General features: G+C 40.5%; 1 protein-coding gene and 1 long non-coding RNA gene across 3 annotated transcripts; both read right to left on the bottom strand.

The window, feature by feature from the left end:
* Window positions 1-15,320: 15,320 nt before the first annotated feature.
* Window positions 15,321-35,979, bottom strand: LOC144270165 (uncharacterized). Its single transcript, XR_013347115.1, has 4 exons — window positions 35,874-35,979; window positions 31,827-31,905; window positions 18,982-19,140; window positions 15,321-16,835 (listed from the first exon to the last, which is right to left on the bottom strand). It is a non-coding gene; the product is annotated as an uncharacterized LOC144270165 (long non-coding RNA).
* Window positions 35,980-37,947: 1,968 nt separating this feature from the next.
* CAB39 (calcium binding protein 39) lies at window positions 37,948-106,384 on the bottom strand. Of its 2 annotated transcripts, XM_077826308.1 has the most exons (10): window positions 106,141-106,384; window positions 104,352-104,498; window positions 73,423-73,580; window positions 55,947-56,111; window positions 51,436-51,554; window positions 47,304-47,472; window positions 46,471-46,530; window positions 45,718-45,783; window positions 42,399-42,542; window positions 37,948-40,526 (listed from the first exon to the last, which is right to left on the bottom strand). In XM_077826308.1, exons 3-10 carry the CDS (start codon window positions 73,534-73,536, stop codon window positions 40,338-40,340), a joined length of 1,026 nt encoding a protein of 341 aa, XP_077682434.1. In that variant the 5' UTR covers window positions 73,537-73,580; window positions 104,352-104,498; window positions 106,141-106,384; the 3' UTR covers window positions 37,948-40,337. The 2 variants fall into 2 exon arrangements, with proteins under 2 accessions (XP_077682434.1, XP_077682433.1); XM_077826307.1 differs by lacking the exon at window positions 104,352-104,498.
* Between the last annotated feature and the right edge of the window lie 4,410 nt (window positions 106,385-110,794).

Genomic DNA, 110,794 nt, shown 5'->3' with positions numbered 1-110,794 from the left:
GAATCGTAACAATCATAATACTTAGCACTTAGCTACCATTTTACAATTCTGAAACATTATACAGACATTAACTAATGAAACCTCACAACACTCCGGGAGGCAGGTAAATGTATCAGGATCCCTGTTTTAATACACAAAAAGTTTAAGGCCACAGTTTTCCAAAGTAGCCTCCCATTTGGGAGCTCAATTTGAGATATCATGGACCTGGATTTTCAGAGATGCTGTGCACTTAAAGGCCCCAGGCATCTCAAGCTGGACACTCAAAAAAAGTCAGCACTTGGGGGGGGGGGCGGGAAAGATGAAAATTTTGCCCTAAGTGACCTTGCTGATTCACCCGGGCTTAGAGTTCAGGAATTCCTCTCCCCAGCCCTATGTTCATTCCATTAGGCTGCGCAGTTTGAATAAAATTTCTGACCTTGCCAATAATTTAGCCTTTTGCAATTATTTTGGCCCTGCTGCCATACTAATAAATGCTCTTGTTGATAAAAGAACCCCCTGTAGTGGTAACAATGCTGCTTTACTTATCCCCACTCAAGTGATAAAGAAACTATCCAACATGTCTCCTTCTGCCACACAAGAAGTCAGAGATCAAACTCAAAACTCAGGGATCAAAACAAGAATAAAGCTAAATCTCACAAGAAATGCTGATAAATAACAGTGATCGTTCACACAATGCCCTCTGATTTATTTAAGGCCAGGCACTAAGAGAACAACCTTCTTATTCATATATTGTTATTAAATATGAATACCACCATTGCACCCAAAGACCCAAATCCAGATCAGGGCTCCACAGCCTAAGGCTCCACACAAACATATATGAAATTATGATTCTTGCCCCATAATACTTACAATCTAAAGCACCAGTCCTCCAATTTTATCCATATGGGGAGAATCTGCCGACATGGATCTGATTGCAGAACTGGGGAGAGAAGTAATGGAGGTTTTATAACATTCACATTTGAGAAGGATGGTGAAAGAATTAAGCATGAGGCTTCTGAAGCTAATTAATGAAGTCCTGATAGCTTTAATTTGTTGATTTGCTAGGGAGAAATGTAATGAAAAGTAGCATAATACAGTGTTTTGTTAGCACAAAAACTCCCTATAGTGATAACGTTTCTTTACTTCTTATGCAACCCAAATGCTATCGATAAAGAACAGAGCTACCCTGGCTGCCTCCTGTGTACAATAGTTCATGCTTTTTTTAAACTGACAGGAATGCTGAGCCAATGCGTCAGATTGACCGCACTGAAGGGTTGAGTCCCCAGTTCACAGAACAGATACTGTGGCTGAAGCCAATGTTCCCAAATAATCTATCCATTCTCCCTTATGAATAGGGCCCTACCAAATGCACGGCCATGAAAAACACGTCACAGACCATGAAATCTGGTCTCCCCCCTTGAAATCTGGTCTTTTGTGTGCTTTTACCCTACACTATACAGATTTCATGGGGGGAGACCATTGTTTCTCAAATTGGGGGTCCTGACCCAAAAGGGAGTTGCAGGGGAGGGTCACAAGGTTATTTTAGGGGAGGGGTCACAGTATTGCCACCTTACTTCTGCGCTGCCTTCAGAGCTGGGCGACTGGAGAGTGGCGGCTGTGGGCCAGGCACCCATCTCTCAAGGCAGTGCCCCCCGCCAGCAGCAGCGCAGAAGTTGGGGTGGCAATACCTTACCATACCATGCCACCCTCACTTCTGCGCTACTGCTGTCAGATCTGGGCGGCTGGAGAGTGGTGGCTGGTGACTGAGGGCCCAGCTCTGAAGGCAGCAGGGCAGAAGTAAGGGTAGCAGTACCACACCAGGCATCCTTACTTCTGCATTGCGGCTGCTGGCAGATCCGGGCTCCTGGCCAGCAGCCACCGCTTTCCAGCTGCCCAGCTCTGAAGACAGCATCGCTGCCAGCAGCAGCGCAGAAGTCAGGGTAGCAGTACTGCAACCCCCCTACAATAACCTTGTGACTCCCCCACCACAACTCCTTTTGGGGTCAGGACCCCTATAATTACAACACCGTGACATTTCAGATTTAAATAGCCAACATCATGAAATTTATTATTTTTAAAATGCTATGACCATGAATTTGGTAGGGCCCTAGTTATGAAGGACTCATGTCTAGGGCTGAGTGGACAGTTCAGGCTCCTTGCCTCCCCTGCTGGCTCTGTGATAATGTCTGCAATTTGGAAAGACTGAAACCAACAAACTGTGTAAAAGTCCCAAGTTTCCAACACGACGTGGGGGGGGGGAGAACCACTATGTTGGAAGTTATGGAGTCTGTATCCAGGGCTTAATTTGAGCCGGGGCTGAGCCCCAGCACCTCTAGGTGTGGCAGTTCATAGCCCTGGGTTTGCTGCATCCGTTATGAATGTAAAAACATTGCTTAAGCCCGGCAGCTAATTGCTTGAGCCCCCACACCTCTTTCATTACACATTATGCACTGTCTGCATTATCAGCCTTCTTTCCCCCTGGTTCCTGAATGGAGCCAAAGTCAGTCAGCACGGCTCCACTAGGTTTATTTCATCATTTGTGCGGGTGAGTCAATGGGAATACGCACAGACCCCAAACCAGTTTGCTAGTCAGAAGCTCTTGTGAAGACAGCAGGAACACATAGATCATTTCCATCCCACACAGAAATGGTGGTCGAGCTGGAGGTGCTTTCTTCTCAGTTACAGTACAGTGAATTAAAAATAAAATAAAAAACAATCTTCATAGGGCACTGGATGTTTCCCTAGAACAGATTAGGTTCTAAAATCCTTAACTGCTTCAGTTATTTTAAATCAAAGCTTTTCCATTCAATACAATTGACACATGTCCTTCTGATAAACCTCCTCTTTTTTTGTTTATATACCTATATACCTAGCCAAGTGATTTATTTTAAATGTGTTAAGAAAAATCACTCTGGCCATCATATGCCAAGTTTCAGGGTACAGCAATTTTTCATTAAGAAACACACTCCAGCTACAAGCCCACTCATCTGAGTTTTTTTAAATATAACTGCTGACACAAACTTAACCTAAAGTTGATCAGTAGCATAGTTTAAAAAAAATGTTCCTTTTCTTGCATGGGAGACCTAGAGGTGTTTCATATAAAAGATCTAACTGAAACCTACCATCATTTCTATTATTCAGTGGCAGGTTTCAGTTTAAAATTGCCACCCCCTTCACTTTATTAAACACCCCCGATACTTTATTAGGCCACAAAACAAAGTTTCTAATCTCCTGTATGCAATTAAGTTGAATCCCAGGAACAATTAACTTGACCGATCTTTCATTAAATACGCCAGCATGCTAGCACTTCTGAAGTAATGGATCAGTGGGGACTTTATAAACTTTTATCGAAGAAGCAACCCATTCTTTGGCACTTTTTTAAAATGCACTACCTAATGGAGAAACCAAGGAATCCATCTAAAGGATTAAAGCAGTACAGACAGCATCGGAAAGCAATCTTTAATATATCTTGAACCAGCTTGGGTTTTTTGTTTGGGTGGTTGGTTTTTATGGCGTTGTTTTCATAGAGCAACCATACGTATCTCAAGGATGGAAGGAAGTGTGAATTTTAGAGCCATTAAATAATTCAGTTTTCCCATTGTATCTCCTACAGTGGCTTCTGCTAAATGCTGCACTGTAAAAATGTGCAGTGCTCAGTAATCAGCTGATTGTATTTATTCATTTTACCTTCCTGTGATATATTGATTACACATTAGCTGGGATAGAAAACCTCTGGGTTCCTGGTAAAGATCCATAATGCACTTTTTAAAGGAGTACACACAGAGATAGAAAGTGCACCCACTTCTTTGCTTTGTTCTTTGCAACATACATACCTGTAATTAACTTGTTTAATTGGAAGAGACAGGGAAATTACCTGTAATTTAAGTATATCATCAAATATAGAATATAATTTCACTCCTAAATCACACCCTATTAGATTTCATAACCAGTGAGCATACTCATAGTTTAATCGCCCTAGATTCATTAATTTGCCTCACCAGTGGGTGGCACAAGCCTGACCGTGCTGAGATAGTACGGTGACCCCAATAGCTCCATTCTTTTGTGCCTCCTACCTTTGGTTCAGAAATGGAACTGATGGTTAGACACAGTAGAAGGCACAGAGTGGGGATCTATTAGCATTACATACTTAGGAGAAAATTACATACCTGTTATTCTTAAAGGGTAAGAATAAATAAAGTCTAACTCAAGGAGACTGAAAAGCTGGAGCCTGGTAGCATTGATCTTCTACACTGCTAGATACTGGTCTCCAAATGAATGTGCCCTTAATCATCATGGACTTTTGAAGGCTAGGAACATCAAGGTTTGGAATATGACCACTTCAGCTGCCCATAAAAAGGGCTGGATAATTTTACGAGAATATGGAAGTTTGTACTTATATTTTATACACAAACATACATGTGCACTTGTAGTTAGTGAAGACAATGGCAATCATATCTCATACTACAGGTCGTAAGATGATCACCTGTATGGGATCAGAAAGAACTTTCTCCACTATGTACAACATTGTAGAGTTGACCAGATGCATTATATTGAGGCCAGGCCGTGAACTCAGTTTTTTTGGAGCAGCATATACAAGACTTGCTACACAATGGTGTGATCCAATATAGCACTTCCTGATTTCCTTTTCTTTTTTGTTGTATTTGTTCTTTTATCAAGCTGGCTCCTGGTGAGGGACAGCAGCATTGCAATTCTGCTTTAGGGCTGCTATGAGTGAAAGTGACTAAGCTCAGCATGGGTAAAATGCTTCCTTACAGAACACCTACCCTGAAGAGAGCAGGTGCACGAAACAGAATATCAACACCAACTCTCCAGCAATTTTTAGTTGGGGAGGAAAGATCAATCCCATCGAGCCTGCAGCAGGTGATGTGCTGATTTCCACAACCCTGGGATAGGTACTGTAGTGTTTTTACAACAGGGGTGAACCCAAAAATGAGTTTGCTCCCCTTCACCGAATGGCAGATCCTGAGGAATGTCTCCAGATTTTGTACTGCACTCAGGAGGGCTCATTCTGACATGGCAGGAAGTGGACATTTAAGTCCTCATTACAGCTGTTAGTGGAAGTGAAGGACTATTACAGGACACCACACCAGTAGTTACTAACATACTGTAAGGGTGGAGCAGGAATCCCTAAAACCCCTCTAGCTACCTACAGCTGTAACTAGTGTCAATTCATTGATCAAACATTTATAGGATTTAGGACTGTTATTTCCCCGCTCACCACAACTGGGGGTTTAAACACACAGGCCTTTTTGCCTTCCTTCAAGTGTTTCCCTATACTGCAACCTAATGCTGAAAACACACCCTACATGCGATTGTGATCATTGACATCCTGGCCAGCCTTTCGGAGATGTGATGTCTGTTTTACCCTACTAACAATAAGAGCTGAACAATCGTCTGAGCATCCTCTCACGCTGTCACCGTCCTGTGGGGGAAATGACTCAGTGAGCAATCTTTTCATTCAGACACTTGGAAAATTGCCTTTATCTTGTTTAAAGTACCGAAAGCTACTGAAAATTGGATCACTCAGGAATAATCATCAGTCCCTAAGTGCATTCTCCTAGCAATGTGCAGCATTCTCTCCATACTCCTCAGGCACCTAATTAATAGTCAATAAGATCTCTGTATTTCATGGTTGACACAAAGCTTCCAGGGCAAAGGAGAGTCACATTTATTTATATTGTGAGCACATACCACAAAAATTCAAAGAAGCTACAACCAGCAGTTAGCAGAAATCAATCTAGCCCCTATCCTTTAAGTGTCTCTTCGCTGGCCGCCCAAATTGAATAAAATCCAGAGCACACAAATTCAACTGCATCCTAAAAATCACCAAATACTCATTTGGGTGGGCCACATGGAATAAATGCCAGAACCAAGGGACCTTCACCAAGAATACCTGTCACTCACCCTCTTAAGTAGTTCACTCCTGAAGACAGCCAGCAAGAGCATTCTCCAGGACGCAACTGCATCTACGAGCTGAAGAGGGAACAAGGGGCTCTGAAATTGTTGGTTCCCAAGTCACAGTAGATTATAACTACTTCCTCCACCAATAATGATGCTGTGCCATCTTCGAATGACCAGACATTCCCTTCGCTCTGCACTCTCTTTCATGCCACCATTAAGCATGGAACAGTCTTCCCCAAACAGGACTGCAAAAATCTCTGTGCTTCCCTCCTTCAAATCCCTTCTAGAGACCCAGTGATCCCCCCATGGGATTCCTATGGGGAACTGGCCAACTGATAGGGTTCATAGGTATAATTGCCAGGGGAGCGGGGGTGGGGGACGTGATAAAATGTATTGTGATAACTCACCATGCAGTTTTCCTATGTAGCTTCTTTCTTCAAAAAAAGGAAACTTCCAAGACATGTACCTATCACAATGCTAACTATTTTTATGTACGTTGTATCGTGATCCTTTTGTTTGTTTTTCTCCTTAGGTCTTTTTAGATTTCAGGCTCTTTGGGGCAGAAGCTGCCCTGTGGCATGTTCATAGAACACCTAATATAATGCATAGCGGGATTTGGGGTGAGGTCTGGAAAGAAACCATGGTTGGAGTGTAGATCACATGTGAAAAAAGCTTGAGAGCCACTGCACTAGAGTATGGTAGCTACAGGGAAAGTAGCTATGGCGGTATCTACTCCCACCAATACCACGTATGCAAGCTAATTGAACTGAATGAAGATTTAGACATTTGAGTCTATTGAAAGTTGTGGCACAGTGCAAGGCACATTAGAGACCTGCCAGCATACATTAATATTCAGATATACAGTGGTGTTTACAAACACTTTCACCTGGCACACCGATTAAAGCCAAATTGTCATCCAAAAACTCAAAGGGGCATTCCTCCCGGAGAGCTTTGTTGGGGGGAAAAAAGGTTTCAAGATTTTTTTTTTTTTGTCTATAATGGTAATTACTTATCACTCTCCTTGTTCTCAAGCAGCTGAACTATTTGTTATGCAAACTTTAAAAAAAAATCCTTGTAGGCAAATGCCAAATCTAGGAAACTTCTCCCTGATAAGTGAACATTTTGGAAAACCGAGAGAAACTCAAAAAGGGATTAAGAATAATGGAAACACTCATGCAACCTTAACTATAAGAGTCATTAACACTCCCCTATTTCTGTTATTTAATATCAAAGATTGTATACAAACGAGAGGAGTGTTCTGAAACTAGGCTCTGTAGTTGCAAGATGGACTTATTTTCCAAAGGGAGAGAGGACAAATCTTGCAGACAGCCTCTTCAGGTCCTGACGCTCTGCAGAATTCAGTCTTCAGGGATAATCTTCTAGGGCTCCATCGGCAGCCAGAAGATCTTGTATACTAATCAGACTCCTTTCAATACAGCAGCAGAGTCTCCATCATAAATAGGCTTGTCAGAATCCAATGTTTATGTTTTTATCATTTTGATGGGTAATATCAATGTTTATTTTTAAGCTATTTTATTTTTATCTATTTAAATGGCCAGTTGTAGAAAATCATGCAAGGGGTCAGACAATAATTATGTAATGACAGTAGCCTTTGAGATTCAAAAAGTTAAAGCTTGATAACCATTAAAATACAAATTGTCAGCATCGCATATCAAAATATACAAAGTAAATATCCTTCAGTGAAACTCTACTAAGTTCTCAAGCAGCATTTTTCTTACTTTGTCTCCCTGAAATTTTTGATTATCATAGATGGAAATATTTTTTTGTTGGGGGTGGTGTGTATTTGGTGAAATTGACATTTACTGACAAAAATCTAATCTTTCCAAGCCTAATCATAAAGACAAGTTGTGGGAGGATGGGAGAGAACACTGGAATCCTTCTCGGCACAATCTGTTGCCAACCAGTGTTTTAAGCTGGCTGGCCCAAGCTCTATGACATATTGGTAATCCCTTATTGAACGGAAGGGATAGTTTCATAGTTAAATCATCAGGTCAAGTGGAATAATGCCACAGTAATTAGTAGCCAGAAGTGCCAATATACAAGCACTGAAAAAGCAATTCAATATGCTCTTTTTCAGCTAATTGCATGAGTTCTAAGTGTCAGTGGATGAAACAAACAGCAATAGGCAGCTGTGTTGCATTTCTGTGCAAAAGGAATGTATTTTACAGTTATTTTATTTAGCGTGTGCATCGTCATCTAGCCAAGCAATGGCATCTTCAGTGGCGTGATGCAGTTCTTCTAGGCCACCGGTGAATGTAGTCAGCAGCTGCACAAAGGGAGGTCACGAAGGCCTCAGAGATACCGGTTGGCTGCACAGAGACCGTATCCAGTCCGGAACCTGTTCAACAGGGACCATTGGCGACGGGGCAGGTCAAAACCAGGCGGGCAGATTGTGGGGTCGGCAACGAGGGACTGGTTGGGGATTATAACGGATTCCATTCCTCTCGCCAGAGGGTTTCCACCGTAACATCCTCGCGTGGTGGATGAGACCATAATGGGTGACAGCAAACGTGCAGCTGGTGGTTTAAAAAGGTCGTTGTGCAGCAGCAGGCTTGAGTTGGCGCGTACTTTCTCCAGTAACTCGCCAGTGGCAACCTCTCATCTGATATGAAGAGGAGCAATATTGGTCAGAACTGGGAGCCATGGGAGTGGAGTCGGATGCAGGATGCCAGAGATGATGTGCATGGCAGCATGTAACTGCATATGCACCAGTTTGCTGTGTGACGATTGGCTCCATGTTTTACAGTGCACAGTTTGAAATCAAATTGTCTGGAATAAAACCTTTCATTATGGGCTTATTTGACCTTTCCTGTAAATATTTTAAAAGTATGGTAGATGGTTTAATTTGATTATACAGAGGAGATTTAAACACCTTTCTTGTAACTTCAATGCTTTCTGTTTCTTAAAATTCATATTTAATGAGTAATGCCATTTTCAGGTTACTATAGCAGCAAGTTCCATCGCCTAGGTGACAGAGTACTTATGATGTCAACTCTATCCCACCCCCGACAGTATGCACATTATTTAATTTAAATTTCATAATTGATTGTCTTCAGAAGCAGATGTGTAGTTACAGATCATGGACAATCTCAATCAAAAGTGAACTTTCCTGATATCACGCTGTTTAATATGTTTAGAAAGGATATTTTTAGTACAGTACCTATTAAAAGTCTGGACATTTTGGATATCTTTAGCCAATTTGGTACTAATCACAGCAGCAATTAGTAGTAAATTCAAATAGCAATGAGGCAAAGATCCCAATGACTAAAGAGAATGCTTTAAAGGGTGGAGATGTGTCTCAAGATATCTTATCTGGTTGTGGTACCTTCGGCTTCTTGTTATGCATCCCAAATCTGTTCCAAACACTGCAGACCTTCCTTTGGGAAAAGGCTTGGTTAGAGACTGAAGTCCCATGATCTCTCTCCAAACGGTACAATTTACAAAAGCTGCAGACTTTTCAGCATGCAGCTCCCACGGTCAACATGATAAACTTTTAAGTTACTATAGTGTGTCTCTGTGATATTGATTGTTGTACGGCGTGAACTAGTCCTAACCAAACCTTTGACTTTTACTAGCAGTATTTTCAGGGTTCTCAGTGACACATACTATGCAGTTTATTATATAAGCTGTACCACTACTTTCACGTTTGTGTATCAGAATAAAGATGCCCATGCTGACCTATAAATCCTTTTACAATCTTGATCCTGGCAGCTCACCCTCTGATTTGGTTGTTTTTAATGCTCACCAGCTCCTACAACAGCCAGTCAAGATCTGGTGCAGCTTGTTTAACATTTGCCAAAGGGAGCATCTTTTTGGTAATCTTCTCCTCCAACAATCTCACAGGAGTTGCCACTTACATGCTTTTAAAGTGCCCTGTAAATTAAAATTTAAAAATGTATTTGTACTCTTTCCTTTATTAAACGTGTTTACGGAAAGTTTTGGTTTACTGAAGTTTTATTAAAATTAGAAATTCAGGCCTATTCTGCTTTCCCTGGAAGATTCTGTGGATGATCAAAGAACCTATAGTCTGATAACTGACAGGCCATCTAAATGAAACCTAAGTGATTTTAATAATGGTTTTAGCCAGACTCAGTATTTTAGTCAGACTAATATTTTTTGGACAGACTGTTTGCAAATGGTTTCTCATTTGTTTTTGCTAATGCCTATATAACTCAAATGTCTGAAAAGCACTTGGGAGAAAAGGTGTCTTTGTAAAAAAATATAACGTCCCACCTCTTAGATTAAAGGCTTATGTCTGAGATTCCCAACGAAGTCCTTCACCAAAAGCAAGGAAAACAGTCATGACTTTCTTGATATTTTCCATTGATTTGGGGTTGGGAGGCTTTTTGTTGTTTTTAAGGGCAGAAAAAAACATTTTGGTTAATGAAAAATATTCCAGCTGCTCTTTTATGCCATAAAGAAGCTAAAAAGAGCACAAATCCATTCCTCCTCATTAAAATAAAAAGCAATGGCTCATTTATTTCCATTTTGCTTTAAACACCTAGCCAGTATTGCAGTTTTCACTCTTATTCTACCTCTTCTGTGCAGCACCTGATGAGGAGACATAGGAGCTGAAATTTCTCTGTTAAATGTTTCCTTTGCCCTTTCAATACAGCCCTCTTATTCAGACTCAGGAGAGCACTCTGATCTTTAAACACCACTTCTTCCTCTTGCCATGCATGCATACTTGAAGTCCTGGTCTCTCCTTGATTATTCTCTTCTAAATGGTAAGGGATTTTTGACTTATATTATCTAGGCAGAAATGCAAAAATGCCTAGGTTCTCTTTGAGCAAATTCTCTACTCTTTGACTGTACACCCAGGTTACAGACTGGTCAAGATCCGGAGCCAGTGTAAATTGTCTTAGCTTCATTGACATCAATGGCTGTCTCTCCCATTTGCAAACGGAAGTGGTGTTTATTGCCAAGTCTTTGTTATGAGATTTCCCACAAAGAGAAATAAATATATATATGACAGGTTTCAGAGTAGCAGCCGTGTTAGTCTGTATCCGTAAAAAGAAAAGGAGTACTTGTGGCACCTTGGAGACTAACAAATATATTAGAGCATAAGCTTTCGTGAGCTACAGCTCACTTCATCGGATGCATACAGTGACTGTATACTGTAGCTCACGAAAGCTTATGCTCTAATAAATTTGTTAGTCTCTAAGATGCCACAAGTCCTCCTTTTCTTTTTACAAATATATATTTCCCTTTGTGGGAAATATACACACACACAGCATAGCTTTGTCTATATATAGATCAATATATGGCAAATGGTCATTTTGAATTTTTCCAGTGGATTGAACCAAAGAGAACAGGATGTGTGTGTCTCTGTAATTAATAGGCCAAGGAACCCTCTGCATTTTGCGTGAAAGAACGTCTGTAATCAGTAACTGTAACATTCCTCTTAAGCCAGAAGATTTCATACCCAAGATCAGCATGTTCTTCTAGGGAACAGACTGACTTTAATTAACTTAACTGAATTTTAAACCACAAGTGTAATTAAAATGTGTAACTTTGTTAGGTGAAACATTCAGAACTTGTGAGGCTAAGCAATGCTGCACTCAGTGCAAAGATAAACAAGATAACACTTTGCACTTGGATCGCCCCCTGGATTAAAATTATTTTAATTCTCTGCTAGTTTTATTAAATATTTAGAAGTCAATCGAAACCTTGATTTACAGTTCATCTTAACCAGAAATTCAAGAACCTGTAAAAGCTGTAGCAATACAAATCTAGACATTTTGTTTTATTGGTATCATGTCTGGGGCCTTAACCCTTAGGTGCTACTGAAATATGATAGGAATATTCAACAGCAACAAAAATACTACCAGCCAAGTTCTCAGCAAGTATTCCCGGAGGAACACTGCTGGACAAAACAGGCTCTCTCTATCCTATATCTAAGCTCTGTGGAAGCTTTAAAATTGAATTTGCAACAGAGGGCAGCATTTCAGAAACAAAATTGCATTAATTCCATTTGGTTTGTCTTCGATATGGCCCCTGCCTAACGACTCAATCTGCAAGGTACTGAGTGCTTTCAACGCCTGAACTATGAGAGTTGAGACTACTCAGCCCTTCACAGGATTGCACCCTAATCAAGTACATGTTGTTTCAACTTTCATTCTTATCATCCTCCACAGTAAGATTGGACAGCAGCTCATCTACTGAAAACTAAATGAATTGGAAGTATACCTTTAAGACAGAGTAAGCCAAGAAGAATCTATTTGTAGTCTGAAAGGTCAAGGTCCAGTCATGATAAAGTCCAATAGACAGGGATAGAACCTTCATATTTCATGGAATGACAAACAAGAGGAGGAATTTTATTCCGCTGCTATTTTGGTGCTGAAGAGTTGTAGCACAAAAAACTCCACAGAACATAACATAATTCCTCAAATACAGCATCAAAGGTGACCCATAAAGGAAGAGAAAGAAAAACTTGGACTTGTGCCATTTTTGCTTCTTTGTGATTTATACAGCGGGCACAAAAGGTTTTTCTTTCCAAAAAGTCTCTTTCCCCCCATCTTCTTGTCTTTCATCTTTGAAATGCAAGCAATGTCTACAACGGAAAACTCTAGCTAAGGCAAGAGTGTCAAACACACAGCAAAAGCTGAGATTGAGAATGTGTGCCACCACTCTGTACAGATCAAGGCTGCTGCGTGTCATTGTAGCAAATTGTATATTGTACTCGCAGGGCTGTCAATTGGGACATTTTAATCCACCAAACACTGGGGAGCGGGTTATTGAAGACAAATGTGGCAAAAATGTAACATCTTTAGAGTAATGTGCTCTAATAAAAGAAATGATGCTCTCCAGAAATTCATATTCATCCTTTGGCAAAGGCTTGCAACCCTCTGGGTTTGGGATAAAGCTACAAATAAATAAAAATCTCCTTTCCATTGCCTCTTACAATGGCATTACACTAATTTACACTGGCTGATAGTCTGATCCATAGTCGGACATTCATTGTGGTCTGGCTTGTGAATAATACTTCCAGGCCTGCCTAGTGGAAATGGTCCGTCTCTCTCTCTCTCAAGGAAATAAAGAATTATTTTCTTATCCATTAGTAGCTCCTAGACTATTGGAGGAAACAAATTGGCCAGAGTGGGAGGACTGTTTACAGACAATCCAAAGTTAACATCATGGAAAAAATATCAAATATGTATGAAGCAAAATAAAGTAGAAGCAGCGATAAGGTTTTCATGTATATATTTATCTGCTGAAAACACTGCACTTGTAAAGTTTCTTTGAATACTAATAGGTATGACAGGTTTTTTAATGCGCTAATGTGGGTTAAGTCAGACTTGTCTGAGTTTTCAGTGGAAGATCTAGAAGCATGGAGCTCTAGGTTGTATAGGGAATTGCATCCTGTAATTATTGTTAGCCTGAAATATACCTGTAACTGGAGACTGTGCACTGAGTTATATGTTTCCCTAAATGAAAATGACAAGTTTATGTTTGTAGGGCCAGATCCTCAGCTGCAAAACTGCTGTAAAAGTCAATGAAACAACACTGATATACCCCATCTTCCACAGCAGCTGAGGGGATTGGGTCACAAGGGCCCAGCACGGGGCCCTGGAAAGAGCATTGTGTTAAAAACAGCTGTTGTACATGAAAGACTGATGTTTACATCATGGGCCTCTCTGCTCTTTCTGCACCTACCTGCACTCTGAAATCGTGTCAGGACTGGCTGGTTCCCATTTGCAGAGAGTGGAGAGGGAAGGAAGAGACAGAAAGGAAACTCCTTGTCCCTGAGAGAGGGCTTGTTTCCTCATTCCAAATGCTGGAGCAGGCCACAGGATAGTCTGGCCTGAGAGGGTATGTCTACACTGCAATTAGACACCCATGACCGGCCTATGCCAGCTGACTCGGGCTCACAGAGTGCAGGCTAAGGGGCTGTTTAATTGCGGCGTAGACAGCTAAATTTCTGAATTGTTTTTACTTTTTCACTGCAAAAAAATAGCTATGTTAAAGGACTGTTAAAGTTGCACAAGTGAAACACTCAAAAGTTAGGAAATGCCAGAATCAAGGTTCCCTGTGCAACTTTACGCACCCACATATCTATGCATGATGATGACAGATTTCACCCAGCATAACATAGGAAGCCTGTGGCAGAGCCAGGAATAGAACTGTGCTTCCCTGGGAGCCCAGGCAGTGCCTTAACATACGAGAACATCCTTTCTCTTCATGTATTGCTCTCCCTCACTGGCTGCCTGCTCTAGCCAGTCTGCGGAATGATGCAATGGAGGAAAAGCTAGGGGGACAGAAGGGAGGAACAGACTAAAAGAATAGTGGCTCAATGGAAGACTAATTGGGATGGGGAAAGAAGGGTGGACACTTATCTGTTGCCTTTTTATCCCCATTCTTTTCCCCCTTGATATCCTTTTCCTCCACGGAGATTGACAGGTCACAGGCCAGTTTCAATTTGATCAGACCGGTGGGAAAACTTAACACAGACTGCACCCCCAAACATACTGCCATGGCTCTTGCCTCCAAGTGTTTTCCTCAGATTGTTAGGTGAGTCTCCCTGAGTAGATTTTTCTTTCTTAGTTTAATGAGATATTCAGTCTCAATTAATAATTACTTTTAGGCACTTTGGGCAAAACTCAGCTAGGAAGATACAAACAAGAAATTCACAGACATAACTGAAGGACATACTTTTTGAGTATTTAAATTAATATAACCTAGTTGTCACTGTGACAGGATGGAAATACATATATAAGAGAGCTCTTGTTACTTTACAATGAAAGCTGATGTCGAGGTGGATGCTTTCAATTCTTTTTAACAATTTGCAATGACTTCCCTACCCTAGTCTAGATAGAAAAAAAAAAGGTGTTTTTTAAAATCAAGTTAATTAGCAGGACATGAAACATTGCTTTGCATCTAATCCATCTTAATACATTTTAAAATGAAATTAAGGAAAATCACAAAACAGATGAGAAGTGGGGCAGTCCTCAGAGCCTCAGTTATTATTCGTGGCTGCTTGTTGGGTCTCCCACCCCACCCCCGACACTGTTGGGTAAAGCCCAATACTTACTCACCCAAGCCACACTCACAAATTGTTTGACCTGGTAGTGGTCAAGTGGGTGCAGATGAGGCCTCTCAGCTCGACTGCTGTTGACAGTTCTGATGTGTTTCTGCCAAATCTGTTCTGGCCTGCCAATTACTGTTGTGGACTGCTCTGTCTGCTGATGTTAGCTGTATCTGATCTGTTACTATCTGACTAGGTCTTCCCTGGCCCACAGCGGAAGCTTATACAGGGTAAACTCAAATTCTTCACCCTCTATAACACTGATAGAGAGATATGCACAGCTGTGTGCCCACCCTGCCCCCCGGTATTAATACATACTCTGGGTTAATTAATAAGTAAAAAGTGATTTTATTAAACACAGAAATTAGGATTTAAGTGGTTCCAAGTAGTAACAGAACAAAGCGAATTACCAAGCAAAATAAAATGAAACACACAAGTTTAAGTCTAGTACAGTAAGAAAACTGAATACAGATAAAATCTCACCCTCAGATGTTTCAATAAGCTTCCTTTTAGAGACTAGTCTCCTTCTCGTCTGGGTCCAGCAATCACTCACACCCCATGTAATTATTGTCCTTTGTTCCAGTTTCTTTCAGGTATACATGGGGGTGAAGAGGCTCTCTCTTGAGCCAGCTGATGACAAAATGGAGGGGTCTCCCAGGGGTTTAAATAGATTTTCTCTTGTGGGTGGAGAACCCCTCCTCTCTCCTATGCAAAGTCCAGCTCCAAGATGGAGTTTTGGAGTCACATGGGCAAGTCACATGTTCATGCATGACTCAGTTTTTATAGGCAGCAGCCATTGTCCACATGCTGCCTTGAATGTCCTCATGTAGACTTCTTATGTGGATTGGAGCTTTCCAATATCCATTGTGCATTAATTGCTTCTTGATTGGGCACTTAACTTGCAAATTCCATTCTAAAGAAGCTGATCAAATGCCTTACTAAGGTTATTTAAAAGCAAGCAACTATACAGCCAATATTCATAACTTTGAATACAACAATGACACATGCATACAAATAGGATGAATATATTCAGTAGATCATAACCTTTACATAGATGTGTTACATGGCATATGTAGCATCAAACATATTCCAGTTATGTCACATATACATTCATAAGCATATTTCCATAAAGCCTTATGGGGTGCACCGTCACAACCCCATTCTCCCCAACCTAAATGTGAGCCCTGTACTCCCCCTGCCTCAACACTTCCCACCTTATTGAGTCATACCCCCCACCTGCAGAAAACACTGAAGTGGAGGCTGTTGGGTTGGCTTCAAGGGGCTCTTGACCCTCTTCTGCTCCTTCCCAGGCACAGGAAGAGTGGAAAGGAGCGAAACTGCTCCCTCTCCACTTATGAGAAGAGCACCCCTGAGCAGCTAGGCTCATTAGCTCCCTCTGAGCCCCACCCTCTAATTGACAGAAGGGGGTCAGAGAGCTGGAGAAGCATGACCTGGGGCAGGGAACTCCATCCATCCCTTCGGGGGATGAGGCAGGGGCTCCATGCCTGGGCCTGGGGCCAGGATAGCCCTGTGCAGAGGTGTGAGGGCGGAGCTGACCCTGGCCACCACATCTCTTCCTGCACGGAACCAGGCCATCCCCTGCTGTCCCAGCATAGCCACCCACCCCACCTCTTCCTTCAGGACTAGGCCATCCCATGCTAGCCCAGCCCGCCTCTACTTTCAAGGGCCGGGCCATCACCCATTGTGCCCCAACACTGAGCCCATCCTGCATCTTCCTTCAGGGCCATGCCATCCCCTGCTGTGCCCCACTGCTTCCTTAATTGCAGTCCTTGATTCGTCTGGACAATGATGATGATGATGGATTCTGGAGATTGTCCTTTGCTGGCTGTCCTTGTGGGTCAAGCGTTACAGCTGTTGTAACTGTGCCCTGAAAAATCAAAAAGCTAAGTGCTGTAGCCAAGGATAAAAGGTATCAAGTGTAGTTAGGGTATAGAGGTAAAATATAAGAATTAATGTTTTAACACAGGGCCTACAGGGCTCAGGCTTGTAAAATATTTACCATAGCCAAATTAGCATTTCGGATAAATCAGGTTTATTGCAAAGATAAATTAACATAAGTAAGTTAATAATTAAACCTGCTGAGCTGGTGTCTATGTCCATGATATGCTGATGTTTTGAAAATATCAGCTAAGTTTGGATAATAATGTCTATGAGAGATCAGTAGACACCACAACATGACTAGCTGGGGTGAACTGTCAGAGACTTCCTTATCTGTTACTGTGGTGATAAGGTGACATAATCGTTAATGAGTAGAAGAGAAATAACAAGTTAGCCTATGAAAAATGGGGCACCCAAAAAGGAGTGAGGTGTGGAGGTTCAAATAAGGAAAAGAAGTTAAAACTTCATAAATATGGATGAGCCCCAGCTAGTGTCAGTGTAACACATTATAAAAGCTGTATCCTGGCCCGCATGCCTTGGTGGGGGAGACACCATGATGATGACCACTGGCGGTGCTGAGCATGGTGAGGATAATGATGAACACATCAGGTTTTTCCATAAGGCATGCAGTAAATAATGCAAGCACAGGGGAACTCGGTTTATCTCATGCAACTGGGACCGGGGCCAGATTGGATAATCAAAAATTCAGATAATCAGCAGAATGGGCAGAGAGGTTATTTTAAGTTGCGGAGTTGCTTTGAAACTAGCTGACCCTCCCAGGCAGCAGGGCTCGGGCTGTAGCTTGTAACTTCGCTTCACGGCTCCCTGTGGCTTGGGGTCCTGGGCAATTGCAACAAAAAGGATGAGAAACACTGTTCCTGTTTGTGCACTGGTGGTTCGGTTACTACAGAGAGCCGAATAACGGAGGCTCGGATAAGCGGGGTTCTACTGTACTAAAATAAAAGGGATAACTGGTGCAAACACACAGGTGGGGCTACAATTACACATCACAGATGAAATCATAATTACACTTTCACCACAAATTTCAAGTAACAGCATGGAAAAGGGGTCTTTTCCCTTCTCCTCTCCAAATATACATTATGGGCTAAATTTTGTCTTGGCTTCCATCAATAAAGAGAAGAAAGTTGCTCCAGAATTAGCACATCTCCAGAAACATGGGCCAGTGGAGACTCGTTTCTATTTACAATAGTATAGCACACAGCTGAAGCCCATCTGCACCTGTTCTTTACCAGTGCTGAGTAGCAGAGAGAGAAAGGGAAAGCCCTGGCAAAAATATATATATTACCCCTACCAGGCTCCTTCAGCACAAACCCTCCACAACTTAATCCACCTAGAAGGTCGAATATGTCAGTCCAGAAAACCAAAGCTGCTTCTTTTCCTCTCCATCCTCCCTGCCAACTTGTAAGATCCTGGCTAATTTGGAGCAGTTTATTGGACTAAGCATCCCATCGTGCCGATAGGGCCTGATCCAGCTCTTCTTGAAGTCAATGGAAAGACCTGGATCTTACCTTCAAATTGTGTTACAAGAATGTGACGCACTTCCAGGAATTAACATTATACCTTAAAACTTAATGGTATTTCTGCTGTATTTGTATGAGAGAGGATTTTCAAATGTTCACTGGTTTGTCACCGCAGTACTATTTTTCTTAAAATGTACCAGAACAGATACTGCACGTTAAGTACTAGTCACATGCCAAATTCCATGTTTCAAGATTCAGTTGTTTTGAGAAAAGGAGGACTTGTGGCACCTTAGAGACTAACCCATTTATCTGAGCATGAGCTTTCGTGAGCTACAGCTCACTTCATCGGGTGCATTCAGTTGTTTGGAGTTATTCCAAACATATACAAGTCACAATAATGAACAGGAAATGTATTTTCTCCTTTTCATAACTAAAAGGTCAAAATGTCTTTTTGCTCAAACTTTCCAAAATATTCACCTCTGTACAAAGATCAAATATCGAAAATGTATGCCCCAAAGGTAAATATTTTAGTAAGTTATGGCCTTTGAAAATGCTGTGTTAGCAAGGAAATGGTTTGCAACCTTAACTATGACATTTACTTGCTTTTGTGTTTTAAAAAGAAATATGCACCCCAGTTCTTAGGAACACTCATACCTGTATCTGTTTAGGGATGGGCCTGGGCCACAAAGTTTAGATCTGGATCTGAACTTGTTTGGGTTGTTCCAATTCAGGATTTTGGGTCAGTATCCATCTCTAATTTCAGTATGTGAATGAGTCTGTTCTCTTTCAGGAAGTGATGCCATTTTGATGATACTGCAAAGAAAGGATTCTATGTAACTGAAGGTAAAGTAGGATTGAGATACCACAGCGCCATTAGAAAGCAATTTAAATCAATTCTAAATCATTTGTTTAAGTTAGCATTTGATTTAATTATTATCAAATCATCCATTTTCCCTTCCATTATAGATCTTCACTTATAACTCTGAAGCTTCCTAATGTCCAGTGTCTTCACAGTTTTCTTTACATTTGTATATTTATACTGTTTGCAAGGTAGCATGACAAGCATCAGACAGGACATAACATTTTCAAAAGTTGAAGCCAATTCTTTCAATTCAACTGTGTAGGAAACAGACACCTTCCAAACTGATTGGTAATGATTCATTTTTATTTTATTTGGACACCTTTAAAAGCATTTTTAATGATTTACTCTTCTCTGTAGTTAGACACAGAAATTAGGAACCTGTTTCTGCTGCTATTGCCTTCAATGGGAGCAGGATGTGGATCCTAGAATATTTTTGATATTACACTAGGGATTTCATTTATTCTGAAATTGTTAGTTATCATGGAGGTAACTTCTTTCTTTCTGCTTTACTATTACTAGTTAGGTATTTTAACATTCTTACAAAAGGACTCATCCCTTGCAAACTGGTGGAAACAGTAACAGACTCGGGTAACCTGAGAAAGCTCTTAATGGGAAATCTGAGAAGGTGCATAGCCACAGTTCATCAGGAAGTAGCCACCACACTGAGTGGTCCATCTCACCTTTATGATCCTAAAAACAAATCAAAGCAACATGCAATTACAAGGAATGCTTACCAAATACCATGCAGTCTCTAGTGGACAGCTAATTCCTGTCCATGCCAAACAGTAAAATAAATAAATCAGATTCAGGTAAGAACATTTTTGTTTGTTTGTTTCACTGGCAGGCAAATTGAGAAGAGACTTTAATGCAAGGGGACAGTCTATTTCTCCTCTTCTATTTCTAATATGAGAAATCAGAACCAGGTATTTCTTAATTTTAACCACCTAGATTTTGGGTTAGTTAGCCACAAGATCTGGGGCTTAGCCTGCTGGTCAGAAGGAATGATGATCTAGCATTCTGATCAGCCACACCCTTACTAGTCGGCCTCACTTTATCCAGTCCAACTCTCAGAACAATAACAATAACAATAATTCCAGATCTGAAATATTTTGATTCTACTGAGCTCTCCAAGATGGAAGCACAGCCCTGAACACACTGAAGCCACTTTTGGGACACATGAAGAAAGTGACCAACTACCCCTAATTTTTTTAAGTGCTTCCTATGGTTTGCAGACATAAGACTAGATTGTCCTCTACACTGGAAAAGTACAGGAGACAGGAAAACTCAGAGAATGAAATCTTATGACATTTGCACAGCTTTGCCCTGTATGGGAAGAAATTTGGCTCCACACACCTACAAATCCCCTGCACAACAATGCTTTCTGGTATCACAGCCTTATGAATGACACAGTGCCCGAAGAACAAGTTTTTCCCTTAGAAATGTGCTAGACTTCACTGTGTTACTTATATTTTATAAAGCTTCCTCAGAGTTGTCATTCAAGATATCCATAGATAGGCCTCATTCCCTGTTTCTTCCACAAATTTCTGTCTAAAGACTAATAAGAATAAGTTATTTTGTGGGCATAATAGAGTGTTTTTTCATTACCTATCAACTTAATTTTTAAAATAATCTCATAAGAGCTGTCTGTGACGTTGCACTTCATATGATTTATGAAAATATGCTAATAAGTGTGAATATAATGTAACTGGAATATGCTTCATGCAAAAGGTCTCTTGTAAGGTATCATTACAAAGCTTATAATCTACTGAGTGTGTTCATCCTATTTGTGTGAATGTATCATTCTTGTATCTGAAACTAGAAATATGAAATATAACTCTGAGATCCTATTGTAATTATGCAAAGTGTGGGCCATTAATGGTGGTTTGGAATCTTGATGGCTCCGATTAACCAGGACAATTAACTGTAGATGGCTCTGTTTACTTGCAAGCCTTCCTGTGCGTCAGGCCAGGAAGAATGGAGGCTTGGGATCTCACAAGACATGTCACCTGGTACTGAAATCCATTTTAAACCTGGTGCTTTTCCATTTAGAAGGAGGGGTGGGGACCCAGAGAGAAAAAAGATTCCTGCCTTGTGCCAAAGCTATAAAAGGGGGTGGAACAGAACAAAGGGGCTGCAGCCATAAGACTATCCTAGTTACCACCTGAGTTGGAACAAGGACTTTAACAGGGGAAAGGACTGAGCCCAGACTAGAAAGGAGTCTAGTCTGTGAAAGAAGCTTAGTGGAACATCTCTGAGGGTGAGATTTTATCTGTATTCGGTTTCTTAATGTATTAGGCTTACACTTATGTGTTTTTGTTTTATTTTGCTTGGTGACTTACTTTGTTCTGTCTGTTATTACTTGGAACCACTTAAATCCTACTTTTTATATTTAATAAAATCTTAATATTAGTGACTAATACCTGGGGGAGCAAACAGCTGTGCATCTCTCTCTACCAGTGTTATAGAGGGCGGACAATTTATGAGTTCGCCCTGTATAAGCTTTATACAGAGTAAAACGGATTTATATGGGGTTTGGATCCCACTGGGAACTGGGTATCTGGGTGCTGGAGACAGGAATACCTGCTAAGTGGTTTTCAGTTAAAGCCTGAAGTTTTTGGGGAAGTGGTTCAGACCTGAATCTGTGTTGGTAGCAGGCTAGCGTGTCTGGCTCAACAAGGCAGGGTTCTGGAGTCCCAAGCTGGCAGGGAAAACAGGCTCAGAGGTAGTCTCAGCATATCAGGTGACAGTCCCAAGGAGGTTTCTGTGACCCAACCCATCACACTCCCCAGGTCTCTCTCTTGATAGAAATTTTTCATAAAAATATAGATATGAAAGTATCGTTTTGCTATTCATATAGCAGATACATCAATAGAAAATGTGTTCAAATTAGAAAATAGAGATTCAAATGACCAGATTGAAGTACTACAAACTTTACTAAAAAAGTAAATAAACACATAGAGCAATTATTGCCTTGATGAATTTGATTAAATATTTTGCGCTGACAAGATCCTTTATTTATAAAGACTGGATCTGTGGTCAGTATAAAAAGAGATTTCAAATTTCTGCAACACCAGCATATTTAATATGCAGCTAAGTAGCTGATGCAGTCACTTACCCAATTTACTGTTTCCTCAAAACCTTGTGTTGTTGGAGTCAAACTCTGAGTGAGAGAGAGATTATTCTGGAATGCCAGAGCTACATAAAAGTCTGTTTGTTTGGTAGTAGAGAGAAATATATGAGGAAAAAATGAAGCAACATTTCCATTTGGCCAAACTATTAATAATCAGAATTACAGAAATTAGAGACGACAAAGAGCTGTTAATGTGTTTAGTTTACCTCTGGCCAGGGCAGGATTCTTCCCAATTGCCTTTAATGTAAAACAAACAAACACAAGCAGCAGTAGCATACAGAAAAATGTATTTGGGGGTTCTAGGTATCAGTATCTTGTGATAGTGCCAGATTTGCAAAAGCTGGTCTCCCTTTTTATGATGGCAAATATGGGGGCACTGGGTTGCAGACCTAATTTGTACCATAATTGTGTGTGTCGTGCGTGTAATTATTTGGGCACAATCATTGTCCCATGGATGCCTGGCTACCTGACCTGCAGGAGCAATTAGATATTTACACCTGCATTTATGTTAGCTGGATGTCTAAATAACTATGCCGACAATTTTACAGGTAAAAAAAAAAAAAAAAGAGAGGCTGGTAAAAGCCAGGAAGAAAATGCTGGTGCTTACTCTTTAAAACTAATTTAAATGCAGCACTAGAAAATAATAGCCCCGTATTAGTAGGAGGATAGATTACATGGCTTTAACAGGTCTTTTCCATCTCTAATATATCAGACACTCCAGCTGAACAGCATCATTGTGGCAAATACTCATTCAAATTGTATTCTGTCTTGGTCAGGGGTGCAATTATTAGTTGAATTATATTCCTTTTTTTCTGTCACTACAGCTGCTAACAGACCAACTGAATTATACTTACTGTACATTTAAAAAAAAAAATAATCAAACATTTGTCAGTCCAAAGGCCACACACGAGAAAGCCTTTAAAACTCTGAAATGTCAGACACCATCCTAAATACATTGTCAGTTCTTTTGGAAAATGAAAAATGCCGACTTTCTAATGCCACTGCTGGAACAGACACACATTTATCTTTGTACATGGAAGACAATATCATCAGATAGAGATTCAGATGGACCATAATTTCAAGTACTCATTACAGGAGAATATTAAGAGTGCAAGTGTCCACTATATTTCCATTATAGACACAAATTATGTAAGCAGTTATGTAATCAACCAACATATAAATAGCAGTGTGTCCTAGCTCCTAGGGAGCACCTTAATTCAAGGCACTGATGCTCAATTGTGAGTTGCAAGACAGAGCTGTATTGATCACATCTACACTAATTGAGCATGCATATGACACTGAATACATTCCCAAACTCTTGTCCCATCATTCACTGGGCTCAATGTAACTCCTGGAATAGATTTTTCTAAGGGCAGACTCTTCTTTGGCTGGTCAGGAACTGGAAGGAGCTACCCCCAAGGCATTATGAGTAGACAAAACAGATTTGATTTATTCAGATGTTCTCATCTGGCTGAAAATCAAACTAAAATACTTCACTAAAACCAGTCCTTATAATCATCTGCACCTATTGCTGTTTGGTAAATAATGCTCATAGCAGAAAGAACAGTCACCAAAACATGCCATTTTCTCTGCTACTTTGGATGAGCACAGGAAACTCTTACTTTCAATTTTTCAATCAGAATCTGTGGAACCAGAAATATCCCCAGCATATTTCTGTTAAGTTTGCATGTAACTTACCCTTGTATAGTTTTATGGATCTCTTGACTGACCTATTTACATTTCACTGGCCTTCAATTGAGGTCCACAGAAAAACATTTTAATATTTATTCTAATGGTTTTTTTAAAAAAACATTTTAAAAGATGTTTATTAAAGCCACTGTCTTGGAATAGGTCTCTGAAGACTGACCACTTATTTTTAAAGAAAGGTGACCTGTTTCTCCACAGCAAGACATTGATTTCTACCTTGAATTTCAAAAATTGTTTTGTTCATTTAGGATTGATCTTGTTAGATTTTACATGGTAGAGTCAGGGCTGTCAATATTTATTGGAGGCCTCCAAGGAAAGCCAAAGTTGTTGCAGGACATGGTAATGGCAATTTAGAAAGTGTCATTCCCCTTCTAAATCAGGACTGTCCCAATGTCCAAGCACACTATAAAGAAGCATTGTGATGCTAGAAGTGATGTCTTGCAGATGAGATGCAAACCCACAGTCCTGACTATTTCTGGTCTTTAAAGAGTTTAGCATTTTCATGAGAGGGCCTACAATGAGAATCAAGGGCTCCCAGCACCTCTCTAAAGTTGTTTGGTACCTTCCAGAATCAGTCCTCACACTAGATTTTATCAGAGAAAATAACCATATTACATAAGACAAACGAAAACTGAGGAAGTAATGGGCTTAGAAATAACATTTGGTTTTATTTTTAAGTTTGTTTTTATCTTTCTGTTCTTCCCTACTGTTGTCTGAATTTATATTATCTTCAGATTCTCTAATCTGTATTGTTATAGTTTATTGATACTTCAGGCTACTGTTTCTTTTTAACTCTCAGGTCAGCATCTGTTGATTATCACTCAATTTTAGTTCCCAGGACAGAGAAAGCACATGGAAAATGCAAAAAAGAAGGTAGGTAAATGGGAAGGAAGCTCAAGTGATTAATAGGAACATACTGAGTAAGTAAAAATAAAAATACACAAAAAACGTGTACATGATTCCTATTGCATATCCTAATAAAAATGCTATGGACTATTAATATGCTTAACACATGTGCGCCCAGATTTTTACATACAAGCATTAGTGGTTTTCACAAAAGCTACTGATGTGACTTGATAATTAGGTGGCTTCTGCTGAGCTTTTGCAGATGTGGTAGGTTTGGGGTGAGGATGTGCTTTCATCTGTCTGGAATTGACGCAGCCAACAGAAAGAAGGAAGTTTTGATAATATTATGGAAGTTAGAGGTATAAATTAACTATTAGATCATCAAATCCACCAATCTTACAGCTGATGCTACAGCTACAGGGCAAAATTCTCTGGTGGAACTCTTTGCGATAGATATGGCAATTTCCTGCAATATTCTTGAAAAACCTTATTGAATTAAGTTTAAGTATCTTTGGAGTCTATTGTATTAAATGTAAAGGTTTTGTGTTAGTGTGGTACTGGATCAAAGGACTATACTGTACAATGTGGTATAAAAGATCTTTTGGGACAATACATGTAAAGTGGATTTCCCGGGAAAAATCTAGGAGGTGGTGAATGCAAATTCTCCACCCCAGGTTATGCAAAAACCCAGCCTTTTAAAGCTATGCTCTGAGGAGTGGGCCTTTGTCTGCTGATGACCTGTCACATGAGGTCAAGATCAAAGGCTCAAACTGCATAAAGAAAAGACTGATCTATTAATGTCTGTGTGTGCTTGTTCTCAGCTAAGACTGTATGAATGGGTAACAACAGAAAAAACCCCTATATGGGGTTTGAAGGACTGACTCCCACCAGAGCCTTTGTGATCTCTGGTAAGTTGTAGGTTCTTTATTGTTTCAACGTTTTTGCTGTAATGCTTTCACCTTAAGAATAAATGTGCTTGCTTTTAACAAGCCGTGTGGTAACTCATAACCATTGGCAACTACATTGTTTGTAGCCTTCTGAAGAGAAAGCAAAGTGAAGACCTGGCCTGTTTAGGCAGTCTGACTTGCTGAGAATATCACAGTACAGGCAGGGATCTGTGCAGAAGGGAAAGAGACATGGGTCTCTGCCCAAGAGAGATGACAGCTGAGGAGCTGGGAACCTTGCGGGGAAAACAGTTGCAGTTGTCCTGAACTGTGACACTCCCTACCACCAGAAATGAGGATGAGCCCATGCCTCGATTCCCTTAGACCAGGGGTTCTGATACTTCATTGCACCGTGATCCCCTTCTGACAAAAATTACTACATAACCCCAGGAGTGAGGACCAAAGCCTGAGTCTGCCCGAGCCCTGCTGCCCTAGGTGGGGGGACCAAAACCCAAGCCGAAGAGCTTCGGCCCCGGGTGGGGGGCCTGTAACCTGAGCCCCATCAGTCACAGCTGAAGCCCTTGGGCTTTGGCCCTGGGTAGTTGGACTTAGGTTCTGGATTTGGCTTCAGCCCCAGGCCTCAGCAAGTCTAATGCCAGCCCTGGCCACCCCATTAAAACAGGGTTGCAACCCACTTTGCGACCCACAGTTTGAGAACCACTATGTTGGACCTTAATTAAGCAAGGTACTTAAACACATGCCTAATTTTAAGGAAACAAGTAGTCCTACTGAATTGAACCACACTGACTAAAGACCTTACATCACAATGCAAAGCGCACCTCTTTACACAGACCATCCCCCATTAAAATAGCCTCAACGTGGCCAGAGAACTTTCTTCACCCAAAGATCCCTTCCCCTAAAGCATTCAAAAAGATGCAAACTAATGGAAGGAGCGGAGACAAATAATCAGCTATGCTTTCTCTCCCAAACTAGGTTCTCAGTTGTACCCATCCTCATAGTGTCTGAGTGCCTGACTAGAGAGTAACTGTCTCTAGTCTTTGCTCACATACTTCAGCAGGTTAAAAATATCTAGGTGATAGGCACAGTAGAAATACATAGCTAGACAGCTACTAAAAATAGGATGTGGGGAAATGGCAAACAAATATGAGACCTTTGGATCCCAAACTTGTCAGCTTACTCGTCTTTCACCTTAACTAAATGAGAGAGTTATTAATACATTGTACATTTTAGGATTAGGATTTGCTAGGAAAGGAAGAAGCCAAATTTAAAGATCAGCCGCAAGAAATATATGTTAAGAATAGCACCACGTGAAACCATATACTACAGCCAAAAACAACATCGAGGAACTAGAAATACAGTGAAATGTTAGGTCTCAGAAAATCTGTAAGTTCCTTACAGAAAGGAACACTGCTGTAGTTCTTTATGAAACTGCTATTACTGAATCACTCTATGATGAACTAAATAAGGCAAGATTGCAACTGATTGCATTTCCTGAGCATTCATCCTGTAATGACCCTGCAACATTTCTACTAGGGACATATTCAGAGTAAACACAGAGGTCTATTGAGAAATGGGCTGGGTGAGCAATTTTAGCATATCGCTAGCATATTTGCATTGTTAATGTGGGATGGATTTCTGGCACCATACCAGGTTATGTACTTATCTAAAGTGAAAGTCTAATTTGTGCACTCATCATTAGGCTATGCACTCTGTGTCCAAAAGCAAACTTTATGCAGGTATCTACTGATAGGAACATGTCTATCATAATCAGCTTTCTTGCAGACCAAAAGCCAAGCAAGCAGAACAACAGGAAAGAAGTTTAACATGTAAATCCAGACATTATTATCTTAGTGAAGTCTTTCACTGAGTTATTGAGAAAACAAGAATTGATAGAAGGCTCGTGACTGGAGGAATGCTAATGTGCCAATATTTAAAAAGGGAAAATGGGCTGACCTGGGTTATAGGCCTGTCATTCTGACATCAATCCGGGCAAGATAATAGAACAGCTGATACAGGACTTGATAATTGATTAATGCCAATCAACATGGGTTGATGGAAACCAGATCCTGTCAAACTAACGATATCTTTTTTTGATGGGAGTACAAGTTTGTGCGATAAAGGGAATTTTGTTGATGTAATATATTTAGACTTCTGTAAAGCATTTGACTTGGTACTGCATTACACTTTGATTAAAAAAAACCTAGAAAGATATAAAATTAACATTGCACATTAACTGGATTAAAAGCTGGCTAACTGATAGGCCACAAACTGTAACTGTAAACAAGGACTCCTCATCGATCAGATTTGTTTCCAGTGGGGTCCTGCAAGGATCAGTTCTTGACCCTAACATTTTTATTAATGATCTGGAAGAAACCATAAAAAAAATTATGGCTAAAGGTTGCAGATGACTCAATAACTGGGGAAGTGATAAATCATGAAAGGGACAGGTCACCTATAAAAGCGATCTGGAACGCTTGGTACGCTGAGTGCAAACAAACAATATGCATTTTAATAGGGCTAAATGTAAACGTATACATCTAGGAAGAAAGAACATAGGCCATACTTACAGGATGGGGGACTCTATTCTGGGAAGCAAGATCTCTGAAAAAGATTTGGAGGTGTGGTAGATAATCAGCTGAGCATGAGCTCCCAGTACGATTCTGTGGCCAAAAGGGCTAATGTGACCTTTGGATGCATTAGCAGGCGAACCTCGAATAGGAGAGAGGTTATTTTACCTCTGTACTTGGCACTGGTGCAACAACCGCTGGAATACTATGTCTAGTTCTGGTGTCCACAATTCAAGAAGGATATTGATAAATTGGAAAGGATTCAGAGAACACCACCACAAAGACTAAATGATTAGAAAACATGCCTTATAGTGACAAACTCAGGGAGCTCAATCTATTTAGCTTAACAAAGAGAAGGTTAGGGAGTTAACTTCATTACAGTTTATAAGTACTTACACGGGGAACAAACGTTTAATAACGGGCTATTCAATCTAGCAGAGAAACATGTAACAGTCAAATGGCTGGCCATTGAAGCTAGACAAATTCAGATTGGAAATAAGGTGTACATTTTTAAGAGAGAGAGTAATTAACTATTAGAACAATTTACCAGGGGTAGTGATGGATTCTCCATCACTGACCATTTTTAGATAAAGATCGGATATTTTTTGAAAAGATCTGCTTTAGGAATTATCGTGGGTAAGTTCTACTGCCTATATTGTACAGGCGGTCGGACTAGATGATCACAATAGTCCCTCTTCTGGCCTTGCGATATATGAACCTAAGAAAGAGCAGGAAGCAGCTGGAAGAAGTTGGGGGAGAGGAGCACTGTCTTGCTGACCAGAAGAGTGGAAGGGGGGGGTATTAATACCCCATCCAGCCCCAAAAAACCCTCTCTTACCTTGACTGGGCTTGCACCTGTCAAATATAAAGGGAAGGGTAACAACCTTCCTGTATACAGTACTATAAAATCCCTCCTGGCCAGAGGCACAATATCCTTTTACCTGTAGAGGGTTAAGAAGCTCAGGTAACCTGGCTGGCACCTGACCAAAAGGACCAATAAGGGGACAAGATACTTTCAAATCTAGTGGGGGGGCGGAGAAAGGGTTTTATCTGTCTGTTCTGTGTTCTTGCCGGAGAGAGATCAAGAAAGCAAGCAATCCAACTCCATTAGAATTATTAAGTACTAGCAAGGAAATGCATTAGTTTACTTTTGTTTCGGCTTGTGATTTTCTCTGTGCTGAGAGGAAGGTGTATTCCAGGTTTTCTTTTTGTAACTTTTAAGTTTTTGCCCAGAGGGAAATCCTCTGTGTTTTAAATCTGATTGCCCTGTGAGATTAGCTTCCCTTTCTTTTACCATTTTTCTTTCTAAAAAAGTTCTGCTTCTTTTAAGAGCCTGACTGATTTCTCTATTGTCCTAAGACCCAGGGGTTTGGGACTGTGATTGCTTTGTAACCAATTGGTTAGGATATTATTCTGAAGCCTCCCCAGGAAAGGGGGTGTAAGGGCTTGGGGGGATATTTTGGGGGAATAGGAACTCCAAGCAGTCCTTTCCCTGATTCTTTGTTAAATCACTTGGTGATGGCATCGTACCCTCCAAGGGCAAAGAGTTTGTGCCTTGGGGAAGTTTTACCCTATGCTGGCAGAAATAAGCTTAGGGGGTCTTTCATGCAGGTCCCCACATCTGTACCCTAGAGTTCAGAATGGGGAGGGAACTCTGTCAGCACTCATGAAATTTTCAAAAGGACCAGTTTTCCTCATGACCCACTGTGGGCATTACCCTAGTCACCCTTTATTCCTGAGGGTCCAGTAAGGATATTTTCCCCTTACAGTCAGATTGGTGGAGGCCAGTGTGGATAGGAAGGTTCACTTTCCCCACAGAACATCTGGGACTCAGGAGTTAGGTTCTAACATTGTAACTTAGTATTTAAAACCCATGGCAGATGTCCAGTACAGGTACTCCTTACGGAAGGGATACAGTTATCAGAGAAAATGGATCAAAAGAGGATTTGAATGAAAGCATCTTTTATGGGAGCTGAGGGAGGTTGAGGGCCCTACATCTGGTACAGTGGAAAGCTGACTGCCTCCTTTTAGAGCCCCCTTTTAGCTCAGACAAAGGAAGGGCAGCGGAGCACCAGCATTGGGATGGCTGGGACCAGGTTGCAGATTATGTAGAAATGATTAAGGAATTATGATGCCCTGCACTGTTAAATTCATTGCCAGGTTCTTCCAGATATTTTAAGAGAATAAACTTGCAGCCTAATTAAACCACATCCATTGCCTACTCTCTTTCTTCAAGAGTGGTCAGACAAGGCTCTAGTTTTTCTTCTTTGTTCATTTGTGCTCGTCTCAGTGATGCACAGGGATAAAATCCTTGTGCTGAGTGATCTCGCTGAAATAGGGATAAGAATAATATGTTTGTTATGTGAAATCTACAAACCAAAAAGCATAAACAAATCATAGCTCATTCATGATAGGGCCTTCAGCAAGATAATATGGTATATACCAATGCAGGTGTCTCCAAGAAGATGGACGAGGTGCGGAAGGGGGGAGAATGAATGCATAGATGACACATAAGGTAGTAAATAAGTTATCCATATTTTTAATTGCCTCCAAAATTTTCTTCTAAGGTAAAACTCCCCACATCTAGTGTGGGGCCATGGAAAGCCCTGTGTGAGTGATCCCAAAAGAAAAAATAAGCAGTTGGGTTCTACATATGGTCATGGATATATCAAAACTGCTCAAAATATCCAGAATCTGCAAGCCCCCTGCATACCATGGAGCCAAGCTCCGTGGTGGCTCACCCTATAGACATGTAGAGGGTAAATTATTGTAGGGCAATTGGGTAAGTGGTAGGGGTCAGTGGATCCATTAACTCTGCAGACCCACTGACCACAAATCCTGCACAGTGCGTGTGTAGAAAGCTATGTCTGCTACTAGACCACAGGATATAGTAATGGACACAGGCTGGCTAGGCAAGTGCTTCAAGTCCAGCCTCTGGGTGGGAGAAAGGAGGATTCCATCTTTCTCAGTCCCAATATTTGTCCTCCCTGTGCAAAGCCTGTTTACCTGGGCTTTGGGGAGAGTCGTGGTGGGTACCAGAATTTCAGCCCTATTGACTATTATCCATCTAACACATCACTTTTCTCACAAGGAAGAGGAGAAGATGACAAAGAAAAAGGAAATGGCAGGGGAGCTCATTAAATCCCCATAATAGCAGCCCATTTCTCCTTTTATTAAAGTCACACTTTTCATCTCTGTTTTTAATTAAAATATACAAAATTCGAAATAGATTTGATCCCTTAGAATAGTTACATAGGCTATTTCAGAAGAAAGTTCAGATTCTGGAGTCTAGCTAAACTTCACCTCCCATTCCACTATCAAAAGTTACATGCTATACATGCATCAAACTGATAGTACATATTTTCATGATATTTAAAATATTTATTTACTTGGCATATCGTAGATCTATCTTCCCTGTAGAATCTGCAGTACATTTAGTCTGAGAGATACAGTCATTTTCTTTATTGGTTATTGATTCATACCTGAAGCTGAATATTTTGAGATATCTAGACCATCTTCTTGCCCACATCAGCTGAGATTGGTCTTTGTACACAATGTGATCTAGATCAGGCAAACAAAAATTGTTGAAATAGTATATTTCTTTATTTCCACTTACCCATACTCAGAGGCTAATAATATGTGTTTTAATACTATGGACTGACAAATGTAGTGCACAGGTTTGTCGTTACAGCACTCAGTAAATGGAAGACAAACATGTAACCGAAATCATACCAATGATGTCTTATTAAACTTTTTAGACATTTATTTAAATATATAATTTGGAGACAATAGACATTCGATGAGCTGCAGAGCCATATCAAAGAACATTGAACCATGGTGATAGCCCTGTGATAAATGTTATGAACCAATTAAAAAGTTTGCAAAGCCTATTACATATATACAAGGAAGATTCTAAAACATTCTTTCAGTTAGCTTCTCTGGGTTTAGAAATTTTGTAGTGGCTTTTAAAAAGAACTGTACACAGATTCCTCCCACTAAAGTATTATTAGGAGAATATCTGAATTCTGTCATGTGTGGAATCATCCCTTTCATTATCAGACATTTACATTGCAAATTATTAGTCAGATCACTTCCAACAACAACACTTTCCTTTGGGTAATTTGGCAAATGAAGGCAGACAGCTTGATTCCGATGTTCACACCTCCTGTGTGTGCACGTAAACTCAGATAACAGCCTTATTTCAAGAGGAGACTATTATTTCTCATTACGTTGCTGTAGAGCAAATTAACACATATACATGGAATTATACTACAAGTGTTTATTGAATCTTTATTCCTTCAATGTTAGTATAAATTATTACTGCTTGTCCCTGTTAATGAACTGGGGAAAAATACAGAGAGCCACACTATATAAATAGATTTGTTTTAAAGCATCAATATTCATTCAGAAGTCAATTAGGAAATACAAACACACATATTAAAATGCAGATTTTAATAAAGCATTTGATATACTCTCTCATGAGAGGTTATACACAAAGTTCATTCAAATTTGGGATTAGAGAACAGTTACATGGAATGAAAAGAGACTGAAGGAACAAAAACAAAGGGTAAAGATAAACACCAAACTATTGAATGGAGGAATGCATCAAGTGGGATACAGCAAGGATGCAGTACTTTGTCCTGTCATATTTAAAATGTTCTCTAATGATCCAGAAAGGGGAGTAAACTGACATTAGTAAAATTCGTAGGTAAGATTACATTTGGAGACATTGGCAACATCAGTTAGGACAGAGGAATAATACCTAGTTCTCATGAAGGTTTAAAATGTGGCCAAAAAATAATAATAAATAAATACAAAAAGATTCAACTTAGAAGGATTCGTATCATTTTACCCAGTATATTAATTTGTAACATATGTTGAATGGGAGAGAGCAATATCAAAGAAAGTAATGCCCAGTAATATAGGATTTAGAATTTTTTTGTCTTAAGTCTTGTGACAAGATGGCCTATGTACGTATGGTGGGTGCTGAGCTTTTCTTGGCGGGGGGAGAGGGGAGGGGAGAGGGAGGTAAGACATCACCCCTTACCCCTGCTCTTGAGCGCCAAGAGCCCTGCTAGTGGCCTGGGAAGGTGGTGGAGGGAAATGGGGAGGGGTCTAGGTTTGCTCCTTGCTCTGAATCCCAGTCCCTCTCAACCCTTGCGGGTTTCTTACCCTCGGTCCTTAAACGCTGGGGGAGGGAGTCTCCATGCCCTGCCGGGGCAGGATCTCTGTTACTTCGGTTCTCTGGTCTTTCAAATCTCACAACACACCTCCAAGCTCCAGTCCTCTCTCCCTCCTCCTACCCTGACTGCCTGAAGCAGGGGGATTTATTAGGTTCCTGACAGGGCCTTAATTGACTACAGATGCTCCAATTAACCTGTAGCAACCCTCCCTAGTCTACAGGGAACCACGCCTTAATTATGCTAGGGTTTATATATTTCCCCTCTATCGCTGCTCCCTCACCCTCCTGTATCACAGTCTGCAATATGACATGGCAGCACAAAAAGATCAAGGCAATTTTGAGCTGCCTACACAGAGGCAGAGTATGAAAACAGAACCAACTCTCTCTCAGTATTATTCTGGCAAGACCACACCTGGAGCACACACTTGGTCTCACGATACCAGAAAGATATAGAATTCAAAGACTGCATGGTAGGAAATTCAGAAAAGATTAACCAGAATTAATAGGGGCCAGGAGGTGCTGATTTATAAGTAAGGCTGGATTTTAAACATCACTATCAACCAAACAATCCTTTATAAGGTACTAGACATATTTTCATTGCACACTTGAAGAGACAAAGAACTTCTACTCACAATATTAGCTTGTAGGAACTTTACTTTGAACTATTTCAAAAGGCTACGTATAATTTGTGAATAACTGGCTTTTATTAAAATTGGTTGTATTTTGGAACCAGTTAAATGTTCTGGAATGGCTTCTTCAGGGAAGTTTTTGTTCACTTGGAAGTTCATTCAGCTCTAGCAATCTTCATAGACACAAATTGCCTGGTTTTACATTCCTGCAGTTATCATTTAGCAATGCAGAACAACATGAGAAGAATATTCTTGCACTATGGACTACCTATGCATAGACACACTTATATGCAATACATTTCCAATCTGGACAATATTGAGCAAGAACCTGAGAAAATAATGTTTCTCTTTTCACTGAGTCCAGCTGAGCCATTTCTTGAATTTCTTGTATATAGATTCTAAGGAATGCTTTCCACTGGACACTGTCCTGAAAGGTTGACATACTAGAAAAGATCTGATCCTCCAACTCTAAGTATACGCAGCCTGGGCAGGGTTAAAATCTCACTGCTTCAAAGAACTTTGCAGTTGGCAGATAAAAACAACCATTCTGCTCCTGACCAAAGCTTCTGGGCACAAATTACGAGGGTATTTTCTGGCTCTCTACTTAGAAGCCTTCCCTGCGATGGTTAGTAAAGCAGCAAAACTCAGTATCCTGTCATTCACAAGCTGAGCTTTACCTTGGTTTTCCTCATACTTCAGATGTACACTGTGCTAACTTATTAATGATGTTTGATGTTTTATGAAAGGAACAATGTCACGTTGTTAGATGCAGGTCTCTTGGCAAGAGATGTAGTCAACATTGGGGGTACGGAGAAATGTTCGGAGGGGTGCAGTGGGGCCCAAGCCAGCCCCCACTGGGGCAGGAAGCACCGGCCAGCCTGACTCTTCCCCCAGCCACAGTGCCGGCCCCGGATCCCAGCCCCAGCTGTGCTCCCTCTTCCCGCTGCAGCTCTGCTCTCAGCCCAGGCTCCGGCCCCGGCTCCTGACCATGTCTCCGCTCCCAGCTGCCGACCCTGGCTCCTAGGAGGGCATGAACAGATTCCATTAAGGGAAAGAAGAGACCAGACTGCAGCTGGAAGCTGAGCCATGGCTGGGAGCAGAGCCGGGCCCGGAAGCAGAGCCGGGGCAGAGCTGGGAGCATAGCAGGACTGGGTGATGCTCCTTCTCCGCCACCTGTGGGGGCTGCCCTGGGCCCTGTCACGCCCTCCCCCCACCCCTCGGATGTTCCTCTGCACTCCCTGTGGGGGGCGCACCCCCAGTTTGGGTTCCACTCATCTACAATAAAGGACAACCCAGAGAAAACAGAATGTGGCCTTGGCTGCGAGTCAGAATAGCAGCAGGAGAAAGTCCAGATGAATCTCCATGCTGGAGCTCTTTCACAGGCTGCGATTCAGAACAAATGTACATAATGAAAAGGCTTTGGTCACTGAGGCAGTGGGAGTCGGTGGCACATACTGACCACTGAGGGAGAGAAGACTTGCCATTTGGCTACCACTACTACTGCTATAGAACTTTAATAAAAATAATGAACAGCTAAGGACCGGAAAGCAGGAGACTAGAACAAAAATCCTGAGTCTAACTAGGCCTTCGTTGAAAAGGCCTTTGTTCCCCAATGAAGTAGTAAATACTGAAGTTTGGCTGAGGCTATGTATGACAAATGCACAAAACCACAATGTATCCAAAAACTTGGGTGACATCCATAATAGAAAGTTTCTTACCTATGAAAGAATCAGAAACAAGCTTCACATTTGTGATGTGTTCCACGCAACTTTTATTCTGATTCTTAGCAATTCCAATCCATAAGGCAATTCATTCAGTAAAAATCTGTGGAGAACACACATTTTAAAGTTAATACAAAAACCTCAATCTCCCGTCCTCTCCCACCCCCCCTTAGCTATCTCATCCAAATACTTACATGGAAATTTTCATCCAGGCACCTAAGAGGACACCTGTCCACTTTTAAATGTCATTCCTTTAATTTGTGATCTTAGTCTATAAAGTATTATAATATACTGCATTTTAAGGGAAAAGATCTATCCTAAAATTGAACCAATATAACCTAAAAGGATCAAGTGTGTGTAGATTATTGATCGAGAGTTATAACATGTTGAATAATTCTTTTAATGTGACATGAATATGCTGCACATGGAAAAAAACAATGTAAAAATAGATTTTCCAATAATTAAAGAGAATAGCTATATATATCTGCATCAAAAACCCTGCAGTTTTTATTTGTATTGCATTGATTTAGTAGACTGGCAAGTCAGCCTCCTCTAGCTGGTAGTGGTAGGCATGAAAAATGGACATAATCAAAGGCAAAAAATGTTTAAGTATAGAGACTACAAAAACCAAAGAACCAACTAGGAATAAGAAGTGATGAGGTCAGTGGAAATAAACCCTAAATTGTCACAAGGCAATCCCCAAATATGTCGTATAATTGTTAACTCAATGCTGAAAGAAACACTAAAGGCCTGGTTCAAAGCCTGAGACCCCCATTGACTTCAGTGGGCTTTAGATCAGGCCCTAAAATGGAAACAAACAAACAAATAAAGTATCAGAGAAACCAGGCCACCATTTGCTAATGCGAAGCAGTTATTGTGTTTTTTGTGCAGCATTCCTTTGCACCTTTCTCAAGAGTGGCTTTGAAAGTGCCGTTTAAGATCATTCTTTTATAAGAACGGACCATAAAAACGGCCATATTGGGTCAGACCAATGGTCTAACTAGCCCAGTATCTTGTCTTTAGACAGTGCAAACTGCCAGATGCTTCAAAGGGATTGCGCAAAACAGGGCAATTTTCAAGTGATCCATCCTCTCTCTCTCTGTCCAGCCCCAGCATCTGCAATCAGAGGCTCAGGGGCACCCAGATCATGGGGTTACATCCCTGACCATCTTAGGTAACAGCCTTTGATGGACCTATCCTCCATGAACTTAACTTGGATTCAAAAGGATTAGAGACAGTTTTAGCCTTCACAACATCCCCTGGTAACGAGTTCAACTCGTTGTCTGTGCATTTTGTGAAGTATACTTCCTTCTGTTTGTTTTAAGTTTATTAATTTCATTGGGTGATGCCTGGTTCTTGTGCTATGAGAAGGAGTAAATAACACTTCCTTATTCACTTTTTCCACACCAGTCATGATTTTGTAGACCTCTGTCATATCCTCCCTTAGTTGTCTCTTTTCCAAGCTGAATTGTACCAGTCTTTTTAATCTCTCCTCATATGGAAGCTGTTCCATACCCCCTTCTCTGTACCTTTTACATTTCTTTTATATATATATATATTTTGAGATGGGGTAACCAACATGGCAGACAGTAATCAAGGTGTGGGCGTACCATAGCTTTGTATTGTGACATTAGATATCTTCTGTCTTATTATCTCTTTCCTAATGGTTCATAACATTTTGTTAGCTTTTTTGACTGACACTGCACACAGAGAGCACATTTTCAGAGAACTATCCACAATGACTCCAAGATCTTTCTTGAGTGGTAATAGCTAATTTAGACCCCCTCATTTTGTATGTATAGTTGAGAGGATGTTTTTCAATGTGCATTACTTTGCATTTATCAACACTGAATTTCATCTGCCATTTTGTTGCCCAGTCATCTAGTTTTATGAGATCTGTTTGCAACTCTTCACAGTCTGCTTTGGATTTAACTACCTTCAGTAATTCTATTTCATTTGCAAACTTATGATTCAGAAGTGATGCAGCATGTACTCCTTTAAGGCACTACAGAGGTGAGTATTCAGATCCACATGAAACTTGACATTTTCAAACACAATAAAGCACATAATGGATTTTCTTCAAAATTTTATTTCAATTTAAATTATGGGGCCAGCCAGATTTTCTGGTAAGAAATGCATTTTTTCCTCAGGAGAAATGAAATACTTTCATGGAAGTAGAATTACAACTGTATACATCAATATTTAAAAAAAACAACAACCTCACATTAAATAACTTTTAGTAATATCTTTAAGCCTTCACGCAGATGAGAAGAAATTACTTCCAGTACAGTAGAATTTAATATGAATAGCATGTCAAAATGATCTTAAATTTAAATACAACTTTTTCTTGAATGCCAACATTCAAATGCTTTCATATGTTAAAAAACTTATCATATCCACTGTTCCCCAGTCAGAGAGAGAAAAACCAATACCCCAATCCAAATTTCTTCACTTCTTTACATATATAAATTTTAGCATTTCTATATTTTTCTAAAGTGGAAGCCTTGTGTGTTATGGAGAATAATTTGGCAAATAACGTTTTCTTCCACTCAACTATGATAAACCAAAATATAAGACTGTTAGTGCTGAACTATAATACCATCTAATGGCCAATTTTGCCTGCCTACAGAAATGATTTTAAAAATAGAGATCTCTCATTTTCAGTAAGATTAATTTGCTATTTTCCAAGAGACAATATGAATCAGTTTTCTATGGACAGATTAAGAACCTTAAAGAGATCAATGACAATGTTAAGAGCCATTTTATATTACGAGAGTGAAAACACCCAATTTTCTGGAGCTATTATCTGATTTCCCTCACAATGGCTTCAAAATTAGCTAAAATGTCAATCAGGGTTTTCATCTTGCTAATTGAAAATAATTGTAATTAGTAAGAGGAAAGGAAGCAATGAGAAGTTTTATGGCATTCTCAATCAGGTTCAGCCATGCAGAATTTGAACATTCAAACTCCAACTCATACGTTGGTTGTGATTTTAGCATAATTATAAGATGAATAGATATAATTTTAATAACATTGTTTAGATATATTTAGTAGATGTTTTTTGTTATGGTCACAGTAACAAAAGACAACATGGTGCAAAATCAGTTTGTTTGTTTTTTTATAAATACTGACAGTTTGCAGCATTAAAGAACAGGATTTGACAAAATTAAATCATTTTGTTACAAGTAGGCCACCTATGAAATTATTTTTCTTGAAGTCAAGGGGAAATTATTCACTTTCACAACTATTGTACTGAGATATCTACTCCAAGAAAGCAAAGGTGGTCTCTATAGACTCCCCAGAAGAAAAAGGAATCAATATTAGTTTATCATAATCTTGACCATTTGCAGAACACAGCGCTAATTTAAGTGAATAAGGCCAATATTAACCAGTAAGAATACAGATTAAAGGATTCCAGTTCTATATTTTAGCCTAACCTAATTGATGGCACCCCATTAGATAAGTGAATACAAATAAATTGTTTTTTTCCTTTTGATGCTGCAGTATTTAAGAAATGTTAAATCAGCATTCTCAGATGATCTGAAGTATTCAGCTACATATGAGCATTCATTTTGCAGAACTCAATATTAAGTAATAGTTACAGACTAATACAATAACATTCCTCTGCTGTACAAATTAAATCATATTTTTAAAGAAATGAGCAGCCTAGGAGTTATATACAAAAGAAACCAGCAAGCATTGTTGAAATGAAATGCGAAGTGTCACTGCTAGCTCTACTGTTTGAAATATCTTCAAAGTAAAATTAACAAAACCCTTAGAACATATTTCCAAGTTTACAACTCAATTCTCAGAAAATCATGTCAAAAAAAAAATCTATAAAGCAGTGAAAGGCATATTATATACATTTTCCTTATGAACCTTAAGATTTCACTCTTTTAAAAGTTGCTAAGTTGAGTTTATTTGCAAGACAACTGTTTATCCCAATAAGCTCACATCTTAGATACATTTCCCCTTTGATTACAAGTAAAGCACTGCACTTTTTTTTTTTTTAAATCAAGGCATACAATTTTATACTATGGTGCCATGTATGCACAGGTCACATTGTGCTCATATCTCAAACAAGGTAAGTGCAAACATACGATTTAATCAGATTTGCAAGCATGCAACCTGTTGCTTAACTACATTAATACCTTCTTTCCTAAACCAAACTATCATCTATGTTTGCTTTCATGAATCTAGTATCTCTTTTTCCAGGACTCCTAAACCAAGCAGTGTCTTTGAATTCTGAAATGACACAAATATCAAGAAAGTCCACATTGTGCAAGAAAGCAGCAGCTATGTTTTTCAACTTGGACTAAAAAAGGAGAGAAAAAACAAAAACCGTTCACTGAACAGCAGATTAGCAGTAATGTTCCTCATGAATTGATAAGAGTGCCTGATGCTGAATATCTAACCGCAAATGCTGAATTTGGGTTTAATATTTTAGGGGTTTGTTGGAGATTAAGCTTCTTGCTGTGCTGGTCTCTTCAAATCCCTGATCTGTTTAACTAAATAGGTCTTCTCATCATTAAATTGTTCATCCTCGGTCCTGTCATTCTGAAACTTGCTGAGGAACTCAATAAGTTTGGTCTGGTTCTTTAAGAGGATATCTAATATAGGCTGTGTCTTGTTAGGATTGGCTACAAACACCTGCAACAAAAGAAGAGGGATTTTAGCATAGGTACAGGAAACAGAAGGCTCAGTTAAAATTACACTTAGCTAATAAAAAGTGAGATGATAATGGTTTAAAATAGGGCTGTCAAACGACTAAAAAACTAATTGCAATTAGTCACGAGATTAAAAAATAGTCACAATTAATCACAGTTTTAATCTCACTGTTAAACAATAATAGAATACCAATTTAAATTTATTATAAATATTTTTGAATATTTTTCTACATTTTCAAATATATTGATTTCAATTACAACACAGAATACAAAGTGTACAGCACTCACTTTATATTATTTTTATTACAAATATTTGTACTGTAAAAAGATAGTTATTTTTGAATTTACCTCAGACAAGTACTGTAGTGCAATCTTTATTGAGAAGGTGCAACTTACAAATGTAAAATTATTATTGTTTACATAATAATACATAATATAATTATATAATAATTAATATAATAATAATATAATATTATTGTTTACATAACTGCACTCAAAAACAAAACTATGTAAAACTTTAGAGCCTACAAGTCAAAGCATGAAGGAGCGTGTGAATGTTTAGCATATCTGGAACATAAATGCCTTGCAATGCCAGCTACAACAATGCCATGCAAATGGCTGTTTTCACTTTCAGGTGACGTAAATAAGTAGGCAGCAGTATCTCCCGTAAACATAAACAAACTTGTTTGTCTTAGCGATTGGCTGAACAAGAAGTAGGACTGAGTGGACTTGTAGGCTGTAAAGCTTTATATAGTTTTATTTTTTAATGCAATTATGTAAAAAAAAGTCTACATTTTTAAGTTGCACCTTCATGATAAAACGATTGTACTACAGTATTATACGAGTTGAACTGAAAAATACTAGACTTTGTTCACCTTTTTTACAGTGCAAATGTAATAAGAACAAAGGGAGCACAGTTCACTTTGTATTTGTGTTGTAATTGAAATCAATATGTTTAAAATGTAGAACATCCAAAAATATTTATAATAAATTTAAATTGTTATTCTATTATTGTTTAACAGTGCGATTAAAACTGATTGTGACTTTTTAAAATCTAGTTAATTTGTTTTGCACTAATCACTTGAGTTAACTGCGATTAATTGACAGCCCAAGTTTAAAATTATGAATGTTTTCTCTCCTAAATATCTGCACATGAAAAAACAAATGGAATATTTGAGAAGATTAATCTGAAATGAAAACCAGTTTTATATGTTATTGAGGTAGACTCTGAGGGCCCAATTCTGTTGTCAATGGGAGCTGCCGGGACATCCTGCTGCAGGCACTCAGTACCTCATAGGATTGAGTTCTGTAGCAAGTGCATGATTTTATATATCTAGCATCATAGTTAGAGAGACTAGAGATGGTTTAAAACCTTTCTGCAGGGTTACTCCTGAATGGAGCTAACTCCTCAACCCATTACTAATCATTGTTTATGTCTACTATTAATCAAAAAGGCAACTTGTTTTAACAGACAACCGTGATTTAGATTTTTCAAAACTGATTAGTTGATTAGAAATACTACATGTACCCTCCATAGTATCATGTAGCAGGACACAGACCTGTTTAAAATCCTCAGAATGATGCTGAGTTATGCTCACAAATCATAGCATGCATTCATCCCCTTCATCATGCTCAATTCATACAGAATTTAAGAGGAAGGTTATGCTAACAATAACCATACAAAACCATTTAGCATTTCCTGAATGAGTACTTTTCAGCAAAAGAAACAATCAAGTAATTTTTCAGAGCAGACAGATCTGAGGTTTGCCATCATTATTGACTAACCTTACTACCTGTGTAAATGAGGCATACTACAGAAGCTATTCAATGAGTTTTATGATTTTTGATACCATACCTTAAAGACATGAAAGGCCTCAAACTGAATGTTGCGACTCTTGTCTCGTAGAAGATTCATCATTAGTTTCAGATTTTCAGGTTTACTGATGTATTTTGTCATAATTGTAAAGTTGTGTCTGTCCAATAGCAATTCACCAAGCAACTAAAGGTGGAAAAATGTGACAGAACAATGAAGTATTACTGAAATCTTATGAGTTCAAATACAATTTTTTCATAGGGGTTGTGAAGAACATTGAGTAACTGACGTCTGTCAAAAAAAGAGGTGTAACCAACTCTTGGGTCTCCTGATTCCCAGTCCAGGGTATTTTGATGTGGTGTTTTTTCCATTCTCTCTCTCTCAGCATGGCTGAAAAACTGCCTACTTTTCTGTCTCCCCTTAGCCTGTGACTACACTACCACTTTTGTCGGTAAAACCTTTGTAGGTCAGAGGAATGAAAAAACACACCCTCTGGCCGGCATAGATTTCACTGACAATTGCTGATGTGGACAGTGCTATGTCAGCAGAAGGGGCTCTCAGTACCCCCGTAACGAATGTCATTGCTAGGTGATAACTAGCTACTGTACCATATCTATGCTCAGCAGTCTGGTATCTGAAATGGATAATTCGATGTCATAAGTCAGCTATCCACAGTCAAGGTGGCAGCCTTCCTCCCAATTTTATAGATGAGGTAAAAAAGAGGATCTGAGAGGTTGCACAAGACCATTTCTACCAGAGCTAGTAATAAAAGCTCGGTCTCTACTATAACTATAGTTATAGTAACTATCTCTACTATATCAGCTATAAAGAAGAGTCATCCATGTAGCCATGCTGCTTTGCATAAAGATCAGGCCAAATCTGTGTTCCTGACTCTGGCATCTGTAAAACAAGATTATCCTTACATGGCCATCTCTACAAAGCACTGACACAGACAGAACAGTCTTTAATTATAAAATCTGATACAGTACAACACGGTTTTGTGGTTAAGGTACTGAGACTGGTATATAGGAGGAACCAGGCTCTATCCATGGCTCTACCATTCCTGCATGATGTTGGGTAGGTACTTTTCAGGTGGTGGTCACTAATGATTACAGTCTTTGCTTATTTTTGCATCATCTTAATTTAAAAAGTTACATTTTCTTTTTAAAAAAGCAAACTTTAACCTAAAATAAAAAGAAAATTAAACAACATAAACAGTAATTAGCACTATGACAATTATATTAGTTTGTGGTTAAAAGGACCAACTCCGCTTTTTAGTCCTTTGTTGCACTTTTGAGGTTCCCAATGAATACTTAATCTTCAGAAATTGATCTTTTCTACTACATCTGTTTTTTTTACCACTCTGAAAAATGTTAAAAATTGTCTAGTAAATGATTACAAAATGAAAACACTGACTTGACCTTCTACACATGTTCCAAGTCTGAAATTACCACCCAACCATGCAAACATACATAACATTATTGTGGGGGAAAAAGGAACCTGTCTCTTATAATCTACTAACACCATACACAGTTAAAAAATAACAAAAGAAAAGAAAATTCCAAAAGAGAAAAAAAAAACAGTTATGGTTGCTTAACAGGAAACCACCCTAATCACAGTGGTACTGGAACACATAATAGTTGGGGTGCTGAAAGAAGTTTTTACTTTTTACCTCATGCCCCCACTTATCCCTGTCCATGACGCCCCACCCTCCAGAACTGAGGCTGGGAGCAGGGACGTGTCTCCAGGAACGGGGGACCTGGGCAGGACTAAGGGGCCAAGGCTGGGGCCACCAGGGAGCAGCCGGGACCCTGCGTCCGGGACCAGAAGCAGAGCCCTGGGCACGGGCTGGCAGCTGGGGCCCCAAGACCAGAGCCCAAGCCACAGGGCCGGGAGCAGGAGCCTGGGAGTGGAGCCACCAGATGGGGCCCCAGGAACAGAGACAGGGATTCAAACCCCGGGCGCAGGGCCCCAGGAGGGTGGCCAGGGAGTAAAGTCTCGGGTGCAGGGCCAGCAGCTGGGGCCCCACATAAAACTTGCAGCACACCCGGCACTCCTAGTTCCTGCGCCTATGCTGACTCAAACACTTAGAAGCAAGCATGTGTGTCCAGTTAATGTGTCTTTCTTTAACATATCAATGCCCACACACTGCACTCGCCCATCTATAAATAAGTCCCATACACCTCCAACATGCACTGTAACTGATTCCTGACAACTGTGCAATACCTTCACTCCAACCTCATACTTCCCTATGGAAGATTAACATATCACACAGCTGACCAGCACGGATGTTCAATAGATATCTATGCTGATGTTGCTGTGGTTAGTGATTATATCTATTTAAGTGTATTTTTTCAGAAATAAGTCTAAAACTAATCAGTGCTTATGCTGGTAAAGCTATTCTCTCACAGAAAAGGGGATAAACTGTACCAGTATAAGGAACGTTCACATCAGTGTAATGGCATCACATTGCTTTACTTGTACTACTTTATCTATATCTTATAAAATCACATCCCTGATGATATATATTATACCAGTGTAAAAACTGTGTGCAGACCAATCTAAATCATTCCTTGGACAGTTCCACCCAAAAGCCTGACCGTAAGCTCTTTGGTGAATGTGCTGTCTTCATGTGTGTTTGTACAGTGTTTTATCACAATGGGCCCTCATCTCATTTAGGCCTGTGGGAGTTTCTACAATATAAGAAGATTGAATAATAGCCAGGCTTCATAAAAAACAATGAAAGATCTCTCTTGCATCCTCAAACTGGAGAACTGTGGTTGAAGACACCTGGCTGACAGTCAACATCAAGTAGTCTCTAGCTACAAAATTTTCAGTCAAGAAATATCACTCACACAGATACATTCATCCCGATTTGTGGGGTAAGTACTGGGGGAGCCCTGCTGCTATCAAATCTGTGCCTCTGGGATAGGTAAGGGAGCCCCAACTGACACATCTGTGGGGAAATGGGGGCCCCTACCGCTGCTCCAGAGTCTTTGGTTCTGCCTGCTGTCCATGCTTCCCTTGGGCTCCACCCCTGCAGCCCTAACCCTGCCGCCATCACTCCAAGTGGAAGATAGGGCTATGCTGCAAGGGTGTGGCCACAGGGGCCCCTGTGTTGTTGTGCACCTCAGATTGCTTTGATTCAACCATGCTAACAAGTGATGAAAATAAACTCTTTGGCAAGTCCACAAATAAAATCTTATTAAAACATCTATTTAAATCAACTATTTTTACTCTTTTAAATTGGGATTCAAACCAGTTATTTAAGCCATTGTGATTTAAATCGATTCACCATGAAATTGAAGTAATTGTCCTGGGGAAAAAAAAGGGCACTTTTTTTTAAGTAAAACTACCTTACCTTAAGTGACTGCCTTTTTGTCACATAATTTTCTGAATGAAGTAACTTCTCATACTCACTGAAGAACTAAATGGAGAGAAAAATCAGGAACTTTACAAGTGGCACAAGCCCTACGTCTGAATGAATTTATTAAACTGGGGGGATCCCTAATAGGTATGTAAATAAAAACTTAGAATTCTACTGAAACCAGGTTTGCAATACTACATTACAGGTGTTTAAAATTCTAACAAGCTTTTTTGAAGCTTAATTTCTTTGCTATTTTGGGAACTTTAAACATTCGGACTACCATATAATGAAGGTATAATAAATTGCTTCTTTAAGCAATACAATTTTGTAGACTATGAAACGATTTAAGCTTTTATTAATATCAGAATTGGCCAGCAGATGGAGCAAAACTATCACATACCTTTGTGAAAAAAGCTTTCATACAGACAACAGAGAAAATGGGAAAGGGCTCCCTCTAGTGGAAAATACAGTTTCACAAAGTGAGATCTATTCAAAACCTGAGTTTAAGTTTTTGATGTTGAAATGCTGAGAATTTTAAAACAAATTTCTATTTTAAAAACACTATGGCACAAAAAAATGCAAACCGAATTTGATGAATGCAATATGTAAACTGTCACTGGTAATTCTTAACTAAGAACCCAAGCAATACGACACAAAAAATGAAAAAGTATCAACTTTTTCAGTCAAATGAAAATTATTCTGTATCAAACATCAAAAAGTTATGAGGAATTAAATATATGTACTCACCCTATCATAATGCTGTTCCAAAAATTCTGCACTCAGTAACTTGTGTCTCGTAAGTAAATCCTGAAAAAGTATGTTATGTTTAAGCAATATTTTCGGATTTAAAAAAAAATATTTATTCAAATAATAAATATTCATTCTGGATGCCTCTGAAGAGTTTGTCTAATTAATCCAATGAAGGATTTTGACATACTATGGAAATAAAGAAAAAAAGTTGGAATATAGGTGTAGATCCTTGGTTGGGTTGTGAAAACTCATAGCACAACTTAGGAAGGGGTCGGCTATATGCTGTTCTGGTTCTCATAGAGAAATCAGAGCAACTTGAAGGCTCTTAACTTGTGCTGGCTTCCAACAGCTCCAAGGGCTGATACAGCTGCTTGGATCACTGGGGCAGGGAAACCCAGGCCTACTCCTGCAACAGGGATGACACATAAGCCACTATACTACCAGAGGAGCTCTACAACACCAAAGGGTCCACTTATGCTATTCATTATTTGTATAGTGTTAGCACCTAGAGGTCCCAAATCATGCAAGGACCCTATACAATAAGACAGTCCCTCCCCGCCCTGAAGAGTTTACAATCTAAGTAAAATTATTAAATTTTAATTCTGGACTAAATGTTACCCTGAACATTGCACATGTATCTGAAGCAATATCTTATCGCCATGTGCTTAGAAGGAAGAAATGTTCAATTGATCCAGCCCCTTTACAGAGAATGTCACAAACTTTGTTCTCTCTCTCCATATGTGACTTATACCTGACATTTGGGATTATATATTTGAGATGCTGGAGAAATGTATGCTATTGTAACTATTTAGATATGGTATGCAAGTTACCTTGAACGTGGCGAACGCATCTGAAGCAATGTCAAACGTTGACATTTCCACATATCTGAAGAAATCATAGAATTGTTCTGACCACAAGATTATTTTAGCAAGTGGTTCATGTCTAATGCATTCTCTTAACATTATTCCACAATTTAGAGCAATTTCTGGAGATTCGTACCTGCAAAATGAGAAGTCTATATAAATACCTTTAAAATGTGGTACTGTAGTACTGCAACTTTATATATAATTAACAATACGCTATATGATGTTATCAAGTCAACTTAAACATTTCAATATTAAATTCCACTTTCAGATGTTCTACAAAACACTACCAAAAATCAGATGATCAATCCATTGCTCGTACGAACCACTTGTATAACATGGGACAGCATAACAAACATAACTTTATGTTCAGACCCAAAATCAACACCCTCGTCTCATAACTGCAGGTGGAACTTGACTCATAGCAGGCTTTTCTAAATGTGCAGTAGGTGCTCTGCAGGTTGGGACAGCAGAAGTTTGCCCTCTAGTGGTATGGACAATTCACAACTCCCAGTATACTGCCAAACTTCATTTTATATGGAATACCAAGTATGACTTTTTAAGAGGTGAACTTCAGAAGTGAACAAACAGCCCGTTCCACGTGGTCAAAAGAATAAGCATTTGCACTGCAAGTACAATCTGTCAAAATTTGAAAGTAAAGTCACCTGAAATCTATGGGTCTCTTGTACCTCCACATATTTAAATCAACAGGATTCTGGCAGATCATATACCTTTCACACTTTTCAAAGCCTAGTTCCTTCTGCTAATGGTTGGTTCACATTCATCATAATATCTTAAAATTATGTAAATTTGGCTATACCAGATGCATCATATGTAAGACTTACAAGAGATCAGTAAGTACCTCTATAAATCATAAACAAACACCTGTTTCAAACATTTTTACTCATGCACACATAAAAATGTTTCATGGTTGCTGTTCTAGGTTATGCTGTCCTAAAAATCAGCAGCGTGGTCCACTGAACACGATTCTGGACTTGAAGTTAGGAGAAAGAAGATTCTGCAACTGAACAGTCTGACAGTTTGGGCAAGTCATTTCACCTCTCTGTGCCTCAGTTTCTATGCCTTCCTTTGTAAAGCACTTTGAGAAAGCATGTATAAGAATTTAATGTAATTAATTTGTTCTTACTATTATACTACAGTTAATAATACTAATCTTGCCCTTTGATTCTTTAAGATATCTTGGGTTCTGTCAAAAGGAGACTGAAGCATAGGAAAAGTTAAAAGTTCACTGTGGAACACTGGATTTCTTTACAATTGCAAAGATACAAAAGCACACATTTTGTTGCTCCTCTAAACTGTTAGGGGGTTCTTAGTGTTCATAAGGAAGACAGGGATTAAAATGTGCAAAGTTCCTGCTCTCATTGTAAAACAATTATTTTGTACGTATCGATACTCTGCTGGCTCAGACAAGTAGCACAGATAAAGAGAATGAAGAGACAATGTGACATAAACATGACATCACACATTTCGTAGGTTTCAGACTTGGCAGCATCTCTAATTACTATGTAATGCAAAAACTTTAAGGAAAAACTAAAGAGCAGATTTTTTGTTTAAACATCCAGAAAACAAAACCTGTTATTTTAACATCTCATTGCTGTCAACATGATGTGGCAAACTACTATTCCAAGGGATTAACTATTTAATCTAATTCTTTATCTTTTCTATAGATTCTTATACCATGCCAATCACTGTAGTATTTGAGTACAGCTACAGTATACCCCCATTTACCCAAACCTCCATGTTATCCAAATCCCTTTCTTGTCCCCCGAGCATGCTGGGGGACAAGGAAGGGATCCAGATAACGTGGAGGTTTGTAAAATAGAGCAGCACTGTGAAGAGCAAGACAAGCCCCCAGTTGTGGAGGAGCTCCCAGTTGTAGGGGAGGGCACCCCACTGCTCAATGGCTGAATGGGTCCTGCTCTCCTGATTATCCGAACTCCCAATTATCCAAATAAATTCAATGTCCCTCAGTCTATTTGGATAATCAGGAGTATACTGTACATCATGATGTACGAGAGCTTACTTGAACAATATCCATCAGTATACATGCTACAGCTACCAATACAAAATTAGTGTTTGAAATGTTAACATTTTAAAAATGGTTTTATTTAAGTCATTAGTGAACTTTCCTACCCCAAAATGATAAAATGGGATTGCAACCTCTAATATTTTCTGTTATTCATGCCACAGAATAATAGAAATGTAAATAGTCCATTTTGAGGTGGGGGGGATGTTTGTTCCCTAATTTAAGAAACAAGCCTTTTACTTAAATTTCTGTTTTCAAGAGCACCTCTATTTTGGTATGCAGCTGCAGACTTGCTAGAGCATAGCTGATGTGGCACGATTCTATGATGTAACAATGCAGGTAATACAAGAATAGAGGTGGAAACAGCAATCTGGCATATAGTAATCTAGACAAGTTGGAGCTGGTTGATATCTCTGTAGTTGTATTACCCAATAGCTATGAAGCAGGAGCCACACAGTAACTCAGAGGATGGGACAGCAAGTTCATTTAGCCAGAGGATAGAACAATCATTCAAACAATTGGTAAATAACTAAGATCAGGAATAACAGCTTAAACTTTGGACAATGAAGTAATTTCAGTGAAGCAGTGGATGTATTGTTTCTTGACTTTAGCAAAGCTTTTGACACGGTCTCCCACAGTATTCTTGTCAGCAAGTTAAGGAAGTATGGGCTGGATGAATGCACTATAGGGTGGGTAGAAAGCTGGCTAGATTGTCGGGCTCAACGGGTAGTGATCAATGGCTCCATGTCTAGTTGGCAGCCGGTGTCAAGTGGAGTGCCCCAGGGGTCGGTCCTGGGGCCAGTTTTGTTCAATATCTTCATAAATGATCTGGAGGATGGTGTGGATTGCACTCTCAGCAAATTTGCGGACGATACTAAACTGGGAGGAGTGGTAGATACGCTGGAGGGGAGGGATAGGATACAGAAGGACCTAGACAAATTGGAGGATTGGGCCAAAAGAAATCTGATGAGATTCAATAAGGATAAGTGCAGGGTCCTGCACTTAGGACGGAAGAATCCAATGCACCGCTACAGACTAGGGACCGAATGGCTAGGCAGCAGTTCTGCGGAAAAGGACCTAGGGGTGACAGTGGACGAGAAGCTGGATATGAGTCAGCAGTGTGCCCTTGTTGCCAAGAAGGCCAGTGGCATTTTGGGATGTATAAGTAGGGGCATAGCGAGCAGATCGAGGGACGTGATCGTCCCCCTCTATTCGACATTGGTGAGGCCTCATCTGGAGTACTGTGTCCAGTTTTGGGCCCCACACTACAAGAAGGATGTGGATAAATTGGAGAGAGTCCAGCGAAGGGCAACAAAAATGATTAGGGGGTCTAGAACACATGACTTATGAGGAGAGGCTGAGGGAGCTGGGATTGTTTAGCCTGCAGAAGAGAAGAATGAGGGGGGATTTGATAGCTGCTTTCAACTACCTGAAAGGGGGTTCCAAAGAGGATGGCTCTAGACTGTTCTCAATGGTAGCAGATGACAGAACGAGGAGTAATGGCCTCAAGTTGCAGTGGGGGAGGTTTAGATTGGATATTAGGAAAAACTTTTTCACTAAGAGGGTGGTGAAACACTGGAATGCGTTGCCTAGGGAGGTGGTGGAATCTCCTTCCTTGGAAGTTTTTAAGGTCAAGCTTGACAAAGCCCTGGCTGGGATGATTTAACTGGGAATTGATCCTGCTTCGAGCAGGGGGTTGGACTAGATGACCTTCAGGGGTCCCTTCCAACCCTGATATTCTATGATTCTATGATTAAGAGGAACAGATTTTATTGTTACATTACCCCAACAAGAATGTTTTTAGCGCAGTTTTAGTTCTCAATTCTCACCCTGCCACCCTTCACACTAAAGGATTCATATTTTGATATTCTATTGCTTAAATTAGCCATTTAACTTAAGTTACTTCAAGGGAAGTTACAGGCCCTGTGGCAAAATTATTTAAATAAATTGCAAAGGAAGAAGGGACATTTCACCACTCACTATCCTACTTTTACCTGAAAAAAACACTCCAATACTTCGTATAAAACTATTTACACCGAATACTGTACATACCCTTTTAATAACATGAACAATATATTTTGCTGAGTGCAGATGTATTCCACTGTGGGAGTTCTTGTACCAATTTGCCTTCTGAGAATGTTGTTGAAAATTTGAGCAACATCTTTTTTGCCCTGTCAAAAAAGTAACCAATTAAGCATAACATTTAGTACAAGAATGTATTGCAAGAGTTAATACATACATTAATATACATAAACATAAACATGACCATTTAACAAAAAAATTCCCCAAATTCTTCGTTTTTCTACACCTATTTCAAATGTGTCACAGCATTCAATACATCATTGTATCAACTTACATTCGGATAGCTTGAATAACCTACTGATAATATTTAAAACAATAAAAACCTTTTTATATTTCATCTGATATTCCTTGAGTTTTTCTGGATTCATTTTGTACCAAAATTTTGTGAATACTATGGCCATTTTTAACAATGCCATAGCCCTGAGTAAGATGGAATTCTTCCATGTTCCACTCTGTCACCTCTGATTTTCAATGTGCATGTGTGCAGGTCCTTCTCCTAGGGAAGACTGAGACACATCTTGGGCTGCAATACCAACAACATGCAGACTGCACTACAATGTACAATATTTTTATTGTGTGTTTTCACTTTACGATGGAAAACAATAACAATTATAATTAAAAAGTCAAAGGTAAGCATAACATAAAGGCATATTCCTCATATCGTACGATCTAGGATACCACAGGGTTCCCCCCCCCCCACAGTTTTCTCAATACTTGATAAACGTTTGGATATGGGTAAGAGCAAAATGCTCAAATTCAACCTAGATTAGATTAAATGAAGCTGGTTGGTAGCAGCAAGCACTGGAAAGAATGACAGGAGCTCTGCATGCAACCTATATTGGATCCACATATCAACCATTTGCCAGTATTGTTTGTATCTTTGGAATCATATTCAGTTCATCGTTACTTTGGGCCAGTTAGCAGGAGTGCCTAACAGTGTGTGTAAACACTACTTCGAATTACCCTTGAAGAGGACTTGGAGTTATTTGTTTCTACATGCCGCTCAAGGAGCTGGTTACCATCTTGGGCAGAACAGGATCTAGCTACAGGTCCTGACCGGGCAGTAAAGATCTGTTAAGTAACTCTTAATCATGGTTACTTGAATTTTATAATCTGAGACCAGAAGCAAACCATTATTGATGATCTTTGTTTGCAGAATGAACTTATCCTGGCAACATCTGAATCAGTGTGTAGCAAGCTTTAAGCTAAATAAACACACCTTACACTTTATGGAGGCTTCCAACAGATATGACAGAACTATAGCTTATTATTTTAGATTTGTTTTAATTATAGTATTGGACTCCTGATGCTGTGGCCATGGATGCCACATGAGTAGAAAATAAATCCATTTTTTAGAAAAACCCAGGAAGATCACAGTCTTTAAAAAATGACATTTTTGTTTGTTAATTAGCATGGAGAGTTTGCTGCAGTATTGTTGTCAGGATATAAGTGTTAGTTTGTTTTGTAAATGCTTGTTTTCTGATTTATAATTCTATTGAAAGCCTGCCCAAAGCAGCATCAGAACCCTTTGTTCTGGTAATGAGTAGAGCAGTGTTTTGAGAAATATAGCCATCAAGTCTCATCCACTAACACTGACAATTTTGCCCAGAATCTCATTATTCCCCCTATTTACCGCCAGCAACAGCTCCCCCTCTTTATTCATATAATTGAGCTGGTGACGGTACACAGTAAATCCAAATTGAGTTATTGTTAGAAGCATCTATTACGTCCAAGTGATGTAAGGGTCTATTTAACAAGGACACATACGAATTCTCATGCCAACAGTCATGATTCCCAGAGGTGAAGAGTAAAAGTGTGCCAGGACTGTTGGATTCTATCTCCCTGATGCCAAAAGGTTTTGTTTTGTTTTTCTGTCTTTTTAAAAGAACTTTTCAAAAGGATGCAATTACTCCCACCGACAGATACTTTAATACAAGTCAGCAGGAAACTGACTGACATATTATTGCTCTTTGAACAGTTTTGTTGATTGCCTTACGTGAAAAAACATTTCTACATATAGACATAATTCCAAACAAATGTTAATATTAGAATAAGGATTGGATGTTTCAGGGGAATTTCTTAATGAGGACCTAAAATAATTTCATTTACGTTAGGGGTCCCACCACCATGGTATTTAGAGTCAAATACAGTGTAGACAGAGCGCAACAGTCAAAAAAAAAAAATCCCTATCATCCCAATTTATAAAGATAACTCCCCCAGGAACAAGCCACAGTCAAACAAATACTTAGTCAAAAATGTGCACTAATCCATGCACAAACGACTTCAGGTTCTGTCATACCACCAGAAGGAGCAAAGAAACATCAGCAAAAAATTTCTCATCTGTTTTCAGCTCTGGATATAGTTGTCTCAAAAAATAGTAAGGTCCAAGCCGCTCACAGCTTAAGAGACTAAAACCAAGACCTTGAATTGTGCTCAGTAATTGATGGGAAGTTAGTGCAGGTGGTGAAGCACAGGTGTGCTGACATCAACCCACAACGTTAGGTAAGCATATTGCCACATTCTGCATTAAAGAGCATTGCTATAGTCCAGGGATTCTCAAACTGGGGGTCGGGACCTCTCAGGGGGTCGCAAGGTTATTACATGGGGGGTTGTGAGCTGTCAGCCTCCACCCCAAACTCCACTTTGCCTCCTGCATTTATAATGGTGTTAAATATATTTTAAAGTGTTTTAATTGAAAGGGAGGTCACACTCAGGGGTTTGCTATGTGGAAGGGGTCACCAATACAAAAGTTTGAGAACCACAGCCTTAGTCCAACATGAGTGGCTCTTAACATGACCTGAAAAAGAGCTCTGGAAAGCTTGTGTCTCTCTCACCAACAAAAGTTGGTCCAATAAAAAAATATCACTTCACCCACCTTGTCTCTCTAATATTTATCTCAGCAAGGAAAAGCTACATCCTTCTCAAGTAACAGAGCAGTTGGGAGTCCAAAAATAGGAGGCTATTACCAACAATCAGCAGCCCCCGCAGACTGAAACATATAGCTACCTCTAATACAGAACAATCCTACGCAATCCCATGCCATTACAGATCTAATAAAAACAATTTGTACACAACCATTGTCCATCACCAGAAGACTGCTTTCCGAATAACCAGAACGACTAAAAACTGGACTGGTAAAGATCTTAAAAGTCAGCAGAATCTACATGGGATTTCTCAAGATCTTTCCCTCAATAACCAGGGACCACCTCAATTGCTTTCACTCTGAATTTCCTTGGGTTTTTGTTATCTAGAGACATGTATGGATGAATCTACTCTGGAATGTACTTTATAGGAAATTCAGTGTATGTCAGATTTAAAGGACCAAACGGTAACAGAATCAAACAATATTCTGGGGTTTGGGGAAGAAAGTTAATTTAATTCTGGAATGTAACACTACAACATCGCTTTAGACTGTTGTGTTTGCTTCCTGGCCAACTTTTTTTCTGAACAGTACAATTTTATAGCAACTTTAATGAGCAGGATAGCCTAGTCAAGACACTAGAGTTCTGGGCTCTGTTGCTAGCTCTGCCATAGACGTCTTATGCAGCTTGTAGGAAAGTTACTATGAGCTTGTCTACATAGCAGAGGGGTGTCGGTGTGTCGCCAGAATGGTCTACACGGAGCAGTCAGAGCACAACACATTAGTGCACTCTACAATTCAGATCCCATAGTCCACACTGCGCTACCACATAGACAAGTCCTAAATTGGACTGTGCCTCAGTTCCCCAGCCATAAAATGAGGATGATGATACTACTTCCACACCTCAGAGTGGTGTTGTGAAGGGACATTAATTATTGTGTATGAAGTGCTCAAATATATAGTGCTGAGCAACAAATAAAAACTTACAGAAAGATAAAATTAATGTTTATATTTTGGAGTGATCAATAAAATCTGACTTTCCTGTCTGAACAGAAAAATGATTAGGGAGAATGTAAAAAAATATGCTTTTGTTTCCTATAGGGAGAGGAGTATTAAAGATTTTAAAAATGGCTAATTAGTGACAGCATTAATGGAAACTTTTTAATGAAAGGATAAAGAAGAATAGTCATGTGACTCAGTATTATACTGTAATAACTCAAAAGAGATTTAAATAAGACTATGGGCATTATGGCATTAATACTATCTAGGATTTTAATCTCTCTCTCACACAGCAATTAAATTACATTAAAGATTAAGAAACACCTCTATTAGAGTTTTGAGATAAAGATTTGAGCTATTCATCTACTTTTCATTTTTATGTGATCTATCCTTCCAAACTCATAGAAAGTTAATCTCATGCATCTGGTTAATTTACCAAGTAGTTCATAGCAATGTTTCCTAATTAAATCTTAAAATACAATTGCGATCATTAGCAGCATTGAAAAAATAAAATTGCGTAGATAGGAAGTGAACCTCTTACTCAAATTAAATAGGAATTCCGATGGTCAGAATGCAACTTACCATGTGTGTGGCTCATGAAGTTTTGTAACTATTTTCTTACCTCAAAATCAATGAGTTGTAAGTCAGCTACTAGGGTGCTAAGAAGACCACTGTTGTACAGTTCTTGAGCAAGCTGTGCCACAGCTTCTGTTTGTGGCTCTTTTTCATTTGTGCCATATAATATTTCCTTCATGGCAACCAGATTTTTCGAAACCTCTTCAGTGGCCTGAAGAAACAAAATAAAGAGTAGATACAGTGACTTTCAAAGTTAAAAGAATTCTGCTTGTCTTTGTAAACCTCACAGTGTTTTGTTCTGATCAACTGCAAACTTTCATTTAAAAGAAAAAAATCACAACATCACCTGTAAAACATCCTGAGACTCTGGGGATTAAAACTATTATTTGGTACACATATAACTAATCTGACCTAGAGGCAAGATGCAAGAGACTCAGTTGACAATACAGTAAATTATGAAAACATCTTCCCTTTTCTCATCCTCTCAACCTTGCACTTACAGAAACCATTTCAGTAATAATAAAGAGAAGATAAACAGCCGCCAAATTGTTCCCAATCTGTAAAATGGATTCGTGCATGTGATCAACCCAGAAAACATTACCTGGAAACACTCCCATCACTAACAAATTGCTCAGGTAAATATATTTCTACAAACTGTGTGCCTATCGAGTCTCTTTTATGCTGTTAGGCTTCCATATCAGTCAATATGAAAAGAACTTTTCCATTTCAGTTGATACAAGTCTGAAGAAGCAGAATGTGCTTTCCTTCCAGTAGATTTCTTGCACTAGCAAATCTCATCACTAATATTCAGGTAACAGAGATGTCTTCAATTGCCGGGACATATGTCAGCTTGTGTCTTTGTAGTGCAACATGCCAGATTACATCTCCAAGCTCTACAAGGATGGTTTTGAATGGTTTACAAACCAAGCAAAAGTAGGATAGGCAGGTTACTGTCTGTTCTACAGTGGGTTATACAGTCACTCAAGTGGTGGACGGACCTGACCAAAATGCATCAGGTATTGTTCAAGAAGGGTTCTCGACCCCAATCCCTAGAAGTTGCTTTTCTCATCTCCTGGATGAAGGGTCTTTTGTATGTGTATCCACTGACACCATTACTGTTAAAGGTTCTCAACAAGATCAAACAAGAGTTGGACAGAGTACTATTGATTGCACCAACATGGCCAAGACGAGTTTGGTATCCCTATCTAATCAGATTCTCTTCTTGCCCTCTGTGGTGTCTTCTGATCAGTCCTCTTTTACTGATTCAAGATGCCAGTCGAACAGGTCACCCCAACCTACATATTCTAAGGCTCCAAGCGTGGTTCCTCAACAGTTGTCAGGACTATAGATATCTTGTTTGTCAGAGGTACAACACATTTTATGAAATAGTAGAAAAGAATCTACAAGAAATATCTCCAGAAATGGAAACAATATTATCTTTGGTGTAGCAGTCATCAGATTTCGCTGACTCACTCTCCTCTTCCTATGGTATTGGATTACTTGTTGGAATTGAAAACATTGGGTCTTTCTACGAATTTCATTAGGGTTCACTTAGTGGCCATAACAGCTCTTCACACACCCATACGAGGTTTTTCCACTCTTCCCTCACACAACTATGGCAAGATTCCGAAGAGGTTTGTCAAATCGCTTCCCACAGATCAGAGATCCTACTCCTAGCTGGGACATGAACCTAGTCCTTAATTGCCTTATGATACTTCCTTTTGAGCCACTAGCTACATGGCCTTTAATAGATTTATCAGTGCAGACAGCCTTCTGGATAGGTATCACTTCTACCCAAAGGGTTTGAGAATTGGAGGCTAGAAGTGGAGAACTGGGGACTTTAATATCAGACCCCTGCATTTGTAGTATTCACCACAGAGTAAGTGTCGCTGTGGGCCTATCCAAGATTTTTAGCTAAGGTGTCCTGAGAATTTCATGTAAATCAAACCATTCATCTCTTCTTTGCCACCCTCTCCAAAAAACCACAATGTACTAGTCAAGAAGCCATATTCCATTTCCTAGGTGTCAAGAGGGCATTAGCCTTTTGCCTAGATCGGAACAACCAATTTAGAAGCTCTCCTACACTATTTGTATCCATTGCAGACAGAAACAAGGGTTCAGTAATTTTGAAACAAAAATTAGAGGACATCTCCAGTTGTATTTAGATCTGTTACAACGGAACTCGGGGTTTGAGAGTAACAGCATTCTACAATAGCACTGTCTGCATCTATAACCTTACTTAAGGGTATATCAATAGCACACATCTGTAGAGTGCCAATTTGGTTCTCTGTTCATGCTTTTGCTAGTTATGTATTGGTAGCTGTGGCAAGATCAGATGCTGCTGCAAGTAATGCAGTTCTCTCTTCCATATTGAACGCTGCTCCGAATCTTCCGCCTCCTGAGGTGGGTACTGTTCAGGAGTCACCTAATGTGAAGCACCCACAGTGACACTACTCAAAGGAGTGGTTACTCACCTCTGCAGTAACTTGACTTCTTTGATATTCATGTCTTTGTGGGTGCTCCACTGCCTGCCCTCCTGCTGTGCTTCAATGTGTCCCTTATGGGACTTTGCAGTGGAGAAGGAGCTGAGGCCAGTTCACCTGCGCAGCCCTATATAGCCTTGGTGCAGTGCATAAAGATGTGTGGAGCACATGTGTGGGCCGAACAGACGCTGCTACTAAAAATCTCTGATCAAAGGTGCAGGCGCATCTGAAGTGGAGCATGCACAGGGGGACACATCTTGAACTCCAGTTACTGCATAAGGTGAGTTACCTCTTCATCAATGTACTACAGTCAATTGTAGTTCTCAGTGTTCTAAGGAGAGCCTTCTCTAGGTTATAGCATATTTAATGATGATCTTGAGTCAAACAGTCAGACCAACAAATTCCAGACCTTGCTGCTCACCAGTCAGAGGGAAAACACGATTGCATTTGCTTGCAGACTGGAGCTGTTTTAGGGAGTGAGGGAAAATTCGGGACAGTCTTACACACAGCTCTTGTATCACCAGAATTATATCTATAGAGAAATAGACATATTTAAAGCAGTACAACTCTCTAGTAAACTGATCTTTTCAGACACGGAAATGCAGTAGATATAATCTACCTGGATTTCAATAAGGCATCTGATACAGATCCACATGGAAATTATTAGTTAAATTGGAGAAGATGGGGATTAATATAAGAACTGAAAGGTGCATAAAAAAGTGGTTAGAAGGGTGTCATAAATATAAAGGGAAGGGTAAACCCCTTTAAAATCCCTCCTGGCCAGAGGAAAAATCCTCTCACCTGTAAAGGGTTAAGAAGCTAAAGGTAACCTCACTGGCACCTGACCAAAATGACCAATGAGGAGGAGGGAGAGAAACAAAGGGTCTGTGTCTGTCGGTATGCTGCTTTTGCCGGGGATAGACCAGGAATGGAGTCTTAGAACTTTTAGTAAGTAATCTAGCTAGGTATGTGTTAGATTATGATTTCTTTAAATGGCGGAGAAAGGAACTGTGCTGAATAGAATGACTATTCCTGTCTGTGTGTCTTTTTTGTAACTTAAGGTTCTGCCTAGAGGGATTCTCTACGTTTTGAATCTAATTACCCTGTAAGGTATCTACCATCCTGATTTTACAGAGGGGATTTCTTTACTTCTATTAAAAAAGTCTTCTTGTAAGAAAACTGAATGCTTTTTCATTGTTCTCAGATCCAAGGCTTTGGGTCTGTGGTCACCTATGCAAATTGGTGAGGATTTTTACCAAACCTTTCCCAGGAAGTGAGGTGCAAGGGTTGGGAGGATTTTGGGGGGAAAGATGTGTCCAAACTACGTTTCCCAGTAAACCCAGTTAAAGTTTGGTGGTGGCAGTGGAGATCCAGGGACAAAGGATAAAATTAATTTGTACCTTGGGGAAGTTTTAACCTAAGCTGGTGAAAGTAAGCTTAGGAGGTTTTCATGCACGTCCCCACATCTGTACCCTAGAGTTCAGAGTGGGGGAGGAACCTTGACAAGGGGAGACTACAACAGGTCATACTGAGAGGTGAACTGTAGGCTGCAGGGCGGTTACTAGTGGAGTTACTCAGGGATCAATCTTGAGACCAATCTTATTTAACGTTTTTATTACTGAACTTGGCACAAAATTTGGGAGCATGCTAATAAAATTTGTGGATGACACAAAGTTGGGAAGTATTGCCAATATGGAGGAGGACTAGAATATCATACAAGATGATCTGCAAGACCTTCTAAACTGGAGTAATAGAAATGGGATGAAATTTAATAGTCTCTACCCTGCATGACCTTTCTATTTTCACTAATAAGAATTTCTGCTATAAGCTTGGGACTCATCCGTTGGAAGTGACAGTGCATGTGAAAGACCTGGGTATATTGGTGTTCATCACAGGATGACTGAATTGCCATGTGATGTGGCTATGAAAAAGGCTAATGCAGTCCGAGGATGCATTAGGGGAGGTATTTCCAGTAGAGACAGAAAAGTGTTAGTACCATTATACAAGAAACTGGTGAGACCCCATCTAGAATACAGTGAGCAGTTCTGGTCTCCCATGTTTAAGAAAGATGAACTCAAACTGGAAAAGGTGCAGAGAAGGGCTACTAGGAAAAACCTACCTTATGGGAGACGACTTCGAGCTTGTCTTGTTCTAACTAACTAAAATTCTAACTAAAAGAAGGCTGAGGGAGATATGATTGCTCTCTATAAATACATCAGAGGGATAAATACCAGGGAGGGAGAGGAGTTATTTAAGTTAAGTGCCAATTTGGACACAAGAACAAATGATGGCCAGTTTATATCCAACAAGTTTTGGCTTGAAATTAGGTGAAGGTTTCTAACCATCAGATGAGTGAAGTTCTGGAACAGCTTTCCAAAGGGAACAGTGAGGGCAAAAAACCTAACTGGCTTCAAGACTGAGCTTGATAAATTTATGAAGGGGATGGTATGATGAGACTGCCTACAATGGCATGTAGTCAATCTGTGACTGCTAGCAGTGTGTATCTCGAATGGCTGGTGATGGGACACTAGATGGGGAAGTCTCTAAGTTACAACAGAGAATTTTTGCATAGGTGTGTGGCTGGTGGGACTTGACCACATGCTCAGGGTTACTCTAACTGATCTCTATATTTGCGGTCAAGAAGGAATTTCCCCCGGATCAGATTGGCAGAGATCCTGGGTGTTTTTCACCTTCCTCTGCTGCATGGGGCACAAGTCACTTGTAGGTTTAAACTAGTGTAAATGGTGGATTCTCTGTAACTTGAAGCATTTAAACCGTGATTTGAGGACTTCAGTAACTCAGCCAGAGGTTAGGGGTCTATTACAGGAGTGGATAGGTGAAGTTCCATGGCCTGCAATTTGCAGGTAGTCCGACTAGATCAGCGGTTCCCAAACTGTGGGTCAGGACCCCAGAGTGGGTCACAACTCTGTTGTAATAAGGTCGCCAGGGCTGGCATTAGACTTGCTGGGACCCGGGGCTAAAGCTGAAGCCCAAGCCCCACCACCTGGGGCTGAAGCCTAAGGACTTCAGCTCTGGGTTGTGTAGCTCAGGTTACAGGACCGCCCCACCCACCCGCTGCCTGGGGCTGAAGCCCTTGGGCTTCAGCTTTGGCCTCCTCGCCTAGGGCAGCAGGGCTTGGGCAAGCTCAGGCTTCGGTCCCCCCTCCTGGGGTTGTGTAGTAATTTTTATTGTCAGAAGGGGGTCACACAGTGCAATGATGTTTGAGAGCCCCTAGACTAGATGATTATGATGGTCCCTTCTGACCTTAAAGTCTATTTAGACTAATGTGGATGCAGTTATGCTGGTATAAAGGTGATTATATTGATATACCTTATTTTGCTAAGGGTAATTAACGTTTCTAAACTAGAGCTGCTAGTATGGTTGTACCAAAACTGTGCAGTGTAGACAAGCCCTTAAAAGTTGATGTCTTTACTCTGTCTATGGGATGTCTAAAAGTTGTAGTGGAGTCAAATAGACTTTTCAAGATTGATATGAAGGCCCAGGTTGTGAAACAGACCACACACCACCATTACTGACATCAACACTTCCTGATACGATCTACCCCAATCAACCAATTATACAGATATGGGAAACTGATTATATCCAAAAGACCTAGGAGGGCAGCAACTACTGCCAGAATCGATGAGAATACCCTCGGGCAGAATGATAGTGTTCATCGTTCATTAGAAAACTAAGAAACCTCTTGAGTGAAGGGTGAATAGTGACATAAAAATATGCATCTTGTAGCTTGAGGGTCGCACACCAATCTCCTAATTCTAAAGAGGAAATTATCGCTGCATGGGTCACCATCCTGAATTTCCTCTATTTCACATATCTGTTTAGAGACTTGAGGTCCAAAATTGTCCTCCACCCTCTATTCTTTCTGAGGGAGAATGGGCAGAAGGGACAGATTTGAAATAGACAGCATAACCAGATGTTATGCCTTCCCAAACCTATTTGTCCAACGTTATGTTCTTCCATGCAGCCTAAAAATAAGAGAGGTGGCATCCAAAAGGTGGAAGGGAGGTAAGGTAAGGTGTTGCAGCTGTAAAAATCTTATTGACTGGATGATTGAGACTCTTTACCAAGCCATCAAAACTGTGGCTCAGAGGACACAGATGGCTGAGATGTAGATGTAGCTGAAGGGTTTTTTTGTTTTGAGTATTTTGTGCCATGTGTGTTAGGGCTCCTATGTTAATCTATCTGCCTGCTGCAGACACAAACCTTTAGCATAGTTTATCACAAGCCCAAGACATAGCAACTCAAGTTTGATACAGCTTGCTCAGGATCATATCAGTATGCACTATTGGTGTTTGTGACAAATTAGCAAAAAAGAAACTGAACACTGGGACTGACTAAAGTCTGGATAAAGGATACTAAAGGATCCCTGAATAGAAGCTGTCACGCTGTCTGGAGTGGCTCACTACTATGAGTGCCTATCTCAGGGCTGACTGTCAGAAAAAAAAAGAGTAGACACCATAAACTGATGGTATGTTCTGTAATTAAATTTCACCAAGCCAGTAACCAATGTGAACTCCTAAATCACTATACCACTCTTACCACAAAGTCACAGACAGTCCTCCAGTCCCTTTTGCCACCCAGACAAACTGAACTTTGTGATAAAAGGTTATTAAAACAAAAAAAGCACACCACATCAGATTTCTCCCAGTCCCAAGGGATTAGTCATTTATCCCAGATCTTACACCAAAGACAATGCTGGCAACCAAATCTATAATAGACTAATTTAAAATTTATTAGCAAAGAAAAGAGAGTTAACGAGAGGTTAAAGCAGCTAAAATATAACAGATAAATCACAGTTTGTAACTCCATATGATGGCGCAGATGTAAAACTGCCACCCAGAATAATTCTGGGAATCTCCATCTTCTCGTTCCGTTATTCGGCCCTGTTAGAATCCAAACAGTCCAGATACAAAGGATCTTTCTTTGAATCCATATTTACAGTATCTTCACACAGAAAGCAAACTGACAGTGTCTCTACCCACATGGGCTTTTCTTTGATGAGTGTGGAATGCACTTTGAGTCTTTGACCTCAGGTCCCCACCACAATGCCCACTTATTCTGAAATTTGCACCTTTTCTGATAAAGTCCTTCATTAGCGTTCCCCAATGCTTCTTTGATGTCTATTGATGACTTATTTAGTTACAGGGGTATTCACAATATAAATGTTTGCTATTACATTATGACAAGAACAGATAAGTGAAAACAATGCAAAGAATGTTCCAATAGTTTTCATTAAGTTTAAACACCCAAACTTTTTGCACTGGCGACCCACTTCACACAGCAAGCTTCTGAGTTCAATCACCCTCCCGACCCTCAGTTTGAAAACCCCTGCCCAAAACCATTACTTTCATCTACACAAGTGAATTGACCTGAATATACTTTAGCATGACCTGGTCAGCCAGCGTCACAGAAGCTACAACCAACAACACTGTGTCAATCAGAATCATTAGATAGCTCCTTTGCTGACTGTGAACAGAAAATAATAAGCTGGAATGTTCTAGTACCCGAGGCTGGCACATGCTTAATAAGACAGTCTTTGAATCAAGGTACAAATGCCACAAAAATCACTACACTCAGAGACACAGTGGACACTCCTGCTTTCCAGGCGACCTCTGAAGATGGCAGTTGCAGAGTGGATTTGTTTTCATTCATCATTATCTTTTCAGGATATGCTTGCTCTCAACAGTATTATGCTGGTAATAGCTCATCTTAAGTGATCACTCTCCTTACAATGTATATTTTTTCATGGTCTGTGTGTATATATAAAATCTCCTCACTGTACTTTCCACTTCATGCATCCGATGAAGTGAGCTGTAGCTCACAAAAGCGTATGCTCAAATAAATTGGTTAGTCTCTAAGGTGCCACAAGTACTCCTTTTCTTTTTGCGAATACAGACTAACATGGCTGCTACTCTGAAACTTGACTACTAAGAGACTCTTACCTCTCCATAAGTTCCTCTTGATCTAACTCTATAGACAATAGAACCAGAAGGCAAGCTCATTCTAGAATCCAGCTCTGTCCCCCTACATATCATATGCTAGAGGAATTGATCATTCACGATTATCAGTGCCACTTTTAGATGGATTATGGTCAGAGTGAAACCTAGGCAAAACACTATCTGGAGAAAAAAAAAAAAAAAGACATAAGCAACTTTCAGCCTAAAGCGACTACGTTCCCACACATAGTAAGTACAATTTTGCTTCACCTTTACTAGAAAGCAGTAAGATCGTCTTAACCTTAACTATACTCGCGCTACTATCTAACTAATTTTTGCTGGTAATTGAAGATGTTTCATTGTATTTAAAGCCAATACTAAGTAAGACTGATTCAACTACAGGGATCAAGGAAGAGCTCTATTATATAGTATTGTCGAATTTCTCTTAATAGACATTAAGACAGGTTTATAGTGTAAGCTAAATATCTACACTAGAGTGCTAAGTGAAAATAAAATTAACTAAGATATTAGTACAAAGAAAAGGAATTGCCACCTACAAAAGTACTGACAAGATTTTCCTATGTAACAGAAAGGGCTATACAAATGTTCAACATTCATGGCTCCCTCCTTTGGGTAAGGAGTCCCTAGTGTAAATTGAAAGATACAAAGCAACTGATCTGAAAATTGAAGAAAGTCAAGTGAAAGGTAAGGTTAACATTCAGCCACCAGAAAATCTGTCATTTTTCTCAGAATAAGCCAGGGAAACTTTTCTAACTAAATGCTGGCAAAGAGTGAGCACAGAGCATTGTTTGACAAAAAAAAAAGTTGGGAAAAACTGACCAAATTTGGGAATCAGTGGAGTAAATGTCCGAAACTAAAATATAAATAAAGGAAAAGAGGTTTAAGAAACAAATAACATGTTCACTTCAGTAAACTAGGGCATCAATTAAAATACAAGGTATGAAATCATTTATTATTCCAGAACAGGTTGTATGTCTTTCAATATCCACAAACATCCCTATGGTTTACTCTCAAAATAGCAGTGGAGACACATGAGCCTATTTTACATAGACACATGCGGCCCTTCAGGTTTCCCCCACAGTTAAGCCATGCAAATCCCAAATATTTTGTTTAGAGGGTTCATATAGCTACAGTTCTTGAACTGCAAAATCTTTCATGAAGAAAGAGGGCTTAGAAGCACCATCTTAATAGAAATGATAGAAAAAGTTAAGGGTGAAAATTCACATGTTAAATATCTAAGCTAAGGACAGAATACATTGTCTTTGCACTTTTATGCTATAAAATCATCACAAATGCTAACGAGCTATAGCTCTGCATCTGCATTTACTATATGTTATCTCAAAAGAATGAATTCTACAGAGCAGCAACTGGTGGAAAATACTGAGGTTACTGAATATTTTATTTTAGGTTCTTATTATTATAGTATTATAAACGTGTGTTTTGGAAATACCACTAAAATGTATGCATTTCTGCACAATCTCTCATTATGACCACCAATTTGAATCAGCATTATTAATCTATACTTTAAGGTAAAAATTACACCAATTTTTCAGTAGAGACCCATTTGTAAAGGCAACATTAAAGAACCGGATTCCTTAGTGTAGGTGCATACTCTCTAACTTATTACTTCTAACAACTTGTATAACTGACTTCTCCCTCTGATCAACAGCTCCATGAAACATACAAGGCAAAGAACCAGTTAAGATGTTAATCTTTAACTTTTCCTTCAGCTGTGAACAGACTTTATATATCTGCATTTCACAGTGACTCAGTGTAAAGTAAGACGTTAGCTCACTGAATGAAACTAGGATAAAAGCTTTATTTATGACTTGTAGTCAATATGACATTATATTTCACTTTGAAAATTAGGATCCGATACAACAGCATCCTGTATTGTACATATATACAGTACTGGCCATTTTAAGGAGTCATTACCTAAAGAAGAAGGGAAGGTTTTGATTTCAAGGTCTTAGATAGGAAGTTACAGAAGAGGGAGGGGGAATGTGACATGGACTACATATGCAGTGTTGTAGCGGTGTTGGTTCCAGGATATTGGAGACACAAGGTGGGTGAGGTAATACCTTTTATTGGACCAACTTCGGTTGGTGGGGGAAACAAGCTTTCGAACTCTGAATCAGAAGAGCTCTGTGTAAGACGGAAAGCTTGTCTCTCTCACCAACAGAAGTTGGTAAAATAAAATATATTACCTCACCTATCTTGATCAACAATCTAGACAAACAGTTCCCAAATGACGAGTCAAGGCAAGGGGGAGGGCCAAGACTGGAGCCATAGAGTAGATTGATACAAAGTCAGAAAGTAGGGAAGAGCAAGTCTAACAAGTTTATTACATGAATAAATATTTACCTTCACAACAGCAATCATGTGCGTCACAAACCAAATAAATTGGCAGTATAAAAATAAATGCTGAGGCAAACCAAAGAGGGGGAAAAGATGAAAATAAAATACATATTAATGTTCTAGTTCAGAGCTAAGTCCAATTTATATTAAAGGAAATGTTTGAACACGGAACCAAACATATGGAAAAAGTTCTCTCCTCATCCAAACGGTAACAAAAGTAAAATCCTCTGTCACTGTTCTGAACATACATGGTCAAGGGGAAACTATTAATAGCACATTGTGATGTACAAGGATTAGTCTAAAGTTTATAGTCATGAGTTAACAATTTTCTATCTTCTGAAGAGACTCTTCCTCCCCGCTCTTCTCACCCCCTCCAATAACTATTTACGTCAGCAGGCTGCTTCCTCTGACTGAAAGAAGTGAATGGATTGCATTTCAGCAAAGTGGCACAAGCATATGTAATCAGAGTAGACGAAAACCAAAGAAAGTGTCAAGAGAGGTAGTGTCAGCTTCCTTTTCAAAAGATTTAGTGTCTAATTAGCCAATTTTGAGTCTTCTAGTATGTACTGCAAATCTATAAAACATTCAGAAATAAATTGTGGAGAATAAATTGTTACCCTAAAAAAAAAAATCCTTGAACTCTGAGCTATAATGAAACACATTTTGTTCAGATACTAGGAAGACTACTCTTGTATTGAAAAAGATGTGACACTATCTCTAATGTCTCATGTATTTGTGTATCTCACAATTTCTTCCATGCTGATCATGTAGCACATGCTTTGTGTGAACGTGTGCATACACTGTCCAGCATCTTATAATCGGCCTCTTTCCATCTTCTGAGAATGAAAGAAAGGCAAAATGTGTAATAAAGATAAATCATCCTCCTAATGGAATGTCAGGGTTATCATTTAAAGTTGAAAAAACTTCTATTCAAATTTTCTCTTTACAATCCTACATTCCAAGAGCATCAATTTATAAAATGGTGTATCAGAATAGTAACAGGACTATATGATGTCATAGTAACAGTAATATTTCCTGCTACTGCTCCATGGGAAATATTATAAGCTACATATTAAATACAAAAACTATGCTAATACAGTGCAATAGCAGAAATATTCAAACTTTGTGTTTGGAATCTCAGCCATAAGAGCTGAAGAGAATAAGTACATTTACAGTGGAATTCTTTTGTACTGCAAAAACTTTTCTTCCACAGAATTTCCCTATAAACATAGGTTTGTTTTAACCAGAACTGAAATTTTCATATTGCAATCCATTAAAAAGGCAGGGCTTCCCTTTGTCTTCACTATAAACCAGTTCTATTGTACTGCATTGTGCAATCTTTAGATCACATATTTTAAATTTCACATGGCCAAGTGTAGGGAAAATATGGAATTGCATGTATTTGTTTACCTATCTTAAAATTAAGTGAAGAAAAAGTAAGTATTAAAAAAAAACAAAAATTCACTTATCCTAGAGGGATAAGGATATCCTTTACACCACAGGTAATCAACACTAATACAATGGACATACACCTGTGTTCATTATGGCTATTTGGCAGGTCCCTGAAAGGAGCAAGAAGAGTGAAAAGTGGAGCAGAAGAAGAGATAAAGACAGAGAAAGAGGGTAAAAGTAGTACTAGCTTGGAAATCTGGGAGAGAGATGTGATTTTGCTACCCCTTTGGTAGCACAGAATTATGAGCTATGATATGGTGAACTACCTTCCAGAAATAACTAAGGGGGGAAAAATAAGCCTTTTTTTCCTCTTGATAGGCCAATCTTCCATGATACGTGTTGAGATAACCAGCTTCCATTCATCTTGAGGTAAGGGTGTTGATCTTTTAAAAGAGTAACTGGAAGATTATATTGCAGAGAGGATGAAAACTGCAGTCTAGGCCTTAAAAATGAAGATGAATAAGTATTAAGATGTAGATGTGCACAAACATTTTTTTCAATATGGGCTGACTTAGGCCAACACAAAAAATAAGCATATTGTCCATATGTAGGGCTGGGTCAAAAGTTTTCCATCAAAACTGGTGGTCTACGGAAAACAGGGGTTTTCCACCAAACGATTTTTTTTCTACAAAAAGTAACTGCTTTCTCCAAAAAAAATTCAATTTTTCATTGAAAACCAAAATATTTCCATTTGGAAATGCTGCTGTGGTGCCTCATGTCCCCAGTTCTCAATAAGCACGATTCCCTAGCCAGATTACATCTCTTATGATGCATCATTGGAGTCCTTGGCCATGGTACACTCCAGGAGGACAGAGGAAACAGCTCTACAACTGTTTCCTATTTGGGGATACAATTATTTGGGTAGTATAGTCTAACAAAACAAATCCACAGGGATCTGACTCTTTAGATTTTCAAATGTCCTGTTTTCAAACCAAGCATGATTAGTCTCAGATTCAGAGGCAAGAGAGTGGGCTTTCAAGATCATCAGCCTGTATGTTTGTCCCAGGTGGGCCCACAGGATAAAGCTAGCCTATTCTGAGAAGTCTCTTGGTGAATGCTCTTGTCATAGATTCATAGATTCATAGATATTTAGGTCAGAAGGGACCATTATGATCATCTAGTCTGACCTCCTGCACAACGCAGGCCACAGAATTTCACCCACCACTCCTACAAAAAAAACCTCACACCTATATCTGTGCTATTGAAGTCCTCAAATTGTAGTTTAAAGACCTCAAGGAGCAGAGAATCCTCCAGCAAGTGACCCGTGCCCCATGCTACAGAGGAAGGCGAAAAACCTCCAGGGCCTCTTCCAATCTGCCCTGGAGGAAAATTCCTTCCCGACCCCAAATATGGCGATCAGCTAAACCCTGAGCATATGGGCAAGATTCATCAGCCAGATACTACAGAAAATTCTTTCCCAGAAAATTCTTTCCCAGGTAACTTGGATCTTACCCCATCTAAAACCCATCACAGGCCATTGGGCCTATTTACCGTGAATATTTAATTACCAAAACCATGTTATCCCATCATACCATCTCCTCCATAAACTTATCGAGTTTAATCTTAAAGCAAGATAGATCTTTTGCCCCCACTACTTCCCTCGGAAGGCTATTCCAAAACTTCACTCCTCTGATGGTTAGAAACCTTCGTCTAATTTCTAATCTAAATTTCCTAGTGGCCAGTTTATATCCATTTGTTCTTGTGTCCACATTGGTACTGAGTTTAAATAATTCCTCTCCCTCTCTGGTATTTATCCCTCTGATATATTTATAGAGAGCAATCATATCTCCCCTCAGCCTTCTTTTAGTTAGGCTAAACAAGCCAAGCTCCCTGAGTCTCCTTTCATAAGACAAGTTTTCCATTCCTCGGATCATCCTAGTAGCCCTTCTCTGTACCTGTTCCAGTTTGAATTCATCCTTCTTAAACATGGGAGACCAGAACTGCACACAGTACTCCAGGTGAGGTCTCACCAGTGCCTTATATAACGGTACTAAAACCTCCTTATCCCTACTGGAAATACCTCTCCTGATGCATCCCAAGACGACATTAGCTTTTTTCACAGCCATATCACATTGGCAGCTCATAGTCATCCTATGATCAACCAATACTCCAAGGTCCTTTTCCTCCTCTGTTACTTCTAGTTGATGCGTCCCTAGCTTATAACTAAAATTCTTGTTATTAATCCCTAAATGCATGACCTTACACTTCTCACTATTAAATTTCATCCTATTCCTATTACTCCAGTTTACAAGGTCATCCAGATCCTTTGTCCCAGACATTTCAGATAGTAAATGTACATTCATCAACTTTTTTCCACTGGGCAGGAGGCATAATGCTTGATTACATAGGCATCTACAAGAAATCAACCGAACAGTGATGTTTGGGTTGTGCAACAAAATACTGATATGTTTATATGACAGGAAAAAAAATCTGATAATTTGGAACTATCAGCTTGTGCAACAACTCACCTATGTAACTTTAAAATATGCCCTCTGCAGTTTCCTCCTATGTTTGTTACCTGCCTTGTCTTACCTCATTTCAAATTAGATTGGAAGGTCTTTGAGTTTCAGTTGAGATCCACAATGTTTCAGATCCATAAGCTAAACCATGATGATACTCAGGTAAACTACACAGTTACACTAAGCAGATTGTTAAAAATAGTAAAACTAAATCATTAAAAAATTAAGCTAAAACTACCAACAGGGAAAAGGAATAGTAATGAGAGAATAAGGAAAGGAATTAAGTGTGCTTGTGGCCTTGAGCCCTTTTATATCCTCACTTTGAGTATTTAGATGTGAGTGACCTCAAGAACTATAGCAATATGTTGCAGGAGATAAGTGTCTCTTGGTGTCACTGAGTCCAGAGAAGGAGTTTTGCAGAGGAAGGACAATTATCATTTTAGTATAGCGTGGATTTGAAAGTCAGTATTTTATATCCTGAAACACATACCAAGTTTAAAATAATCTGAGTGATGAATACCCCTTTGGTTTGTATCCGCAGATAACATGTACAGCTTATTTTTCAAACAATTTTTCCCCCTCCAAATTCAGTGCACTACACATTCTATGTTCAGGATACAGTATGTACGCATCAAGGCTTCGATTCTGTGAGCATTTAATGCAACATATACATAATTTCAAACATAAATATCTTTACATAGTCTCATTGAAGAGGCCTCAAATTTAGAGTTTCACATCCAAACAATTTGTTGTTTCTACCTGAAAACGTTTACACTCTGGCTACAGAAAATTTAAAATAAGCCCAGAGCACTAATCACTGAAGTAAATTGTAATCACTTTCTTTTCTTTAGGTTACCGTTGATCTATTTTCAGAAGTTACCCTACATCCATTATACAAGTTTAAAGGCTCTCTATGAATCATTCTAATGAAAGATCAGTCACCATTTATCTCTACTATGTGCTTGAGGGACTTCCCCTACCCGGAATACTATTTGTACAGAGAACAAATTTACTTTTTTTTATTATTATTATTATTTATTAAAAGATCTGGAGTTTGAAAGTATATTCTGAGATCTCTTAATCAAAAAAGAATATCCAATCACTACATCCTCTGTGTAAAAATTTCCAGATTTACTTCACACTTCCCATCAATAATGGGCAACAATATCCCATATTAGCCAAGATAACAGATGTTTATTTTGATGTACAGAGCAATAAAAATTGCATGCTGATTTACAACTTTGCTTGCAAGCTGGCTTGCAGAACATTTTAAATTTCATCTTTAGTTATGGCTTTGGGATTTGTGAGTTTTATTGTTTTTAAATACTGGTTCCCTTTGTAGAATATTACCCACTCACTTACTGAGTCTTTCAAGTTAAGGTCTTTCCAGATGAACTTCTTACACCAGCATTGTACAGGGAAGGCCAAATGGTTCTTGTACCTTACTTGAGAGTACTTCCTTAAGCAGTTATTTAGGTGGCTGATGGCTTGTTCGTATTTTCCTAGATAGCCTTGTCCTTTGGCAGTTGTTTTGGAAAAAAGAAAATTATCTAACAATGCAGGTTGAACACTAATTAGGAAAACACACTAATCCTTCTCTTACACGATAATGAAATTTTTAATTAACACTTAATTCCATCCACTATTGATCTGTATGTGCCTCTCATACTATTCATCTCACCAGGAGACCTTCAGATACTTTTTACCGTTGTTTATTAACAACTTATTGGCACTGAAGTAGCACCCCAAAGGCTCCAAAAATAAGGGTTAGAAACCCACTGTGTTTGGTGTTGTACAAACACATGGTTCCTGTACCAAAATGTTCACAATATAATCTGAAACAAGATGTAATAGGTAATAAGAGAAACAGGGAAAGAGGACAAGAGTAATGATTAAGATCAGGTTGCTACATGGGTCAGAGTTAGTCCGTAACTTCATCAGTCCTGACAGTTCCAAATCATAACAAACTTTATTTGAAACAAATAAAATACACTACTGCAGACACTGATACACAACATAACCATTACTTATTAGCTGATTTCTTGTAGGAGACAGGGGTCTTAGGGAGGACCTTCCACAGGTGTCATTTAATAAAGAAGATGCAGTGCGACTTGTCTTATGTCATCAGCTCAAACAACTGACAACAACTGGTTGCTTAACAAAGGCGATCTTCTTATACAATTGCAGAATTGTATTGCATATGTTGGGGGCTATTTTGGAACAGTTTCTTAACACAGAAGGTTGCCTAACAAAGATTCTCATGTAGAGGTATTGGTGTACTTTTAGACTAAACATTCACAACTTCAACTGAAGTTTTCTTTAATATCCAGGCCATTATTATTCGTATTCTGGTACCATATGTGTATTCCTCGCGTGGCTTCAGGGTAATGGTCGTTGCTCAATGTCAGCGGGCGTGAGGTCACTAATATGGAATTTTCCCCTTATGTGCAAGGGTTGCTATTGATAGTCAACAACTGTATATCTTTTTTCCATTAAAATTAGATCCATAGAGAATTAACTCCTTCTAAGTTGGTTGCTTAGAGAGAAGTTAATTCTAAACATATCAGTGGCCAAAGACAGAAGGATCCAAGGTCAACAAAGATCAAAGTACCAGTTTAACAAAATACACAACTTTTCTTCATCTTTAGTGTGTGAAGGGAAATCAAAATATTTCTATTTAGTTCACATACGTTAATTTATAAATCTTGTAAATTCTGTTTTCCCTCCCCCAATTAAAGTTTAATATTTCACTAGCAAAAGATTAAACCCCATAAAAAGTACCATAAATATACCTTTTCTGCCTTTTTGTCAGAGATATCTTGCTTTTCTAGAACTGCCATACTCTCCTTCAGATTCTTCACTATGTCTGCAGGAGACTTGTGGGACTTGCCAAAGGGGAATGGCATTATTGCAAACTGTACAGGTCTTCCTTCTGCAGCTCCTACTTCACCTGGAAACAGAAAACAAAAGGACTATCAAAGGTGGAAACAGTGGGTCAACAGTGATAGCATATATGAAGAGCTAGAAAGCATTATAAAGGCGTCAGTATAGTCTGCAGTGTAATTCGGTTAAACTAGAACACAAAACCATCACTAAATTGTACACTATTTGAGTTTCTAATTTTTTAGAAAATGGAACAAAGAATCCAAGAGATCAAACCAAAATGACTATCCAGTGTTTCAGACAGATATTAAGAATTATACTAAGGACCACGGGACTGTACAAATAGCACAGTTCAAAGTCACATGCTAGCAAGATAAAAATATACAGGTTATTCCAAATTATGCTGGCAAGAAAAATCAAATCACTAACAATAGGATTTGTCCTAGCTTATTATTGCTGCGTACTGAAACTTATTTTCAAGTGAATGCATAGGTGGCTGCTGGCAACAGAATTTTATTACCAGTACCAAGGATTAAACAAAGCATTTAGGGTCATACTCTGTCATACTGAAGATCACATGAACAGAGACAGTTCTTTCAAAGATGAGGAATGCCCTCTGCCCTAAGTTACCAGACTTTTCCAAGGGATAGTTAGCACTTGCATTAAATATATTCATACCTTTGTATAAATTAAATAGGAAGCAGAAAGATTTTCTAGTGCAAAAGTAAACAACTTTTCAGAGAATAAATGCTCCAATACCAGAGCTTTAGTTCCTAAACTTGTTTATCTTCATTCACACCACAATAGCTTCCCCTGAAATGATTTCACAAATTGTACTTCCAGAACTCTAGACCAGCTACAAGTGAACAGAAAATCCCACACTGAAAAATGCTGATGGGTTACTTCTATAGAAGACAAAAGACATTTGAAGCTGACAAAGCAGAGGTTACAATGTCATTACAAAAAAAGGATGTCACCCTGAACATCAGTTATTTTCTATCTCCACCTGCCAATGAGAACGATAACCAGCCAGCATGGATCAGTATAAAAAAACAACTAGCATCTAATTTACAACAAAGCTTCTCATCTAATATAATACAAACACTTGTTACATGTCACTTAAATAAAAGTTCCTCCCATAGGTCATAGAGCTAGAATACTGAAATTTGGTACATTCACTCATTATGGACTCCATATGTTTTAGTTTAAGCTTTCCATCACAGGTCACTAAAAGCTTTTCAGTTGTAAGATTTCAACCATTCAAGTACCTTTACTTGTAAATTAGAAGTATAAATTTGCAAAAGTTTAGTTTTTTACATGAGCCAGTTATGTCAGGTATGAGGCCAACCATTTGAAGAACTGAATGTCATAGGATACCAGATCTATTTAAGATTTTAGCCAAGAAAATTCCCATAAATATGTAAACTAGGTATGTGATTATAAAACTTACTATAACAGTTGCATACTGCTGGGTAAGAAATAATACAGCTGCTCATGAGGAGATGCATTCCTGCAGTAAGTAGTATTTAAATCAGTCTACTCTTGAAGAGAAAGTAGCAAAACATCAGTATAATGGAAGTGATCAGATCTCACACACTTCCAAATACAGTATTTTCACTTTTTTAACTTATGCAAGCAATATGGCCAATATTTAGATGTGGTGAAATTACTCTTTTTCCACCATATCTCAAAACATCTTAATCAGCACCGATAAAAGGCTGAAAAATTGAGTATCTATGAATAGAGAATTGATAACTTAAGAGATAATAGCATCCCCGTTATTGATGAAAAATTACTTTAAGACAATAAAATTAAATAATGTCTCAATATTTTGCCAAATGTGAGTGCAATACAGTACCATCTTCAGTGAAAACATGGACTATCAACTATTATTTAATAAAAATGATGCTATTTTCAAACATTAGGGATTTACAGGTATTCCAGGATTTTTATTTGGCAAGAGAGGGGGGCAGGATGACACTCCTTTTATAAACTGCATGCAGCATTTAAAGTATGCCCTTAAAGTATGATTTCACTCTGAAAACTGCTTCTGTACAAGTGGCATCATAGCTTTCCATATCTGTCTCAATCACTTCCAGACAGATTCTGCTCAGTTTACCAGTTTAAAAGATTCCTCCCCCAATCACTAGCTCTGTCAACACAAACTGGGATCTAAAAGTCAAGCTGAATTTTTTATGGGTTGTGTATCACTATTGGTAATAAATACAAAAAAAGCCAAATTATCCACCAGTTACACCTGTATAACCCCTTTATCTTCAATTAAGGTTGGACAGGTGTAAATGAAGGTAGAATTTGGTCCAAACTGTTTTGCTGAAGATGTGAGAGAAAGAGTTGAAATCAAGCTCCAGAACCAAGACAGCTATGGGAAATAAGTGTTACTAAATGTAGAATTTAAAAAAAAAATTATCATGAAATAAGCAGTTATGACAGAACACAATGTAGGAAGAAGCTCTATTGAATCAAAAGATAATATTGTTATATACTTATTTTTCTGCCCATAATTACACTGCTTTCAGAATAAAAACTCTCACAAAGAATTACACTAACTCATTTAACTATAGGCAAACAGTCAGATAAATCCAATTTCTAGGTTTACAGAATGAGTGGGTTTTATAAACTTCCCTCTAGAGGACAGTGCCTTCACCTTTTTATTTAAAATGGTCTAGCCCCTACATTTGCAGGAAGGCCTGCAATTTGACTTACCTGTCATTGTTTTATGAGCTCCATATCAGTAATACGGTACATGGACATATACATGATTTTGGGGTATATTTGCAAGAATTTCAATTTGAAAATTTGAGGATAAAAAATTAGGACAACTCAATAAATTCCCCAAATGTAGCTTATTTGTATTTGAATATACTGTATCCATAAATAGAGAAGTTTCATTATGAGTTTTTGATAAGCAATTTATAAAAATAAGCCAACTGGCAATAGCAAGCAAATCCAAGCCCTCCGTCACAGCAGGTGCCGGGAGAGATCATTGCTGCAAGGTGCTTTATGTATTATATAAAACTAAGCAAATGAGTTATTTGTGCTATTTCTGTTGCAGGAATAGAGTGACACTAGTGGGAACCTCACTTGTGTCTCCTGAGAGTGAAAAAGCCAGTGCTGCATCTTGCTAAAGAAGCCGGGTATCCCTCTATATTCTAGAAACATAACAGATACAGTGGTGAAGTTGTGAAAAACATATGAACTGTGACAGACTGACAATATCCTAAAATACCCTGAACAAACCTTATGGAATTAAGATAAACTTCACTGAATAAGGTTAGTACCTTTGTGATAAACTGTATTAAAAATGAAATTGTGTATGTGTTGCTGTGGAATTATATGTACCTCCTCTAGCAGGGAGGGGATGCTCATGTATTCCTCTGTTATCAGCCTTTGAAGCCACACCTTTGGGGAGATATGCATATACTAGTTCAAACTTCATTCTACAGAGACCAACAGACAAAGAAAAGACTTTTGGATAAAAGCTTGGGGTTTAAACTGACTCAGGGCCTTTTTCCTGATCCAGCAAATGGACAGGACCTCTGGTTCACGGAGGGCCCCAATCCTTAGAGAATTGGAAGTACTTGGCCTACTAAGGCTTCATAAGACTGTGTACCTGTTCTGAGCTGAAGCTCTCATGAACTTGTAACCACAAAGAACCCTTACGGTGGGCTGATGCCTAGTAAGCTTATTAGCATGCATGCAGGTTCTTTTATTGTTTTTAACGTTTTCTCTGTAATGTTTTTTACCTTAAAAATAAAATAAACTTGCTTAGAAAGAACAGTGTGGTAGCTTCCAATTATAGTAATCACTGTGTTATCAGTCTCTGAAGATTCAAATATTAAGGCCAGAAGGGACCATTACAATCATCTAGTCTGACCTTCTGAAAATTGCAGGCCACAAAACCTCACCTCAAGCTGGTATGTTTAGGCACTTTCTTCACTGGGAAATGCACAGTGAAGGCAAGAAACTGTTCAGCCTAGACGTACCCTGGTCAGAAGGAAGTGAGATGTGGGTCTCCACCCAAGAGAGGCAACAGCCAGGAAGCTGGAAGCCTGAAAGTGGGTGTCCTTGCTGGACTACGGAGGAGAAATACAAGTCCAGGTGCCCTCAACTGTAACATGAAGCACTTAGGATCTCTCTCTCTTGCTAACCTGGCGAAAGTTCTCTAAAAGGCAAGCTACAATATTCGACAACAGTGTGCGTGTGAGGCTGGGAAAAATTGCAACATACCACATCTGCCTAATAAAAAAAGGAAAAGTCCAAAGGAACTGCCATGTGATATTCATCCACAATCAGCCACTTGAACCATATCAAATTATAACAATTTTCCCAGTATCAGCATCTGGGTTGTGGTTTTTTTGTTTGTTTTTGCAGACTACTTAAACAGATTTGTTTGCCACTTTAAAAACTACCTTCAGACCTTTTCCAAAAAGTTAGTCTCCTAATAAGCACCTGGACAGCTTTATCTTTCGAATTAGCATGTTGCTTTGCTTCATCCCCCATTCTCAGTAATCCGGACATATTTATTCATTTGTGAATTGAGGCCACGAGTAACCTTCCACTGAGCACTTACCACAATATCATAAGCACACTTTACTGTCTGCACTCACCTAACAGGATCTGGTAGAAAGAGAAAAGTTTGACCCAGCCAAATGAAAAACAAGATGTTTAAAAGTATCGATACTGGGTTCAAATTTGGAAAATATAGAATGTAACCTTTTTTTGTGTAGTACAAGCAGATATCAAAAACAGGGCACAGTCAATTCTCCAAAAGCTAAACATCGCACTAAGAATGTGATATAGTATCTTTTCCCTCTAAGTCAGTGTTTCCCAAACTTGGGACACCGCTTGTTCAGGGAAAGCCGCTGGCGGGCCGGGCCGGTTTGTTTACCTGCCGCGTCTGCAGGTTCGGCCAATTGCAGCTCCCACTGGCCGCGGTTCGCTGCTCCAGGCCAATGGGGGCTGCGGGAAGCGGCAGCCGGTACATCCCTCGGCCCACACCGCTTTCCGCAGCCCCCATTGGCCTGGAGCGGCAAACTGCGGCCAGTGGGAGGCACAATCGGCCGAACCTGCGAATGCAGTAGGTAAACAAACCAGCCCGGCCCACCAGGGGCTTTCCCTGAACAAGTGGCGTCCCAAGTTTGGGAAACACTGCTCTAAGTCATTGGTTTGAAATTAAAACACAAGTAATGTCTATAAACGGTTGCCACAGAATGGCTACATATGAAATGCATTGGTGTTTTTGGCCCAGTTCCTACTGGACATGATAAAGCTGGATCCCCACCACCACCCGGGCTCAAATTCCCCCTCCCCTCCACTGGGAGATAACCCAGGCTCCCTTCCCCTTTCTTTCTCCTCCTACCCCTGCAGTCCCTCACCTGGAGGTTGCAGAGCTCTGGCTGTCAGTCCCCGGGATGGCAGCAGCAGTGCAAAAGTAAAGGCTGCAATGGGGCACTAAGTCTGCTTTGAAAAGTGATATTGATGAACATCAGTTTTCACATTGCCACCCTTACTTCTGTGCTGCTGCTCTACACTCTGTCTTTAGAGCTGAGTAGCAGGGTGCATAAACAACTACAGACACAAAGAGGGGGGGGCCTGATCAAATAAGTTTGAGAACCACTGCTTTAAATCATAAATAGTTTGTAACAGCTTTATGGAATACAGGTTAAATAGTAGCCAATTTTAAACTACTATGGTTAACATAAATTATATTCTGAAAGGTTTAAGATTGCCTTGCTGCTTTTAAAAAAAAAAATAGATGCTTGAAAAAGTCCATCTACAGGGACACTTGTTTCTCTTTCTGAAGAAAAACTAGAACAAATGCAAGAACACTGACATGCAGTTCTTTTCCTTGTTCTTTGGTATATTAAATTGATCACAAGACTTCTACTTTGGACTATATTCCCTAATTTTAAACATTTTTTCTTCTCATTTGAAATATCAGAAAATGCACTTTCCTACAGGCTAATTCAAATACGGGTTAGAAAGAGCTATACTGAAACAGTGTAATCACCCAATAAGGGAAGTTATTTAAGCAAGGGATGACTAAATTAAAAATAAGTTGATTACATGATGATTACTAAGAAAAACTTTCTGAGAACAAAGTACAAATAGTAGTACAGTACATCTTCACTTACTGGCATCTCTATTAAATTACTCCTTAGAAAGGTGGATTACAGACACTCAAACTTTACTAGTGTGGACCTCAACAACTCTCTTGACACTTGAATGAAGTTCAAGAAACACTGGAGAACAGAGGAAGGCAGAAAAAAATCGTCTTGCTGTGACAGACTGTACCCTTATGTTCACCACTGTTACAAAACTATGAAAAAATCTGTACAAAGTATCCATTTGTGAGGTATTTCAAAACTCATAATTCACTGATCATTATTGTCCTTACAATGTTGCCATGCATACTTTACATGTAAAGTTACAAGATTCTACCGTACGATGTTACTAAAGCATATTCTAAATCTGGGGAAGTAGCCCAAACCAGTTCCTCAGAGACAAAAGGCTAGTCAGCACCTCAGCCAGGTTTCAGCATAATCAAATAGTCTACCACCTGATTAAGGGGACATTTTTGGCAGGAAGAAAGGTATAAATGAGAAATGTACATATTGGCAAATTGTACAAAATATTGGCATTTTGGGTTCCCACTCAAAACAGACTTGCTGCGACCTGAACTCAAGCTGGAGTGGATTCTCAAAGAAGAGAAATGGTATAAGACCCCTCATTTTTATTGACTGCATCAACAATGTTTGAAAGATAAACTGAGTGAATGGTCCTGATTGAAGGAGTTCAGCCAGTAAAAGCATGTGATGAGAAAAACCTTTGCTTTGAATTCAATTAGCTTGTTCAGTTAGGTATTAGTTTACATTTTACCTTTTATTTCTTTGTAGCCAATTCTGACTTTTATACCTCATTACTGGTAATCACTTAAAATCTATCTTTCTGTGGTCAATAAATTTGTTTTATTATTTTATCTAAACCAACGCATGTTTGGATTGAAGTATCTCTAGCCTCCATTTGAGATAACAGGGTTTGTGCATATCATTTTCTATTTATGAAATGACAGAGCTTGTACTTCACAGAAGGAAAGAATTGGGCAGTACAAGATGCACATTTCTGGCGACAAGACTGGAACTGGGAATTTGCTGGAAATTATATCTGCAATCCAATTTAGAAGTGGCTGGCTAGAAACACTCATATCATTTAGCTGTGAGTGATTTTGCATGTGATAGGCTGTGTGTGACTAGGACCGTGTGTGAACAGGACAGGAGCGGCTGCTCTCACTGCTAAGCAGTGTGAAAGTTGGAGAATTGAAGGGACATAGCTGTTCAACTGTCCAGATTGTACTCTGGGGAATGTCACACTTGCATTTTTGGTTATGTGTCAGATCAGAAACCCCAGACTGCCATGCTCTAGGGGAAAAAAAGCTCTCTCAAACTTGTCAAGTTTCCCCATGACTTGTCAAGTTTCCCCATTACATTAAGTAAGATATAGTTGTACAAAATTCCTACTTTCACAAATTTGGAAAGTAATCAGCTACAGTAGTCTAAAATTCTAATGCCACCTACAACTTTATTCTTTCAATCGTAGGGCTTCTAATTTAACAATGTCTTTTGTCTGTCACTTTTTAAAAATGTACCATAGACCAAAACAGTGTCAAATACTCAAATAGATTTATGTTGACTCATTTAGAGGTGAAGAGGTTGAAGTGAAATGGTAATATTCCATTTAATATGTAATTACTGAGGGAAGCAGGCCAAGAAACATAAGTTATCTCTTGGTAGCCATAATGAAAAAGCACCTTTTGATAACAATTGCACAGATACGTTAAGACCTAACGCCCAATGAGTAAGCACAGAAAACGTTCTGCTATTGTGTGAGCGGATAAGAGGTAGCAACTTGTTAAAAATTAAACAAAATCAGCATAATTTAAATAAGGCAGAACTACAAATATCAAGTCAATTATTTAGAAACAATGTTAAAAATATATAGATTACTTAAACACAAGAAAAGATGACAATAATGAGTCTAAAAGAATAAAATACACGTGCACAACAATTTTTGGACTTTTCAATAAGACGCTGTATCTGCTGCCAGTGATAGGCTGATAAATTCTCATACTAAAATCTGTACTATGGGATATTAATTAAGAGAAGGGATATTAATTTATTACCAACATGGGATTGTAATGTAAATTAGTTTCTATCCTCTATAAAATTGATTTACCTAAAGTACCTATTACTTTATATATGTATATATTAATTTTGATTTATGGTTAAGCCAATATTAAAAACAGAAAAACGATTTACAATCTTGCATCAGGCGCCAGTGTCAAGTATCACTTTTTTATCTATGTATCCACAGCCAACAAGAAGGTCAGAAATATTGGTCAGAACAGAATAGCATATGCACTATGAAATACAGTCAGCATGTTACAGCTACTACTACCCATACACATTTTTGCAGAAATACAGAAGGTTGGGGGGGTCTTTTCCTTTATCCCCAGAATCAATCTTTTATACAACAGGTTTTTTAATTTTTTTTCACAAAATAAGAATTCATGTCCACAGCCTACTCCTGGGAGAATTCTGCACCAAAAAATTAAAAATTCTGTGTATTTTATTTGCCAAAATAACACTATCACATCACACCAGTTTCAATTATTTTGGGAATTTATTTCAAAATATCTGTCAGCAAGTATGTCTGTAGCAATACAGACACACACAAAAACTTCCCTGGAAGAAGAGAGTTGAAGAAATCCCTACAATAAACCAGTTCCTATTTCTCTACCCCCTCTCCCCCAAAGCTCAGCTGCAGGGGCACCCCCCCAGTCCAGACACTCACTCCCCCAAGAGCCCAGTTACGGTCCCCTGCCAGCCCAGACACTCTCATCCTCTCCCCCACAGAGCCAAGGAATCCAGAGGGAGAAACAGCCTGATGTTTGTGAGGAGTTTCCTGCACACCATCTTCTTTCTTCAAGGCATGCTGGGAAATGGAACCCATCCATCTCCCTCCCCCCAGCAGTGTCTTCTGTTTGCAATCTGGGCTCTGCTGGGTCCAGCATCCCCTAGTGGCAACCAGCAGCCCATTTCTGGAAGGGAAAAAGGAAATTCTGCATACAACACTAATTTCTGAACAAATTCTGCATTGTGCAGTGGCACAGAATTCCCCCAGGAGTAACAGACCTTATGGCCAGAAGGGACCATTAGATCATCTAGTCTGACCTGTGTAAGACGAGATGTACATTTCACCCAATTACTCCTGTATGGAGCCCAATAACTTATGTTTGACTAAACCATATCTACCAGAAAGGCATCCAGCCTTGATCTGAAGATATCAAGAGATGGAGGATCAACCACATCGTTTGGTAAGTGATCTCAATAGTTAACCACCTACACTATTAAAAATTTGTGCTGGATGTTTAATTTGACTTTGACTTTGGCTTTAACTTGTAGCCAGTGGTTCTTGTTACATCTTTCTCCACTAGAGTAAAGAGCCCTTTGGTACGCAGTATTTTCTCCCCTGGAACATCTTATAAACATTTATCAAGTCACCTCTCAATCTTTAGACACGTCAAATTCATTTAACTCTTTTAAAGCTCTCACTGTAATACAACACGAGGATTTTGTCAGTATAGTTATATTTGTAAACTCCTATAGTGTGGAGTATAAGTACAGTTATATTGGTATAACTGCATCCACATTAGGGCTTTTATCAGCATTGCTATGTCAGTAACAAGAAAGTCACACACACACACACACACACACACACACCCCAAATAGATATTATCTACGCCAGTGTAACTTGTGTGTTTAGACCAGGGGTGGGCAAACTTTTTGGCCTGAAGGCCACATTGGGTTTCCAAAATTGTATGGAGGGCCGGTGAGGGGAGGCTGTGTCTCCCCATACAGCCAGGCGTGGCCCAGTCCCTGCCTCCTATCCACCCCCCCCGCTTCTTGCCCCGACGGCTCCCCCGGGACTCCTACCTCATCCACCACCCCCTGCTCCCTGTCCCCTGAACTCCCCCGAACCCCCCACCCCTAACTGCTCCATGCCGCCCCATCCAAACCCCCCTGACACCCTCTATCCAACTCCTCTGCCCTCTATCCAACCACCCCGCTCCCTGCCCCCTTACCGCACTACCTAGAGCACTGGTGGCTGGCGGTGCTACAGCCGCGTCGCCCAGAGCACTGAGTCAGGCTGCAGCTCTGCAACGACACTGCCAGGCTGCCCACAGTGTTGTGCTAGCAGTGTGCTGAGACTGTGAGGGAGGGGGGACAGAGCGGGAGGGGCCAGGGGTGAGCCTCCCGGGCCAGGAGCTCAGGGGCTGGGCAGGAGGGGCCCGCGGGCCATATAGTTTACCCACCTCTAGTCTAGACCATGCCAAGGGCATTTTTTCTAAACCTCAAATCATTTTTGTGGCTTTTCTCTGTACCCTCTCCAGTCTTTCAAGTCTTTAAATATTGTCACCAGACTATACACAGTATTTCAGAATGTGTCTTGCCAATGTCTTATGGAGATAAAATCACCTCCTTTCCCAGCCTTTATTGTCCCCGTCTATACATCCAAATACTGTATTGACCCTTTTTGCCACAGCATCACACTGGGCGTTCATGTTAAGTTACTATGACCCCATAAATCTTTTTCAGAATTACTGACCTGAAGAGCTCTGTGTAAGCTCAACAGCTTGTCTCTCACAAACAGAAGTTAACCAATAATACTACCTCACTCACCTTTTCTCTCTGCTATCCAGGATATAGTCTCCAATTCTGTAATTAAGGACTACGTTCTTTTTTCCCAGATGTACAACCTTGCATTTAGCTACATTAAAATGCATTTTTGAACGAGCCCAGTTAAGAAGCAATCCAGATCACTGTGTATGAAACTGCCCTATCCTTATCATTTGTCATTATGCCAATCTTTGGCATCCAAAAATTTTATCAGCAGTGATTTTATATTTACTTCCAGATCACAGATAAAAATATTGAACAGCATCAGACATAGAGCCAATCCATGCAGAATAACACCAGAAACACTAGCATGTAAAAGTAAACAACATTAAAATCAGAAAATACTCAACTATAATGCTCGGCATGAATTAACTGCATACAGCTTATAAATGATACTTCTTATAAGTCACTAAAAATCTTTTAATCTATATCAGTCAAGAAAGGCATGTACAGTGGCTGTTAGGGCTGGAAGTGCCTACTTTCCTCATCAAGATTATTGTACTCCATCCAATGCATAATATTAGCATCCTGCTTGTAAAGTAGAAACACTAATATCAATTATTTATTGTGCAGTAGAACCCAAACGCCTCAATCAGGACTTTTTTCTTTAAAACTGTTCCAAATACTATTGTTTACCACTTTGCTTCATGCAGCAATGAATTATTTGCAGTGTTACCAATTGAAAGGTGGTAAATTTTTAAAAAAATCCTCTTTTAATCAAAGAACAGAATTTTAAATGAAAAATGGTAAGTGACAGCTATTAAGGGTTTTTCTACACAACAAAATTAGGTTGACTTAATTTAGGTCGACCTACAGACATTACAGTAATTCCATTGGCTGTTGGTGTCCACACTATCCTCCTTCTGACAGTGCAGTGTGTCCTCACCAGGAGCGCTTGCAACAACTGAAGTGGGGCATTGACAGCTCAGTGTGGGGCACTGATAGCCACGCAGGGCTCACAACTGGAGCCCCCCATCCGCCCCAGGGTGGCAGCCCCAGCTGTGAGCCCCACGAAGGCTCAATTTCACAGCACAGAGCCTACCAGCAGAGAAACTGACATTCTTTTCATTTTCACACTGCTATTGTCTCTGTTCAGGGGAGGTCAGTGGGGAGCTGGGGCTCTCAATGCCAGCAGCCAGGCTTGGAGAGGGGAGCCCAGGCAGCAGCCTGCTGGGAGCTGGGAGCCTGTGGGGCAGCAGGGTTCCCAGCAAGGAGAGGGCAGCCCAGGCAGCAGCCTTCTGGGAGCAGGTAGCCAAGAGCCTGAGGGCAGCTGGGCTCTTGCAGGAGCCTCCCACTCACCCCAGGGGTGACAGCGCTAGCTCTGAGCCAGACACAGGGTTCACAGTAGGAAACCTACCAGCCTTTCTTGTCAATTTCATGGCTCCACCAGGGAGTCGTGAAATTGACAAGAATTTTAGCCAATAGCCAATGTAAGTAAGGCAATGTCTATAGGGATACTGCATCACCCTAACTACACCAACATAAGCCCTATGCCCCTCATGGAGATGGAGTTATGATGTCAGTGTAGTACGGCACTTACATCAGCAGGAGCAAGATTGTAGTGTAGACAGCTGCCCTACTTTGACCTAACTCTGTAGTGTAGACCAAGCCTAAGAAAGCCATTGTACTGGTCAGAACTTGAAGTGGAGCTGAAGAGACGGGTTCAAAGCGATCGTAATGTTTTAATAACTAAGTAGAGTGTCCAGGGTAACAGAAGACTTACAGGGAGGTAGGGGATACAAAGGCAAGTGATGGCTTTCAGGAATCTGCTACTATTAGATTGCAAACATAAACCCTGTCTGCGAACAGAATGTCAAATTAGTAACTGAGTTTTGATTTGACTGCTCAGACTTGTTTTATTATTTGCTGTTAACATATTATGACCTAAGTTTTGTTTGTAACAATGTTCACATCCAGCCAGTTTCTGGTCCACAGCAGAAATTTAATTAAGAGCCAGTGAAAGCTGATGTAGTTTATAAAGGTTAGCTCATCAACAAGGAAGCAGAAAGACCATTATATAACTCAGGTGATAGTCAGAGTTAGTTCCACATATTGACTATTGCAATACTGAACAACCAACCAAATAATCCATACGAATAATCTGTTAACCTTCCATAGCTCAAATATGTTCTGAAAAATTATTGATTCCAACACAATCTTTCATGATTTTCTTCAATTAGAAAGCATACTTTTTAGTTAAAAAAACGAAAGTTTTAGATTTTTAAATGAAATATATACAATATAATTCAGTTAATAAGTATATTAATTCCTCAAACACAAATGTGCATTGTCAAAATAATTAGCTTGCTGCGCTATATGTAAATCCCAAATGCTTCAGTCATTCCAGTCTACTAATTACTTAGACCTATCTTTTTTCATATTCTCTCAAATACCAATACACTTATCAACATTTATACTTTTATTTATTTATTTATAAACACCTACGCTAGAAAGACGTTTCAAACAAAACAATAAGAATGGGCTAAAACACTGATTCTGAGCTGGATGGACCAGAGTTCAGGTCTTTTAAAAATTAATTAAATTCTCAATTCAATTTTGCACCTTCCATGATTATTACTTGCACAATATTCTAGCAGTGAACCATTTTCTTAAAGTGCTCATCTTGTGCTACATTTAAGATAATGTAATTTTGTCAAATTTCAGTCTTTACTTTTCAGCTGATTGAACAACAATCACAACTTATTTTTGCCAGTTTTGGGATAACAGGGATTGCTCCTGCATGAAATTCATGTTGAAGAGTATAATCACAAGTACATTTTGGTGCTAATCACAGGAAACGTCTCACGGGATCAAATTCACCAATGTTCTTCTATTCTACTTTTACAGTAAAAGTTTTGCTCAATGGCATATTTGATCTCTCAGAACCAAATTAAATGTTTTCTGCACTTATTAAGATGGACACAAATCCTTTTTCTCATACTAACTTGCTTGATAATTTTTACATTTCATTTTAGAACAATCTGTTTTCATTACTTTAATCTAGTCTATAGTTTCCTACCTCTTCCATCTGTTTTAGGCATGTTGAGCGAGATGAATTCATACTCAGATGTTTGACAACCACTAATCACGTACTTGCATTATTTACAAACATATTTCACATTTACTACAGTGAGTCTGAAAAAAAACTTAGTAAATTCAACACAAGACTGAAAAATCAGATTAGCAATGCAGCTCACAACCATACCTACACTTCCCACTAGCCACACTCCTCTCTCCAGTCACCAAAGACTAAGATTCTACTTGTTTGACAGATGAGGAACAAGATCACCTATACCATGATGCAGAAAATTCACAGATTTTTATTAGGCTTCATTAGCTCAGTGTCAGAGGTTCCCCTACCTAACAAATATAACCCACATTTTGCCCATGGCAACTGAATACACACACAAGCACATTTTCATAGACACTTAGATCAGTAAAAAGATAGATCACAACTTTTGAGGGATTTTATGGATGAATTTCATACTCGAATGCCACTATTATTCTTAATATTTAAAACCCAAATCCCAAATCTTTGTAAATATTCAAGGAAAATATCAGATTTATGACTTAGCTTCTCTTCCTGATATGCAGTTTAAAGTCACTCCACCCATTCATTTGCCCAAAAACCTTTATGCTGTACTACATATGGTACACAGACAGGCACATAAAGTCCTCACCCATTCCCTTGTAAATATGAAAAGCAAACAGGCAATTCAAAAATCTTAACATGAAAGATGACCAACACCTACAATACATCGTGCAATTTGAAAAGTTTACTTCAAACCTTTAATACTGTAATGCAAGTCACAGTAAAAGAAACTGGAAATTAGCCTTTGCAGGCAATTTATAACTTTGAAGATCATTTATTTAGAAAATGTATCTGATTGTATCAGGAGAAAGCTTTGAGAATCAAAGGTCCCAATCTAAGAAAAAGTATTAAGGCTAAAACCTTCCTCAAATGTGTTGTTTTTTATGATGTTTGGGAGCTTATAAACCAGGTAAGAGCAGCTTCTTTTGGCTACAGTAACCAAAGGCTAGTCCTAGAAGCCTTCACAATTCCCTTAAGATGGGAGTCACAAAATCAGTGACATTAGAAATGGAAAAAATGTATTAGACCACTTAGCCCATCCCATTGCCGCATACAGGTATCTACCTACAGTTAGGGGTTCCATTTTTTGCTATTCTTTTTCTGGAATTGTGTGTTTATTTTATGCACATTTTCAAGATGCATATTCTGGGTATTATTGGTTAATTTTCTTTTTAAGAATTCCACAGCATTTCAATCAACATTTTCCTTTCAGATATAATTTTAATTTCAAAGACTGCTCTTTCACCAATACAGGAAAAGCTACACGCAACAGAACATTTTCAGTTCCTGTCTTTAAGTGTATTTAATTTTACAACAAATATGGAGACATAATACCATAGCCAAAGTTGAAAAAAGGAAATTTCAAAATAGCTAAAATGCTTATTTTAAAAAAATGTAACTGTGAAAACTGACTTTGTGGTTGTTTATTGATTAAATCCTAAACCCAGAAACTCTATACATAGTATTTACTAGTGCTTTGTCCATTCTAGTTGTCCACCACTTCCTTCAGGGCAGGGGTTCTCAACACACAGCCATATCAGCACACAGCTGCAGCCCATGTGACATCCTCATGGCCATACAGGTAGTATATATTGTGTGGATGCAACCCACAAAACATACAGAGCTGCATATGCGGCCAACAATGGTAAATAGGTTGAGAACCAGTGCTTCAGGGAGACTATTTGACAGCCTTCAGCTCTCACAGTAAAGGAATTTTTCCCAATATTCAACCTACATTTTCTTAAGTTCATTGCAATATAGTTCTCCGCACAGCTCATCTGAAAAATGACAGGATCATTACTAGTAGTTGAGAGAACGTAGTGTCACTTCAAGGGACAAACCAGATTAAGGCATGAGGCTGCATGAAGCCTGAAAACCAACACTCTGGAATGCTTAGTCTTTGCAAGTTCGCAACTATAAAAACAGTCTAAAAGAAAAAATATTGCATAATAAGGGTGTCAAGGTTCCTTCCCCCCTCTGAACTCTAGGGTACAGATGTGGGGACCTGCATGAAAACCTCCTAAGCTTACTTTTACCAGCTTAGGTTAAAACTTCCCCAAGGTACAAACTATTTTACCTTTTGCCCTTGGACTTTATCGCTGCCACCACCAAACGTCTAACAAGTATATAATTGGGAAAGAGCCTGTTTGGAAACATCTTTCCCCCCAAAATCCTCCCAACCCTTACATCCCCTTCCCTGGGGAAGGTTTGATAAAAATCCTCACCAGTTTGCGTAGGTGAACACAGACCCAAAACCCTTGGATCTTAAGAACAATGGAAAAGCATTCAGATTCTTAAAAGAAGAGTTTTAATAGAAGAAAAAGTAAAAAGAATCACCTCTGTAAAATCAGGATGGTAAATACCTTACAGGGTAATCAGATTCAAAGCATAGAGAATCCCTCTAGGCAAAACCTTAAGTTACAAAAAGACACAAAAACAGGAATCTACATTCCATTCAGCACAGCTTATTTTCTCAGCCATTTAAAGAAATCAGAATCTAATGCATATCTAGCTAGATTACCTACTAAGTTCTAAGACTCCATTCCTTTTCTGTCCCCAGCAAAAGCATCACACAAACAGAGAGAGAGGCTTTGTTTCTCCCTCCCCCCAGCTTTTGAAAGTATCTTGTCTCCTCATTGGTCATTTTGGTCAGGTGCCAGCGAGGTTATCCTAGCTTCTTAACCCTTTACAGGTGAAAGGGTTTTTCCTCTGGCCAGGAGGGATTTTAAAGGTGTTTACCCTTCCCTATCCTTCCCTTTATATTTATGACAGGGCTTTTCTACACTTACAACAGTGCAACTATGTCGCTGTAGCACTTAGTGAAGACGCTACCTACGCCAACAGGAGACCTTCTCCTGTCGGCTTAGGTACTCCACCTCCCTGAGAGGTGGTAGCTATGTCGATAGGAGAAGCCCTCCCATCAACATAGTGCTGTCTACACTGATGCTCAGAGGTGTGGGTTTTCCACACCCCTGAGCGACACAGTTATACCAACATAAGTTTGTAGTATAGACCAGGGCTTAGTGTCAACAATGTAAGTGAGACAACTCTGTGGCAAACCAGTCATGAAAAAACTTAACACTAGAGAGCTGAAGATGCTGCTACTACATGACTAACACTGAACTAAGACCAGCTGAGACAGCAGATATGTTACAGCTGATATGTTAAAGCATAGTTTAATGCCTCCTGTTCTGACTACTTTTCTGCTTTTGCAAGAAAACCTCGTCCCAAGGTATGTCTATGCTACAGTGGCATAGGACCGAAGACAACACGGAGGGACCCAAGACAACACGGAGGATGAACCCCTGATTGGGGGCATGAGGGGGGGCATCCCACTGCTGAACAGTTCCTGCCCAGGGATGGCTCCCACACTTCTGGCTAATGATTGAGAGGGGGGGGGGGGGGCGCCATGACAGCAAAGCTCCAGAGGGCTACTTACATAGCTGCAGGGCCAATGATGCCCAATCCCTGCAGGTGAAACGTGTGAGAAGGTTGCAGACATCATGGGACAAAGCAGAGATCTCTGGCACCCCTCACTGGTGAGTGACAGAGTGGGGTCTGCGACAGTGGGGCTGGAAAGGGCTCTCTACAGATCCAGTGACACCTCATCCCTGCAGGAAGGACAACTATTACCAAATGATTTTTTTTCCTGGAGATTTCAGTGTGTCAGCTGAAATCTATGTTTACAGGCAGTTACTGATTAAACTCAAATCCTGCCAAGCCTACGTATCAGCTAGAGTGCCAATGACCAAAAACAATGCCTTCTTTCACCTCCATTTTGCTAAGAAACTTTGCTCTTTTTTTCCCTATTCGGACCTGGACCCCGTGATCCATATATTTGTCACCTGCAGACTAGATTACTGCAATTCTCTGTATCTAAAGGTGATAATGAAAACAAAACAATGCAAAAACACCAACTTGAACAGAATGTACTCTATATTCTAGTCCCTCAGCTGGCCCCCAGTCTGCTTCCACTGTCAAATCCTTCTCTTGAAAGTCATTGCAACATGTTCCCATTGCCTCGGTCCGGGTACCCTGCCTCGGTCTGGGTACCCTGCCTTGGTTTCCTCTCTTCAATTAAAAAACTCACAAAAGGCTTTCAAGAGTTCAAAATAATTCAAGCAGCTGCTCCTAGGCCTCTCCTAGCTGGAATACTTCCACAGGCATCTGCCCATCTTGTCCAACTCTCTCTCTGACTGAGAGGTCAGTAAGAAAATCTCCTCTGCTGTTCCCCTGCTTTCTCAGGGTCCCTTGCAAGAGCTTTATACTAGTTTCCAACTGGTCTCAACACCCTTTTTCCCCACAAGGTCTTGTCTTTGCTCCAGCTCTCTGCCTGTCTCTCACTGGCCTTTTAAAGAAATCACCTAGCTTATCAGGATGGGAGGGAGGAGGTCAAAAGCTAATTCATCAAATGTGTGGCTGAATCCAATTACCCTTAAAAGGCCAGCCAAACTCTGACAGTCATAAATGGATTAAGTACCAGGTACATAAGAAACTACATTGCCAGCTCTAAACTGCCAAGACAATTGTGCTCCTCTGGGGCAATACAGGTCATATAGGCCAGATGAGACATGTTGGGGCAAGGGGATCCAGCTGTGGAACAAGCTTTCAGAAGATAATAGACTAATCTAGAATCAGACCACCTTTAAGGTCATTCTGCAAGATCTACCTTTTGTAGTAAATGTTCTGGTCATGGTTAAAAAAAAAAAGCTTAATCACCATCTGCCCCCCCCCCCCCCCCAAATATCCTTCTCAAAGCAGAGCTTCCTGTAATCGGGGACAGGAAAAAAACTGAAGACTTCACAAAGTCCACTATGGACCTTGTCACGCCAATCAATCTGGAAGTCACTCAGATTATTCACTGATGGAACCACTACAAAGACTTGAAATGGACTGATAGCTAACTTTTAGTGTAAATTTTCTGGAATGCCAGATATTCTACTAAAACCACAAAAGAAAAATTTCCTTTTCTTCTGACAAAATCTGCAGGAGACTGAATCTCTTCCTCAAAGAGTCTTTTACTGGAGAAAGCTCCCTCTCATATTCCTCTGAGCACTATAGCTCCAGTCCAGTTGAGAAATAGTTGTATTACAATTTAGTAGGCAGAGTTTGTTAAATTGCCATATTGGATGAAGTGTGGATCCACACCAACCACCTAGTCACCAACATGTCACTGCTCAGGAAAGATTACAGTTCCTCCACTGGGATTCAGAAGAGAGAGTTTCACAAGTTACATTATCTTACCTTCTAGAATAGTGAATAGCATCAGAGTCAGAACTGAAATGAATCTCACAAGTCTATGGTGGAAGGGGAGAGAAAATATTATTTGATTCTATTGTAAATTCTCAGGGTAAGTGAAATGGAAGCAGGAAGGGCATAGCAGAGGTAGAGATCACTATGGTGGGCTGTATACGCATCAGTAATTTTAACTCTGTTCTACCCTTACACCACTCTTTTCTCTTCTGAGACCAACAGACTCTCTTGCTATGAGCCACCATCACTGTAACAGATGCTGCTTTGTCTCTGATGAAGACAGAAACAATCAGGAAAGACCAAAAGAGTGGATCTTAGAAGAAGTGTCACAAACCAAAAGTTGAGAACTCCAACTTCATGTCAGATCACCCGAGAGTTCCCAAAAAGTTCACCGTACCCAAGTATTTACTGCAAAATAACTGCACACCTTGTATCTTAAAGAACATTCCATTCTATGTAGAATGGTAGTTTGAAGGAAAGACTGACATCAACAGATAATGTAAAAAAATTGCCTTTCAACTGATTACTTATATATACACACATCAGGCATCATAAAGGATTTCAGCAACTCTGTCTTGCCAATCCCTTAGTTTTCTTAGGGCCACATTTCTTTCTTCAAATCCTTTAAGCAGAATTACCTGAGACACCAGCTTTTAAAACAATAATAATAATAACAATAAATTGTAAAGTTGTGGCATTTTAAAGTATTTACTTTTTTATATGCTGTACTACACTATTCTACAGCAATGCAATAGTAACATTTTCTACAACACCAGGAGGCAGATTGACAGGTACTAAAAATCAGATTTATACACATACTGTACTCTCAAAAAACCTGCCTTTGGTAAACTTTAAAATTGCTTATGAAGTCCAACTTATTTTTCTGTTGAACTGTATGTTGTTTCCAATGCTGAAAAAAGTACTTCTATATATGGAGGCAAGTCAGCAAAAAATCATAACTCTCTGCCAAGCATTTATTTAATTTTAGTTTGTATTTCCAACAATAATTATATGGCAGAAATTTTAAATTTAGAAGGACTTATAATAATTATATTTGGAGACAGTGGTAGAAGCCAACAGCCAAGGTCATAAAGTCGAAGTGTGCTTTTGGACATAATTAGTGTAAAAGAAACTATAAGATGTTCTATGTTTTCAACACTTCTGATATTGCCAAAATAGGTAGAGATGGTGATGGTTGTTTTTGCAAATTGAATACCTTTCTGCTAGATACCGAACTGAAACAATCCATTTCACACAATCCAGCTAGCTATTACATGTCAAAAACTTTTGTTAATGAATTACTACAGGATTAATTAAATTAATTAAAGGTGAAAGTCACTGTATTTTTATCAGCTCTCTCTTCACCCATCTATAACTTCCTAGCTAACCCCTGAATGTAACTTATTCCTTTTATTTTCAGGCTTCATATTAAGTAAAAAGTTCCTTCAAAGTTGTCTTCAGCTGAATTACATAGTATCTATTTCTACAGTTTGGATAAAAAGGCAGAATTTCTCAGCTTTATTAGGTCTTGTCTATATGGGAACATCGATGAAAATTAAAGTGAATTAAGTAAAGGTGTGAATTTGAAATAAGTTAGTTAAGCTGCATTAAACTCCTATGTGAACACCATCACTCAGACTTCAAGTATCCTTAAATTGACTTAGCGTAATTCAGTTCCAAAGTGAAACTACCAGAGTAAACAGACATGTCAAATAGTAGAAGCATTTTTTGTACATACTAGCATTATTTAATCCTTGTAAATATTCTTGAAAGTAACAAATAACCCATATGACAATTAAAGATGCAACATTTCTCACCAAAAATCTTTCCCCATGTTCATTAAAGAGCTGGAGAATGAACTAATTCTGAAATGTAGACTTATATCTGAACTTGCAATCTTCTCCCAACCTCTTGCTCCATAAAAATAGGCTACATCAGGGGTGGCCAAACTCACTGGCCCTCCGAGCCACATACAATGATCTTCAGAAGTTTGAGAGCCGAGCTGAAGCCCCTAGACCTCCCTCCTCACTGGGAAGAAGCCCCTACCCCACCACCCTACTGCAAGGCAGAGGTCCTGAGTTCCCCCCTCCAGTCTGGTGAAATGGGGGCAGCATAGGAGACTTGTGAGCTGCACTTTAATGGTAAAAGAGCCACATGTGGCTCATGAGCCACAGTTTGGCCACCCCTGGGCTAGATGATCCTTCCAATACCAAGCTACAGAGTTGGACTAGAATCATTCTATAGAGGCTATGCCAACCAATTGACTGCAATAGCCTCCATTGTTTATTCAACTCACATCCCTTCCCCAACAGCAAGAGAAGACCAAACACACAAGACTCAGAAAAAATAATCCTCCTTTTGTTGGTTGACATACTATAAAATCCATGCTCGGAAGCCCACTATTAGATATTTTTATATCTTCCCAAATAAAGACTGAAATCTCACTAAACAGACAATTCATTTTTCTAACGGACATGATAAACACGTCTCTTATACAAGCAAGAGGTAAGTATTACTGAAGAATATATAATTACAACCAGAGAATTTGACATGTGCTGCCAAAATACTGATTTAGAAACAGAAACTTTAAGGCCAAATCCTGCCATCCAATACAAGTGTACATGTATGTTGACTTAACTGAAAAGAGAGGGGGGCTGAACATGTATATCTAAAGGTAGAATTTAGCTTTTGAAAAGTAATTTTCTCAGTTATGATTCTTTAATTATCACCTTTTTAATGACAATGTATGCCTCAAAATATGATAAATGTAATAACTGCAGAATTGAATACAGAAATACAATATGAATGATGCTTGGCCACAGGTGGGAAAGAAGTGCCTATGTTTGTCTAACAATGAAGTCAAATTAATTTTTTTTAAAGGAACTGTATTCCTAACTAGGTGTAATACACACATCTGAGCTCCCATCTTGCACATTATATCAATAAGGGAAGCACACAAAGAATGATCACAAAAGCAAGAGACACTGAATGAATTACATCCTACTTTAGGAATTAGAAATTATTCAGAATCCTGCCTACTAAATGTCCCCCCCCCCAAACATTTAAATTGAGTTTGCACCCACAGGCTTCTCTGGGTAGGTATACTAAACATAATGGGGTGGAGGGGGGGAATCTTTTACCTTTGTGTTGAAGCTCTTAGGAAAATAGAATTTTTTCAATGTTACAACATTAAAAGAGAGTTAGCAGTTTTTACAAATAGCACTTGTAAAAGCACTACTAGAAGTAAAAGATTTAGAGAAAGCTTCTATTTTTTCAGTTTGTTACTTATGCATTTGATCAGTGTAGTGGGGTTGTTTGGTTGGTCAGTAGGCCTACAGGTCTGGGCCTTCAACTTCAGTCTTTCTATCAGTTCAGGGTGTCCCAGTCTTCTAGATGAGGTCCTGCTGGAATGTTCTCTTTGCCGATAACCCCTAGATCTACTCTCCTGGGCGCCAGGAGTCATAGTTCTGGGCCAGGTAAGGGGACCCTGATGATCTCTCTTTACTAGGTTCCAGCCCAGGGCCCTGAAAATGCAGCAGCTTGCTTGCTCTCCTTCCCCAGGCCACTTCCTACCAGACACTGCATCTCAGTTTGGGATGTGATTGTAGCTGACAAAGTATTTACTTCAAAACTCCAAGTCTAGGGCAAATGCCTGCAGCCCTCTTGTGCCCCTTGCCTGTGGTTCTCCCTGCCTCTTGGGGAGCATCTTGGGATATGGGGAGGGGAATGGGACTCATAGCTGGATCCCCTTGGTAGAAGCTTCTTCACCTGTTGCTGCAGAATGGTGCTCCTCCAGGGAATGCCCTCTCTCCTTCTTCCATTGTCTGGAGCTGTTGAAGCACGCTTTACACGGATCTTCTCCACCGGTGCATAGTTGGCATTATCCAACAGGCAGTCTTTCCAAGCCCAGTACTGCTCCAGCCCTTCCCCTGCCTCAGCCTCAGCATGGGGGTTTGTAAATCCCATCAGTCAGTACTGTGTATTAAGAAAGTTTTCCCCATTTTGTATGGAGCTTTTACTCAGCTACACAGAAGAGAAAAATATTAAAGCAGGAAAATGATGTGAAACAACAAAAGTTGGGGGACTGGGACAGATATAGAAAAACTATTAACTCATTTTTTAAAGCCAAATGGTCTCCCTCTAACAAGATGATTTATTTAACATCAACATTCAAAAAGGAAAAGAAGTAGAGAGTATTACATATGTGCAATGTAATTAGTTAACTTTTTTTGCATTAGCATTGGCTTTGTTTGGGGGAATAAGGAGATTATATTGCTTTTATTGATACGAGAACTATCACCAGTGCCTTTTTGGAAAGCTTGTCAGTCCCCTGGAGCAAGGAGCTTTCTTGGAGCCACAGCCATGGATGCTTCAACAATACCACAATCTACAGTATGGTAAGAGGTGTTCAGCTTCCCTCTCTATGGCCAAGTCAGTACTATGCCACTAGTGGAGCGCTCTGCTGGTATAGCTACACCAGTAACTGCACTTTACCAGTATAATGGCAACTACTAAGAGCTTTTGCCGGCACAGCTATCTCAGTAACAAATCACATCTGTCATATGCCTGACTGACATAGGCATGCTGGCAAGTTCGCAGTGTAGATATGACCTGCATCAGAGACAAGAAGTTAGCAGTGGCAGATTAACAGACAGGGACCGCGGCCAATTTGGGGGCCCTTGCAGGAGTGCTGGATCTCTGTCCCCAAGGCCTGCCACCCTGGCTGCTGCTCTTCCCCCAGGGTCCTCCCACCCTGCTCCTGCGCTGCATGGGGCAGGGCTGGCCCAAGCCCCACCACTTGCCCTTCCAAGCCCCTTTTTGGCAAAACTGGCCTTTAGTCCTGTTAGCTCTTGCCAACTGATGATCCATTGGCAAGAGCAAATGGTATAAATTCCCAGTTTGCCAAAAAAGTTGGGACATCCAGGGAAGGGCTTAAAAACGGGACATATGGTCATCCTAGGCTGTTACAAGAGCTGCCCAGCGAGCCCAGGCCGCTGTCCGGAGCCCTGGACCCTCCAACTGTCCTGGGCAGGGGGCGTGGTGCTGGACAGCAGCCCTCAGTCCATGTTCCTGCCACTCCTAGGGCACCCTGCACTGGGCAGGTGGAGGCTCCAGGACTCCTCACAGCAGCCCGGGCTCCCTGGGCAGCTCTTACCACAACTCCACAATAGTGGATATTGATGTTTCAATGTAGTGCTTTTCTAAGAGATTATAAACCTGAATAATTTTTAGAGCAACAGCTGTTTACAAAGTTCTATCATATTTTTAAGAAGGTACTTCAAGTTTTAGATCAGTAGGAGCGATAGATCAGTCCTGTGTTTGAAAGGTACAAATTTAGGATCTTGAGTCCAACAATCGCTATCATTCTTCACTCGCCACCATCTCTGTCCCTGAAGGCTTACCTCAGTTCTCTCAAGTCACTAAAAGAGCTTTCATCTGACAATTTGCACAGTATGCCTCAAAATACATTCTAGAAATCTCTTCTCAAAACCCATTTTTAAAGAATTTCACAAGCCTTATTCTATTCTTCTTACAGATTTCACAATGGAATTGTATCTATGCAAATACTTACGTAGTATGCAATTAATAGTTTATTCTTCTTCCAGTTATAAAAAATTCCATATCTGACTGACAGTTTCCATTGTAATTTGAGGAAAAGGTAACTCATGAAAAGGAAGATAGTTAAATACAGTGGTAGCCATTAGTTTTATTAAACATATCTTGTTTAGAATGGAACCTGCAGATAATTGTGTGATAGGTCAAGTTATTTAAATAGTTAGGACTAAATGTAAGATAGACATGTATTGCCTATACATTTAGAAAGGTGTCTACGCATTTAAAAATCATCAGAAAACAGAAGCATGGAGCTTTAATTTCAGTTTGGTCCATCAATTTCTTGTTTGACTGTAAATTTCATTCTGTTTCTGCCTCTAAAAATAAGCTTGGGTAAGAGCAGAGACAATATTGCACTAATGAGGATTTTGCATGACGCTCTTGCTAAGGCGAGGCAGCACGTGTGGAATGCCACATGAAAATGCAAGTTTAGAGGAATCTTACACCTTATTTGAACGCTCGCAAAACTGAGGAGAATTGACAGAACCAGAAAGTTACATCCACTACCTAATCTATAAACCTTTAATCTAAAATATTAATCTCAGCCTTCATTTCCAGCAACCACCCTACCACAGAAAGATATTTTGATCAGCTCCAACGTTCCAGACAGATCAACATGAAAAACTAGCAGCATTTTGTTAGCTGCATCTCCAAACGTCTTCTGTTCTATCACGTCATTTGAAATCTGCTATTGCAATTATTGGATAGGCAATTTTCAACACTGGAAACCAAGTTTTATTACATTATAGTGAAGGTTAGCTGTAAGACTTTGTTTTCACTAGAGACTGTTTCAGGCTGAATAAGCACATGGGGGTTTGAATTAAGACTGTACAGGCAACACCACTTCTGCCATTTGCTAACTTCTGAGTGCTTGCCTTGGCATCCCTAATGTTCTTTTAATGCATCTGTGTGTGTCAAGAACGAAATGTGTTAGTCTTGATCATATCCCCTATGGATATTACCTATAGTTCCCCATAAACAATTCTGAATTATTGCCAAGCTTTGCTCAAGAAAAGTTTAGGACTGGAATGGCAGGTGTTGCAGGTTCAGAGTGCAATTCATTCGTATGGTGTGTTGAAAAGCTTCTCAGTGCCAGTTTGTGTTGTACTCAGTTTAAGACAATGTTAATTCCTTACTTAAAAGCAGAGGCGATGCCTGTGGTGTGGGGGGAAATGCAGGGTCACGTGCTCCACCCCGCCCCAGATTCGCTGCTTGGCTTGTACTGAGCATGCTCAGTAACACTGCTGAAGCTGGCTGCCCTCACGCTGCCCTGCCCCACCCCCCACACACACTATCAAAAGACATGGGTCATCTCTGCTTGAGAGAGAAAGAAAATCATCCACATTTTAGAAACAAAACTGAATTATACTCTGTAAGTGAAGCATATTTTATTAAAGATGATATTCCATACGGCACAGATATTAAATACAGGTATATTTTATAAGCTATAACAGGTTATAAGCTTTTCCTTACTGTAGGCTTTGACACCTTCCTTTAAAAGGAAAGAATTAGTATGTGGAGGGGTGCATGTTGTTTTCATCGGATTATGTCATTGCATTTTAGTTCCTATATACAATTGCAGCATCAACTACATAGAAACTGCTTAGTCACATCTACAGTCAGAGATTCCATCGTAGCAGGATGTATTGAAGTATTGTCAGCACTCATATCTGCATACTAATCACTGTATGAAATCTTACTAATAGTTCCATTTCAGGGGGTTTTGGCGGGGGGATGGTGAGTGGGAGGGAGGGGATTTTTGTGTCTCCTCTGTACTTCCAAACACGAATACTAGAAAGAACCTATTAGCCGGAGGACCAAGGCTTGAAAAATCCATTCACCAACAGAAAGTAGCAAGCATTCTCAGGTGAGCTATTGGATCAAATTAGTAAAGAAAAAAGCTATACTGAAGATGACTGAAGACTCAGGAAAACAGAAAAGTATCCTTTTATATTTGAAAGGTTCTCCATAGTTATAAAGACTAAAATACTTTTTTCTTTTGAAAAGTGTAAACAAGTTCTGCAGAAATGTATTTTGTTAGATTTAAATTGATTGTGTAGGCCCCACTACTAGCCAGAGAAAGATTTCTACTCACCAACGGCAATTGGAGATTTCATGCTCTACATTTCCAAGAATATTTATCTTCATAATTATCACTTTTGATAATTTGCCTTAATATAGGTATCAATAGAGAATTACATTTCTGCTCATTAAACAAATCTGTGAAGGTGTGAAACTGGATGAACTTGTATGGAAATAAATGTATTATTCCCCCACAAATATTCATCCTCTCAACACACCGGAAAAGTAGACATTTTAAGCCCTTTACTGAGTCTCCGTTCTACTCTTTCCTAACTGCGCTCCTTTATTACGAGTTTGAAATCTGTTTTTCCATTAGTTAACTAACAAACTGCTAGTCACACTTCCTTTAATAACAAAATGAAAACTACTGTAGTATTTGTTAGCAATGCTGATAAAAAGTGATATACAACAGGGCGGTAACCAAAAGCACTAAAGTTACACTTTATTTCACATATGGAGTAATCTGTGTACAGAACACGTAAAAAAAAATATGCACTCAAACACATTTTAAGATTAATTTTAAGAATTCAATCTAGCCAAAAAAGGTAGTTTTTTTACACTTAGAAAAATATCTTACTACTGTGTTCCCAGAGTTCCATTGCTCTCAACTGATATGTTTAAATATCTTTGCATCAATTATAACTTTTCAGTTTTCCGAAACAGCTAAAAATGCTAAATTAAACTTTTCAGCAGAGACTTTTATGGGGGGAAAAACAGCATAACACAATGTGCTTTTAAAAATAACTCACCATCAAAGCTGACATTTTATTGGAAAAATTATAACGTTACCATTACATGAACAGGTGAGCTAGTGTTAGCTATTTCCCCCAAAAAATTGTCATTCCCCTTTTTACAGGTTTTCAAGAGGGCACTAAGTTTGAATTATATCCAAAAAACACACACTTTTTTACATGTTTAAAACCTATAGCTCAGGACACTTTTATAATGCTCTGTGAACACATAGGGTACTAGCTAAAACACTCAAAACTATGGAGTCTGAATGAAGGTTAAAGTAGTTATTTAAAATAAGAAACTTACTTCCTGAATTGATGTTTCTTTAAAAAAAAAGTCACAATCATTTCTGAGGAATGAACATGGTTATTCCTGTACACACTGAATGTGAATCTGCTTCCTGTTTGGTTCATTCCTAAATTCATCTCTTTATAGAAGGTATTTGAATAAGTGATAAGTTAATACATTATTTCATTATGAGGTAATATAACGAGTGCAAATTTGTTTAGATACAAAGGGACCCAACTCAAATGACTCCAATTTAAGTTACTGGATTCTCAGTAACTTTTTAAATTTAGGCCATTTATTTAGGTATCTATATACAGATTTAGCAAGCTAACTTTACGCACCCATTTTTTAAACAATTGGCCAAGGTTGTTAAGGCAAGTCAATACTGCATCACCTTACTCACCTTTATTTTTGGTGTGTTTCTTATTATGCTCTCCTCCTTCCTATTAGAGTAGAACTTAGTTTCATTAACATACAGACAACTCTTACTATGCAATAGGTACAACGTAAGTGTTACTATGAGGTTTGAAGAGAGAGTGGGGGCAATTAAAACATGTAAAGAAAGTCATAATATTGTGCACAGAGAGTTAGGTGCCTAACCAAATAGGTAATTTGCAAAAATAATTCTCTTACTCAAATAGTGCATGCTCTGGAGCATCTAAGAAAAATATCAAGCTTTGCATGCATATATATGTTTTAGCCACAGCAATGTATGGTGGAAGATAATACAGCAGGGGAAAATTAGGGGTTTTTATGGATTCAAGTTAGATACAAAGGACACCCACACTAAAATCAAACCAAGCTTTCACTCCTGGATAGCAAATCCCGTAGTCAGGATTGCTATTATATCTGGTATTAAATTGTAAATTACTGAGAAGTGTGATTAAACATGACATCACATGGTCCATATTCATTTTGCAATTTCCTTATAGACATTTGCAAGATTTTTTTTAACTACTTTATATTTGAAAGTCAAGATGTGATTCTCCTTTGTACATATACCATGCAAAATAAAAGTTTTGGAATCTGAGCACAGCTGACAATGTTATTGGCTTCTCTACAACTATTACTATAAATGTTGTAGTGCAGACAATGATAAAACCTTATTTTTGTTTGTAGAAACAGCAGAGAAGTCTTGGAAAAGACCCTCAGAATAAATATGTTCAATCACATAATCACTCTTTTAACCTTAATCACATTAAAATGTCATTACCAGAATTCTGCTTATGGCAGAAAATTCTCTAAATTTACCTACAATTTATGAAACCCAGAAGTGTACTACAGTGATTACTAAGTTTTAAAGAGAGGATCCTAAATAAAAGTTTAGCTCCCAATATGTTTAAAACATAAGTTATTCAGCTCTGCATCTAATTCTATTACACATAAATAGTCATCTCTTTCTCCTCCCCCACCCCCAAAAACTCTCATGATCCAGAATGAACTGTGGGGAGGGGTTACAGCCTAGTAATTCTAGCCTTCAAAAAGAACTTGAAGAACCAAACAGACAGTGCACAATACACAGCACCATAAAACTAAGGTCTAGTTTGACTAGCACCAGTTACCTAATGAGAAGCTACAGAATAACTTTGATGACAATGTGAAAGATCAGTGTCATTCCCCTCCTGAATAAACATTTTACAATAGCAATCACGGAATTCCAAGAGGTGGAGTTTTCTTGACATATTTACACCCCATTGGGAATACACTGTTGTCTGTGCCTAGTTTATAATGTTACCAGAAATTTAAGATAAAATACAATCTCATCTTATGCTGGGGTACTTATCTTCTATGAGAGAAATCCTAAACTATCATAATGCAACCAACAAGATTACAGTATAATTCACAAAAAATCTTAAAACAACTATGTGCTGGCTGACAGGCTCAATTACTTCTCATGTCACAAGACTATTGTTGAACTAAATGTAACAAACAATTCTCTTACAACAGCAAGTCAATGACAGACAATCTTACAAGCTCAAGTAGGGCTGTGGACATCTTTTTGTGATTTTTATTTTTAAAGATCAGATAAGTTTTGTACCATTACACAGGAAGACTGAATAAACTGTCAAATGGTACTTCTGATACGAATAACTATTTTGCTTATTCTAATTTACACAATATTATTTTGTTTAACCCCTTTAACTAGAAAAGCCATGCATAAATATGCATCACTATGTATTATAATGAAAATATACATTGTTTTGATCCCATCTGTTAAATGAGAAACTCTCTGTATTTAAAAGTGAACTCAAGAATATTTTTGGCTGTGAATAGCTCAGAACATTGCATTTCCTCTGTAACAGTTTAGGGCCTCATAAACACCTAAACACTATAAAGAGATGCATTTCCTGATGATACCCTAAACTGCTGTAAGGAAAACATAGGACCCTGCACTGGAGTTTTTGACAAGTAAAAATATTAATAATTTTCACATATTTTGTTGTAAACGGAATAGTTCCTTTTTAGATCCACATTTTACGTAATTATTTTTTAAAAGATATGTCTCTTGCCTTAAAGAAAATGAAAAGTGGCCAAGTCACAGTTTAATCTTTTCCCTTACACTGGCTGTGTTAATTAATTCATGTCATTTTCTTAAGGTAAAATACAGGTTTTAAATAAATTTGCAAGTAGGTTACCATTTTTTCATAGAAATAAAAATTAGTTAAAAAAGGCAAAACGTACCCTTAGACAAAACTAGAGAAAAAAATTCCCTTTCACAAAAACGTTAGGTCACATTAGATTTTAGGGGAGCCCTTTGCAAAGTAAAGGCTCAGTCCTGCCAAGTTACTCTCATACCCAGTTATTCCTGCATAGAATCCTACTACGACTATGTCGGATCAGGACCTAGTGCTGGAAACTGTGTCACATCGGAATATTTTTATACATATACACATATACACACACACACACACAAAAGTCAGTCTCCTGTAATGTAAAGATATAAATAAAGTATGTAACTGAAGTAGAGATGAATACTGTGGTGTCCTAACCAAATTCTAACTTAGGTAATTAGTTTGCCTACCTAAAATTCTCCCTGGGGTTTCATTTGGAAACAGTATTCTTCTTCAGTTCCATCCTAAAATGTTGTGCAGTGTTGCTGTGCGTTGTTAAACAGTAGCCGTTTTACATCCCAGAAGTGGCTCCATTTCAGTGATGGATGAAGTGGTCCCTGTTACAGTTTGTATATCAATTTGTTAAGTTTGTAAAGCATTTGGGGAACCTTCAGGATGAAAGGCACTATACAAATTAAATATAAACAACATTAGTGCCCATTCATCCTCTTCAGAATAGGCCTAAAACCAATCCACACATACAAAGCAATTCAAGATTTACACAGAGCTATATCACCAGTAAAAGCTAAAAACCTCTCATTAATGACTGCTAAAAACTAAAACAAATTTGTAATGAAATGTCCTAGATTCAAATCTGTTAATTTGAAAGGGACTGAGCATTCTAAGCAAAGGTGATTATCAGCCTCAATCATGGATTCCACTTGAGGATGAACTCTTAAAAAAAAAATTACCACACATTTCCCTAAATTTTACTGAATAATATCAGCTTTGCAAGCTAACCAAAACAGCAATTCTGCAGCATACAACAGTGATATACAACTACAAAGTGATAAAACAAGCAAGTAAGAATTAAATGTATTGACTGAAACTGTTAATGGAAATTTGCTGTCATTTCATGGCAGTTAATTTTTCATTTATTTTCTCAGTGTCCAAGAAGTCTACTAAGAGTTTCACAAGCAGGAAGGAGCAAACAGTCCTATCAGATCAGGGAAAAAATTTTACCAAATGTGTCAAGATGCAAGGGGGCTTTGCCCCTTCCTATCACCTGCCCTTGCAGCATTCCCGAGCTCAGCCTCACTATTTACTATTTCAGTACAAAGCAACTAAAAAAAAAAAAAAAAAGGCACTGAGCTTGTTAGCTGTACATATTAGAACAGCCCAACTACTGAAAGGCCTCATTTATCTTTTGTATATTGGCCTACTCTGGGCCTCCGTGTGGTGCACTTTTGCAAAGGTGAAAGTCACTTATACTATTCTTTTTCCTCACCATTACTGCGCTGGGAGATCAACTCACTAACAAGACCACTAATTTCTCTTCATTTCGACAAGAATTCATACTCCTAATTAATTCATACTCCGCAGCTAAAAACGTGAAGCATATCCTGGTCTCATTAAGACAGATCATTTTCTCACAAGACACTGACAAGCAGATTTTTGTCTCCACTGGTTTTGTAACAGGAAGTTTGTTCAAACCCCAGATCTGAAGAGGAAACAATGCGTGTCAACATCAAGCCAAGACAGCAGCAGCTAGTGAGGCATGGAGACCCTCCCCCCAGTTTTTGTCCTCAAACTGAAGACACGGAACTGGCTCACTGGGCCTGTCCCTATAGAGGAGAGGACCCACGCGGAGTTGGGGGAGGCGAGAGGAGAGCCCGTGCCCAAACCACCTGGCTCTGCCCACAGGGGAAGTTCCTCACTCAGATACTCAGGAAGGAAAAGACCACAGAGACCTTCACACCAGCCTCCCCCTCGCCCCACCACGGGGCCTAGGGCGGGGAGGAGCAGAGCTCGACAGGAGCCTCCCCCTTTCCCCAACCCCCGCGGGGCCTAAGCCGGGGAGGGCTCCACACCAGCCTCCCCGCTCCGTGGGGCCTAAGGGGTGGGGGAGAGGCGCCAGACAGTCCTGCCCTCAGGGCCTCCAACAGCCCCAATCCGCCGCCTCTCCCGGCCCGGGCCCGCGCTCGGCGGCAGAGCCCAGCCGGGGCGGAGGAGCTAGAGGCGGTGGCGGCGTGTCGGTACCTTCGCTCGGCTGCGCGGACGGGGCCTGGCGGCAGCTGCCTCCCTCCTCTCGGGGTCAGGTCCGCGGCCGGGCGGCGGGTCTGTAGCGTCTCCGGCTCTGCCCGCTCCCACCCTGGCGGCTCTGGAGGAGGCGGACGACGCGAGGCGCTGCCTGACGGTCTCTCGCTCGCCCCGCGGTGCTGCGCTGCGCAGCGGCCCTTCCCCGCCCTGCAGCTGCGGCGGCGGCGGCCTGCGCCCAGCTCCCCGCCTCTGCCGCTCTGCTGCCCCCGGCGGCGCGGCGGGATGAGCGTCGCCACCGCCCGCTGGGCTCCTGCGGCCGCTCCCAGCTTCCCCGCCCCGCGGCTGCTCGGCTGCTCGCCCCGGCCCGCGGCTACCGGAACGGGCCCTGCCAGCCCAGCTGGGAGCGGCCTTGCCCTGCCCTGCCCTGCCTTGCCCTGCCCTGCCCTGCCCGTCTCGCCTCGCCCAGAGCGACCCTTGGACCCGGTCCCCCCCACCCCGCGAATTTCCTTAGGCACAGGAGACTCACTACCCCCCCAGCCCCGCCCCCACCACACACTAACCCCCCCACACCACCACACACTAATCCCCCCTCCAGCACCGCCCCCACGCCCCCCGGCCCCAACACACACTAACCGCCCCCGCACTGCCCCCACATTACCTCGCCCCAACACTCACCCCCCCAGCAACGCCCCCCGGCCCCAACACACACTAACCGCCCCCCAGCACCGCCCCCACGCCCCCCGGCCCCACCACACACTAACCCCCCCTGCAGCACTGCCCCCACGCCCCCCGGTCCCAACACACACTAACCGCCCCCGCACTGCCCCCACATTACCTCGCCCCAACACACACTCACCCCCCCAGCACCGCCCCCACGCCCCCCGGCCCCAACACACACTAACCGCCCCCGCACTGCCCCCACATTACCTCGCCCCAACACTCACCCCCCCAGCAACGCCCCCCGGCCCCAACACACACTAACCGCCCCCCAGCACCGCCCCCACGCCCCCCGGCCCCACCACACACTAACCCCCCCTGCAGCACTGCCCCCACGCCCCCCGGTCCCAACACACACTAACCGCCCCTGCACTGCCCCCACATTACCTCGCCCCAACACACACTCACCCCCCCAGCACCGCCCCCACGCCCCCCGGCCCCAACACACACTAACACCCCCCCGCACTGCCCCCACATTACCTCGCCCCAACACACACTCACCCCCCCAGCACCGCCCCCACGCCCCCCGGCCCCAACACACACTAACACCCCCCCGCACTGCCCCCACATTACCTCGCCCCAACACACACTCACCCCCCCAGATACCCTCGCCCCAACACACACTAACCCCCCCCTGCACCGCCCCCACGCCCCCCAGGCCCAACACACACTAACCGCCCCCCCAGCACCGCCCCCATGCCCCCCAGGTCCAACGCACACTAACCCCCCCACAGCACCGCCCCCAGCCCCAACACACACTAACTGCCCCCCCAGCACCGCCCCCACGCCCCCCAGGCCCAACGCACACTAACCCCCCCACAGCACCACCCCCACGCCCCCCAGGCCCAACACACACTAACCCCCCCCCGCACCGCCCCCATGCTCCCCCAGACCCAACACACACTAACCCCCCCACAGCACCACCCCCAGCCCCAACACACACTAACCCCCCCACAGCACCGCCCCCACGCCCCAACACACACTAGCCTCCCCATTGCACCCTCCCACGCCCCTCCAGGCCCAACACACACTAACCCCCCCCACAGCACCGCCCCATGCCCTCCAGCCCCAACACACACTAACCCCCCACCCCCACAGCACTGCCCCCATGCCTCCCCGGCCCCACCACACACTAACCCCCCACCCCCACAGCACTGCCCCCATGCCTCCCCGGCCCCACCACACACTAACCCCCCCCCAGCACCTCCCCCGGCCCCACCATACACTAACCCCCCCCTCCAGCACCACCCCCCAGCCCCAACACACACTAAACCCCCCTCCAGCACCGCCCCCACACCCCCCAGCCCCAACACACACTAAACCCCCCTCCAGCACCGCCCCCACGCCCCCCAGTCCCAACACACACTAACCGCCCCTGCACTGCCCCCACATTACCTCACCCCAACACACACTCACCCCCCCAGCACCGCCCCCACGCCCCCCGGCCCCAACACACACTAACACCCCCCCGCACTGCCCCCACATTACCTCGCCCCAACACACACTCACCCCCCCGATACCCTCGCCCCAACACACACTAACCCCCCCCTGCACCGCCCCCACGCCCCCCAGGCCCAACACACACTAACCGCCCCCCCAGCACCGCCCCCATGCCCCCCAGGCCCAACGCACACTAACCCCCCCACAGCACCGCCCCCACGCCCCCCAGGCCCAACACACACTAACCCCCCCCCGCACCGCCCCCACGCTCCCCCAGACCCAACACACACTAACCCCCCCACAGCACCACCCCCAGCCCCAACACACACTAACCCCCCCACAGCACCGCCCCCACGCCCCAACACACACTAGCCTCCCCATTGCACCCCCCCACGCCCCTCCAGGCCCAACACACACTAACCCCCCCCCCACAGCACCGCCCCATGCCCTCCAGCCCCAACACACACTAACCCCCCACCCCCACAGCACTGCCCCCATGCCTCCCCGGCCCCACCACACACTAACCCCCCACCCCCACAGCACTGCCCCCATGCCTCCCCGGCCCCACCACACACTAACCCCCCCCCAGCACCTCCCCCGGCCCCACCACACACTAACCCCCCCTCCAGCACCACCCCCCAGCCCCAACACACACTAAACCCCCCTCCAGCACCGCCCCCACACCCCCCAGCCCCAACACACACTAAACCCCCTCCAGCACCGCCCCCCGGCCCCAACACACACTAAACCCCCCTCCAGCACCGCCCCCACGCCCCCCAGCCCCAACACACAATAACCCCCCCCAGCACCGCCCCCACGCCCCCCCAGGCCCAACACACACTAACCCCCCCCCCCACAGCACCACCCCCACACCCCCCATCCCCAACACACACTAACCCCACAGCACCACCCCCATGCCCTCCATCCCCAACACACACTAACCCCCCCCAGCACCGCCCCCCTGGCCCCAACACACACTAATGCCCCCCAGCACTGCCCCCATGCCCCCTGGCACCAACCCCATACCCCCCAGCCACAACACACACTAACCCCCAAGCACCACCCCCAGCCACAGCACACACTAATCCCCCACAGCACCGCCCCATACCCCCCCAGCCACAACTCACACTAACCCCCCCAGCAGCAACCCCATACCCGTCAGCCACAACACACACTAACCCCCACAGCACCACTCCCATGCCCCGCAGCCACAACGCACGCTAACCCAACTCTGTACCCATTTCCCCCATAGCACAGCACCACCCCCATGCCCAAGCCACAGCACACAGCACCACCCCCATACCACAGCCACAGCATACACTTCCTCCTCAGCCACAGCACTTCCTCTTACCCCTCACAGCCACAGCACCACCCCCATGTCTCCCAGAACACATTGCCCCCTCACACCCATGCCCCAGTACACATTCCCCCCATGACCCCCTGCCCCCCACAGCACCACCCCCATGCCCCCATTTCACTCCTCACTGCCACAGCACCATGCCCTCCACAGCATCACCCCCCTACCCCTGCCAGCCACAGCACACACCATCTCCCCCCCGCCCCACCCCCCAGTCTCCAATCCAAACAGCTACAGGTGCAACAGAGATAGCAAGGCTTCACAGAGGTTTGGGGGCGCTTAATGCAAAATCTGAAACAGAAGCCACCCACCCTTTTTTTAAAAAAAAGTGCAAAAACACAGAGGGGAGGCCTGGGGTGGGGTGGGGTGGAGGGGAAGCAGCAGGAACAGGGGTTGGAGAGCCCAGGGCAAACTATCCCTTTTGCCCCCCTCCATCTTTTGGGGTGGTCCTGGTTAGTAGCAACATTAGCAAACTATTTTGTAGCATCCTCAGTATGTCCATAATATACTATCTGATCAGCAGTAATGTAACCCATTAAAGTAAAATTTGATTCCTGTCTTAGAAATGAACTGTGAACCACACCATTACCTTATAGTTTCTTGGTAACAAGCATATAAAAAACAAAACACAGGGCAAGATAGCATCCTGCTTTATGGATTTTTTTAAAAAGATCCCACAAACCTTTTGAATTTATTTGGCAGCCAGGACTTACCTTTAGATTGCTACAAAATGGAATTGGGGAGAAAACATTTGATTTATTTGAACCCATGTACTAATCCATGAATGCACAGTAAAAATAAACAACATACAAACCAAAATCTTCAGGCAAGAAAGGGGAGTAAAACAAAGATCTAACCTCAGTTGACTCTTATCATACATCAATAACCTGCTGTATCAACCCTTTTGGAGTACTCTCCAACCCCAGGATTCTCACTAAACTACTTTGAGATAAAGTGCATACTGCATATTGATAAACTGGTCATATCACTTACATACAATAATTTTGATAGGAACTTACACCTGTTAGAGTACATGGGCCTCAGGTGAAGCCTGAAAACCCCCAAACCATGATATTTTTAAAAAAACGCCCTTGAACGCTAAAATCTTATTGCAGAGATATAGAAATGGAATATGACCTA

Source organism: Eretmochelys imbricata, chromosome 9, assembly GCF_965152235.1.
Source record: "Eretmochelys imbricata isolate rEreImb1 chromosome 9, rEreImb1.hap1, whole genome shotgun sequence".
Classification (NCBI taxonomy): domain Eukaryota; kingdom Metazoa; phylum Chordata; order Testudines; family Cheloniidae; genus Eretmochelys; species Eretmochelys imbricata.
The sequence above is the reverse complement of the archived record's forward strand: the minus strand, read 5'-3'. Positions and strand labels throughout refer to the sequence as shown.

Excerpts from the sequence above, each read along its gene's own strand:
- CAB39 (XM_077826308.1), bottom strand. The coding sequence starts at position 73,536 with ATGCCATTCCCCTTTGGCAAGTCCCACAAGTCTCCTGCAGACATAGTG. Across the intron at positions 47,473-51,435 it reads TTGTTCATGTTATTAAAAGG|GTACGAATCTCCAGAAATTG; the intron begins GTATGTACAGTA and ends CTCATTTTGCAG. Across the intron at positions 40,527-42,398 it reads AGGCCTTTCATGTCTTTAAG|GTGTTTGTAGCCAATCCTAA; the intron begins GTATGGTATCAA and ends CTTTTGTTGCAG.